At 43.3% G+C, this 113,986-nt stretch overlaps 6 protein-coding genes and 2 long non-coding RNA genes across 13 annotated transcripts; 1 reads left to right on the forward strand and 7 right to left on the reverse strand.

Annotated features, from left to right (window-relative positions):
• Positions 1 to 11,548: 11,548 nt before the first annotated feature.
• LOC142891426 (uncharacterized) lies at positions 11,549 to 21,523 on the reverse strand. Its single transcript, XR_012927269.1, has 2 exons — positions 21,415 to 21,523; positions 11,549 to 12,003 (listed from the first exon to the last, which is right to left on the reverse strand). It is a non-coding gene; the product is annotated as an uncharacterized LOC142891426 (long non-coding RNA).
• Positions 11,619 to 44,886, forward strand: LOC142891425 (radixin). Its single transcript, XM_076030937.1, has 15 exons — positions 11,619 to 11,754; positions 21,437 to 21,534; positions 33,364 to 33,447; positions 37,278 to 37,373; positions 37,612 to 37,734; positions 37,836 to 37,987; positions 38,681 to 38,764; positions 39,319 to 39,465; positions 40,274 to 40,370; positions 40,454 to 40,617; positions 40,701 to 40,831; positions 41,369 to 41,529; positions 41,615 to 41,707; positions 42,133 to 42,342; positions 43,855 to 44,886. Exons 2-15 carry the CDS (start codon positions 21,523 to 21,525, stop codon positions 44,017 to 44,019), a joined length of 1,719 nt encoding a protein of 572 aa, XP_075887052.1. The 5' UTR covers positions 11,619 to 11,754; positions 21,437 to 21,522; the 3' UTR covers positions 44,020 to 44,886.
• Positions 44,887 to 47,265: 2,379 nt separating this feature from the next.
• LOC142891427 (putative ribonuclease ZC3H12C) lies at positions 47,266 to 58,824 on the reverse strand. 2 transcript variants are annotated; one of them, XM_076030939.1, is made up of 6 exons: positions 58,133 to 58,824; positions 53,089 to 53,934; positions 52,756 to 52,895; positions 52,417 to 52,651; positions 52,232 to 52,338; positions 47,266 to 52,016 (listed from the first exon to the last, which is right to left on the reverse strand). In XM_076030939.1, the coding sequence occupies exons 2-6, from the start codon at positions 53,820 to 53,822 to the stop codon at positions 50,482 to 50,484; spliced, it is 2,751 nt and encodes a 916-aa protein (XP_075887054.1). In that variant the 5' UTR covers positions 53,823 to 53,934; positions 58,133 to 58,824; the 3' UTR covers positions 47,266 to 50,481. The 2 variants fall into 2 exon arrangements, with proteins under 2 accessions (XP_075887054.1, XP_075887055.1); XM_076030940.1 differs by lacking the exon at positions 58,133 to 58,824 and adding an exon at positions 57,440 to 57,618.
• A 7,651-nt stretch (positions 58,825 to 66,475) lies between these two features.
• On the reverse strand, positions 66,476 to 74,956 carry LOC142891558 (interleukin-1 receptor-like 1). Its single transcript, XM_076031199.1, has 11 exons — positions 74,860 to 74,956; positions 73,475 to 73,557; positions 72,691 to 72,943; positions 72,358 to 72,538; positions 70,194 to 70,368; positions 68,859 to 68,982; positions 68,355 to 68,749; positions 68,128 to 68,265; positions 67,693 to 67,857; positions 66,973 to 67,112; positions 66,476 to 66,820 (listed from the first exon to the last, which is right to left on the reverse strand). The coding sequence occupies exons 1-11, from the start codon at positions 74,865 to 74,867 to the stop codon at positions 66,509 to 66,511; spliced, it is 1,974 nt and encodes a 657-aa protein (XP_075887314.1). The 5' UTR covers positions 74,868 to 74,956; the 3' UTR covers positions 66,476 to 66,508.
• Positions 70,836 to 71,445, reverse strand: LOC142891430 (uncharacterized). Its single transcript, XR_012927270.1, has 2 exons — positions 71,127 to 71,445; positions 70,836 to 70,958 (listed from the first exon to the last, which is right to left on the reverse strand). It is a non-coding gene; the product is annotated as an uncharacterized LOC142891430 (long non-coding RNA).
• A 2,377-nt stretch (positions 74,957 to 77,333) lies between the features above and the next one.
• Positions 77,334 to 89,090, reverse strand: LOC142891429 (interleukin-1 receptor-like 2). Of its 2 annotated transcripts, XM_076030945.1 has the most exons (12): positions 88,959 to 89,090; positions 87,067 to 87,140; positions 84,404 to 84,602; positions 83,197 to 83,356; positions 82,894 to 83,059; positions 82,584 to 82,655; positions 81,617 to 81,740; positions 80,567 to 80,706; positions 80,026 to 80,172; positions 79,710 to 79,877; positions 78,767 to 78,973; positions 77,334 to 78,466 (listed from the first exon to the last, which is right to left on the reverse strand). In XM_076030945.1, the coding sequence occupies exons 2-12, from the start codon at positions 87,131 to 87,133 to the stop codon at positions 78,276 to 78,278; spliced, it is 1,641 nt and encodes a 546-aa protein (XP_075887060.1). In that variant the 5' UTR covers positions 87,134 to 87,140; positions 88,959 to 89,090; the 3' UTR covers positions 77,334 to 78,275. The 2 variants fall into 2 exon arrangements, with proteins under 2 accessions (XP_075887060.1, XP_075887062.1); XM_076030947.1 differs by lacking the exons at positions 79,710 to 79,877; positions 80,026 to 80,172.
• On the reverse strand, positions 88,837 to 105,916 carry LOC142891428 (interleukin-1 receptor type 1-like). Of its 4 annotated transcripts, XM_076030942.1 has the most exons (13): positions 105,630 to 105,912; positions 103,420 to 103,555; positions 97,204 to 97,281; positions 95,971 to 96,223; positions 95,672 to 95,864; positions 94,885 to 95,056; positions 94,707 to 94,769; positions 94,226 to 94,361; positions 93,786 to 93,940; positions 93,437 to 93,580; positions 92,477 to 92,644; positions 92,090 to 92,355; positions 88,837 to 90,658 (listed from the first exon to the last, which is right to left on the reverse strand). In XM_076030942.1, the coding sequence occupies exons 3-13, from the start codon at positions 97,277 to 97,279 to the stop codon at positions 90,356 to 90,358; spliced, it is 1,929 nt and encodes a 642-aa protein (XP_075887057.1). In that variant the 5' UTR covers positions 97,280 to 97,281; positions 103,420 to 103,555; positions 105,630 to 105,912; the 3' UTR covers positions 88,837 to 90,355. The 4 variants fall into 4 exon arrangements, with proteins under 4 accessions (XP_075887057.1, XP_075887058.1, XP_075887056.1 ...); XM_076030943.1 differs by lacking the exon at positions 103,420 to 103,555 and having other exon boundaries at positions 94,226 to 94,287; positions 94,717 to 94,769; positions 105,630 to 105,916; XM_076030941.1 differs by lacking the exon at positions 103,420 to 103,555 and having other exon boundaries at positions 105,630 to 105,913.
• A 1,202-nt stretch (positions 105,917 to 107,118) lies between these two features.
• Positions 107,119 to 111,293, reverse strand: LOC142891431 (interleukin-1 receptor type 2-like). The gene is made up of 9 exons (XM_076030948.1): positions 110,942 to 111,293; positions 110,588 to 110,849; positions 109,816 to 109,990; positions 109,378 to 109,555; positions 108,680 to 108,775; positions 108,522 to 108,587; positions 108,290 to 108,425; positions 107,800 to 107,945; positions 107,119 to 107,573 (listed from the first exon to the last, which is right to left on the reverse strand). The coding sequence occupies exons 1-9, from the start codon at positions 111,024 to 111,026 to the stop codon at positions 107,428 to 107,430; spliced, it is 1,290 nt and encodes a 429-aa protein (XP_075887063.1). The 5' UTR covers positions 111,027 to 111,293; the 3' UTR covers positions 107,119 to 107,427.
• Positions 111,294 to 113,986: the final 2,693 nt, after the last annotated feature.

Genomic DNA, 113,986 nt, shown 5'->3' on the forward strand with positions numbered 1-113,986 from the left:
AGATTCCCGGGTTTGCTTTTATTGCAGAACACATGTAGGTGAGCTCATTGTTACATAAAGCTGGTCAGAGCATTACCGTGGATCTGAAGGCAACACGATGGTTTGAAGAAGCACAAAATATAATTACATTTACTCAGCACTATGTAATTATCATTGAGTGTATATAAAGATTCTTGGAGTCATCGTGACATCACCCATTGGTTTGCAAATCCCTCTTCTGAGGCCAATAGACTGGGTTAAATCAAAATAGACTGACTTTAGGGTTCCTTTCTGGATGGATAGTGAGTCGTTTTAGTCTTTTCGCAACCAACTTTGGCTGTTCCTGATCATCAAACGATGGAATGCAGGTTTTTGGTACTTCCATATTGGCCTCCTTTGTAAAACCAAAAGCCCCTTCCATGTTTTTATACAGTCAGTGGTATCTCTATCCTCTCAGTAAACTCCACAAAAAAAGTCTAATAATTTACTCATTCTACCTGGTCCATTTTAAAGAAAAGGTTTGCTTAGGTGAGGCTGCTCCAATCGAGTGCATTATGATCAAAATAAACTAGAATACGGCATCCTATAGAATAAACTGGACTGGATGAATCAGTGAAATTTAAATCAACACATTAGAAGCAAATTTAAAGCATTTGGTTTTGCTTCATTTTATGTGAAATATAATCTGTTGTGTTTTTTTAACCTCCCTGACTCATTTGTAAGCAGGTTATAGTCCAGAAACAGGATAACACATTGTCAAACGGCAGATGAGCAGCAGCTTTCCCAGCAAGTTGGTACAATTTCCAGTTTCCATCATCCTAATAAATCCCTCACATGGATTAGAAATGACCAATACCCTCCAAGCCGATTAAAATAATCATTCTAAGTGGCCCCCAGAGGATTTGTCACAATTTGCTTAATATTTGACACAATACACAATAAAAGGAGGACAAATTGGTGTTGAGACACGTCTCCATCGTTAATGTGAGTTCAATCTACCACACTGACCCACTTTTTGCCTTTTTATTGGCTAACAACCCCACGGGTGTCAGGGAAAAGAGAGTTCACCAGCTGTCAGTCACTGGCAGCCTGTTTGTTGGGATGAGAGTCAGACCATCAGCATGCCTCTCTCTCTCACTCTCTCACTCTCTGTGTCTGTGTTTGTGCGCGCGCATGTGCACATGGTCCAGTTAAACAGCTTATACCATGTCAAATCATCAGATGCTCTCTGAATGAAAGTATGCACAAAAGAAAATCCAGAGACATCCTGATTATTATTTGTCCAGATAGACAATTTGCAAAGTAAGCCAAAGATTCCAGTGGAAACCTGTTGGGCTGAAACGTTCAAGGTACAGTGAAACCAAAATGAACTCCAGCACCTTTAAGACTGTTGAACTGAGACCAGCTCGACCACAACGGTGGAAAAGGACAGGGATCCAATTTGGGACGTTATGATATCTTGAGACTGACTGAATGTGACAGGACCAATCAATTGAGGAGAAAGAGGTGGGAGACACGCCAGCGCTTGATTAGGACAGAGCTAGCAAGGTTCCTCTACAACTGGGTAACTTTCCAAGAGAGATTGGCTCTCCCCTAGTGGCCAGAGTGACAGGTGTGAATCGATAAAACACGGTCAACTTGGGAAACAGCGAGAACAAATAGATGAAGATGGAGTCAAGTGCTGTCAATGAACTCTGGACTTTGCTAGAAGATATGAAGGCCTGCATCCAGAGAGTTGGCTCAATGTGAATAAGATTGTTCAGTGTACAGAGTGAAACGAACCAGATCACCGAGATCGGAGAGGGATCTCGGCGTCACAAACACCAACTGTCGTCTGCCACACTCACCCTCCGTGGTATGGCAGGAATCAAGCGCAGAGCTGCTTCCACACGCCGAGGTCATCCAGAAACCAAGCCACCCACTTCCCGGACCGGGACACTCCCCGTCTGGTCTGACAAACCCAACATTCCTCAAACAACTTCCTCTCTCTGTCCGATACAGGAACACCAGCCCGCACACAGGTTGAGAAATGGAGAAGACGGTGTTCTGAGAATTTAATTATTTTTAGAGGGCAAGTCTTGAGTGACTGACTGATTTAAAACTACGGTATGAAATATCTTCCTTTTCCCATTTCAATGCCAAAAAACACACGGCCTTACATAGTTCTTCCACCCCCTAGTATACAAACCTTAATCAATATCAGCAGGATGGTCTCTTCGAAGAGAAAGTCCTAATCTGCGGATGGACAGTGGAATGTAAATATGTCGGATGGAAAGTGGGGGATATCCAGTTGTTTTCCCAGATTTTTACTGGGGTCTCTGGGATGTTTTGAGCAACGAACGCTGGAACTGATTGTAGATATTGCGCAGTGAAGAATATGGATGAGTGTGTTTAGCCAAGACCTGCCGGGTTGTGCCTGCACATGCGGGAGCCAAATCAGCATCGGAGGGTCGTCCGGGAAGGCGAGTCTCCGCTCCGTCATCGTGACGCACTCCGACTCGAACGTGACTCTTCCCCTGCCGTCCAGGTTTCTTTCTCGCTCACGTGTTGCCGCCAGGGGCCAAGTGAGGCCCCCTCTTGACGACGGCACGCCTCCCAGTTCAACATCTGCCACCTTGGATCTGATAGCGGCACGTACTCCTGTACGAATCACCTTGTGCTGCTTCCACGTGAGATTAAGATTGGATGCTGGAGGATAAAGATTTAAGTGGGAGGAAGAGAAATCCATTAAATAAAGGAGATAAGAGTGAAAATACTCTAGATTATCAGGATAATTCTTCTCAATAAGGAAAGAGATGGAGGACGGAGGGGTAACGGTAGATTGTTGTGCATTGGCAAAGCTGGCGAGCAGGCCCAAAGATAGGAAGAAAAACAGAAGGAAGTTCAACTGTAACTCCTGCTGACCCCTGTGAAAGTCATATTCATATCCAGCATTTATCTTCATTAAAATGGGAAAAATTAAGAACTTAATATTTTTTTTTGGCAGAAGGCTTGAGGGGAAATTACGCTAGCAGCGTAATGCAGGTGGACATCCTACAGGTCAGGTAGACTGTGTGCAAAAAACTGACACAAATATCATTACACATGCTAACTAATGTGGAAACTGATCTACTGAGAGGGCGCCATGAGGATTGCATCTGTCAAACGCAAACGCTCGCTATCTGAGATCTTGGTAAATCAGGCCCGAAAAGTGAAAAGACAGGAAGCAACAATGAATCTTGCTGCTGATTGGGGATTGCCATTGATTGAGGCACATTTTTTATGAACTGGATGCATTTTCACATCAAAAACACAGATAAAAGAGAGACTTTCCCCTTTCTGTGGTGCAATTAGCATTGGATTGGTTAACTTAAAAGTGATCAACGGGACGTTTTTTTTACGTGCACTCTCCAAGTTTCCCCCTCTCTCCAAATGAATACAAGATAATTCCAGTGGATTGAGGAGACCTATCACTCGGCATGCCATTTTTAGTTTATCCTGGAGTCGCAAGGCTTTAATTGATGATGTGACTGGACTGTAACACAAGTAAAACAGAGACAGTGGAGTAACTGTTTTACTTGTGCACCTGTTCATCCTCCTATCGGAGCACGGACTGACTCGCTGCAGCCGAACACATGTAGTCTTTGGCCGAAATGTATATGGAGTTGGGGCTTCTTTTTTTTTTTTTTAGAATCAAATATGTGGATACAAGAGCCAAAAAATATCAGATATTTGGCAGAAACAAGAGGATTTTTTAAAAAATCCCTGCGTAGATGTAAAGGCAAAAAAAAAAAGAAAAAAGAATGCAAACACAGAATAGACAAAGCAAACATAAAAGGTCTGCAGGGTCTGTACACTTGCCAAGTTAAATACAGAAATGATGTTTGACTAATAAATCCTGATGTCAACCGGATGGCCAAAAAAAAAGGCAATAGTGGGGTTTCCTGGGGGGGTAGTAAAAGGCAGACAGAAAAACATATAGCACACCGCCTTTTGTTTTGAAAGCTCCGATTTTAACTTTATGTCTGGCAGGGCAGCCTACTAACAGTCTGCTGGAAAACTCCAAATGGATGCTTTGCTGAAACATTCCCCCAACACAAACCGATTCCACATTCCGCACGTCCACACTTTGGTCAACAACTTTGCCTTCGCTTTCGCTCTACTCAACCTCTCCATCCACTTCCAGCCATGCAATGCAGATGAACTGTCGAAAAATCTTTCACATCCGCCTTGCCAAGCCCCTAGATGAAACATTTTCAGTTACTCGGGGTCTTGAATACCCAGGCCAATTCACTCTGTATTTTTTTGTTTTTGACAAAGCCAAGGAGTGACTGTTTCAAAACTCAATGCAGGTAGTGAGTGAGAGCCTAGAATGCTGCAGTAATAGCAGAACTGGGTCGTAGTTAATGTTGAAAGAAGAACAAAATTGGCGCTTCAAGCTTTTTTCTGTGGAATACAATGTTTGGCTTAACTGGTCTGGCTTTGGCAAAAAATTTGGTTAGCATAGCGGCTAGCCACAGGGCAGTGACGGGGTGCTTTTTTGTTTGGTTATCTTTGTTTGAAATGCGACAGACAGAAGTTTCATCCAATTTACATTTCAATTTCCTTTGAAGGTCCAAACCCTGAACAAATGTTTGCTTTGGACTTTGATTAAAGGTAAAAACCGAAACACATCATTTGGAACGTCATTCTCTTGCAGTTTATTTACAGAAACAAAAATTTAGTTTTTTGTTCTCATTTGTCCACTCATGGAGAAACACATTGTGGGGAACCTGGAAAGATTTCTATATGTTTATCAACAGCTGTCAAATTAGTTTTGTGTCAATAAAACTGAAAGTTATTTGCGCTTCCATCCGCCAGTTTGTGCATTTACTCCTATTCCCACTGGTAAGAACTAAGATCATTTTATACATAAAAAAAAACTACAGAAACACAGAAATGAAGTAGAAAAATATTCAGTCATCGTCTCAGCTTCCTCAGTGTGACCAAGCAGACCCGTGACCAAATTTGTTAATTTCTTGAGAAAATATTTATTCAGTGGGAGAAAATTTAAACGTCTCCAAACAGGTGTTTATGTCTGCGAGTCACGTTTACCGACGCTCTGAGATCACATCCACACTTATCGCATGTGTTTATATCGCTGCTGCACTATCTCTCGAGCTGCATGCGCCCACGTTGTTGAATTTACAAAAATCTCTTTTTAGGGAATCAGCAGATGCGATGATGTCAATAAATTGGAATCAGCAGGAGGCAGGAAATGAGGCTAATAACTTAGTGATTACCTCTGCCAAACACATCAAAAGCCAATCTGTTACATTTGTCTTAGGTATTAAAGGATTAAACACGGGCGTGCGTGCGCACGTGTACACACACACGCACACATATTTCTCTTTAAGGGCGCACAGGATGACACACCGCTTTCACCAGTGTCCCTGCCTGTATATTCCCCGAAGACGATGTTATTGTCCCAACACCAAATTAGGTCAAATCTGCCAGACGGCGAGGACGCGACAAGCACGTAACCTTGATAACGTCAGCCACTGACATGTATCTGCGGGCCAAGCGCTGATATTCTGAAACCCAAACGCAGCTCTTAAACATAATATTTTGACGGTCTGGACTTTCGAAACTATCCCGTGTCCCTGAAACACACCCTTGGACCGCCACTGACCGCCTAATCCAGTGACCTGAGCTGGGGGTTGCTGAAAACATGGCCGCTTTCCCGCCTCGGTGTTTACGTGCACGCTGTTCCACCTCACACACCTTCGGAGGGTGAAAATAATCTTCCCTAAACTCTTTGACCCTCGGCACGTGCCGCCCCGGATCCGCCCCGGATCCGCCCCGGTGGGCACAGATCCAGGGCTCATCATGAAACGGCCAATCTTTTTGATAAGTCATCATAAATCGGAGTCACGTTGTAGGATTAATCCATTGCTCTGCTCTCCCTCCCTAACTAACTTTCCTGTTTACTCCGTCCCTCACGCGCTCCCCTGCTCTGTTTTTCTCCTCACTTGAGTTTCCATTTCAACATCGCCTCCTACTATCCTTCCTGTACCACCCCCCCCCGCCCCCCTAACCCCTCCTCACAGGTTTCTGGCCAGCTCACTTTGATCTTATCCTTTCCACCATATAAAGGCTTGGAAGTGAAGAGGACACGTGCGACATGTCACCGTGACTGATCAGGCCTTGAGTCTTTGTGTTAGAGTGAGTCTAACGTGACAGGAAGAAATTCTGCAGGGCCAGACACGAAGGAAAAACACCTATCTATATATGTATCTCGCTAGTGAGCTATCTATCAAACAACAAATGTTATTTGTAATGCACTTTACATTAAAAGAAATCTCAAAGTGCTACGTAAAAACAAGGGTATCTAGCTAGCTAGCTAGCTAGCTGGTCATACTCTTTCTGATACTTTAGGTACTCTTCCTTCTTCTTCCAAAAACACAAATGCCTAATTTTAGCAAAGTCAAGATAAATAATTATGATTAATGAATGAATGATTTATAAATTATAACTATTTATATTCACATTTGCCCCGGTTCCACTTGTGAGGAGGCCGACAATGTGTCAGTGATGACGCTGACAATGATGATGCAATCATGGTAATGATGGGTTTTGGAAATTTTGTTCATGCATCGCTACAATCAGCGTTAAACAATTCATTAATTTCCTCGCCCTTTTCATCCTGCTGACCGAAAGAGTGACGCGCTCTCCTCCTCGGACTTTGATTTCAGCCCCTGTTCTGCATTAAAATAGGCCCCATCCAAGTAGCGACAATAGGGGGATTTTGATAAGTTATTCATAATCGCAGTCATGCACTCAAACGTGATGTATTTCTTAAACATTATTTTCCCCCGAAGCGCATGATTCCACATTAATAATAGTTGAGTTTGGCCTCTAGTATCTCCTCTGATGGCCACCTTCCCTGTTTCTCCTCACGGCTGCTCAAAACATCACGTCACCTGCAGGCGAAGCCAGAGCACGTCCACCTCTGTTTGGAAGCGGTTGCCAGAGCTCGACACCCAAACAGAGCTCGTGTATCTGACGTTTACAGGGAGAAGTGGATATATGGAGCAGCGGATATCTGATGAGAGCGAAACTCATATCACTGGAAATATCTAGTTAGGGGAAATTCTAGAAAGTCCGTGTCGCAGAGGTCACTGGCAGGGGCAAGAGAAACACAATGAATATGAGAACTGGACGACCCAGAAGCTTTATTTTTTTACAATAACGGGGAAATGGACGACATCTGGCTCGGTGTGAAGCTTTAGAACCTTGAAAAAACATGACCAATTGTTAAAGTTTTAGGGATTTAAAATAAAAACCAAAATCTCAGACGAGTGGAGTAAGTTTCAGAGTAAGTTTCATGTCCTGAATGACAATTTTCACCACCGTCTCACAAAAAAAAAAAAAAAAAAAAAAAAAAAAAAATGTTTTTAATGTTTCTGTGAAATGTGATTTAGGCTGAGCACAACTGATGAATAAATCACCTGTTGTTGATTTTGCACCATAACTTATTGCCCACTGTCTTAGTTTTCTAATCTTTACCTTTCTCTTTCAAACGCCAAATATCAATCACAGCCCGAGGGCATTCATTCCAACAAACTATGTAAAACCACCTCCTTGTGCAAACACGGAGCAAAGGGACTGTGTAGTCGGTCATAAGTAAAGCCATAATGCGAAGTGAGTGACTCGTCTGTTAGACACGACAAATGTCTATTTGCTCTGAACATTGATTAATCATAAAGAGAGAATACGGCGCGTAAACAGAGGATTAAACTCTCCAGCTTTGTTTGTTCAATATTTCAGATAACGAGCGGCGCTCAAAGCATGACGCAAGCGTGGGGATCTGCTACCCCCGTGTGGATGCACACAAAAAAAACAACAAATCATATTCAAATACAATAAATTCGTGTTTCTTCTACTATTTAGATGTATCTTCTGTAAAGTTTTTTTTTTTTTTTAATGTAGAAAGGTGCTTTCAGGAAAATATTTTGTTGATCATCAGGCCATCACATGACGTACTGAATCAATTTCTGGTCCTGGAAGACAAAATTCTCTTTCAAAAAACAAAACAAAACACAGGACTTTTTTTTTTTATATAAATGAATTAATTGCGGTTATTATGAAATAGTCGAAATAATCAATATGTATTTGATTCTGAATCCGATCCTACGCTTGAAATGTCTATACTTCACCTGCAGATGTCAGCATTGAACAACACACACACAATTTGCAAAGGACCCTGTGAATACACAACCAGCCAATGGTGACATTTTTTGGACGGGGTTTTCAAAACACGTTCCTCTAAAATAGCAACTTAAAAAACTCAAGTAAAACACTCCCAGTGCACCTTCTAATACATGTATCTGACAAAATTGTGTGTTCATACCTTAATGGGTTGAGTAATCAGGTGATTTATTTTTTATTTATTTATTTATTTTTTAATCTTTTAACATAAAAACGTGTGACTTCGGCTGTTGCATCGTTTCACAATGACCGTTAAGGACCTCAACAGACCTGGATTCAGATGAAAACACACTGAGGAGTGAGAGTGAGGGGACTCGGCTCTGAAGCCATGACATAAAAAAGAACGAAGAGCCGACAACAAATACGTGAAGCAAAAATGACAATGACTGAAACCAATGAAATGACTCAGAATAAGATGTGTCCCCCCCCCACCCACCCACCTCTCAGTCACAAGTGTGCTTTGACTGAAATGGAAACCCGGCAGGTGTTGCCAGGCAGGCAGCATACGTACACACATGACCTTTCCTTCAGGATTTCAGACAACTGTCTGAAAACATCAAGGTTTGTGTTTGAGCAGGAGAGGTGAAATGTCATTGAAAGGAAAAACAGTGAAGTTGTCCTAATTAACCTTTTCTATAACAAGGTTTATAAAACATTGTTTTTTATAAAACGCTTGGATTTGTCTCTGACTGTCTGTCATGCGTTACAACCGTCTTCATGTCTGTGCAGCTCAAATTCTGCACCGCTTTCAATCTACTTACGAGATCTGACTTTGATGTCACGGGTGTTAAAATAGGCCAGAGATGTGAACGCAGTGAATCAGCCTCCGGGGATCTCTGCCTGTATAACCTGGCCTCCATTTTCACGTAACGCCTCTCTCTTCTCCTCCGTGTGTTGAAACGCATGCTTTCATGGAGATCTACTGCGTATTAGGGCCTCTGTTGAAAGCCTCCTGTTAAAATGCTAGATTTTTAGCTTCCTTGTCTCCGAAGAGGCCGACAAGGTGTGAGGGCGAGAGCAAACCCCCTTACATCACGAGGTGTCCTCACCCCTGTGGAGACATTACACACCGAGGGCTGGTCTTCACATGTAAAAGCGCACCCTTTTTGGAAAAGCGGAACAAACAAAAGCCAGACTTTTTTCATTTTTGGATGAATAACAGGCAACTCTAGAGACAAAAATCACTTCCGGAGACAGATCTCTAATTCAGCAGAATTCTGAGGAAGTAGAAGTGAAAACAGCGTCAACTGAGCCTCTTGTTCACGTCCCTAAAAGAGCTTTTATTTCACAAATTGGATTTGACAATATCGGACATACGTGAAGTGGCATAAGACTGTGTGCAAGATAGTTAAAGCAGCCTATAACAGCCTTAAAAAGGCCCTTTTGATGATGATGTCAATTCTAAAAACGGGAAGCATAATTCACCACTGGCAAGACATGGATATCTGGAACCACAGATAAAAATTTTAAAAAAATAACACTTGTCTAATACAAGTATAATAAACATCAGTCATAAGTCAAGAGAGCATCGACACGAGACTTAAAACTTTAAATCAAACTTACAAGGTTTTAGAATCTCTCATGGGAATCTCATGAATGCCTCAATCATTAACTACGCATAACAATCCACTTTTGACGGATTGTTACGTCTGGCTGCCCCGGACGGCATCGTCGCCACTTCACGGCAGCCTCGTCGCTGATTACAGGAGAGTTACCCTAACGTGCTCTAATCATTAGTTCTTGTCACGGGCAAAGCTGCACATGCCAGTGACTCAGAGCGCCCATCGGGGATGACACATCTCTCCCCCTCACGACCACACCATTCCTGGTTTCACAAAGCCGCTCTTTTCACAAAGTTCTCATTTTACTGGCATTTGATGAATGGAGAGGCCTGAGGGTTTTTTTTGGGGGGGGGGGGGGGGGGGAGAGATAGGCGAGTGCGATCAGGTTGGGGAGGAGAGAAGAACTTCACAGAAGCCCGCGGGTATTGCAAAATGTCGCTGAATCGGTGATGCAGCCCTCGCAGGAGGGAAACATTGCATGGGTTGCAACTTGTATGCAGCGGAGGTGCATGTTTTAAAGTGGTTTCGTAACATCGAGGCTTTTCCCTGCCGCGTCTGGCACGCCAAAGTCTATTGTCCAAAATAAAGGTTTACGAGAGAACCTTTTTTTTTTTGTAAAACATTAGTGGACCCTCCTGAAACTATTAACTTGATGGTGTCCACAAAGGTGTTGAAAAACGGTCGCACATTATCAGACCTATTTCACAGGCAGATAATTAGGGAAGGCTAATGACGTTCTCGTCAATAGCTTCCAACATTTACATTCTGAGTTCCATTCTGAGTTTTTGACCTAGTACGAAAAGTAGCAGGTACAAGCACTCATCCCGACAACATTTTCCTCCTGGAATTCAGAACGGGGATTGAGGAGTCGAACCCGAGTTGCGCCTAGTTGATGTTAATGTTTGCACTTTTTCCCTCTCTTGGGCTGGTCATTTTAAAATGTTCTGTTGTTTCAGCTTACTGCATTACTCTCCTTTCCCCCTTGGCTCATGATTGTATGTACTATAAGTTCTTTGTTTGACTTGCTGCAACAACAATTGCCATACAGGGGCACGAAAAAAATCATAATAGTGAGTTAGAATATGTTTTTATAAAAACATTTTTTTAGTCTCATTGGTTTCACGTTTATTAAGGAGTAATCAGTAGTTGCATTACACTTATGGAGTAATTCCAACACACACTGGCAAATATGTCTTGATTGATGTTCTGTATTTGCGTTTTTATGTCTGTGTGAATATTAAATGGTGTGTGTGTGTGTGTGTGTGTGTGTGTGTGTGGTGTGTGGTGGTGGTGGTGGTGGTAAAATAGGAAAATATAGACATTAACAGAAGAGGCTGGGGAAGCCCCCGCAGGTCGCACCAGGAGGGGGAACTTCACCACGAAACTATGCACTGCAAAGTGTGAGCAATGACTGGAGTGCGTACATGACGAGCGGTTAGTCATGCATGATCCGCACGCGTTTGTCGCTACTGTGTGACCCGAGTCGTTTCCCGGAAGACTCTTCACAAGTTGGGGGGTGGCGTTGGGTGACGTGACCCCCCCCCCCCCCCCCCCCATTCAACTTGCTCCTCTGCAGGGTTTCAGCGGCGGGGGGCGGGGTGAGGGAGGGAGAAGGTGTGTGTGTGTGTGTGTGTGTGTGTGTGTCGGTGAATCCGCAGGACTCGATTCACCACCACGCCTCGGCACGGTTGCACGCATTTCAGTCAGTCAGCCATATTGACTGTCCGCACCTCTCGGTTTTTCCTCCCCAAAGTCCCGCTTTTTCACCCCCCCCCCCCCTGCCCTCTCACCACCTTTTTCTTTCGGCCGGGCGCTGAGGACGGCGGCGAGCCGAGTGGAGTGGAAGCCGGCGGCGCTATTTTTACCCGCGGTGGATATATAAAGTGGCGGCGGCGGCCAGCTGGACTTGCTGCAACTGAGGAAGGGGGGGTGACACACAGACAGACGCATCCTCAGGCAGGCGCAGCCGGGCGGCAGATAAGAGGTGAGTCGGAGTGGAGATCTGCTCCCTAAGCCGTTCAGGGCAGCAGCAACAGTAGGAGGAGGAGGAGGAGGAGGATTTAGCTTCTTCTCCCAGCGCTGCTGAGCCGGATAGCGGAACTCCTCTTCTAAATAACACGGCGGTGCAGGTCGAAGGCGGCGCGCTTCTTCTTCTTCGTCTTTTTGCGCAACTGATGCCCTGAAAGAGGGGGATTGTTCGCTCTCTTCTAACGGGGTTCCTCTCCATCTTCTTCTTCGGGGTGAGTCGACCGGCGTCACTTTGCGGCCAATTGTTACGCAACAGGACGAGGCTTATTAAAGCAGGAGTCGCGGGCTAATTAGACGCCTTCTTAATTTTAGCCACGGTGACCTGGATTGTGTCCTGTGCGTCTGCAGGGCCACGTTCGAATGTTTACGTCGCCCCCATATAATAATTAATAACTGGAAAATAAACGAACCAAGCATGTGGGCACACATGCCGGGTTCGGGTTTAGACGTGTATCTGCCCGATCTATTATGAAGCACCGAACGGAAACAATGTTTGTTTTTTTGTTTGTTTTTTGCGCTCTTTGCAACTTTTGTTTTGTTTTGTTTTTTTTAAAAGCAGCTCCTCTTTTCCAATGGGACTGACGACTCGCAATTTTACAGCAGTCGAGAAGGAAAAGCCGTAGCGGCGTGTGCGTTGCTGTGACAGTGAACCGCCTTTCGATAGCAACTTTTTGACGTTTGTGGCCGCAGTTCGCAATTCAACATTCCGCTAATTCTCTCTCTCTCTCTCTCTCTCTCGCTCTCTCTCTCTCGCTGCTTTTTTTCTTCGTCTACTTGTCTCTCTCGTGCGCCCGCCTCGGCGGAAGTCTCTCTCTCTCTCTCTCTCTCTCTCTCTCGCGCTCTCTCTCTCTCTCTCACACACACACACACACACACACACACACACACACACACACACAAACACAGCCGCCGCCGCCGCCGCCGAAACTTTGAGCCAAAACCACCAGGTTGCTCCGGTCAAGTGACTAATCCGTCTTTCTCCTGTTACTATGGCGAAGTGGGACGAACGTGCGCGCAGGAAGTTGGGGCGCTAAGTACGACGCTTGAACCCGAGAAAAAAAAGCGTGTGGGGGGTGCGTGTCCTCAAAGTCTTTACGTCAACGAAGCACGTGCTTGTTTTTTTTTTTGTTTTTTTTTTTCTGGTTGCAATGTTTTGTGCGTAAACGGCGACTCCCGAATAGCTACAGTCACGTTGACGCGCCCACACGCTGCGACTCCATCTGCCACGAACAGATGCCCCGGACCGGTGGCGTCAGGGGGTCTCTGATTGGCCACTGTAAGGCAAAGAAAAAAAGGAGGGGCGCAATATCATTGGCTACCGTGGCCGTCGCTCAAATCCACCTGTTGCTCTCCCTCCCTCCCTTCCTCTCAGCCCCGCCCCCTTCGCCCGGAGGACCAAATTACAGCTCATTTGGGAGGGAGAGAGAGAGAGAGAGAGAGAGAGAGAGAGGCTGGCCCGCATCATGACAACATGAGATGCCCTCCGACAGCCGGTTTTAGATTTCTCTCCGCCGGCCTGTTTACGCAACCTGTTGAATCATCTACGGCTCCAGACGACAGGCGCGGACTCGGGTCGTCAGGGCTGCATTTCCATGCCAGCGTGTGACGCCTCGGTGTTGTTTTGTGTTGTTTTGCAGCCGAGAAAGCCCCCCAGGGAGGATGCCACCACCACCACCCAACATTAGACACGTTGAAGTTTGAATAGTTTTGAAAAGGTCGAACTGATCCAGTTTTATTTGTCGATGACGATGTCTTTGCACGCTAGCTGTGTTCGCCTCAAAAACGTCCCACGGCGTCACTGAAGTCGCCTGAAGGAACATTTCTCTTTGAGCAACGCTCCATTTGTGTTGCATTTCCCCCGTCCTCCTGCTGCTACTCACTCTTAGTCGTCATTGACATGGTTTACTAAAAGCATACATGTGGATTTTCTGTTTCATTTCATTAATTTCATGCTTACACGGTATTTTTAAACGAACGTTGACTGAATAAGGAGGTGGCTCTTGAATAATGTTTTGCTAAATTGTTTTGCTGGAAGTGTCAAATATTTGCTGGCAGAGCAGGAATCGCGCTATTCATGGCAACACGCGGCGAGTCGTCTGGATTGGGATTGGTGTTTTGTTTGGACGTCAGGAATGGCGTTCGTGAACAAACTGGAAATAATCACACAACAAAGAATATAGCGGGCGGTTGCAGCTCCGCCAGAAAGATCCATTGTGACCATTCACTTGTGTTGTGGAGGTGCGTGCATGCATTAGTAACGTGTACAGTGGGTGAAAGTTGAGCCAGGTTGTCGGACAGTTATTAGTCCCCGTGTGCTTGTAGTTTCGCTGTTCCTGCGGTTTCTGTCGACCCGTGAGAAGACGCTCGTGTCTCTCTCACTGAACCCAGTTCTGGTAGTGAATCAGTCCGGGCTAATTGCCCAGGTTCTTCAGGGAAATTAAACTTCTTTTTTTTTTTCACTGTCATTCCTAACTGGATTTTTGTCAATTTCTCCTCAAATGTTCCAAATATTTACAGTGAACTCAGTCTGGTCAAACTGAATGGTTTCGCTTGCTCTAAATGTCATGTCCTGAGCTCCCTGTTGATTCACTTTGACACAGTCTTTTGGAACGACGAGCCGACAGAAACCCCTTGTCTCGCATTCCTGTCGACAGCTGTGAAAACACGTGGCCGCTGGATCGGCTGAGACTTCGAGTCGGAAATTGTGTGCATCCATTTTGCTGAGTGGCGAATTCAGGATAAGCACACACCTGGCCAGGCCAAGTTGTTGTGTTCCAGGCCTCGGTGCAATGTGAATGTGGAACACTGAAGGTCTGACACCAACCACACTGGGGCATGTCAACGTCCTTTTACTGGAGAGATAGAACGGTATGAAAATTTTACATCACGGTTATTGTGACCAAAATGAGTACTTATACGCACACACTGAAATCATTTAACCAAGTTTTATTTTGAAACCACAAATAAAAGAACTAGCACTGTTGTGACGCAGCGTCGGCAATGAATAAGTAGCAGCCACCGTACCGAAACTCAAGATGCTGTTTTGCCGCTGTATGTGCTGTAACAGATAAACTAGACATTTCCACTATTCCCCTCTCAGTCAGTCGCCACATTATGCATTCAGCTAAAAGTTAACTTACCTTAAACTCGCTGTTTGGTTGTGGGTGGTGTTCACTGAGATGGTTTATCAAATTGGAAGTGTTTCCACCGTTCACAGAGACTTTTTTATGGCATTTTCTGCAGACAGGTTGATAATCCTCAGCATCCAACCGGCAAAATACGGCCAGACTTCTGACTTTTTTTGATGGTGAAAAAAATCTTGTCCGCTGAACTGCCTTCCGCCATGTTTACTATCATGTGTCTGAGAGACTGCTGCTGCTTTTCTGAGCAACGAGCAGTAGGTTTTCAAACTGCGGGAATCAAGCACGGTTTTAATGATAATTATAATTTGCCGTCTCCGACTTTTTACCGCAGTTTATCATTTTACCGGTAATCGTTACATCCCTATGCCCTTCACGTGAGTGCGGCTTGATACATGCATTGTTTTATGTTATCAAATGGTTCAAGCACAATGGTGAATGTGCCGGTTGCGCTACCAAGTCGTTACCAAGGAAGTAAGAGCTGCAAGCCGGCAATAAAAACTTCATAAAAAATGAAAGAGGATGGAAGTGAAGGACGTCAACGCAGGCCTTGCTAATGCCAAACAGATTAGCATGGATAGACCAAGGGACTGGATGAACTGGACGTTCACATCAGCGCAACAAAGAGAGGTGGCAGTGTCACCTTAGCTTTTTGACCCGTAGCCGTGAGTGAACGCAGCTTGACGTTGACGCTCCGGCCTCTCTACGTATTCTCGGCGTCACCACAGAAACTTTTGCGTTTGTTTTCAAGTGCCAGTGCCGTTTGCCGCTGTGTGTGTGGCGGTCGCACCCCTCAACCGGCCATTTGTGTGACGCGACCCCCTGCCCTCCTAACACTCGCCGAAGAATCAGCTGGCTCTTCTGCTGTACAAGGAGCCTCGTTGTCCGCAGCAGCTGGTACAATTTCCTGTTGTTGTTGCAACAGCTGTCGTGAGTTTTGTGACGTCTGTGCGCGTTGTGCGTTCGTGGCACTTGACAGAGGGGATGTTACGCAGCTTTCCCCACTGCACATGCAATGATAGATTTGAAATGCGTGTCATGTAATCAGTTCATACTAGGTATGCAAATTATTGATTAATTCATTAATCGTTAGTTCATTGACCTTCCCAATCAGTCAACAATTAATTCATAGGCGGCGATTTTTCCTGAGAACCTAAATTTCACAATGAAAAATGTGTGAGGAACACATTATTTAACCCTGAAATAATGTTGACAGTCCAATGTGACCAATTTCTACATTAGAGAGCAGAAAAAAAAACCCTCAGCATTTATCCTCTGACTTTATTTGACTTCTAATTGGTCACATTTGAACTTTTTTCTTTTAAGTTGTTTAAAAGTAACTTGTTCTAGGTGTACAGGTATACACCATGTCATTTAACAATAAAAACCCAGTGTAAAAAATGTTCAATTAATTGCGACAAATTTTTATTTAATTGATTCAATTCTTAATCGACAATTAATCGATAATCGATAAATTGTTAACATCCCTAGTTCAATTGACTTAAACTGTCAAATTACTCTACTGAATAATATATTTGAAAGTAGTCGTGGAGTTAAAAGTAGTATTTAGCCTGATTGGCTGTGTCCTGTATCCCCGTACTGCACCAGTTGGGGATCACATTGCTTTGCACGTAGCCCGCATGTTGACCCCTGACATCCTACTTCGACTTGAGGTGAAGAGAGCAACATTGAGGCATCTGAGAAAGGTGTGTGTATGCGTGTCAAATGCAGCACTGTGTTAAGACTACATCACACGAGTGTGAGATAAAGGAGTGCTGTTTGAACCAAGAGCAGAGTTTCTGTGTGCATGAATGGCCATCTGGAAGTTGTGTCCGCTAAGGAGAGACCCCCCGTTGCTCGACTGTCGCACATACACGCAGACGCATGCAAGCTGAAGGGGTATAAAACCAGGTTTTACAAGCAAGTGGGGTGCAACACCACAGCAGACCTGTGTTCCTTTGGAACGGTCTGGATGGTTCCGCTCAAGGCAAGCAGAAAAGGTCACCGTGTATGTGTGGTGTGTGTTCAGGGTGGGAGGAAGGAGGGAGCAGGGAGCTGATGGACTCCAGAATGCCTGCAGCACTCAGATCAGTAAATGGTAATCACTTTCACCTTACTGAGTAGAAGACTAGGCTAATGTGACAATAGGGGGGACTCTTTGAACTAGGCAATAAGCAGTTTTACACACAACAAGGTTTTCTTTTCGTAGGTAATTGCAAATAGATCAGAAAAATGTTATTAACGGTAGCTGACCCCTAGCTTGCTAGTATCCTATCCTATATAGTTTAACAGGTGACTGACCAGTCTTTGACTGAGAGGAAGGTTCTGGGAGAAAGAGGAAGGTTTTGGTCTGGAGAAAACATTCCTGTGAAGGTGCTAAAGCATGGGACCATCTGTCCCACCACATTACTGACACACCAGCCCGTCCACAGATATTGTAAGCATGTCAGACTGGTTCAACCAAGCATGTTGCATACACCCAAAATACTGAGCTCTGCAGTTTCAGCGACCTCTGCTGCATGACAGATTTGATCAAAATGTTGACTCATGTGAAAAACAACAAAGCACTGTTCTGTATGCACTTTTTAATGGTAAAAATAGCTTAAAAGTAAAAGATTGAATTTCGGTTAAATCAATAACGACAACTGCAACTAGATTTGTTGTCAAATGGTTTCTGTCAAGGGTGTCTACTTTGTCTACGGTGCTGTAGTGGTTAGTAAGACATTGCGGGTTTGACTCAAACCTGGATCCCTAAATGTGTCAGTGTGTTCTCTCTGGGTACTATACCTGCCCCCTACTATCCAAAGTCCACTGTCCAAAATTCATTTTTGTTGAAGTTTTGGTCACTCTGTATGCAAATATTACTCATTTTTGTGTAGTTACCCATTGGATGTAGACAGGCCTCAACCACACGACAACTGGAAGCCGCGTAGAGGGGCTCAAATGAGGCTTTGTACTACCCTAGTACTTAAGCTATGCATATCATTAATACTGAAGCATGGATTAGTAAAGCCATGCACACTGTTCGCGTAATTTTCCACTTTGAGGATTAGTCAAAGAGGAATGGGACGGCCTCGGTTAAATTTAGTTTGTGCTGTCTTTGCTATCTCTTGGCGGCAGGTATATGGGTCACAGCAGGCTTTGAACTCCTATGAATCCCTCCCTCTGCTGACTGACGGTATCTTAGGGCTAATGTTTAAAAGGTCCTCCTGCTTGTAGTTTTTTCCGGCAGGCTGGTGTGGACGTGCAGGGCGCTGGTTTGTTTTTGGTGTACGTGCAGTCCACAACCACAAAAAAGAAGCTTTTAGTTTGTTAGTTCAAAAGATGGATCCAAAAAAACCCACCTCAAAATATGGTCACATGTCTTCCTGATCCCCAAGTGACCGGACTCAGCATGGGAAACCTGCAACACCAAACTGCAAAACTTAGATGGTACCACAGCTTGGTAAAGAGGATCACCAACAAAATTCTCCCACTGTGGCACCCACTTTCTCAGCAACACATCGCTCTCAACAAAATAACACTGGGCAAGATTTTTCACCTCACCACCAGGGACAGCCATTGCCAGCAAAACCCTCCGGGACTCATACGCCTGCTGCTCCTTCACCAACTCGCTGTGGGAAATAGACCAGGGAACATTAGGACATCCCACATTCTGCTCAGGAGTATCAACCTTTTCCGTGGCTTTTGAATGCGCACGCGTCACAACGCATGTGGAAAACACCTCTGGAAATTCTGCCTCACTTATGTCAGGACCACTGCTAACCAGGGGGTCTGGAACCACGATAGCAGGAGGTAGACCCTCAGCCCAAACCTGACTCCGACAAATGTCATTACCCAAAATCATGGCGACCCCATCCAAGGGCAGAGGTGGATGGACACCAACTGTCACTTCCCCCTGAAACAGATCACAGGACAACATCATTTTATGCAGAGGTACATGCAGAATATTTAACCCCATACCAAGCACAGGGATGAAAGAACCAAGAAATAAAATAGTCTGTTGTTTTTGAGCCATGGGACTGACGTTGGCAGTGTTTCAGAGAAAGTTTGGTGCGCTGTGACATTGTTGGGGCCTGAAACTCTATACTGTGGAGAATCAGCCCCAGAAGGACCCTCTGATGGGAAGATTTGAGGCTGGATGACACTGGTGCATTAATTTAGAAGGCACGGCCAGCGGTGATGTGGAACATCAGAGGGAATTTCTCTGAGCCCTTAATGGGAAATAGAGAATTGGGGCGACACTTCTCTGGGTGTATTTAGAATGCTGTCTGATGTGATTATAAAACTTGCAGTTTTGCCTTTGAAATATTCACTAAGTGTTAAATGCTGAGAGATTCTGAGGTTCTGATAGAGATGGAGACATTTAGGACACTTTTGGTAAATCTCTGACCGGCAAGGAATTTAGACAAGCCCTTTAGTTTTATTATTCAAGACCACTTGATTGTAAAGTGAGGACGGCGATCATCTATTCCACTGTAGCAGGAAGTGCGATTGTGACACCAGACTTAAGTGAACGCAAGCAAATTTTGCAGAAAAAGGACAAATTAGCTTCAGCATTTAAGCTTCATTTCAGCTTCATATTGTCTCTAAGAACAACTTTATGAATTTCCCAGCTGTGTATTTTTTCCTGTCCTCTTGACATTTGAGAGTTCTATTTTTGTCTTGAGCCAAAGGGTCCAGCGATCTGTGGGACACCTTCCATCTGCTCGCACTGTTGCGCACTCCAGCTTGCAGACGTCACAAAAATCCTTGCAGGTCAATATCACTTTCAGAGTATTGACTAAGAGCAGAGACCAAAAGACTTCTCCCAATTTTTCCTTCAACACTAAGACCCGATCCCCCCCGTTTGATGTTATGTCAATGATTAATAGTCCTGTTACCTGAAAGCCCTATTGAAAAATGCTTGTTGTGTTGTCTCTGTAGCTCTTATTTAGATGTCAAGTAACAATTTCAGATCTTTATTAGCTCGGTATTTTATCACATTTTGATGCTGCTCTAGCTTCATTTGATCATGTATCCCAACAAGTATGTTGGGTATAGCTATAAACTTACTGAACATCACTGCACCCATCGCCAGGAAAAATGACCGAATGCGCTTACCTAGTAGGTTATTGTCGACCTCTGATGACACTATCATAAGTGGAAGGGGGTGTCCCAAATTCTTTGGGCAAGATATCACTCTGCTGCTTGGGACTTGGCCCCAAGGGCCATGGGGCAAAAATGAGATTGGGTTTGGGCCCACATTTCTATTTTGGGAGTTTGCTTTGGTCCCTCTCTCAGCTACTCACCCAGTTCCAACACCATTCCTGAAATTTCTGCACACCACGGGGTTGTGATGGTAGGAATCTCGTGGGTCTGCAAAACTATTTAATGAGACTGCAACAGCGTTTTAGGGTTTAGAAAACAACCCAAACAGTGTCATTGTTTTTATTCAAGAATTTCAACGTGTACAGACATTTTTCAGAAACCACCACTTGGAATTCAATTTTAGTGTTCGAAAGCAAGCTGAGCAGCCAAACATATGCTCCCTTTATCTTCTGGATGTGTCTTCATTCTTATGGGGTGTTTTGCAGTTGCATTGTTCTTTTCAGACAACCTGCTGGCTGGCTTTTGCTGCACTGCCACCCTTTTTTCTCACTCTTCCAATTTCCATATCCTTCTGGCCCAGTCCGAGCGGATTGATCTGCTGCCTTGTTTCCTACTAGATCTTCTTGTCTTTATCCTTCGGTGTCTTTTTTGTTTCATCTTCTTGCTTGTTTTTCATTTTCATTTATTTCTTCTCCTTTTTCCCTCATTTTTTTTCATTTGGTAGTTTTTCCAAATTGTTCCCTTTTATTCTTCAAAAACAGTAGAGAAAATGTTTGGTTTCAGTGTTGGATTTCTGGTCTGTTCAGAATTTTTTTTCCTTTCAGGTCAATCCTCATTACTTTTCTTTTTGCTTCCATTTTTGATCCGTTGTGCCTTCACACTGCACTTAGCTTTAACCGTGTAGTTGTGTTCACTCATCGTGGTCTTCGTTTTCCTCTTCCACGTCGTCGTCGTCGTCGCCGCCGTCGTATCTTTGGTTTACTTGACCTGCGAGCCATATTCAACAGGTTCTTTCGCTTCCTTAGAGGGTTTGGTTCCTTCTCCTTTCCTTTTTCCTTTCCCCTCGGCTTTTTTTCACCTGACCTCAGCCAAGTGACAAACAGTTGCGTTTCGCCGTTGATGTATGTTCCGAAATCTTTGATCTTTTCCGTGCTTTCATCACTCATACTTTAATGTATGCATTTCATCAGCGTTGCCTTTGATTGGACTTGTTGAGCAATATTGTGCAATAGGCGAATAAAATAGTGGCGGATGAGGGCGCTGAAGGAGCACAAGATGCAGTTCGCACATACTCGGCTGCCACTTGCCTCACAGGTGGACGAAAGGTCGTTCAGGTTCAAGGTGCGACGGAAACATTTTAATTGTGTCACTTTTGTCTTCTTGACTTGTGTTGTCGCTGCATTCCAGGCTGTGGTGCCCCGGACGGAGGCAGGAAGACGGAGGACGACTTCTTTCTGTTTTCTCAGCAACAGGAGACGGGTGAGAGAAGAAAGATGCCGAAACCGGTAAGGAAGTCGTGTACTACATTGTATTTTAGTTTTTTTGTTTTTTCATGACAAACACACTCATCCTTTTCATCAGCAATCTAATTTATTTATTGAATGAAGGTAAAGGTTGTAGCAGCATTTGTAATTACCATGGATGCAATTCCCTTTTTAAGTGACTCAATTGTTTCATGTAGTAGTTGTCAAGTTGTCATTGAGGGCACATTTTCCATAATTACCCGGGGCGACACGGTGGCGCAGTGGTTAGCGCTGTCACCTCACAGCAAGAAGGTCATGGGTTCGATTCTGGGGCTCGGGCCTGGGACCTTTCTGTGTGGAGTTTGCATGTTCTCCCTGTGTCTGCGTGGGTTCTCTCCGGGTTCTCCGTCTTCCTCCCACACTCCAAAAACATGCATGTGAGGTCAACTGAACACTCTAAATTGTCCGTAGGTGTGCATGTGAGTGTGAATGGTTGTCTGCGTCTATGTGGCCCTGCGATGAACTGCCGACTTGTCCAGGGTGTCACCCTGCCCTTCGCCCTAAGACAGCTGGGATAGGCTCCAGCAGACCCCCGTGACCCTGAATAGGAATAAGCACGTATAGAAGATGGATGAATGAATGAACTTTCTTTTACCTCTTGCTCACTTGTCGCTTTTCTACTGGTTGCCAGTGTTGGCGTGCTTGTCCAGTAAAGAGGCTGCAGCATTGACATGGCTTCCAAACTTCAGCCTTTCAACAACTGAACCAACCAACTGACCCTGGATTGGCCCCTTTGTCTGTCCATTAGCTTTTGACCTGGTTTTTGAAAGTAACTTGTACCATTTTTTTTTTTGTAGCCATTGCCTCCGTTAGCCTAAAACTTCAAATGAACTTTTGAACTCCAGAGTTGAGCTACGTCAATGTAGGTACTCCATTGGCACAGACAAGTCCAGTTGAAAAATGTTAGGTCAGACAATGAGGTCGAGTGGCTGTTGTTCAGCACAAAGAGCTTCGATGTTAAGAAAAAAAAAAAGAAGCTTGGTATTAATGGCTATAATATGGACTTATGCATGAGACTGGCCTAAGGTTAAGGAGCCATTAGTCTTGTACTTGTATAGATAACAAGATCGCTGCTGTCGGACAGGATCTGCAGAATCTCACCTGCTTGGTGACCTGAAAAACACACATTGGTCTTCAAGTGCTCTTGTACCGATACAACGGTTAGTTCTGCAAGAGATTTTTTTTTTTTTTTTTTTCCGCTTTCGAGGCCGTGCGACTGTTGAGCTCCACTCACGCTCGGCTCCGTTTTCCCCTCATTGAATAATACTCAGTGGGTTCAAGTTTCTGACTCAGAACGGTCATTGGCTGCGAGCGCAGGTTGAGTTTCAGCCACTGATAAGAAAACAGGCAGAAATGAGCCATTGTTCTTCACCCTTTGGCGCGGCCCCTCAGACAGCAACTCCCAGTCATAGCCAAAAGGTGCTGCAGGAGAAGGCAGTTTGACTAAAACACACACACACACTACACAGTCGGTCACTTTGTGGAGCTGGCCTGCCTATTGAACAGAGCACACACAAAGAGGGCTTTCTCTGGTCTATTTTTGGCCAGACGGACAGTGGGAGCTTTCATGTTGCTGTCACTCAGAGACATGCACACACACTAAAGGTGCTATGCAGCCTAAAAAATGATCTCTAGACAGTTGTGCGTCTAGTTTTTCATGCATTTGAAATATTTCCCATTCCCAATATTTTACCCATTTTTCCATCTTTACCTTCAGACTCTGGTGTCACAGCCTTGCACAGTTGCATATTCAAAATAACCTGAAAAGACCTCCTGCAAATAATACATTTAGCCTTCTCGCCAAAAGCATCATTTTGAAGCTTCCACCTAAAACTAGTCGTACCTTCAATGCGTTTTTGACGGGATTTTAACTTGACAACGACGCTGCCACCATTAGACGGGCAGTGCTGTTAACAAAGTGGAAGAGCTGTGAGGGTGGTGCGCACAGCCCCACCGCTCGTCAATCAAAGTAATGGGGAATTGGGCCAGGCCCAGTTCCTGGAAAGAGAGCAGGGACATGTGACCTGACTACATTCATTCTGGTGAGAGGATGGGAGAGACAAAGGTGACGAATGATGGAAATGAGGGAGAATGACGAAAAGGAAGATTGTGTGGTCTGAAACAGCTGCTCTCTGTCACATGTGATTAAAGGGGCAATGCAGGATTTATTTTCATCAGAGTCGGATAGATGGTAAGATTGGTATGTGAAGTTCTAGTGGTGTTCGTCCATGTGGGGTATAGCTAGTTTAAATTATGCTGGCTATAGCTAAATTCAAAAGGTCGCTTTCCGGTAACCATGTTGTGTTTCCAAGTGGGACACTGTTGGTGACGGACCTGCATCCATCCGACACGGAACTCTGCTGAAATACACGGGTGGTTTAATTGTGTTTCAACTGACTTGTTTTGAAATGTAAAAACTAAAGATAAAAGCCCCTAGATGTGGTAGCGGAGTCAGGACCATCGCCGATGGTGGTCCCCTCGGAAACGCCACATGCAACGGTTCTGGTCGTAGACGGCGACCCACTGAATTTAAGGTTATATCCAACGTTTGCACGTCCAGTCCGCTCTCTCAACACTTACATCTTCACATGCCACTTTTTCTGTTGTGGTCTCACCGACTCTTAATTGCGTTGCATACGAAACTGGAAATAGCCAAAGTCTTTTTGTTTTGGTTAAAGGTCTGTGCTCAGCTTTGGGTAAAAATCACATATTGCCACTTGTCAGGCCCCAGAAAAATCCTCACAAATAAATCAGTGCGAAGAAGGGAATTCCTGCATTCTGGGAATTCCGGAATTGTATCAATGGACGGGAGACGAGTTAAAGAGAGTCCGGCTGTGATTATTGAGGCAGACTGCGGGGGGATCTAACAACAGCAGTCGGGAGAATTTGGAGGCCGGGTGAGTGACGGCCACTTTGTTCATACACAGCCCAGGAAGATGACACCCCAGTCAGCCCGGAGGGGAACTTCCACTCCGGTTACTTCGGTCTGTACGCTGACATTCAGCCCTGCCAGTGGGTCAGTGAACACATCAGGCCTTTCACTGTTTGGCCCGCGAGTCGGGCGGTTGTTGTTGTTTTGGACACAAGAAACACTTGAACGTCACGTCGGATTAGGAGGCCGACGTGACGCCCCCCCCCCCCTGCAGGCAGCACCGGACAACCCCAACCTCCTTGTGTTCTACCCACCACTCAGCACTTCAAGTCTGCGAAACGCAACTAAAGGGCGATTGCGAAGCCAAAAAAAAAATAAAAAATGTATTATGCAGGTGAGGGGTCAGGAAGCCGCTCCACAATAGCCGGGTTTGGCCGTAGGAAGAGTGTTTTGTAGGCTGCTGAGCGGCTTCAGGCCGACCATTAAAAAGTGAGTGCGGTCTGGGTCGCGAAAACCGGCCCGAGGTGGCATTTTAATGGCGCTCCTGTGCGCCTGCACGACCCCAACGCAACGCAGGTCGTTCCTGGAGGAAGCAGAGAGGCAGCGTTATATTTCAAAATCCGTTGGTTCGATTCAATTCAGCGTTCAACTCGCTGTTACGGGCAGATATTCCACTCACTTCTACCCCTTTCTCGTTTTTAAATTACCCTGATTAGAGGGGTCAAAGTTCAGGTGGAGGTGAAGGGCAACAGAAAGGGCGCCTCAAAGGCAAAATGTGTCCAATTTAACCGCAACTAATGGCCCCGAATGCATCTCGCAGACTTTGTTATTGACGATCGATGCTTTCCCAAGGGGCCACTTGCTCTCACTTCTTATAACAAATGCGAGGTTGTCGCAGTACAGTCGAGGAACCCTGAGCAGATCCACCTCGGAGGTGCCCCATCCTTACGAGTGGGCCGTCTCGTCAATAGAAACAGAAATACTTCCACGATGGACACAGTTATTTGTTGTCAGTGCTTTTTTTGGTGCCTCGCTGGCTCCTGATTGTCTGCACTATGCGGCACCAGAAGCTCATAACCACAGTCAGTAGCAATAGATTTACTAGCACGAAGCATTGCTGCGACAAAAAAAAAAAAAAATCACCCGCAATGTGCAAAGTTCAGAAAGAAAAGGAGTCAAAGCTCAAGAATCCATCATCAAGCCGAGTCTGCAGTCCTGCACGTCCATGTTGCTGAACTCAAATCTAACACTATTTGTTTTGCAGCCGCTACAATGCATGAACAGTCTTTTAGTGCAGAGGATTCTCCTTATGTGGGTCGAGGGGGAGGAGGGGATGGGAGACGCTGGTCTACAAAGAGCAGCCAAGGAGGCAGTGCAGGAAAACAAAGCCACTCACCCCGGGGGGCTGAATTGTGTTATTGATTTTTCACATTTGCCCGCGCATGTGTTCATCCCCAGTGACCGCGTGTGTCTGCGTCCGTGTGTGTGTTGACGCGTGCGTGCACCTGATCATTTCTTGCTCCTCCGGGGTGTGAGATGCGGTGGGACGGTCGTGCATTATTGATTCATCGCCGCATTTTGCACATGTCGCCCGTCCCGGTGATGGCGTCCCAGGGGAGGGGGGTGGAAGAGGGTGCGGGGGCAGCGGGGATGAGTCGAGGTGTTGGAGGCGGGCAGGGCCGGCGTGCCTCCACTGGAGGCCTTGAATATTTCAGAGGGACCAATTTCATTTATATAATGGGAATTATCCTGCTGGCTAAATCTAAATTGGAGGGGGAGAGCGAGCGTGTGAGGTCCTGCCCCCCCCCCCCCCCCCATCCTACCAGCCCCCTCTCAGGAGTGATGAATACTAATGGGGGGGCTTTATGGAGACGTGGGATTAAGCCGGCACTACATTAACCCTGACAGCGGAGGTTTGCGCCCAGCCTGATTGAGGGCTGGCACCCCTACAGAGTTTGGATGTAATAATACATTTATTACATTTTTATTCCTTAACAGATAGCCTTTTATATGCACCTTTCCCATAACCAGAACATATAAGATTTGGGACGGAAGGACGTATGAACTCATGGGAATCAGCGCTTTTCCTTAAAGCGACACTTAATTCAGTTGCAGTAAAGAGACATGAAATAAACTGTTAGCGGGAGATAACGGCGACGGCTGGTCGGCCCCTCTGGAGACAGTTCAATACCCCTGTCTGCACAGACTCGAAGGATCCTCCCGCGCTCTTTTTTTTTTTTTGAGGGGTGAACAGCGACGCCTGTTATCGCGTTCCCATGAGTCCATAAACTCTCGGGTACCAGTTATCCTCTCGTTCCCACAAGTTATTCAGGTTATCCAGGCCTCTGTATTCCTCACTGTGTCGGCGCTTACTTGCATTTTACAAAACAATACGCAAACGAGCGGTCTTTGAACGTTTCACCCTGGTGTTTTGTTTTTTTGGGGAGGGACTGGGTGGTCACTGTAACGTCGCCCAGCTGCCGGGGCTTCCTCACCAGGGGCATAACCCGAGCCCTGACCTCGGCCTCATCCGCCGTCGTTAGCCTGAACTGGAAGGGTGACGGAGAGACGGCCCCTCGACACCTGACACTGGGGCTGCTTGAAAGGGGAGGAGCCTGCAGCCAGTCGGTGTAGCGGTCACACGGCACACCGTCTCTCTCTCTCTCCGCCGAGGGATTCCTCCCGGGCTGATTTTCATATCGTGCAAATGAAGTTGTTTTGGTACTGAACGAGGGGGTACATGTTAAAAAAAAATACATTCAAAGAGCAGAAACTTTTTTTTTTTAAATAGTGATAATTTTCTGAAAACATTTTTTTTTTAATCTTTTTAAAAAATTCTGCTGTGATTTTAATTTTAACTAGCTTCTTTTTTTTTACAAAGTTTACTGCATTTGTTTTGTTTTGTTGAGGATAATGTGGTTTCCTTACATGTCGTTACCATGCATGCAATGTCACGGCTGCCCGACATTGATTTCCTTCAACCATTGAAGCTGTAGCCATGACAGCGCCGGCACCATAGCAATGTCTTGCGTGTTTATTACGTACCGAGCAACATTTTGGAAGCGCCGTGTCGTCTGTTTTAGTGCTTCCTTTTTTATTTTTGAAAGTCTCGTCTCCCCTTTTTACTTCTGTACTTTACTTCCTGTTTCTGTTTTCCCACCTTTTTTGTTACCTCATGATGTCCTTGATTGTTCCCACTTGTGTTCCCTTGCCCACTTGTTCTTGTCCGTTTTTTTACTTTGTTTTTGTTTGGCCGTTGTTTTTTACTCGGTTTCACCGCGGTTGTTTCTTCTCGTCAGGGAGGAAAATGTACTGCTGATGAGTGTAAAGGCCCGCTGGCGGTTGCCTGGTGGGGCAGGGGGCCATCGATCAGCGAAGGTGCCGAGGGCAGCGTGACCCCGTTTGCCTCTAAAGCCGCCGCTAAACAGCTTAGCTAGCAACAGCTTTTAATTATGGCTGTCTGAGTGGTTGGTAAACATGGCCGACAGGTGGGCTCTGCGGGCAGACGCCCTCCACCTGGACGCGCGCGCGCACACACACACACACACACACACACACACACACACACACACAAACACACGCGCTCAGAGGCTGCCTATTTAGCTGTCACCACCCGTTAGGAGTAGCGCGCGCTCTTTGGGCGACGGCGGTAAACACACGGACGACTCGGTCCCGCGAGCGCCTACAGGCCAAGACACAAAAACAAAATAGCAGCTTACGCCGACAGTGTCAACGCAACGGTGTAATTACGAAGATGCGAACCAGACTCGTCAACTTAACACGTGGGCGGTGACGATGGCTCTGGCGGCCACACGTGAGTGTTTTGTTCAGGAGGCGTGCAGCAGATCAGGCTGGTAGCGGAGAAGCGAAATAAGCCCTCATTTGTGGAATCTGTAGGAGTTTTCATATGAAGTTCCCATGCTTTCCTCGTTAGTAGTTCCGAAGAGCCGTTTTGCTCCCAGAAGCATATTTAGCCCTCTGTTTGCAGCCTCCCGCGAAAACACGGGATTGTTTTTCCGCTAAAACTGATGCCGATGACGGAACCTTTCACATATTTGGAAGCGGGGGGGAAAAAACAAGGTGGTCCTCAGAGGGCGGAGCTAAGACCCGGTCCCGAGGTGTCTGGGCCACCTTGTGATGTCACAGCTGACTGGTTTGCAGGAGGAGTTTGTTTGTTGACAGCTTGCAACAGAGAGAACATCCGACAATTTGTGACCTTTAAGCCAACAGAGTTACAGGATGATGGACAGATGTCTGTAAAAAAGTTTGAATTTAAAAAAAATTTCAGAACCATGCAGTGAAAAGTTTTGGTGGTCTCTCCTCGGTGCCTCAGTCACACTTTGGAGTAGCTGCGACGAATTTTGATTCGACTCTGACTTTAGCCGGCGGGGTGAAGTGAGGGGCAACGTCTTTAAAAAAAAAAGCCTAAAAAGAAGTCGACGCTCATTTGGAGCCACATTTAAACTCTGAGACCAGAGCAATGAATGAACGACTCGGGAATTCCCCTGTTGCCCTGTGCACTGTTCCACCTTTTGTTGTTTTCCTTCCTCCTTTTCTTCCTGTTTTCTCTCGTCATTATAGATTGTACAGGGAACAGATCAGCCAGATAAAGTGACGCGAGCTGGCACTGGATCACCTACAGAGGAATAGATTCCAAGTGATTCAGGGAACGTGATTCAGAAAATATAACTTCATCACATGCTAAAATGACACCTGACATTATAAAAAGCTGCTCACTTGCAGGTTTTTTTTAATTTATTTATTACTGTGGCTGATATATTGCATTTGTGGCAATGATGTGTTTTTTTTTCTCCTGTCGACATGATGATGCCCACAGTATATTGATTAGGGATGTTAACAATTAATCGACTATCGATTAATTGTCGATTAAGAAATTAATCGATTAAACTAAATTAGTCGCAATTAATTGAATTTTTTTTACACGAGTAGTTAATATCATTACAACAGCGTAGTGGCAGGAAAGAGCAATTCACCTGTAGACACTGTGATGGTTATATTATACCTACAACAAGTTACTTTTAAACAACTTAAAAAAAAAAAAAAAAGAGTTGAAATTTGACCCATTAGAAGTCAACTGAAAGTCAGAGGATAAATGTCCAGGGTGTTTATACTGTTCTCTAATGTAAAAATGGGTCACATTGGACCCTCAACATTATTTAGGGGCTAAATAATGTGCTCCTTTAGGTTCTCGGGAAAAATCGCCGCTTATCAATTAATCGTTAATCGATCAACAAACTCAATCGACTAACGATTAATGAATTATTTCGTTGAAAGCACAGCAGGGTTGAGGGTTCAGCACTCTGACAGTTGGGGTCTGACAGTTAATTTTTATCTGTTGCTTTTTCTCCTATCAGCTGGAAACAGTCTCTCTCTCTCTCTCTCCCTCCCTACCTCTCTCTCTCTCTCTCTCTCTCTCTCTCTCTCTCTCTCTCTCACACACACACACACACAACCACTTGAATTCTTGCTGTCTATATAGTGCAGGCGAGAAATTACAGCCAATTACTACCATTAGCACAGTACCTATCCATGTTTTACATCTTAAATTCCTAATAAATGCTGCAAGTAGCATTTCAAAAGTCCCATTTCACGCTAGCTCAACACTGTTGTTGTTTTTTTAGCAGTGAACTCCATGGGGAATGATAACATTCCGTGTCCCACATCTTCTCCTTGCTCCACCTTTTAGAAAATGTGCGCTAAAACGCTTCGCTGTGGAAATGATCCCTTTGTGATGTCACACAGGGCACATAGTCCTCACCCAGGTTGGTGACAGCGCCCCCTCCCAGCCAAGTGTTGGCTCCGCCCTCTGACACCGCCTCGTTTAGGTTCCAATGAAGGCGAAGGAAATGTTGCATTAGAGGTGGAAACTGAACCTCAGACGTGTTCCAGCGCACCGTCCCCGACTTTGTCCGGATTCCCAACTAAATCCTTCCTTTAGTTGCGCTCTAAGGCTCGGAAACCTCTGCCACCAGAAACAAATTGCATAGCCTCGGACACCTGATCAGTGGCAAACTTGTCAGTGTAAAATGCAGATTTTGTGCGCGCGTGCATATAAATATGCACGTAAAGGCAACATATTGGCTGCACTCGTCTGTACAGCTGTCTGTGTCGCTTTGGTGCACTTGCACGCACGCATGTTGCACATGCAAATTGCACCATATGGTTGTTTTCCCGGCGTCTCCTGCACAAACACTCGCTCCTCCTCCTCCTCCCCCACCTTCTTTCTACACAAACAGCCATCGAAGCACAACAAGTCCAGCAGCTCCAAGTTTCCCCAGGTGGTGCTCACTGAAAGAGACTTCAGGGTTATTTTAATAATAACCGCACATGCTTACTTTTATCAGAGAAAATTTGAGCAGAAATTGACTGTGTGTGTGTGTGTGTGTGTGTGTGTGTGTGTGTGTGTGTGTGTGTGTGTCTCAGGTCAGCAGAGATGTCCATAGTCGTTATTTTCTGACTGAGGCTTTCTTCCGATTGATGCACTCTGTTGACCCTCAGGCGTTTTCCGTCTCTCTCACACACACACACACACACACACACACACACACACACACACACACACACACACACACACACACACACACACACACACACACTCACAGCAGGCAGAGCCGAGTTCTATTGTTGCCGTTTCTTTGCACTCTTTCTGCCAAGGGAGGTTATTCAGGGACAGCGCCAGTCAGCGCTGGAGCATTCAAACAACGCAGTTCATGAAAATGTCAAGTCTCACGCCAGACAATGGCAGCGAGCTTTGATGCGGCGGCACAATAAAAAGCTTCCAGATGCAAAACTTGAGATGCTTTAATTAACACTGACTTTTTTTCTTGTAGTAAACAACTTTGTTTTTTTGTCTTTATTTTCTTCTATTTTTAAGTGAAACTGTGTGATATTTATATGTGATTTTATTTTGACAATAAAATATCAAAACTAATGCTGCTGTTTGCTGCAATGTTGGCCTTAATTTAGGATCAATACAGGAAAGAGGCAGTTAGAGCAAAACTACCCCCTGTCGCCGGGATCCACACTATGAAAGCGTTTGTATTTGGATTATGATCTCAATAAGGATGTGATGATATTGATACTCAATGCTCTGACAGTGACCACAGAGTCTCTATGTAGTCATTGCAGTATGATAGTATCAGAAAGGAGGTGTAGGGAGTGTGGCTTTTTTTTCCCAGCTCGGTTACTACAATACCGCCATAGAGTTACCATAGGCGCGTGCAGATCCATCACCCCTTATGCTCCGCTGGCGTATAGAGATCTCGTCAAAGTGAGCAAGTGGAGTAGGAGGAGAGTGAATGGACCTCCAAGTTGGTTTTCCTCACCTCAAGAAACTAGAAAGGAGAAAAGTGGATGGACGGTTTCAACAAAAACTGAACATTTGCAAGTGTGTGAGTGTGTGTTTATGTGCGTGCTCGCTTGTGTGTGTTTAAAAAAGAGTTTAAGGTCCACTGTACGTATGTGTGTGTGTGTGTGTGTGTGTGTGTGTGTGTGTGTGTGTGTGTGTGTGTGGTCAGGACTGTGCTGCTGCTTGGTCATTAAAGGGAAGTAAAAGGGAAACTTCCTCTGCGCTGCTTCCTGGCAGAAGGAGTGGCAGCCTTACATGGATACTGGCTGTAACACCAAACTGTGTGTGTGGGTGGGTGTGTGTGTGTGTGTGTGTGTGTGCGCGCAAGAACAGGACGTCCCACCAACACAGGGGTCACTAGTTCACAGGATTCTCTTGTTCTCAGCTCCCGGCTTCTTTTTGCGACACTATCATTTTTAATTCATTCACACTTTCTGTCCTTCCACACAATCTCATCAGCGGTGAAATATATATATTTTTAATATACTGAATATTTGCAACACTGAGACAAATGCTTGCCCCTGCACGCGCTTGGCTTTACACAAAAGTGACAGGGAAAATATTTTTAGACGCGGTCACCGCTATTAATAAATGATGACACATGCTTCACCTTTGCAGGGCCTGCAGGGCTCAGCTGTCAATCCTCAATTCAGCCACTTAGTACAGCAGCAACATTGTTTTTTTTGGGTTTTTTTTGGTGTATGAGCAAACAATTACAAACAGTAAAATTACGGCCATAAAAGAGCTGACATACACTACTGACATGATGCACCCAAAATGCGCTCTAACCTGACCTCTAAACTTTTGAATGCACATCCAAGTGCCCAGTGTTTCCATACTCATTGCTAATATAGCGTTCTCTTAACAAGCTGATGGTCCTTGATACTCTTTTTGTATCCATTCATTTATCTTTTGTTTCAGTAACTTGTCAGGAGTGAAAGAAATTCCCATTGCATGCATATTCTATGCCGTGCATCCATGGCATTATGTTGCTGTTGTGTGAATTTGTGCTTTTTTCATTGAAATCATCAAAAGCCATGTGTTTCCAGTATGTAGAGATGTAGTTTTTATGATGATTTTTATTTGGTTCGTTAGTCGATTGACCTTATCGATCGATTAACAATTCATTGTTAATCGATCGGCGATTTCCCCAGATTTTCACAATGAAATTTCACAATGAAAAATGTGTAAGGAACACATTTTTTAACCCTTAAATAATGTCAAGGGTCCAATGTGACCCATTTTTACTTTAGAGAACAGTAAAAACATCATAAGCATCTATCCTCTGCATTTTAAGTTGACTTCTAATGAGTCACAATTCAATTTTTTGGTTTAAAAGTAACTTGTTCTAGTTATTTTATGACCATCAGTGTCTGCAGGTGAATTACTATTTTCTGCCACTACACTGTCATAAAGATGTTAAAAAATGTTCAATTAATTGCGACTAATTTAATTTAATCGATTAAATTTTTAATCAACAATTAATCGATAGTCGATTAATCGTTAACATCCCTAATATGGAGTGTGATTTCTGTCCATCCACTCAATAAGCTGCTCTAATGTCTTGCAGATCAACGTGCGCGTCACCACCATGGACGCGGAGCTGGAGTTTGCCATCCAGCCCAACACGACAGGGAAGCAGCTGTTTGACCAGGTGAGAGCAAAAATTGAACTCGGTGATCTTGCCGGAAGAATCGCGCTTTGTTGGGCACAACGAGCGAGAAACGACACCGGACGCGTGCGAACGGCGGAGCAGCTCTGGGCTGGTACTGGTTTTGGTGCAAAGCTGTGGCGCAGTGTTCTTTGTCTGAAGTGGGAGCGGCGGTGAGACAGTGCGTGAGTGTTATTGTGGCTCTTGTGTGAATGTGTGCCTGCGATGTGAAAGGGCGGCTTTCAGCTTTGTGCCGTTGTTTCGTGAGGCTGACACGGAGAGACCAGAGAGCCGAGACCGTTTAGCCGCTCGCCCGTTGTTTTCCACGTCGAAATAGAGACGGGGAGGCCCGGGGAAGTTGAAATAGTTGAGTTTGTACGGGCGACACGGTGGCGCAGTGGTTAGCGCTGCCGCCTCACAGCAAGAAGTTCGTGGGTTCAATTCTGGGGCCCGGGCCTGGGACCTTTCTGTGTGGAGTTTGCATGTTCTCCCTGTGTCTGCGTGGGTTCTGTCCGGGTTCTCCGGCTTCCTCCCACACTCCAAAAGCATGCATGTGAGGTCAATTGAACATTCTAAATTGTCCGTTGGTGTGCATGTGAGTGCGAATGGTTGGATTCAAGTTATTTGGTGTAGCTAAAGAACCAGAACAAGACGGATAGAAGAACGTAAACAAAACCAGCTGCGTTTAGTTTACTCTAAAAACGTCTTTCCAAAATTTCCTGTTGCCGTCAATTTTCCGACGCAGTTCTCCAAATGCGCAGCAAAAGGTTTTGTGGAAACTCAACTAATGTGTTGAATTTTGTGGGATCGCTGAACCCCGACCATGTTTACCTCAGCGTGCCCGCTGATGTAGCTAATGTAGCTAATGTAGCTTATAACTGGCCAGATGGCATATTTCCCTAATCTGTCGGCTTTAAATCGCATATCCATGTGGAAAAGAGCTCACAAAAACAGTTGGCAAAGGGGGAGGGGACGGTTCTTCAACGTAAACTTGATACTGATTAGACGGACACGTTCGAAAGCTGGCCAATCAGATTTCTTCAGCGTCCCTCTAAGCAGTGCTTGTGTTGCTTTATGTGTTTGAACGACAAAATCGAGCATTTGGATGATGGCGGAGGCTGCAGTGAGTCGTGTAGCTTTAAGTTTCATTCTGACTCACTGGGATTGTGATCACTTACCCAATGCAATGACGCTATCGTTGCGTGACCGTGCAGTGAAACGTTATTGGCATCAAGTGCATTGAGTCTTGATCAAAGTGTGTCGCCACCCTGTGGTAATGGGTGGTATTACATATGTATTATTTAATTATACATATATATATATATGTATATGTATATATATATATATATATATATATATATATATATATATATATATATATATATATATATATATATAATTATTAATTATATCTGTATATATATATATATTAATTATTATGTTTTTATATAATCGTATCAGTTGTTTGATTTGTGATTCACCCAGTCTGACGATGACAACCAGTATTCCCCGGTATTTCCAGTTCTGCCCGTTGTGTATTCATCACAATTCATTCAGCCACGGTGCTTCACTTTGAAGCCAGTCAGAAGTGCAGGGGAAAACTTTTGGTGGTAGTTTTTGCCCTCCTCTCAGTGAGGAAACAAACCTCTGCTTTAACTGCCCGGATTGCACCATCTCCACCCTGCAACCACTATTCTTTACTGGCCGGCAGCAGCTTCCTGTTTTTGACAGAATCCTGGCCGTACGCCTCGAGCCTCGTTCGCGCTCTTTCACGATCGCGCTCCGCTGTAGACTCGCTACAGATCGGAGCTTCTCAGGTCGGATCTGCAAGAATTCGGACACGGCCGTCGAGCTTCTTTTCCAAAAGTGCCAAAGAAACACACTTCACTTTGACAGTGAACAAAACTCATCGCTCCAGACGAACGATGGCGATCGAGTCGGGATCTATTTTTCTCATATTTGGAAGACATCAGTCAAGTCCGAGGCCGTGCGGCTTCCCCCGTCTCTCACAGTGAGTCACTCTAGTGGCAGCTTCAGCCCCTCAAAGTTGTTTTCATAATTAAACGCTGCGGATTCACATGCGAATGAAGCGAGGGCTCCATTGATAAAAATCTTTTCTTTTTATTTTTTTTTTGTAAAGGCCACGTTTAAACAACCTCAATCTAGCAGAGGCGCGCGCACACAAAGGGAAGGAGCGGTGATAAAAGGCGTTCACTTTGATAGAAGAGCTTTTTCATCAGGCTAAACTCCAAAACATCGCCTGCCTCTGAACACCAGCACTTTGAAGAACCACGCGCGTTTCATGTCGCCTCCACTCAGCCGCCACTCGGCTGTACTTTGGTGACCCTTTCATGTTGGCCGACTTCCCTCCCCCCTCCGTCTCCTCCTAAAACTTCGGAAGATGTTTTGCTACATCTCCTTGAATCTCCTCCATGTTCCTCCGCCGCTTCTGGAATCTGCACTTATTTGCAAGCATGTGAGCTCCTCTGTCTGGAGTCAATTATACAGCTGGAATTGCTGTGGATTGTACACATCCCATTAAGAGAAAGAGTCGATTCAGTCGTTCCTTTTTCTCCTGATATTTGGACCGGATGATAAAACCGCTATGTTTATTATGGAGTGGGAAGGTAGGATAAAGCAAAATGTGAAACTGGACCACAGTCAGTGTTTTTCATTCTATTCATTCTAAGAGTGAAAAAACTAGTCTTCGTGCTCCACAGTATTAGAAGAATAAGAATGCGGTAAAATAAATAGATTCCCATTTTGCCATGTAATAAATCTTCATTCTATCTCCAACAAATTCATCACAATGAACTTGTCTGCCTCCTGTAATGATGATTGATGAAAACGCTGCAGCTAGCTAATGATGGTGCAGCAAAAATGCACTTTTTAGTTTTAACAGAAGGTGGCGTGCTGTCGTGTTGTTGATACTATCGGTCCCTTGACAGGACATGTATGGGGCCGTTGTTAATTCTCAGAGGTTCCAAGTTCCACACAATTCCAAAATTTGCTTTACACCCATTTCACAACAACAATGTGTGTCTCTAGCTGCGTTTCCGTTACCACTAGAATTGAGAAAAAACCTAAATATCGCAATGAAAAACTGGTCCATCTCGTATTTACGCATCACCGGACGTGACGTACGGGGTCACGTGACCAGTTCACTTCGAGTGAAAATGGAGCGTTATGTTTGGATGGAGGAGGAAACAGAATATTTTTTTTTTTTACAAGTAATCAAAGAGAAAAATATAACAACCATTCTTAACAGCAAACAAACGTAAACAAGAAAAGCGAACGTAATTCTCGTGAAACTTGCGGGATTTCAATGGAAACACTTGCAAATCGCAATTGTACCTTTTCAAAATTTTAGAAATATTGCTTCTTTGCGAAGAACTGTAATGGACACTCAGCTACTATCGTGTTGGTGACCTCCCCTTTGTTTTGCTTGGACCAAGTGCGCTCTGGCTACAACGATTCAACATTCTGGAACTGCCGCTTCCAGTTTAGCGACAACAGATGCACAGCCTTGTTTTTGTCCCCGTACGTGCACATGGAAGGCCGCAACAAAGTGTCAGTACATGGTACATGCGGACTCAGCAGATATTAACTGTCCAACTAGAATGCACGATCACGAAATCTGCCTTGGAAATGTTGCACAGTGCACTGCGGCTATTAAGTGCAAACATTGTAGCATCACTCTGCTAAATTTAACTTCTATGTATTTCTTTTCAGGAAAAAAAATCATCCAGAATGTGCCTGATCTTATCATGATTGTTTTGTTTTGTTTTGCTGTTGCTGCTGTAAACTGACCACACACTACTGTGCGATTGCAGGTGGTGAAGACGGTGGGTCTGAGGGAGGTGTGGTTCTTCGGCCTGCAGTACACAGACAGTAAGGGCTACGTCACGTGGCTCAAACTCAACAAGAAGGTGAGGGAACTGAAAAACACCACCGTCCGGACTTCATTTCCTCGGCAACGAGGCGGTGCTGCTAATAACAGTCTTAAAGATTCTCTTTGGTGGAAGCTCGAACCCGCTTCACAGCAGGAGACAGAAATGTTTATCCTTTAACACATTTTAAGAGCTCTGATTTCTTGCTGATTTATTTATATGTCCCCCCCCAGAAAATATTGGACTCATATGTTTGTTTATGTGTGTTTCTTTCCAGGTCACCCAGCAGGACGTGAAGAAGGAGAATCCACTGCAGTTCAAGTTCAGAGCAAAGTTCTTCCCGGAGGAAGTTTCCGAGGAGCTCATCCAGGAGATCACGCAGAAGCTCTTCTTCCTGCAGGTGCAGAGTGGCGCCATGATGCAATCATGCATCGTCGTACCAGTCATCCAATGTTGGAAAACGGCATGTGTGTGTGTGTGTGTCCGCGTGCGTGCGTGCAGGTGAAGGAGGCCATTCTCAACGATGAGAACTACTGTCCCCCGGAGACGGCCGTCCTCTTGGGCTCCTACGCTGTCCAGGCCAAGTACGCCGACTTCAACAAAGACGTGCACAAGCCGGGCTACCTGGCCTCTGACCGCCTCCTGCCACAAAGGTACCAGCAAAAAAAATGCACATTCAACTACACGGTACCTGGACCGTGACTTTTTGGATAAGAAAAAGTATTCATTGTGCTCGTGTGCCATGTGAAAATGTGCTGCGGCTCCAAAAAAAAGGTTAATGCCACTGTGGAGTCACACAGGGTTTTAGACTGCGACTTGCTGCCCCCTGGTGGCTACATTTAAAATCGCAGTACTGCGCAATGTTAATGGAACGTGTTTTATTCAGCGATTACAATCGTTATTATAGGGCTATTATTAGCAGCAGCCTACTTGCTGCAAAGTCCCTCGGCTTCCGGTCATAGGCGCCGTTTGATAGGCTGCAGTGCGAGGAGCGGAATCAGCCAAGCAACTGTGGGAATCTGTGCACGTGTGAATGCATGCATGTCCGTGCATGTGTGTGCAAATGAGAGAGGGGGATTCATTTTTTTCTTTATTTTGTTTTTATCTGTAGCACTGAGATTTTATAATGAAAAGTCCTTTATAAATTAAATGTTTTATTTATTTATTTGTTTGTTTGTTTGTTTGTTTATTTTAAATAATTTGTATTGTTATTTAAGCAGGAGCGGCATTTAATAGAACTGCGGAAAAAAATCGTTAATTGATTTGTGTTGGTCACCGTTGAACTGCGTTTACATTTGTCTCTCCAGCGGTTGCACCCACGTAACTTTTTCTTTTGCGCCTCCTAGAGTTCTGGAGCAGCACAAGCTGACAAAGGAGCAGTGGGAAGACAGAATACAGACCTGGCACGAGGAACACAGAAGCATGCTCAGGTGTGTACAAGTGTGTGTGTGTGTGTGTGTGTGTGTGTTTGTGAGAGAGAAGTGCTTTACCACATGAAGGTGTCTTGATGTCGCCTTGCAATCACCTCACTTAACCAAGTGTAATCATTGTGTAATAGATGATGACAGCTGTTTCTTGTTACAAAGGCTCTACCCTGAGATCTGGGTTCAGATAAATTAAGGTGGGTGAGTCAGCTTCACCCTTTGCAACGCTCAAACGAAACCCCCCTGACATGTTGCACTGGTGACATCATCTGGAACCAAAGTCTGCATAGTAGCGACCGTGCAAAGCTGCTTTATTGGTCAGCTTGCAGATCCACTTAGAAAACCTCTTCTGCCGTTCGTCGTCACCATCATCAGTGGGGTCTGTGTGATGAAATCTGATTGTGTTCACTGTATTTATTTTTTTTTAAAGAAGAATATAAAGTTACCCACCAGGGGTTGTTCATGACTTTCAATGGATTTGTGAAATAAATCTAGCGCACACGTTGTTGACGTGACCTCAACGAGACCAAATGGAGCTCCTCCTGTGTGTGTTTGTGCAGGGAGGACGCCATGATGGAGTACCTCAAGATCGCACAGGACCTGGAGATGTACGGCGTGAACTACTTTGAAATCAAAAACAAGAAGGGCACAGAGCTGTGGCTCGGCGTCGACGCCCTGGGCCTCAACATATACGAGCACGAGGACAAGTAAGCAGTGGCGCGCAGCAGGCAGGCAGGCTAACGAGCTTCCGACTTTTAACTGAATGCTTATAATCAACGAACAACCGCCATGCACTTTATTGCCGACTTTCACGAGCGGCACTTCATCTCAACTACTCACAAAGAGGAAGAAAGCGCCGCAAGAAGTTACGATCGATGACCACAGCAGCAACAGCCTCTCGCGCACATCATCCAGCCTGTCTGAGTTGCAACTCAGTTCAGAGGAACGAATCGCAAAGTTTTCTACCGTCTAACGTTTTTGGACAAGAAGTAGTGTAGGGCTGCTCCTCTATCTGTGAAAAACGATATCTACAAATAGGTGGACTGCTGGACATTGAAGATAGTAAGAAGTGTTTAACCGGCAATTTATGATTTGCATGGTTCAGCTACTGATTTAATCCTTCCTAAAGCCTTGGCTCGTACAAGTAGTATTTTTTCTGTAGCATTCTGTAGCATTCGTTGTGAAACAATGAAGTCCTTTTATCTCTCTCCATACTTGTTTTCTTTTGCCCACAGCGCCCTCTAGTGCTTGCAAAAGGTACAGCAAATGATTCAGATTCAGACAACTTTATCGGCCCCACTAACGGCAATTCCTTTGTCGCTAAATCCGCATTCATACGCAAACAATATAGCACAACTATGGACTATAGCACAAGTCATGACAACAAGCACATTTAACTGGACGGATCATATCAGGGCACCTCTAGATGAAACTACTAGAAACCCAGAGTGAACCTTGAAAGCACTTTTTTCTATCCCTTTGAAATAAATCTCGCTTCCTTGTCTCGTCTCCCAGGTTGTCGCCAAAGATCGGCTTCCCCTGGAGCGAGATCAGAAACATCTCCTTCAACGACAAGAAGTTTGTCATCAAGCCCATCGACAAGAAGGCTCCGGTGAGTGCGGCCGCGGCGGCCCCGCACGGCCAACAGCTTTGCGCTTTTTTTCTTAAAGTCGCTGTTTGTCGTTTGCCTCCCAGGACTTCGTCTTCTACGCCCCGCGGTTGCGGATCAACAAGCGCATCCTGGCGCTGTGCATGGGCAACCACGAGCTGTACATGAGGAGGAGGAAGCCCGACACCATCGAGGTGCAGCAGATGAAGGCCCAGGCCCGCGAGGAGAAGCAGCACAAGCAGATGGAGAGGTGCGTCGCGTCGCACCGCGTCCGGGGTCCGCTGCCCGCCGCCGCCGCCACGTTCGGCCAATGACCGCCTGTGATCTGTGCAGGGCGCAGCTGGAGAACGAGAAGAAGAAGCGCGAGCTGGCGGAGAAGGAGAAGGAGCGGATAGAGCGCGAGAAGGAGGAGCTGATGGAGAGGCTGAAGATGATCGAGGAGCAGACGCAGAGGGCTCAGAAAGGTGAGGCGGTTAATGATACCTACAAGTCTAAGGAAGTCCTGAATAATCTGCTGAATAATCAGTTTGCATCCTCAGTTGAACAGATCGTGTGATCTACCCCTGACCGCTGTTTCAGAAATAATTTGCGACGGCGATATAATTTGTGCCAGAACATTTCTGTGTAAAATGACAATCCGATATCTTAGAAGTGGTAAAATCTTTTCAGTTTTCTGTCTTTGAAAAACATTAAAACATGACTCAGACCTTTATTTTAAGAGGGCAAAGATATGCAGAGCTGCAGTTGTGAGCAGAGGGAAAGGATGGATGCTGACGGTCATAAAGCAAAGGAATCCTGATAAATGTAATAAGAAATGTTCAGCCGGAGAACTGTTCTGTGAAGTTCTGTGAAACACCTGCCAGAATATCTCCCTCGCGCTGCGTCTCCGACTTGCCCGTGCCGATGTTCACAATTCCCTGATTGCAACGCGCACAAATACAGAGAAAAAAAAAGACTTTTTCTAAAACGTCCGGCGCCTCGCTCGGCGTATGTGCGCGCAGAGCTGGAGGAGCAGACGCGCAAGGCCTTGGAGCTGGAGCAGGAGAGGAAGCGGGCCAAGGAGGAGGCGGAGCGGCTGGAGAGGGACAAGCTGGCGGCGGAGGAGGCCAGGGCGGCGCTGGCGCAGCAGGCGGCCGACCAGATCAAGACCCAGGAGCAACTGGTACGTCGGGTCGCACGCGCCGTGGGGATGTGAGAGGTCGGCGCCGGAAAGGTTTGCCGTCCTGATCGTCCGTTTCTCCCCGCAGGCCGCCGAGCTGGCGGAGTTCACGGCCAAGATCAGTTTGCTGGAGGAGGCCAAGAGGAAAAAGGAGGACGAGGCGAGCGAGTGGCAACATAAAGTAAGTGGGACCACGAGTCCGCGGCATCATTAGAACACCCTTCTCACCCTCCAGCAGCATCTGGCAACCCGAGTCAGTCCATTGAAAGGTTTCATTCAACAAGCCTCCCTCATCCATCCATCTGAAAATAAGGAAAATCTTAAAGGAATCGCAGAAATTTCATGTCCATCTATATCTATTCACCTGCTTGCAAGCTAAGTCTTAACAGCACCACTAGAGGGTGCTGTTATTTTAGAATGCTTTGCCAGAGTCCGTTTTTAGCTGTGTTCTGACTAAAAGACACAAAAAGTAAAATATAAAGATTGTGAACTAAAAAAAACAAAAAAAAAAACAATAATCCCAAAGCAGTGCAACAGCAGTTATGCACAGTTGGCCGTCGGCGTGTCCGGACGCACCTGATCGTCTCGCTCTTTACTGGATTTCAGGCCATCGCGGCTCAGGAGGACCTGGACAAGACCAAGGAGGAGCTGAAGACGGCCATGACGGCGCCGCCGCCGCCCGAGCACGACGAGCAGGACGAGACGAGCGCCGAGGCGAGCGCCGAGCTGCTGAGCGAGGGCGTCCTGAGCCAGCGCAGCGAGGAGGAGCGCGTCACCGAGGCGCAGAAGAACGAGCGCGTCAAGCAGCAGCTGCAGGTGAGGAGGGGAGGGGAGGGGATGGCAGGTGTGTGTGTGTGTGTGTGTGTGTGTGTGTGTGTGTGTGTGTGTGTGTGTTTTGAGGCGCAGGTGTGGCCCTCGTCCACGGTCATACACCCACCTGTTCTGGGTCAGCCAATCAGCACACCTGGCGCTGCACCTGCACCTCGGCACCGCAGGTTTTATTTCAGTCAGGTGTGAAATCTGAATCTGGTCCCCCTGCTTTAGAGCACAAATCTCAACATCCACCCCCAACCCCCCCCTCACACCCCTGGCTGGAAGAAGCATTGCGCTCTGCTTTATAAATGGTGGGATTCACTTGGGCGGCTCACGTTGACTCCAATTACAGGGCTTGCTGTTTTAAGATCATTGTCTATTTCGTTGGTTTGACAAAAAAAAAAAAAAAGTTAAAAGCAAACGTAATCAATTAATAATGTGACAGCTGCATGAAAATCAGAAGCCCTTCAGGCAAAATTCCCAGAAAGACATAAGATGAAGCTGGATAACCAAGAAAATAAATCTGAATAAATAAAAGACATTTTAGCAAAATCACATAAGAAAATGTGCAGTTTTTATAGTCACAGTAAATAATTTAGTTAGATTAAATAAAACCTACAATTAAAAGGAATGTGCGTTATAATCATTTTCAGATTATTTTCATCCGTGACTGCAGGGGGTTCAGCTTTGTGCGTCCGATCACCCAGAATTCCCCACAACGCTGCACATTTAGCCCTCTGCCAGCTCGCTGGGTGTTCACCTCCTGCTAAAAACTGATCCTTTGTTTGGACCTTCGCACGTTTGGGAGGGGACAAAGCTGATGAGGTCTCAGTGGGCGGACCGTGCCCGGGGTCTCCTTTTGAGCAAGTACAAGGAAGTTAGAGCAGACTTGGAAATGACGGGCGCGAGATACTGAATATCGTTGGAAAACATTGAATTGATGTGAATTTACCTTGATACAACCAAAGCTTGTCTGAATTTAACCAAACCCAAAGTCTGATTTCTTAAAGGATGCCTTATATTTGGCTTGATTTATGCTTTTTATATTGGTAAAAGCTTAATATACTGCCCATAAATACATTAATAAATGTGAATAATTGCAGTACAATAAAAGTACTTTGATTTTCTACCATTAGAACGGTTCTCGTATATATATATATAAGAATATACATAGATGAAGGGTCTTGCTCCTCGTTAGCTGCCATCTTGCTCTACCATGTTTCTCAGGAAGCCTCGTGCGGACGTAGTAATTACAGTGACTGCTTGTGTATTCAATTAAACCAACGAAGAAGAAGAAGAAGGTGGACAAGGTATCCAGGTATTTGTGTGCAGGCCTCCGTAGTTCACTGGCGAGCTCAGGAGGGGGAGTGAGGGTGAAAGACGCTGCAGTCTAAAATGTAACCACTTGATGTCGCTGTGTCCTTCTTCAAAATCTCCAGCTATTACACGCTGAACCTTTAAAAGCTTGACTAGACGGGACAAAATCAAACTCATCAACTCATTTCGCCCGTCCAGGCCCTGAGCTCGGAGTTGGCCGAGGCTCGCGACGACACCAAGAAGACGCAGAACGACATGCTGCACGCCGAGAACGTCAAGGCGGGACGAGACAAGTACAAAACCCTGCGGCAGATCCGGCAGGGCAACACCAAGCAGCGCATCGACGAATTTGAGTCCATGTGAACCCGGACGGAGGGTGGACACGACGACGAGACAAGACAAGACGATTATTTGTGTGTCGTCACCATGCCAACGCCTCGCTCTCTCTACCAAGCCCGAACCTTGCCACCGCCCCCTGGAACTCATTGTTGCTTTTTTTTTGGGGGGGGGGTTCTGTCCAGGAGAAAGAGCGACTAACGGGCTCTGTAGCTTCAGCCTCGCCAAAGCCTAGCAGCGTTTGGCCAATCATCCTGCTATATGCTGGTGTTTGTTTGTTTTTTTTTAGCTCCGCCCACCCCATCCCCTCCAAAAAAAAAGAAAAAAAAAAAAAAAAAAAAAAAACAACAGCGACAACATCAGGTCTTGTAATATTTTGTAAAGAAAGGATTACCAAGCGACATTCTGTCAAGCGCGGACAAAGTCCACGGCTTTCAACAGTCCTGTCAGTTTTGCGAGGTGCATGCGAGATAACTGAAAAACAACAGAATAAATCAAAACGGGCCGCTAGACGAAAGAGAGAGCGGACAGAAATACTTGTGGCCATGCTTCTAACGTGAGAAAGTGAAATGGCCGCCGATAGCTTGTTAATGATGCCGCTGCGTTTGTCGATGAAGCTTTAATATCTGACTTGTCACCGGTTGAAAAATTATTTGTTTAAAAGAACGCCTTATTTGTCTCATTCCCTTTCTCTCTAGAGTTCTTTTCTTTTTTTTTTGTCATTCTGTGTTGTTATAAACTCGTTGTAGCCTGTTTAGTTTGGCTGTCCTTGTCGTTGATCTGTTACTGTTGCTTTCGCTAACTTATCAAATGGATGGGCATCCCTTAATTATTGCGACTTCTGTTCAAAATATCTATTTTGCCCCACAATAAAGAATGAATTTATATTTCCAACTTGTGAACTACGTGATGGTCTCAAGGGTCCTATGAGACGATTTCCAAAGCATTGAAAATTGCACTGCGTGAATTCACACTGAACATTATATATGTATATATATATGTATATATGTATGTATATATGTATATGTATATATATATATATATATATATATATATATATATATATATATATATATATATACATATACATACATATATATATATATATATATATACATATATGTGTGTGTGTGTGTGTGTGTGTGTGTGTGTGCATATATACATATATATATACATATATATATATACACACATATACATATATAGCAGACGTGGCATACGGTCAGTGAGATTTTTTTCCCCCCTTGGTCCCTGCAACGTCTCTTCTTTTTGCTTGCTGATTTCCCGTGGAGTGTGCTACATGAGCCACCTTCGGTCACGAGATAAAATGAATTGCCTAGAAGTCTTTTATAGTACATCATTTAGATTGATGATTAACACCTGCCACATTGCCAGCTTTGTCATAATAGCAAGTTGTCAATGTTGCAAGCAGACAGGAAGCGGAGACTCTGAAAGTCAACTTTTGGATGTGTTGGATTACACATAAAAGACAACACGTGTAGCCTAAGAAATCTAGGGATGTATATACAGTGCCGTGTTCTTTGCATATTTATCACACACAACGGTTTCAGTTCATCAAACCAATTTTAATATCACACAGAGACAACCCAAGGAAATATAAAATGCAGTTTTTAAATGATTTAATTTACCAAGGTGGCAAAAAATGACAAACCTATCTGGCTCTATGTGAAAAAGTAATTTCCCCCCTTTGTTAAATCACAAAGTAACTGACTAACCCCACAGGCCACACCCACACCTGATTACCACCACATTTGTTCAATCAAGAAATCACTTAAATAGAATCTGTCAGACAAAGTGAAGCAGGCTACAAGTTCTCAAGAAACAAACTCATCATGCCACGATCCAAAGAAATTCAAGAAAAAAAATTAGAAAAAATAAGTGAAAGCTATCAGTCTGGAAAAGGTTACAAAGCCATTTCCAAGGCTCTGGGGCTCCAGCCAACCAGTATCAGAGCCGTTATCCACAAATGGAGAAAACTGGGAACAGTGGCAAACATTCCCAGGAGTGGTTGCTGTGATTGATGGAACAATGAATTCTGCCAGGAGAACGTCCGGCCATCAGTTTGTGCCCTCAAACTCAAGCGCGCTTGGATCGTGCAGCAGGACAATGATCCCACTCACACCAGCAAGTCCACCTCTGAATGGCTCAAAAGAAATAAAAAAAAATTAAGGTTTTGGAGTGACCAAGTCAAAGTCCGGATTTAAATCCAATTGAGATGCTGTGGCGTGACCCTAAACGGGCGGTTCATGTTAGAAAATCCTCCAATATGGCGGAGTTGAAGCAATTCTGCAAAGAAGAGTGGGCTAAAATTCCTCCACAGTGACGTGAAAGACTCATCACCAATTATCGCGAACGCTTGATTTCAATTATTGCTGCCAAGGGTGGCACAACCCGTTATTAGCTTCAGGGGGAAATTACCTTTTCACATAGGGGCAGATAGGTTTGGATTTTTTTTTTTGTGCCATAATAAATTAAATCGTCATTTAAAAACTGCATTTTATATTTCCTTGGGTCGTCTCTGCGTGATACCAAAATTGGTTTGATGATCTGAAAGCTTTGTCTGTGAGAAATATGCAAAAAAAAAAAAAAAAAAAACAGAAATAAGGAAGGGGGCAAAAACTTTTTCACGACACTGTAATACAACTACTTGTGTAGCACCTTACATTACATGAAATGCAGCTCAAAGTGCTTTATAGAGTATAACTGGGGGGAAAAATACAAATGATTACCAAAGCAGAAATGAAAAGTAAAAACAAAAAATAAATAAATTTAAAACTTCACTATAAGGATATATACAACACACTCAAGACAGTGCGGATATGAATAACGGCACTGAAATTTCAAAACAAGAGTTACAAAATGGGTCTTGAGCTGTGCTTTATGTTATCCACAGACGCTACATATTGTTTAAAGTGAACTGTTGCCTATAGCATGGATAAGATGATGATCCTTTCGAAGCTCAGCCACCAAAGGTGGCGCACTCGAGATAGAAGTGAGAGAATTTGCAGCGACCAATGAAGTGAGTTTGGGTGAGTTCGGGGGGGGGCAAGCTTATCCCAAAAACCTCCAAGGGAAATAAGATCTTGCGTGCGGTCGCTACCTTGCTAGCTAACATAAGTAGCTGCCAGCTGGTGATCCTAGCAAGCTAAGGCAGTACATTTTGGTCAGGCATTTCCCTTGTGCTGCGAGGAGCTCTCTGCCTGTTCAAGCAGGTAGAGAAACACACAAATAAAGGAATCAGAGACAACACAGTAAAGCTTTAAAATACTTTTATTGCTTAGTTTGACGCGACAAAATAACAACTGTCAGAAGACAAAACGCAAGAGAGAAGACTTTCTCGCGTTTTGGGATTCAAAGTCTTGGGTGTCAATTTGGTGCACAGTTCTTAAGTGAGCAATCCTATTGTGTTGTTTTTGCTTTTTTTTTTCCAAACAAAAAGTTAGGTAGAAATAGCAGGGTTTTTTTTTTTAAGTTAATTTCACATTTGGTCTAATGGAGTCAAGGTTTAAAGCGATGCTCGTGAATACTGCATCAAAAATATGTTGATTCCATTTGTACCCATTAAGTTGTAATAGTTTTGTACATTGAGTTTTGCTTTGCAGTGAAACCTGTGACCTGTTTTTATTTATTTTTCTATTTTTTTTTGGCTTATTAACACCAGGACTGATCAGAGAGTTTTGAAAGCGTCGAAAGCACAAACAAAAGCTGTTCCCGTAGCGCAAACAAAGCCACATTAAAGCTTTTCGAGGTGGACATGGGTTGTAAATAGGAAAACACGTAAATTTTTTTGCATTACTTCCCTATCAGACAACAGGTGGCAAGACTGAAAATGTCTTGTTTGCTAAAAAAAAAAAAAAAAAAAAAATGGAAAGTCAATTTGCTAAACAACAGAGAGGTTTCTTCTGTAAACAACTTGTTTGTGGACAATCTATCCACAATTTAAAATCAGAACCATTCATCTCATGAAGCAACGGTGGTGTTAACCATGAACCATTCTTGTCAGAAAATCTGAAGCACAAGAAAAAAATAGATATTAAAAAAAAAAAATACATTTACGCCTTTATACAGTAAATATTTTCTTCTTTTGAAAGGAACATTAAAGCGATATATTTAGAGGTCTGTTTCGCTTGAACCCTGTGGTAAACACTTGCACATAGTGCCAGCTGGACCGGCAGGGCAAATTATGGAAAAATAACAACGTTCCTGAGACTACCAACTTTATGTTATAATACAGTACTGAAGTGGGAAAAAAGTGGAAGCTTTTTCTTTTGTGGTAACACCGTCCTGAACAATTTCGAGCTTGGGGAAAAAGCCTTCACGCATGACAAGAAGACTTTTGTTGCTCACAGGTGAGCATTTATAAGAACACAACTTATCACAATTTTATGCCTGAAATTAATCACCAGCACATACTAACAGTCCCCCATGTTGTTATATATATATTTTCTAATTTTGCTTAACTGCACCAACTGGTGTAAAAAAAAAAAAAAAAAAAAAGTCCAGCTGTTTTGAATTGTGTTTTTCTCTCGGTTTTGCACTTGAATAAAGGAAGCTGTAAGAAAAGCTCCATATATAAATAAAGGCAGAGTCCCAACTGAGACAAAGTTTGCCACAAATACTCATAATATTCAACTCAAAATATTTCTTGCTTTACATATGTTGACATAAAACAACTATCTTTTTTTTTTTTTATCAGTCTACAGGATACAATTTGTATCAACAAACAGAGTTGTCATCTGACCGAGCGGTATTGCGCTACTCAGGCAAAAGTAATAACTTCTCAAACACTTCCTCGCTTTTCAACTACGATCCCATTAATGGAGGGTTTTCAAAATGAGGAAATTGTATTTGAAAGTGCTTTACATGAGGAGGACACAACTTTAAAATAAAAAATACTCCTGAGAGACGCAAAGAAAAAAAGAAAAAAAAAACTGTAGGGGAAAAGTTGACATGAGATCATCGTGAATGCTAAACTCCAGCTGATACGGAACCTGTTTCCAAATGTTCACTATGTGGAAACCAATAAAATAATTTCAGTGAATAAAGGTTTGTAGATGTTCAGATTTATTTTAGCAAGATTGTTAAAATATCAATATTTAACGTATGAAATCTGCTCTTTAAAAGCATCCTGACAAGTGGTTTATTATTGTCCAAATTTGGCCAAAACAGATTTTTTTTTTGTCTGTGCTATATCACTGCTGTTGATTTTGATATTACTAATATAAATGTTCATTCCAGAAAAGAAAAAAATCAAAAGTTAGATTTCTCCCATTCAGCTGCAAAACAGGTCTCTTATTTTTTTTGCCTTGAACAGAAGGAAAGTTAGGTAAAGTTATACCCTGTGTAAGGGACTGAAACGCTCCCCCTTTTCCTACTTATGGTCTCATTCACCACATTCACATTCACACATATCAGAAGATAATAAATTAACACATATATTAAATTAAATTAATTTAGAAAAAAAAAACAAAAACATAAAAGTCTTGATTCTGCATTAATCTTTCTGGCAACCATGTGTTTGACAGCCTGGGTGGGACAATGTGGCTCAATGCAGTCTGCCTCAATTCAAATCCACAGAAGATAATGCATTAAACTGAGATGAAAAGTAGGTTGCAGACAAGAGCTTTATGCTAGTAGAGGAAATAAACTTCATCAAGTGTAAACAGCAAAAGCTCGGGGTTTTCTAATGGAGTTTTTGTTGTCTGCTTTTGTGAGTGCAGAGTTTCATTTCCTTGTTTGTGGTGCTAGGGTGGATCTGCAAACTCCCACCACAGCATCTGCTCTATGGGCTGAGAGTGAGTGAGAGCCGTTGAGTTAATTCGAGCAGCATAACATAGATGGACAGAGAGTGAAACTGTTGATTATATTTGTTTACATTTTCCCTCTGATGAAGGACTTAAAAAAAAGAAGTGTCTCATTCAGGTTTTAGGTGTTTTTTTGTTGTTGTTTTTTTTGCTCTATCAATAATTTCACATGATTGCCCAAAATAAAAAAAAAATAACCCAAAACTGTTGTTAAAAAATTAAAAAAGTGCCAAAATAAAATTTAAAATATGTATTTAACTTAAAAAGAAATAAATTAATTAATTTAAAATATACACCAGTGTCACCATTTATACTTCTATAAGAGCACCGGTGTCTTGCTAGAGGAGTCGTCAGACTTCCACAACAGAGCCAAGCCTTCAATGAGCTTAAGTGCTAAAATAGCAGGCATTTTTCCCCCCTATACAGATATATCATTCAGGAATCTCTCTTCATCAAAAATACAATATTTAAACTAAGATAATTTCTTGCTACAACTTACTGCAATTAAAATAGACCACTGGCAGCTCTAAAAGCTTCTTGTCTTGTGCTTTTGGTCATCAGAATGCCCATCCGGAGGTGTGACAACTTGCGGACATGCGGTGAAAACTTGCGGACATGACTACAGTTCAAAACAATTTGGAATCTTGATGAACAGCTCCATTTTTCAGGATCCGTGTTGTGATTTCTCAATCAGAATTGCTGCAGCAAGCTCTTCAGCATCCATCACGTGAGGATTTCTGGTCATCACTGTCCTCACCAGATCTGGAGAGAAGATGCGACTCAAATTGACAAATATCCCCTCCCTTAATTCATGGTATTGACCCAATGTTGGTGGCTCCTGATGCCTTGGCCTTGAGGCTATGTGGCCTCTGTGGGTGACAGATGAAGATGAGAGGGAAAGCTGTGGAAGTGGTGAAGGGCTTGATGCTGAAAGGCCACGAGGTGAAAACTGAGGTTGCCTGCCCCAAGGAGAGGGCCAAACCTTTTCATTGGCATCAGGATGGTTCTGTAAAGTTAAAAAGTCATAGTAAGGCTTGGGAGACTGCTGGTAGTGGGATTCCCAATTCATCTGGTGGTGTGGTTGTGGATTAAGGTAATGGTGGTTTCTCCTCAAACTAAGAGGTGACCCCTTGTGCATTTGAGAGTCCTGTAAGACACCATCTTGCCAAGACGATCCCATCCCACTGCTGCGTAATGGAGAACTCTGAGGGAGTGAGTAAGTGGCTGATGCTTGGGGTTGCCGGTGTGGGAAAGATTGGAAATCCCCTGAAAAACTGGTTAGATTCAGGGGCTGAGGTGTGCTGTAGGCTAAAGGGTTTTTGAAGGCTCGTGGAGATGGGTCAGGGGTACCAGATGATGGACAGTCATTGGAGCCAAAGTTGCGTGTCCTCCGCAGTGCTTGAGGAATGGGATGGTGAAGAGGAGAATGCTGACCGAGTCCAGGTGGGACAAGGGTTGCAGAAGAAGCGTACTGGCCAGAGCAGCGGTGGTGGTGAGGATAGTGGTGGTGGTGATGATGGCATTTGGGGACGTCGTCTAAAGATGGATCAGGGGAGAAGGAGTCTGAGCTGACACTGCCTTCACTACTGCAGTCTGACAGCTGTGACCCGGCTCGCAGATCTGCTGGGAAGAAGTGATCTGGACTCTGTGGTACTACCAGACTAAGGCTAGAGTAGGCCTTCACAAGTGAACAAGTGTAGCCCAGGTCTGGAGACTCACATCGATGGGGAGTGTCACCCAAAGCTGGCACAAAGGCTCCAGAAACCCTTGAGCTTCGACCACTACTTCCTCCAAAATGTTCCCATTGGTCCAGACTTCCGGTTGAAGAGGGTCCACCTGAACGGAGATGCCCAACAATGCTGCTGCTGCAGCTACTGCTACTGCTGCTGCTACTTCCTCTACGTCCTTCTGCTTTGGACTGAATACGAAGCCTGTCCTCCAGAAGGTCATTGAAAGGGTTTTGAGGACCAAAGTTTGGCTCTTTCTTTGGAGTTTCCCAAATTTGATCAGACTCAAGAAGTCCATCGGGTCGACCAGAACTTTGGCACTTCATCATCAGTGCATCTTCTAGCAGATTTTTGGAGGCTCTTGATGAAATTTTGGCACTGGCACGGAGTTCATCTGCCACAGCACGCTGTGGGTGACTTCCCCTCTCAGGATGGTAGAACTTGCACTTGTGTCCATATGTACATTTCTTTGCTGAATGAAGATAACAAATTTAAAAATTACTTTTCTTGAATTGAGCCTTCTTATATGTAGAAGCTTTGTTGATGTATATGGATTGAAAATTGTTAAACAATACAAATAAACAAATATTAAAAAAAAAATAATCTTAAATTATATTGGGAACTATTTTCAGGGTTAAGTATTGGAATTCATTTATTCATTTATTTATTTATTTATTTTGTCCTTACCATAAGGACAGGGTTGCTTTCTGTGTTCAGGAACAATTGGCCTCTTTCTTAGGAAGTTCTCCAGGCTTGGTCCATGACGTCCCAGTGGGTCATCTGGTGGCATGAACCTTAACATACAGTTAACAGTTAGAATTTGTTTGTGTTCACTTTAAGGTTTTCATTCCTATTTGACCCAGGGAGCTTACTTGTCATTTACAAAGGAGTACATCAGCAGGCGCTCATCAATAAATTTCTTCCACTCTGGCTTTTCATTGGCCAGGTCACGGTAGTTGTCGTTTGACACAATGATGCCATCTGAATCATAGGCAAGTTTGACAATGAAGCGGTCATCATAGCAAACTACCCGGCGTCCCTGAACACGGCGTGATGGAGTGAAAACCAGGATCTTGTCTTTCTCCAGTCTACGCAGGATCTCTTGGTCTGAAAATGTCCATAGATGTATAGAAATGAAGAAAGGTTCAATATGTAGTCTTCGTGGCACATTATCTTAAATATTTGACTAAAAACAAAGCAAAGGCTCTTGCCTGTTATGAGGGCATCAGGTCTTGACTGCTCCTTTCTCCAGGCTGGAACAAAAACAGTGATGTCACGATGGCCCCGCTCCAAGAACCAATCAACAGCCAACTGGATGCCTTGGCAGGAGAACGCCTCCTTATTTCCATGGCTGAAAGAGTAGACAGACTCACACTCAACAAAAACCATAATGTCTCCTAAATGGCTTTATTTGCATTCACTGTTTTGGATTAAAATGAAAAAAAAAGAGATTTTCTTGATGTTTCACCAAGTTTTGGAGCAGGTTGGTGCAGGCTTTGCTTTTTACCAAATTGTAGTGTGAATACTCCCACAAAACCCCTTACCTCATTGCTACATTGCTGCCATCCACCACGATGGGACGAAGATTTTCTATGTCCTTTAGCTGCAACTGGTACAGTGGCCGACAGGAATCCGACGAGGAACTTGAAGACAAAGAAGAGGAGGAGGAGGAGCAGGCCAGCGAGGATGATGAGGAAGAGGACTGGGAGGTAGGCAAACTCCCGTGCTGCTCTGTCTCGGCTTTGGTTCCCAGTTTGACCAGCTCTCCCAGGATGTCATTGGTGAGTGCATCTGGCCCCAGTTTCCTCATTACCAACACCACCAGCTCTTCCGAGTACCCCAGCTTGCGGGCAAAATCCACCTTGGTACGGTAGTCACTGTCTGGGTCAGTGGGTGGCGGTGTTGCCTCTTGTGAGGTATCTCCCTGGGATATAATTTGCGGCAGGTCCCCACTGACTGAGGACTCTTGGAGGAAGAGTTGGGCTCTCTTTCCCTCCTGAGGGTTTTGACTCTCAGAGCCAGACCCATGTTGAAGGCGTTCTTCCTCGCCCTCAGAAACAACACTCTCCTCGAAGAGGTTACTGCAACTACTGCTGCCCGAATGGGTGCTGTTGCTCGACGCTGAACCTGGACCCTGTAAGACTTGTACACTCCCGGCACCCGCCGCAGAGTGCAGGTTTGCTTGCCGTTCAGCGCCATCCACATGGAGGTAGTCCAGGTCCAGCGGCAGGCTGAGGGTGTGGCCCGTTCCATCCTCCACATAGTCCTTCACGCCCATGAAGCCGTCTCATACATGCAGCTCCAGGTCCTGCGTGTCCTGCTGGGCACCTGTTGGACCCCACCGTTCCTACCGATAGTGAACAGCAAAGCTGGCAGTCCCGGTTATAATGCTGAGGAGAGACAACAGGATTGACTGGTTAAATTCCTGTGGACATTTTTTTTTTCCTCACCTCAGTTCGTTCTCAATTTTCACAAAATGATTTCCGCACAAAAATGTTGATTCCAGTGCTCCAACTGTGTCTTCTTTTACTTGAGCAAGAACAAAGCAAAACACGACAGACCAGACCAGATCGACTAAAGAATTAAAAGAGAAAGCTGAAAACTGTCACCTCCCATTTGTGCTGTTACTGATTTGCATTCGAGCAGCGATGAGCTCTTTCATTTGAGAGGCACTAGAAGGGCCGAAGGCAAAATACTAGACTTGATCAAATGAAAATCTCTAAACCACTAGATAAAAATGTTTATATTTCTGTTTGGGTTTTTTGTGTGTGTGTGTGTGTGTGTGTGTGTGTGTTTCTTTGCAGTCATTATGATGGATAATTATTCCTGTATTATTTAATACAGAGCTAGATGATCAACAAAATGTAAAAAAAAAATGTTTTAATGATAATCAGACAAACTTCAAAGCAGCTTAAGCAGTTTGGGAAGGAAAACTGTGAAAAATGAAGAAAGATTACTTGGGAGATGTTTTTGATTAAAAAAAACAAAACAAAACTGTTTTTTTTTTAATGATAAAAAGAATTCTACAAACAATCTTTGTTATAACCCTATGTTTTCATGCAGATAATGATGGGTATAAATGGAAGGTTATATTAGGATGAAGTCAGAGAGCAGTATTTTGGCAGAGGTTGTAATTTAGCCTGTGTTTGAAAACACACACACACAGCACCTCACTTTGAAACCTGTTTACTCATATAGCATCAACACAGCACAGCTTGTTTATAGGTGGAAATACCCTTCAAGGGAACTTCCAAGAGATAGAGCTACTCCAAAACAATTAACAAAAACCATTTCACACCCTTTTAAAATGTCTGCTAGGAAGGCCATCTAATTTTAGATCAATTTTTTTTTTAATAAAAAAAAAAAAAAATCAGTGTGTGCATGTTTGCACGGGATAATGTGAAAGCACTGTTTTTTGTTTAGAGAAGTAAATAATGCTGCTGTTGGCTGAAGCCTTGTGAAAATCCAACAACCTCTAAAACCACGAGACGAATGACTTATTACTTATGCCGTCTTCTTGGTTGGGTTTTTTTTTTTTGTATTTTTTCAGTATTTAAACAAAGGATTGCTTGTCAGAAACATACGAGCAATACTCAACTTTTTTTTTATTTAAAAAAAACAACAAAAAAAACCAGCCACTAATTTAACTAATTACAGTTAATAGTTAGTCCTCAAGTTATTATGAAGTCAGATGGTGACAAGGTAAAACCAGTGTTTTTACAAAAGCCGTCTTTTTGAACCTAAGCATTTCTATGCATACTTCTGTATAGAATACTGTGTTTACCATACTTTACGTACTTTTTCATAATTTCCCCAAAAGCATTCACAAATTCCCCACACTCAAGTCTGCTGGTTTGCTAAATCAAAGCAATACATTACAGGTGTTCACGTGTGCTAATATTTTCCAAATCACCTCTCGTGGAGAATCTCTTAGATGTCAGGCACTCTCCCAGTACACCCCCTCCAAAAAAAAAAAAAGGAAAAAAAAGGGGGGCCTGCCATTCAAGCAACTGCATCATAGTGAATGCCACAAGAGAGCTGGAATAATTTAGTCCACCGACAATAAAAGGGGCACAAAGGGAAAGATTGAGTGTGTTTTTGTCCACTCTGCTCTGTGTGCGTGTGTGTGTGTGTGTGTGTGTGTGTGTGTGTGTGAGAGAGAGAGACAGAGAGGGGGCGGGGGAGGAAGAAAGAAGTGTGTCTGGCTTGCCGTCCTTTAACAATGCAGCTGCCACCCAATCTGTCCCACTGTGACGCGAGCATTGTTCTCGCAGCCTCGGCAGCATGCACAGACGGAGGCTGGGGCTTTCTAAACCCGTTCACCTCCACTAGCACACACACGCACACGCACACACACACACACACACACACAGGCTTTTTGTCATCTCAAAGCCTAGTAACGCAGCACTCGCACCCGTGTGCCCGGTCACAGGTTGCCAGACGGTCGGTGTGAGGAGTCAGCAGAGGTGACAGTGACACAGCAAGTGTGCATCAGCATCACAGACACAGAGACACAGGTGCTTGCCTGCCCGTGTGCCCGGTAATAACACACTGTGCGCGAGCAAATGTCATGGGCAAAAGTGAAATGTCATCAACGTCAAAGGAACAATTGTTTTTTTGTTAGTATAAAGGAAGTCCATTACTACCATAGACTGTACCGATGGCAACAGTGCACAGTTCCACAGTGCACACATGAGTGATTACAAAACAAATCACCACAATTTATTTTAAAGTTTATTACCAGGGCCATTGCTGCCACACACCAGCACACATTTATCTTTTTTTTTTTTTTTTTTGCATTCGCGAGATCATACCTGCACTTTTCTATTTTATTGTGTGTCTATTACGCATTTTTAACCTCCCAGCTTTTAATTTGATGTCGCTTTAACGTGTGTCTCTTTATTTGTGCACCTCACGTTTCGTTTTTTTAACTTGATGTTTTTAGAGTTTTGGGGTTATTTTCACTTCAAACATAATCTTATGGAGGGACAATAAAGTTTTATTGCCAGTACAACTACTACAGTCATTTAAAAAAAAATAGGCAAAATGTAAGACCGCTTCGGTTTTTTTGTATCAGCACATTAAAGCACATCCATCTATCTGTTTGTTGAATTATATATGTATATAAATATATATACATACATATGTAGAATTATGTTTAATATGCTAATACAATCATTTATCATCCTTTTTTTATTTATTCGCAACCTATTTTGTGTTTAAATTTTTTTATTTTTTTTTACTAATCTTAAAAAATGTTTTGATATATCATCATACAATCAGAAACTGAGTAATCGCCTGCACAGCAGACAATAAATAAAACTCTAACCACTAAGAGCCAGTTTTAGGACCCAGGGTGAGAGGAGTTTTTCTCACACGTTCTCTAGGGATTGCAGTACAAAATCTACATGAAAAGAATAATCCATCTACGACAACAAAAAAAAAAATGCATATATGTGTGCATGTGTTTGAATGGAGACGACTAGCTTCTGGAGCAGATGCCGCAACCCCCCCCACCACCACCTCGGTGACCCAGGCTGCCTGCGCTGCCTCTGCTCTGCGGATCGGTGCATGCGTCACAGAGGGATGAGCTCCCCCGAGGCCGGACCCTGACCAAGTCCCTCTGGGCTGCCGCATGCTTGCCATTTGCTGGCAGAGAGCCAGGCTGCTGCACCAGTAGCCGGCTGGAAAGGTGGGGGGGGATTGTGACAGCGGGGACAACAGATGCCTCTTGAAGCCACAGGGGACCTCCCTGATAGCATCCCTCCCCCAGCTTCTGTCTTGCAACTGGTGGTGTCCAGATTCATCCTCAGTCATACATATCAGCACTGTCTGTCATGTGACCTTTTGGGTTACGTGGGGTAAAAGGGGGAGGGGGGCCAGGCTGGCACTCACTTTCACCTCTGACTTTGTGCCGGCTCTCGCTCGGGTGTGTCTGGTCCCGCTTCTGCGTTAGTGACTAAACTCAGGAGGCAGACAAGGAAAATTTTTGTGCTTGATCATTCGTTCCACTCCACCACTGAAACTGAAATTACATGTGTGAAATAGCAGTGCCCAAGGGAAACCCCGAGAAAACCCCGTCCAGTTTGAAAAAGCCTATCTCAGGTTTTTTTTTGTAACTTTGTATTATCGACCATGTGTCCCAAAATCAAATGAAACGTAAATACGCCTCGGATTCCGGCCCAAAGAGTTTATTTTTTGTGATTTAATGACTTGCTGGATTACATTAGAAAAGAAAGTACTGTGTCCCTTGACATCGTCTTACTTTTTTTTAATAGCCTATTTATGGTACGAGTAAGCTGACCTATGAATGTTTCTGTATGAATGGATTCGAAAATGCGCCAGTGATATCTCTGCACTGACACTTTTAACCGTGAACGAAGTTCCTTACGGAAAAATAAAGTTTAATGAATTGAATCCAAACATGTGAATTTTTGTGCATCGTGCATTAGGAAATTAGGAAGAGTTAATGACTGAAGGTGTGACAGAAACGATAATGAAAAGCTTATGATGCATGACTGTCAGAACTTTCCAATTTCAAAAGCCAAAGTCAAAAACACAAGCATTGGAAATGATTGAGACACTTACCACAAAGTTCCGGGCAGCCGAGTGGAGAAAAAGCAAAAACTCCAAGAAGTCGTCGTCCTCAGAAGCTACCAAAAATCATCCCAGCAACCATGCATAAAGGTCAGAGAACTTCATGTGGACTTTCCCAGCAATGGTGTTGTAATAAACTAGGCATATGTTATAACATAATTTTGAATCATTTACAAAAATCTTAGAATCCGATGGAAAGTGATCAAATCCAAAAAAGCGCGTTCCCGGCTTTTAAAACTTTAAAGCTCAAAATTCTCAGTCTCCAAGTTCTCCTTTGTGGCTGCAGGTCCAGCAGTGTGACTTACAGATGGAGCGGAAGGCATCTACCCATCACCTCCCCGATGCTGACGCTGACCGACACAAATGCAGAAGTTGGACCACAAATGCGAAGAGTCATGCTTTAATGTCTCCACCACAGCACACTCTGTATACCCAACATCACCCACTTATCCACCAATGAAAAGAGACACCAAGATAAGCTAGGATATCCCCACCCACTTCAACACCCCCAGCAGAAACTCACACACGCACACACCCCACGCACACACCAGCTCATCTAGTGGCTGAATGGAGGACAAGGCATGAGTTGACAATGGGGGGGGTTGGGTGTGGAGGTTCGAGGGGGACACAAAAGAGGACTCTTAGTGGACAGCTGCACACACACACACACACACACACACACAACACACACACACACACATACACACACACACACACATTTACAGACACATTAGGGGAAAAAAAAGCAATTCACAAAAAAAAAAAAAACCAACAACCCAAGAAGGGAGCCCTGTGGAACACCTGGCCTGCTGGTGACGCCTGCTATTTTCCAACTCTTTGTTTCACTGCTTTGGGGGTTTGGCTTGACTCAGACAATGCGAAGAATCCCATTAAAAGTAGCGCGCGCTCCTAAAGTAGGTGTTAAGGTTGTTAGCAGGTGGGGAAGGGGAAGAAAGCCGCCCCCGACTCCTTGCTAACAGGAAGCAATGCCAAGAAGTTGGAGCGGAGAAAAAGGGGGAAAAGAGACGGACAGATTTTATTGTTTGCGCGGCGGCCCTCACAAAATGGCGGCAACCTTTTCAAAAGGCCTCAGATTATCGGGAGGGGTTTTTCTTCTGGACTCAGAGGAGGTCACAAACAAAGGCTGGCTGCCTGTCAGGCTGGACTTAAACAGTTCCAGCTCCCGGACCTTTATACCTTCAGAAAGGAAGAAGTTTATTATTTTCCTCAGCGGTGCCAGTGGAACAGAATGTGATTTACCTTTCAACAGAGGGGATTAGCGAGGGGAGAGTGAATACATGCCAAAGCAACCTGTCAAGAAGCGAGCGACACATTTATCCAGCGCGCGGCAGGCAATAATGCGTAGGAAAGTCAGAATGGAAGGTAGATCTTTGAAGCAAAGAGGAAATGGCGAATCGTGTTCTGACTCAACAGAACTCAACCGGGATATTTTTACTTCACTGAAATAACGATTATGTACAGAAGAAGGGACCTTTTCTTCGATTTTGGGCATAATTAAGCTCCTGAACGTTGGAGGCCTCTGGATAACACACAAATCATCTCAACACATCCCCGTATGTAAAGAGGAAACAGACAAACCCCCATGCGTCCAGTGACACACTGTCAAATGCATGCTAAGCCTCTGGCAGTAGTTCCTGTTTAGTCCACACGCACATCAGTAATTCGATCAAAGCCGTAGACATTTGTTTCTGTTAACTACCATCAACATCTCACATGTCTATTTAGACGAGTACAGCTGACCGAACCTGTCCTGGGCTAGCGTACCAACTGTGTCCACTGCATAGACCGCATGGAACAGTGATTTCCATGTCAAGAGGAGTCAAAGCAGGATTCCACTACTTTTTAATATCTGAGTGTGCTGTTTGCACAGTGCCTCTTGTGACTTACAACAGACTTAGTCTGTTAGTCTGTTTATCATAACGTGAGCACTTCAAGACATTTTGCATCTTTTTGCCATTATTCATAACTCTGACTTGCTATGAAGATTTAGGCCTCAGACAGGAGCCCGGTGTGAGAACTTTAGCCTGATCAAATATGCCTCTCATTTCCACCGCGGTGGTCGCAAAGTGAAAACAAAAGCGGCACGATGCACCCTGCTGTAAATCTACTTTGAGCTGTTAAGAACGCCACCTCATTTCAATCCCTATTTTACGAACGCACGGTGGTAAAAAAAAATGCACTTCTAAAATAGCGTTTTAATGAGTAGTAGACTAAAAAGTTTAAGTGACATGAGCGGTGTGTCATACTGCATACATTGTTTCGCTCATCTCCACTTACGCGAGATAAGACTCAGTTTTCATTTGACATTATAGCCCCTAACTCTTTGATTAACAGATATTTACCACACAATTATTATATAACATGTATGTGTGTGTGTGTGTGTGTGTGTGTGTGTGTGTGTGTGTGTGTGTGTGTGTGTGCACGCGCGCCCACACATGTGTTTGTGTGACGTTATATAATAATAGAACAAAGAATAGTTTTGTAGAACGTCAATTGTTACAATTGTGCTGTTTGGATCGATGCAGCCTGAAGACGAAGGGAGCTAATGTTTTAACACGCCGCCCGGTAACAATGGCACAATCCCAGAATCCAATTAGGTCACATTACAGTCATTTTATCATGAGATTCCATTCTGCTTTCTAAGCCCCACCCCCACCCTAACTCCACTCTGCCTGCTCCTCTCTGACTGGCAGTGACTCCTTAATTGGGGCTCAGCTGACATGTTTTCTCCTCGGGGAGCGGGAGCCATGTGGACCATCTGCTTCCTGGTCAGAGGATGAACAGGTGTCCTCCTCCCCACCACCAGCCTGCACCTTCCCGAGATTGCTCTTGGAACGCACCGCAGCGCAGCACTTAGCTGCGCAGTGCCGCTGTAGTTTAAAGCGTCCCGGGTCTGAGCCATTTGACCTGCGTGGCGTATTTACACCAAAAAAGAACCTTAACCAGGTCAACTGAGTCAAAAAATTAAGCAAGAGCGTCCGGAGTCAATGAAACAATTTCCTACAATTTTAACATAAAAAAAACAAAACATTCAGTGCTGGATTCTCTCAAGGTGACAGTTAATTCACAATTTGTGGGGGGAAAAAAGCCAACGCCTGTGAAATAACCCAGTGGGGGATTTTGTGTCATACATTTGTCATTTTATACTTCCGTTGTTCTTTCACTTCTCCCCATCAATGGTACAAAATGAAAAAAATCGCAACCACAACGCAATTTCTTTTTCGTAGTGATGGATGCCACTACCAGGCTGCCTTAAATGTTCCTTTCATGTTTGCAGTGACTTAAAAACTCCAAATCGTGAGAGAATGTATCCTCCTCACCAAACACCCGCGCTTCAAAGAACTCCAATTACACTTTAGTAATATTACAAAAAATATAGCTCACGACTAAAATGTCTCAGCTCTAAAAATCTAAAAGGGAAGGCACAGGGAGCCTTTGTTGAATATAGACTGACAAGCAGGCAGACAGACTGACAGACAGACGCATGGATGCGTTCCAACCAAGAAAACAGAGGCTCCTCCATCTTTATCTTCTCTGGCTGCTGGACACACATCCAGGAAGCAGGGATTAGTCTTTAACAAGGCCTGAGGGCTGGAGTCAGGCTGAGGAACCAAAACCAGTCCAGCTGGTGTCATCATCTCAACACACACACACACACACACACACACACACACACACACACACACGCACCATGTGGTCTTATTTGTTTGGTTTCCCTCCTCATAGGTGAGAGCATGTGCAGGCACAGTTAGCACAGAATTATGTCATTGTGTGAAGCATGCTTTTCTATCGCCTCTCCAGTGTGTGTGTGTGTGTGTGTGTGTGTGTGTGTTTGTGTGTGTGAGAGAGAGAGAGACGTTGGGGTGCGGGGGAGGGGCACAGAGGGTCACTGAGGACTTTGAAGTGACAAAAGGATGGCCTTAGGCCCAGTGCCCCGTGGGTCACTTAAGGAGGTAGAGCGGCAGTCCAAACTAACACACACACACACACGCGCGCACACACACACACCACCTGCTGTTCACGCAGGCTCGCGTTTAGTGTAATGGAGATGGAGTGATACAGCGGCGACACAAAGCAAAGACACATTGCTGAGATTTACCACATAATTAAGGGCAATAAAACAGCCAAACCAGCCACTCCGCATCTTTACAGTTGGAACTTTCAAAAGAAAGGCATGCGACAAGGAAATTTCCCTGACAACGGATTCCATCGGCCCGAGTAACAGGCATTGTCTGCAGGCCCCGTTTAAATGTGTCAAATGTCAAAAAGATTTTTAAATATTTATAGAAGAAAAAAAATGCCTTCATTTGATTTAAGTTTCAGCAAGCAGTAGTTGCTTAAATAGACGCAGATTTGAAGCAACATGACAAAATAATCAGATCTGTTGGGGTGATTGGCCCTGTTGTCAGTGACTAGACAAAAAAGTAAGGTAGAAATGTTTTTTGAACATTTACAATAAAAAGAAAGAGATTCTCCTTTGTCTCTCCGTAGACTTGACAGCCATTAGGTTATATACATATATGCATGTATACATATATATATATGTATATATATACATATATATGTATACACATACTGAACAATTTGTATACACAAATTGTGTATACAAGCCTTTCTAGGCGATTCTAGGTGATTTCTATGAGAGTTTATAATGAAATGAGAGGAAAGTGTACAAACAGAGTTAGTTGTGAACCCTTCGGAGCCCAAAGAATCCCAGACGCTGAGTTATACTATACACTGTTTAACGTCCCACATGAGCCCCAAACACACAAGGAACAGGAATCAAACCTGGGTTCTCCCACATGACAGCCAGTGGTTTAACCCACTAAGCTACCCACTTCTCTTATTAGAGGACTGCAGAGGTGTACAAGAACCTCAAGCGCACATAGATGGGAATACAATCTTGGGTAAAGGTTTCAGTTGCTCAAGCAGAAATCAAACCCAGGTCTCCCGCACCACAGTCTGCAGTCTAACCCAATGAGCTGTTCTGTCTGCTTTAACGTAAAGGGTTTAGAAGTTGACAAGCACCTCTGAAACAAAGACACACTGGGATACTGGGAAACGAGCGATCCTGCCGACCTCTGGAGAGAAAAACAACACTCTTTTTAGGAGAAGTTCACTCGGCCATCAATATCAAATCCATGCTCTCCCACATTAACATACATATTTATGTCCGAGCTTATGTGCAGCCATGTGTCTGACTGTGTGCAGGTGCATGTATGTGTGTGCGCGTGTGTGTGTGTGTGTGTGTGTGTGTGTGTGTGTGTGTGTGACACTACACTGGGGCGAGTGCCGGGTCATGGAGGGTCAGAGGGAAACAAAAGTGCAGAGCAGCTCCCAGCTGCCGGGCCAAACATCAGCCGGCCCCCTTCAGCCCCGACAACCCCCTCTCCTTTATGACGGGAGTGTGCCGTGCCGCTGCTTTTGCTGACACATGCACACTCACACACACACACACACACACACACACACACACACACACACACACACACATACATACGTAATTATAGACAGACACACGTTCAATCTGGGGGGTGGCTCAGTCTGGAGCTCACAGCAGCCCACAAAGTGTGTAAAAGGTCACATGAGGACATATGGATGGAGCTGCACGGTGCAGTTTGCCAAACAGGAAAAGGTCCTTCACTACGCCTGCTTTCCGATCCTCATTTTTCATCCCAGACATTAGTGAAGCAACCTGGCCGGATTAGAAGATATACAAAAACCAAAACGGAATGTTTGACGCCTCCAGCTAAAATTAAAAAAAGAAAAAAAAAAAAAAAGGTTTTCACTATAGCTTCCTGCTAAAAACTGATGTTGCAACTTTGCATCTACAACAATGATTCAGGGATTCCCTGCAACACCTTATCAAACACAGTGTGTGTTGTGCAAGCTTTCAACAATGACATGACATGATCCAAAGGTCGGAGTGTGTCCGCATCATAAAAACACTATTTTTCATTGATCAGGAATGAGAAAGATGTCATTTACAAAATCTTACCTGCCATCACTGTGCTTTTTTTTTTTTCTTTCTTTTTTTTTTCTTAGCTGATTTCACACCTAAAGTTCCTCAGAATCGTTTTTGGAAAAACACATTCTGAGGTTGTGATGTAATTCAAATAAGCCGAATGCCTACTTGTGTTGGATGTCGGGACATCTGCTTTCCATATAAGCGCAAACAATTGTGTGTGAAAAGAAAAAGAAATGTTTTTTGGCATACTGTTGTAACATAATGACACAATTTCGACGATTTTTTACTCCAGCAGATAAATGTGCAAGTTAGCACCAAATCATTTCTGCTTGGAGTCACCCCACCAAAAGTTACATGTCTTTGTGAACTGAGTAATAATAGAGTGGGAGCACATACTCCAGAGGTGAACATCTCAATATTATCGTTTTTGTTGTTAACTTACCTGTAGTCCGAATCGACCCTGTCCAGGCACAATCCCTCAGCTTTAAACAATGAAGCGGGCAGAACATGTTGTCACAATGAGCAGCTAACACGTGGGTAGAAACTGCTCGAGCATATGTGTGTGTGTGTGTGTGTGTGAGTTTATGGCGCACTTTGTAAAGATTGGTCTCCGCCCACCATCCAAGCTGTGCTCGTGCAGCACATTACGCAATCATTCTTTTGGTCCTGATGTTACCACATTTTCGTATGAAAAGTGCAACTTATATGCTGATGATATGTTGTGAGAACCGTAGATAAAATGTTTTTGTTAAATATATTAACAATGAATTCAGAATAAAACATTTGTCTTGCATTCACAACCCTCTGCTGTTCTACTTAACAAAATGCTTCAGGTCAAAACTGAATTTGGGTGTGTTTCTTCTTGACACTTGAATAATTCTACCAGTCAAATTTCCTTGTGTACTTTTATCATCCCTCCGAAAATCTGTGTCATCTCAGCTATCACAAACAATCATTTTTATTGTAGATTTGAAATACAAGACAATGCGGCATTTTAATTAATGACGTGATATCCGACTGTGTGAATGTAAATGGAATTCAAATTTTATTACAAAAACAGCAAACGATGAGAACCAGCCAGCAAGTACTTACTTCTTTCAATAAATTAGCATCCTTTTCAAAATTTGTTGGAAATCCCACATCAAGCACATTGAAGCTAAAATATCCCGTTGTATTGCAGTCCTCTCAAAGGTCAAATATTTCCTGAACGGTCAATCACTCAGTATACTATATAACTCATTACTGCTACCATACTTAGACTACTGTTCTGAGATATGGGGACACACATTTAGAACCACGTTGCAACCGTTGTGCATTTTACAGAAGAGAGAGCCATTAGAGTCATCCACAACACACACTTCCAAGAATCCACCAATCCGTTATTTATTCAGTCCAAAATTCTCAAATTCACTGATTTAGTTGAATATAAAACGGTGCAAGTAATGTACAGAGCAAGGAAGAACATGTTACCTCACAACATCCAGCGACTGTTCTCCGACAGAGATGGGAGTTACAGGCTCAGGGGACAACTCAATCTAAAAGTTCGTACAATACACTCAACTAAAAGAAGCTTCTGTATTCCTATAATCGGGGTTAAACTATGGAATGGTCTGAACCTGTACACCACAGAATGTAAAACTTTTTAACTATTTAAGATAAAATACAAAAATATAACATTCAGTAGGTACTATAACATAGTACACTAATTTTGTACTACTATTATCATTGTTCTGGTTATTATTAATATTGCTGTTGTTGTTATAAAAGTGTTGTTATAATTATAATTGTAATAACTATTACTTCTATTATTATTTTTTTTGTTGTTGTTGTATTATTGTCCTATTATTACAAATAATATTACAATCAGCCTACATATGAATATTCAGGAATATCTATCTGTATCTATTTTATATTTATAAATATTTATATATTATATCTATATAGACTTATAAAATTTCTCCAGTACTTGCACAGCTGAAGTCCAGCACTATATATATATATATATAAATATTTATTTATTTTTTATTTATTTATTTTTTTCCATTTATTTTTCTTATTTAATTTGTTTTCTGCTAATCGTATATACTTAATTTAGCTCACCAGCTTGTATATTTATGTAAGTTGGGGGTAGGTACATATAAGTTTTTTACTTCTTCCTACCCCTTTTCGAGCATGACCAATATTATTTTGATGTATATTTCACTGATGTTTCATTGCTTATTCTATTATTTTTGTTTATATGTTTTCTTTAAGTTTTCTTTCATATGTTTTGGGTTTTCTATCCCTTTTATTTTCTTATTACTTTTCATGTTCGAAATAAATAAACAAATCAAATCAAATCAAAATAGTTGCACTTGCAAAGACAATCTTTGCCACACTCAGAGCGGCTCTGTGTTTTTGTGCGGAGGTGCAACACATAGTCCAACGCCCTCAGAATCAACTGGAACCCTGGATGTCTGTTTACATTTAGTGGCAGGCACAGCCGGCATGAGGTACCGCACTTTCTTCCAGAAGCGTGAGTTCCGCGCCGCAGCACAACTGGATCCTGCCTGCCACCTGATGGGGGCGCTCATTTTAATCAGGTGCTGGAAACCAGCAGGGAGGTGCTTGTATTGATCTGGGCCCATCTCCCCAATCTGGATCAGAATTATACTCATCTCTCTCTGGACCAGCACGTGGTGGAGCCCAACCTAAAAGGTTTGCCAAACATATGAAAACACCAATGAGCAACTCCTTGTTAGAATGATTTTAGCTAGAGGATTTTTGGCCCGATTCTGGGCCCGATTTGCGACCCTCTGCAATCGACAAAATAACAACAAAATCTATTTTTAAAAAATCTTACCTGCCAGTCAAACTCTGTCAATGCGTCAGTTTGGGCCAAGGCGGGGCTCTTGTCGGCCACTTCCGGTTCTGGCTTTGGGGTGAGTATGACCATCAGCCGCTTGCTCTGCTTCATGCAGCCCTCCACCAGCTCCATATGGTCTGTGAGGTTGGATAATATAGACAGACATCACATGTGGAGTGTCTGGAAGACTTGGCAATCTAGTCGTGACGTTAACACACAAATGTGTGAACACCATGTCACTATTTTTAGCCAAAATATCCCCCTACTCCCCTAGACAGGAACACTCTGAAAGATCAGCAAGATTGACTTCTCCCCTTTGTTGAAATCTTATATTGACATAACTTCTCACAGCCAGTTCCTCTTGCCTCCCCGTATGTATTTTCGTGTCAATTGTGTGTTTATTAAATGTTTGCGTGTGTCCATTACGTCTGTCTGTGAAACTCCAGAATGGTTATGTTGATCCACAAATATCTCCAAGTAGTTGCGCAAAGTAGTTGCAAATGGGTGAGATATCCAATATGATGTTTATTTCCCATCAACCCATCCACCAGTTTGGTGTCACTGCTTCTCCTGTACTTTGGATTGGAGGGGTGACGGAGCGCATCCCAGGCACTAGCCAAATGTGCATGGACTGTGTTGGACTGTGGTTTCCTGTGGAAATGGCCAGATTTATTTCCTCACCCTGGCAAGATTTGAAACAACAAATCGCGTGCTGACCTTCACCAGGTGGGTCATCCCTCCCTTGGATGAAGAGCTGATAGCCACACTTGTCCTCGAGGACGGATGGCAGGCTTGACGTGATGAACTGGCAAAGAGTGTCCTCTGTGGGCTGGTCCAGGTGTTGCATCTGGTAGACCACGTAGGCGTCATATGCCCTCGTATCTGGGGAAAACCGAGAGGTTGACCACCTCAGACGTCATCGGCACCTCTTTCAACAAAAAGTTGAGTGACACACACCTCCCGACATTGCGGAAAATGTGATGCTTGTCCACTCAAATGGAAGCCTACGCAAAAACTCTATTTAGTCTAGTCCAATTTACAAACCCTGAGTCATCCACGTACATGGAAAGAATTTGCACGGACGGATTTGCATGGGTTCACATTGCAACATGGAAGACAAAACTGCCCCATTTGAGAATTTGAAAAAAGTACCTTGACTGTGACTTATCAGGGAGAGGCAGGGTCTGAACAACAGGGCGAGGTCCACAGCCAAGTGCTTCACCAGCACGAGGGCGGCAGTGAGTAGCAGCCATGCGCACGCTACTCCAATGCTAAATGGAACAATAGAGTCTGAGTACGGAGAAAGATTGAGGTGAATAAAGGTTCAAAGGAAATCTCAGTCTCAGTGATTCACAACACGACTGTTACCCAGCGCTGACCCCTTTGTTTCAGAGTCACAGTTCTGTTTTTGACGTGGTAAGGACCCTCTCCGAAGCAGGTGAACTCAGAGCGTAAGTCGTCGGCAGACACCCTGTCGATGGAGAGCACGGCCGTGGTGATGCTGTTCCCCGAGTCATCGGTGTAACTGGCAAAGAGAAACGGAATGGCGGTCGTGATTGGCTGGGTAAAAACGTTGACGCCTGGAGGGTTGATCGTACGCAGACAGAAAAATGCAGCAAATGTGTCTTTGTCCAGATGAAGCATAGGGGCTGTAGAGGGGCCCCGGCACAGTCGTGGTGAATGAAGAAACACAGTTTGGGGCTGATGTGCGAAGATTAGGCAGATCAGGTAGCACGTTTGCTTTTTCGGGCCTTTCCCAGATGCGTATAATACGCTGCATCACACATTCCATCTGATGTGCATGGATAAATGGTACATACTGTGGGCTGTACACCCCTGATTTTGATATTTTACTTGATAAATTTAAAATGGAATAGGCTCACTTTTGATGGGTTTGACTGTATCCTTGTCCCGGGCTGAGAGGACGTCCATTAATCTTCCAGTTGGCTTCACATTTTACAGGTTTTTCCCCACAGAATACTGAGCAGTTCAGCCTTACACTGTCACCTGGTGGGGAGAAAAGGAGCTCGGGCATGAAAGGAATCATGAGAGACATCCAAAGTCTGCAATGTATGATCCCATTCCTATGCAGAAACTGGAGGGGAATCGTCGTCTACTTTTGACATATGAGATCCTCAGAAACCATCAGGTAAATGGTAAATAATGTATTAACGAGCATAAATGAGAATTGAGAATGCAAACCTCGACTCAACTCTGACTCCTGCGTGAACCAGCGGTCTTACCTGGTGATTTCACCTCTTCACTACAGTTTCTTACCATTTACTTTTGTCCTAAAAAATTTGAGTGCATGAAGTTCGCACAGAGAAATATGAGAGGATGAGATTAGATGAGATGAGAATGAGAAAACGTACCATTGTATTCATGCTTTCAATTAACATGTTGATGACATTGTAGGAGAGGTTTTGGTCTCAGTTAGCAAGCCAAGGTGCTCCTAGTGTTTGTCCCATTTTTTCAGATAGTAACAGTGTGCATTTGGTTTATGGTGAAAAGATGTTGTCTGTGTTGTCTTCAACATATGGTTAAATTTTAGCTACTTTTAAAGTAGTGGACGATGAAGATGTTGGGGAAAAAAGGTGCAATGGTTTTTTAGTGTACTGCTGCATTTGAGCATTCAATTAATGCCAAAAAAAAAAGAAGTAACAAGGACAATTAAGTGTCCTTGGAATGAAAAGGAAATGAGACATATTTAAATGCAGGCCATTAAATCAATAAGGCACCTCTGTAACTCAAGATCACAAGACGACCATCTCGTGGTTTTTCACTTCTCGCACTTCGTGCCTGTGAAATTTGGAGGAGCATCAAACACAGATAACAGATGGTGGAATGGATATATTGAAGAAAGCGGCAAAGGAAACTAAAATGAGGTGCAGAGGAGCATCTCACGGATGGTACCTACCATCTACAAACACCCTTTCTGAGGATGGTGAGAGGATTTGTGGCTCTGAGGGGTTAGGTTGTTGTGCTGAAAGCAGAACAAAGACAAGAGCTTTGTTTACCATTCTCTTACACACTTTATTTATTTATTTGTCTATTTTTAAAGTAACTTGCAATTTATTTAATGTACTTTCAAAATATTCCAGAATTTAAGGATATAATACATTAAAAGCAAAGTAAAAAAAAAATTAAAAAAAATGAATGTATGTTGGACTAGACATCAGATTCTGCATCAACTTGTACATCTTTTTATTGGTTTCATAGATGAGGATGAGAAGCTATTTCACCGAGCAGTTTAAGCCTCCTGGAGGCAGATGACGTGCACTGCCGTTGATTGTACCTCCAGGTACAAATACAGGTGTAGATGCCCTCACTGTCTTTGGTGGCATGAAGAACTCGTAGGTAATCTTCACTCTGTCCTGGAAGAGGCTTGAAATCCTGCAGCAGTCGGAACACAACACAACAGAGGGAGAGTATGAATGCACTGTTATAATGATGAAAAACATTGTATATGTACATATTGTATTGTATTGTATTGTATTGTATTGCATTGCATTGCATTGCATTGCATTGTATTGTATGTATTACAGCCCTTTATACCTTTTTATAATTCTTTCAATAGCTTAAACAAAGATAAAATACTCTCCCTGGCCACTTTGTCTCTAACTCTCCAGTATTCTGTACCCGTCAAAGCAGATGACCGCAATCCAGAGTCGGGGTCTGCTTGAGGTTTCTTCCAACTGGGGAGTTTTTCAACGCCACTGTCGCTTCATGCTTGCTTTGCACAGATCAGTTGGTTTTTCTTTTGATTGTTCAATGAGCTCTCAGATACCTTTTGATGTGATTTAGTGCTTTAGAAATAAAAGTTGATTGACTGATTGATTGAAAATACATGTACTTCAAAACATCAGATATAATAGGCTCTATGCATGAGAGACGATGACGTAGTTCCGGCAAAATCTCAGGATGGTTGGTAGTTTCCGGTCAGCGCTGGTTGTAATGTGATGCTAGCAACAAAGCCACCAAAGCTGCATGCGGAGTTACTTTTGGATTTTATTAGCAAGTGAGTTCAATTCGTTTCATACCCACTGAATGTGAAGATGACGTGTAAACGTACAAAAGTGTGTGTTTCAAAAACGGGGGGATAGCACTGCCAGCCACCACTGCTGTGTGCCCCAATGTACAGCATCGGCTACCTGTAATTCTGTCCTGAGTTTCCATACGTTTCCTCAGAACACTGAATTACAGAAACGGTGGGTCACCAATATTAGAAGAGCAAATTTTATTGTTAAAAATAACTCACGCCAGTCTCACTCAGCTTTCCTGTAACTGCCCTTTATCAACTCGTAGATCTATGTCATTGCAAATGTAACATCTTTGCCAATAGTCATCAGAGCTTACTTATGGTAACATCAAGGGCTGAACTCATGCTGAACAGAACTTTGAACATGTTCTGTGACAGAACTTGTTTTCTTCATAGAGCGGTAGCAGTGAGCTCTCACAGAGATCTCATTAGTGGCTTTGTCTTTTCCAGATACTTAACAAAACAAAATACGACACATGAGAGTCATTTCTTGTTATCTGATTTGCCTGAAGCTTACTGGATCATTATTATAAGACAGCGAGGTTGTGATAGCCAGCCGGACTGCTCGCTTAGATACGACGAGACGTTAAAACTTGAAACCTTTTCTCAAGTTTGCTCTGAGATGTTGCGCTGGACGCTCGGACAATTCTCCGGACATCATTCACCGTGATCTTTGGCAACTCCAGTAAACAGCGTGTGTTTGAGCAAACAATTCTTTGAGGACGTTTTAAAAAGTTTGTTGCACGCTAACAAAGCTACAAAAGAAGAGCTGTGTAGTGCAGAGCTGCGTGTCAGCTGGGTTAAACAGGGATCAACAAAACCACCAGAAGAGTACTAGAGTTTGAAGAAACACTGTCAAGAAGCTGCTATGGTTTTTGGTTGATTGTGTGTATTAGAGGAAGTTGTTTCAAGTTATGTGGTTTCCATGATGCTAATTCTAATGCAAAAGATTTGATGGAAACACACCAATTGTCATATTAGAAAACAACAAATCCAATGGAATAAAATAGCACTGAAGGCTTTTTTTCTGCGCAAATTAGTTTAGTTTGGTCTAATACCTGTCTAATATCACGTCACACATTCGATAGGAAGTGTTGGTTTAATTGAAACCCAAAATGGCTGGTCCACATGAAGGTGGCAATCACCTTCCCAATTTTTCCTCCCCCTTAAAAAGTTTTGTGTGGGCTGATGGACATGTTAAAAAAAAGAAAGAAAAAAAGTTGTGTTCACGAGGGAGGAATAATGTCGTTGTATGGTAAACATGCAATAAAAACAAAGTATCTGATTCTGATTCTAAATTCTTTTTCTCAATGCCTATATGGCTGTGCATAGAGGAACCGCACCTTCATCCAGCTCATCGTCCCGTTCATGGTCAAACAGATGTATTTTGCAGGATCTGGACACGGTATATGTTTGTTGTTGAACGAGTCTTTGATTTCCTCGTACAGGACTGAGGTGTTGTTTGCCGCTTTGAAGACATTTATTTCCACGTTGTGTTTGGAGCAGTCTTCTGGCGTGTTCTCTCTAGAAAAAAAGAGGAACAAATGTGACCCAGATTGGAGGTTCTGGTGCCTCGAAGGGTAGAAATTTGGGGCTGAAAGTTAAACATTGGGTTTTTCTACGTTTCATCCACTTTAGAAGTGATGAAAACGTTTTGCATGGATGAATGCTCTTACATCGCCGTGTAATTTCCAGAGTCCTCAGGTCTGAGGTCCATGAAGAGGAGAGCACCTCCCCGGTAGTGAACTCTCTGGTTTTGGTCAGTGGAGATTGGCTCAGTTAAGGAGTCGTCCCTGTACCACTTCACCTCATCATTGGAGAGGTTTTGTTCCATAGCGTAGGGCACAAAATAAAACTGTTCCCCTATCACAAGTTTTATGTGCTCCTTGTCAAAGTTTTCACACTGGCGTTCATCTGGTTTGAGCGGAGCTGCGTTGACGCGGAGAAGACGAAGAGTGAGATCATAAAAATTGACAAGCGTATTTGTTGTTTGAAAGAAGAGATACCAGAATCAAAAAATGATGTTCTTTGAGGTAAATAAACGTTAAAGTAAACATATAACATATATAATGACAGATGTTTTGATATCAATCTGTTCGTTCAAATAGAAATTTAGATGGAAATTTGAAATGATAATAATAATAATAATAATAATAATAATAATAATAATAATAATAATAATAACAATAATAATAATATTAATAACAATAATAATAATAAGTAAATGTATTATGTAGTATGAAAAAATAACCATAAGTTTAACGCAGCCAAACAAACCAAATAACCACCAACAAAGTAATTCTATAATTATATATATACCCAATACCATCAATTCATTTGCAGCAACAGCATCTTTTTAGAACATTGTTTACATCCACATTTACGTACAGATCACATCATAACAGCCACCCAGACAAACCCATTAGCAGACGGCTCCTTTCATCCCAATGAGCCTCTCACCTGTGGACGCCAGCGGACTCATCACCACGACGATGACGGACAGAAGTCGGTAAGTTTCCATTCGCAGGACAAAACGGGGCACGCTGACAAAACAACAACGGAGCCACGTTATGCAACATGTGAAACTGAGAGAAGAACGATAGAATCGAGCCCTTTTCACCGATGAAAGATACAGGCGAGACAGGAAACTCTTTGCACGAGAACAAGGCTGTCAAGAGATTTGGGCATTTGATTGGTCTCTGCAACCTGGAAGCCTTTTCACTTCTCTGGTTTCCTCTTTCAGCGGCCAGTAAGATGCAGCTTCGTTTAGAAGTCTGCAATTGTATTATGCTGCCCACAGTTCACAGTTCACAGTTACACGATGCTCATTTACCTCCACAGCACTGTACTCTCGACATCTCTGCGGATTATATCCGCTCGCTACAGAGATGGTGCCATGTCAGCAAGTGCTTCTTTTTTTTTTCTTTTTTTTTTTTTTTAGATGTGTCCCTTTAAAGTCATATATTGCTTTTTGTAGTGTGATTGTTTTTTGTTTTTCAGTGAGGATGTTAACAAGGATAGGAGAGGTCATTAAAAATCCTGACAAAACAAGCCATCGCAGCAGCATGCAGCTGTAGCACGTCCATTAATCTGCAGTCGCAGCTGCCTGTCTGCTGAATGCCTTCACCGTCAGCTCTTACTGCTACGCTAGTCGCTCAGCAGAGATCTAATCAGGCTGTTTGCTGTAAATCTATCAAGGCTTGTATTCTCAGTAAAGCCCTCATCCGCTGCTTCTGCTGCATGGCTTTTGTAGAGCTTTTTTCTTTTTTCTTTTTTTGCACTGACCTTCTGTATTAATTGTTAATCATAATCAATATATGTATATATATATATATATATGTATATATATATATATATATATATATGTGTGTGTGTGTGTGTATATATATGTAGATGTATATATAAATCATCTATATTTAATTTTTTACATTTTTTACGCTGACATCTAAAACTCTTACAGCAGCCGTTTCTTTGATACTATATATATATATATATATATATATATATATATACATAGTATATATATACCTATATATATATATATACATATATAGATATGTATATATCCTCTTTCATATATATATATATATAGATATATATGTTATATTTATATACATAGATGTATATATATATATACATATATAGTATTAAAGAAATAAGTTTTGGACGCCGTCAGCATTAACAAAATCAACTAAAACTGCTCCCTATTGCATTGATCCGAGGATGTGGAATTGTTCGGCCCTTTCTGTACATAAATATATTTTTATCCATCATTAAACACAAGATAACAGGCAAAAAAATCGATGTGTGAACTAAATAAATAACAGTGCAGCGAGCTCACTCACCTCAGCATCGGGATGTTTTGGCGTCTCGATGGAGTGGACTTGGCTGAGCTGTCTCCCACCCTCTCCTCAGTTTTATAGCTGATCGGCGTGGGTGCGACTGTGACTAAATTGCATGGGTGTGAACGTGCTCATGCACATTGTCCCGCCTCCTTCCCTTTCCCATGTATTCTGATTAAACGGTTCCACCGCCACGCTCACCACAAAGAAAAACATTTATTCCCCCCTAAATGTTTGTTTTAGGGGGGAATAAAGCCGCTACGCCATGATGGGAAAAAAACAACAAAACAGAGGCAACATGAAAGCAGAGATTAAGGAGACAGTGAACGTCCATCCATTTTCAATATTGATGCAGGTGCTTGGATACCAGCCCGTGACTCAGTCTGTTTCCCAAGTTACACATGGATTACGCAGGAGGATAATCTTAAAGATAAAATTATCTTTGGCGGATTCTGTTTAATTTTGTCATCCGCAGAGCACTTTGCCAGCTCCCGGTGTACGCACGTTGACGCCACTCTCCAGCCAGAAACACTAAACTGATTCCATCTCTGCAAGTTATTTGCTAGTGTGAAGCTTTTGGGTTTTTTTGTTCGTTTTTTTTTTTTTTTTTTTTTTTGGTCTGTGAAGGAAAACGAACCCCTGCATTTCCTGAGTTAGGGATTCCCCTTATGTGGCTCACGCACCCTAAATGCCACACAAGGTTTTTGGGTTGTTTTTTTTTTCTTCTATGTATACGGGTTTAGTCACACATATTCGCCCTCATGACAAGGAAGTCAACTGTTGCTGACATCGTAGAGGACGAGAGGTCTGGACACATGGGTCCTTTGCGTCTGAGGCGATGACGAATCACTGCTGACTAGAGTCTCTTGTGCAACCCTTTCCCCTTTTGTGCACATTCGGTGAGCTGGTCGATTTCAAACAGCTTCAGTCATCGTGGACGTCAGTCATCCATATGTCAAAGTGACATGATAAATGCCACCTCCACACCCAGCGTCATCCACGCCGTGTCTGACTAATCCTGACATTGCCTGGAAAGTGGGCTCTCTCCCTGGCCTTCCAAACCATCGTCTTTCAGTTTCCAACTTTAGCATCACTCTAAAAAATATATATATATACATATTTACTGTCTCTCCTCTGTTCATGAATCAAATCAAATCAAATAACATTTAATCTGTATCGCCCAGATTCACAAACATTGACTTTGACTTCCCTCGAAGGGCGTTACATTCTGTACAGATGCAACACCTTCTAACTTAGACCATAAAAACACAGAGAAAACGGAGAAACCTCAGAGAGAGAATGGAGGGGTCCTTTGCTCAAGCATCATAGATCACAACAGCGCTTGAATTGAACTATGGATATTGCCAAAGACAGAGGAGTCTGCCACTAGGTGGAGGCGCCCAGATGCTGATGATGAGGCTCCATCGTGGATGGCATCTAACCATTACACTCCCGTGTGCACCTTTCCTCCACGCTCACCGCCCATTCCAACTAAAATCCTCTCCGCATTCCCAAACTCTTTGTTCACCCCATGTTCCTTAATTCCTCCGCTGTTTTTATCTCTACTTCCCGTAAACTCCCTTGTTCCAAGATTCCTCGGAATTAATCAGGGGTGAGAAGATAAAGCCAAGTTTTTGCTCATGGTAAGCGCTTGTAAATAGCACATCTGTCATGGTGTTGGCATTCTATTGCTAGCTAATGGAGCTTTGTGTGGGGCTCTGATTCCAGGCCAAAGTCAACATTATGAGTTCCTCGAAGACTTTGTTTTCCATGAGTTGTTCAACTGTATAGACGTGTGTTGGCTCGTTGGCAAATAAACAGCTTGGTAACAGGCCTTGTTGAAGTTGTAAGAAGCCACTTTATTTAGCGGATGCTACATGTTTTGTTTTTTTGTTGTGGTTTTTTTTAAATGAAAAACTCAAAAATGACAAGTGACTGAAAAACAAATAAAATAAAATTAAATTAATAAAATAAATTAATTAATAAATTAATTAATAAAATTAAATATCAATTTCAACTTTCAATAGATTTTTTTCCCCCCGGTGTTTGCATTTGCCTGTTGCTGCATTCTTTAAAATATATTGATTCGGGTCGTTTTTGTTGTTGTCGTTGCTCCTCTTGTTTTGCTGCCAGGCAACAGGAGCAGCCAGTAACTGTATGGGTGGTGCCTTCAGGGCATTCAGACTGGCTTCCCTGGAAATCCAGGACATTTCCATCTCGACTAAAGACGGTACAAAGAATTAATCGGTGGGGCGTTTCTCCCTGCCGTGCGTAAACATTTAAAAAAAAAAAAAATTCTTGACTATTGTTTTAAAAATCCATGAATCCAATCTTGTGCAAGTGCAACCACTTGCACAAGATTGGAACTTGTGAGTAAAGAATATATGAATGTAGTTTGTCACGTAGCATTACCATAGATCAGTATTTATCATCTTTTGTGTCTGTGACACACAGCAACAACAAACAAACAAAAAACATTTGTATTAACAACATGATTTACTGGTTTTCTTTCAAGAAATGTGAACATAGGTCATATGAGCTTGGTGTGGGAGTGACTTGGTGACGCTTTGGGCTTATTTTAGTTTTTTGGCACTTTTTGGAGTCATTGCGCTTCAAAATGGAATGCTGCCATTTGGTTTTTATTCTAAGAAGTGTGAATTTTTTTTTTTCAAGAATAACAGCAAATAATTACTTTACCTGTATGCAGTGCCACTCTGTCGTCTTGCAATTCGTAGGTTTATTTGTCTTTTAGTGTCTTTACAATGTAAAGACACTAAAACGTGTAAGACTTGCTCGAAAACTCTTAATGTTTTGTAGCAAGACATTAAGGCGAGCATTGGTTTGTAATGTGCACGAATGGTTGTGCATTTTGTCGTTGTGCGTTGTCGAGTGCATGTTTTCAACATGCTTTTTTTAAACAAATTGTTTTCGCACAGAATTTCAACACAAATCAGGCCACTGCTCCCACAAAGCAAGTGGGAAGTATTCCAGCAGACATACGAGAGACACAGATGCAACAATAGTGCAAACGTCATGGCAAATTTTCTGTCCTTCCTGCAATCACATACACAACTGATGAATCAAAAAAAAAAAATCTCGCTGATTTCTTTTTTTTTAAATAAATACATGCAAAAATAAATAAAATAAAATAGCTGCATAAACGCAGACACACAACACTTGGCATTTCAGTGTGAGACCACCTGGGTTTGGCACCCAAAAAGAGGTAATATGGATTTTCATTATGCCAGTTTCTACTGTACGTGGCAGCATAGACAACATGAAACGCACACTTGGAGAGTGAGATTGAAGCGCTGTATTCCACTGGTTCGGCTTTGAGCTGCTCTGCCTGCGTGGGTTCTTCAAAGGGGTTCTTCGGGTCCCGTTGGCCGGAGCACAAACTGATCCGCTTCCGCCACTCTTCAGGTTACAATCCCGAGTTTGCCCATAGGCACGGAGGGCATTTGATAGATCATATTCTTCCAAAAGTTTCTGTTCACGAACAGCTTGGAGAGTCTGCTGGTGGCGAGGGAAGGGTTTTCCCACTTCAGCGCTCCTTGTTTTCTCTTGATGTAGCGGAGAGATTCGGGCAGGGGACTGTAATCCACCGAGCCTAGCGCAGCAGAGGAAAAAAAAACAACGGTATGAATGTATGGTATTACTATTAAGATCAGCATCAAAACGTCTGAGCCAAGTTCAACTAATGCTTGCTTCAATCACACAAGCAGTTTCAACTCAACGCTCCAAAAATGTAAACACTGCCCCCTTGTGGCTCAAACGTTTTAGGCAGAATAATAATAATTAAAAAAATAAAATCTGTGAGCAGACTGTAGACTGATTTTCATTTTTTTTTTTGCTTCTATTTTTACAAAAAGTTAAAACCGCACAACGCACGGCGTTTTAATGTGCTCACCTATCTCCACCAGAACCACTTTGGGGTCGTTCTGCGTCAACGCATCGAAAAGGCCGATTTTCTGCTCGTATGCCAGCTGGTTCCGGTCGTCGCACAAGAACTTGTCCTCTCGGTCTTCGTCACGAGTCAATCTCTTTGCCACGGGGGACAGGATGATTATCAGCCTGCGGCACTGGCGCATCGCGGCGTCAATGGCATCGTGCATCGCTGCAACAGATGAATTGAGTCAGTGATTTTGTTTGTTTGTTTGTTTGTTTGTTTGTTTTTTTAACAAAGAGGCGTACAGGTATCAGGACAAGAAGCAAACCCTGCACACTGCTCTGAAAACCCACAGAAGAAGATCTGGAAGAGGAAACTACTGAGCAGTGACTCCCGCTAATGAGATTAGCATCGGCATCGCTGTTGCACCACGGCAACTTAATCAGAGAACGCACATTGCTTTAAGACGAACAGAAAAACAAGAAACAGCGCGGAAGACTTTTCACAGTGGACAACAAATTATTATACTTCTACTTCCCAACCACTGGAAACATTTCTGCTGAAACGTCACTGCTAGCCTAGCTAGCCACAGGGTGTCTTGCATTGATTTGTTGATTTGCCAGGTATTGCCTGGCATATGCAAATTGAGGTTCACAGAAAATATTCTGAATGTGAAATAGGTCCCAAGGAACTTTTAAAGGAGCTCTAAAGTAAAAATCACAGATATGTAATTTATTGCGGTGCAAGTAAGCCACCACAAACCGGCTGCAGCTTGACGCCTGACGCTGAACATGATGCCGCTACTTTTGTGCGAAGCAAGATATGGTTTTCTGGCTGTATTTCGTGCATTGCTGCTCCAAAAAAAAAAAAAAAAAAAGGCAAATCCTTCACATTACGGTTAAACCCGGTAAAATGATGAAGGAAAATTATTCTACAAGGTAATGATCGAGGTAATGACCCAGACCTTCTCCAGGGCAGTCGTCCCGGCCTCTGATGTAAAGGGAGTAGCCGTGTTGTTTTTCCAGTTTCTCTGGAAGGACCGACAGGGCAAAGCTCACCACATCGGAAGCACCGCTGGCGGCGGGATGATGGAGGAAACTCACGTAAGCGTCGTAAAGCTTCCCATCAGGAGCTGTTCAGGGAACGAGTCACAGAAAGGTTCTCATCAACAATCTAGGGTCATTGGATAATGTAAAATCCTCCGGCATTTCCCCCGCACGCCCTTTTCCACTCTTCGGCTGAATTCAATTCGGTGAAGTTCTCCAGTGTTGCAAGAGCACCTTTATTTTTGGAGAAACGCGTCCGCAGTCGTCTGTGAGCCAACAACACATCGATTCTGAACAAGAGGAAGGCGGCGAGCAGGGCCAGAGCCAGGAGTGACGGAGCAAGGAAAGTGGCAACGGTGGCGTGGAAAGCGCTGTGGTCGGCTGCAAAAACATCCAAGTGAAGTTTTGGGAGAATTAGAAACAAGAAAATGCAGCAGCACTGGAAGAAGACTATCAGGAGATTCGCATCTCTAAACAATCCCATGCCCTAAGTGAAGTTATTGAGTGCTTTGTCATTGTATTTATCATGACCTGCAATTCGTATAGAGGAGATTCTATGTACTTTAAATTATCACATATTAAAACAAGCAAAATTACAAAAGAAAAGAGCATAATTTGATTCACAGCGAAAACATTTGTCTTTTCAATAAAGAAGTAGTTATTTTTCTATCTGACTTTACAACACCTTTGCTGTTAGAACTGCTGCTTTAGAACAAAACAAGTTGCCGTAACGTGTTTTGCATAAGTCCGTTTCAAACAACATATCATGTAGCACCTTCCTGAAGCCACATCACTCCAGATGCCTCATCCGCTGGGCTCTGAACGGTACACCGAATGGGTACGTTCAGAAACTCTTGACGAACTTCGAGGATGGTCAGAGTCAACCGGTGGAACACTCTCTTGTTTTCTAGAACTCTGAAAGCAGGAGGGTGAGTGAATTAACCGAAACAGAATGCGCTCAAATGGCAAATTCTGAACATGGCGGGAGAAACATTAAGCTGGACAACACAATTTAAAGGTCCCATGATTTTGAGACGCAAGACAGAGTGCAAGATCATGTTGAATGTAATGACAAAGTATATTGCAAACAGTGTTTTCTGACGTCCCACTTAGGCTAAAAGTCAAAAATCACAAAAAGGCCAAACAGGTCCATGTCGTGGGAAACAATGTGACCCCTCCCCCACTTTAGAGGGTTGGTCAATTATCATTAGTAAATGAAAAGTTGCTTCTTGAGTCTTTTAAGTTTTCATCCCAGAATCCAGTCGCTGCACATTAATTACACATATACAAACAACTGCAGGGTTGGTGTCCAGGGAGGGCCCAGTGTGGACGTCAGCAAGGGCTTATTAAGGGTTCATGAGAAATTAAACAAGCAAGAGATGAAAGGGCTCGACTTCTGTCATTGAGAGGACAAGAGACATCGACTGTCGTCACAAAAACTGGGGAATTTCCAGTTTGAGCTGGTATTCAGGTATTTGGCTCTTTTCAGTTTAAACAGCCCTGCTTTCATCATTTTGTGTCTTTAGCACCACCTGGTGGACGTTTGCATTACAGTTTTTGCCCCACATCCTTTTGTTCGTCCCAATGAATAAACTTAGCTTTGTCAAATCTAATTTGTTCTTTCCAGGCGACAATAATAGACTGCATTTGTTTCACATCAAGCCCCTCGCTTAACAGCTCACACAGCTACAGCCATTCCCTACAGAGATTTAAGGAGGTGGAAAAAAACCTTGGCCTTTTTCAAGTTTTGCTAAAACATCTTATTAAACTGCTCATTTATTTCTTTGTTGTGTTGCAAATATTTAATTTGGTCGAGGCCACTCACCGTTCTTCAAAGACACTGACTCCTTCGAGTTCCTCATGGAACGTGGAGTCAATGGTCCAGTGTGTTAAAACGTCGTCATCGCTAAAGCCAGCGTAGGCCAGACACTCGAGCTTGACTGGTCGTCCTGCTCAGTGCAAAGATGAAAAGGGAAAACCAACAGTCACTCCACATTCCCTGACAGGTTGCTTTTTGTCTTTTTGTCTGTCTCAGTAAAGTGGTTTTACATTAGTAACACCAACACAAGAGCATCCTTACTGTTGCTCAGTTGTGTGCATACGAAAGACACTGTGTGCCTGATAGTTACAAACATAAAACCTGTGCATTAGTGAGGTGCTGGGTGAAAAGTCAGGCACCAGTTGTGACATCCTAATGATGTGAACGATAACAGCAGTGGAGGAATTTGCTAAAGTAAGCATGAACAGCTGTTTGAGGAAATTGTCAAGTTGGAACCGTATGGAAATGTAGAATATCTACTGGAATCCATAAAATATACATAATAATAAAGATGGATGCAATATTACAAAGATAAGCTTTGCAGATGACACAGTTGGACCGGCAGAGTGAGCAGGAAACATTCACAGGAAACGTCCATTTGTTAGCAATGGAGATGTGTCGGAAGTTGCTGGAGTGAGCAGGAAGTTGCTGGAGGATATAAGGATCGGGCAGGTGATATTAGTGGAGAGTAACTGACTGAGCTGGCAAGTTTAGCTGAGAGGACCTGGTCGAGGGAGTGGAGCTATCTTAAAACAGCAAACGGCAGTGTGATCTACAAGGTCTGGCGACATCCTCTGAGAGACGAACCGAATCTAAAAATCAGTGGAGTTTGATGCCAGGGATTGTTGCATTAGAAGAAGGGCACGGCTCTGCCCAATTCCTTCAATGATTCAAAACAACGCAGGATCAGAGGCCAACCAGCATACAGATGTGCAGTACATCCAGAGAGGGTTGTGTGAAAGGTGACACTTACCCACTTCGACATCTACCACTTTGTGCTGAGGGTACACCACCTCGAGTTCTGCATAAACTGTCTCCGAAATCCCTTTAGAAACAGAGTCAGAGTCAGTCTGGGCAGTGGAAAGCCTTAGCAACAGAATGTGTCATTCAAATGATTCCAAATCACCAAAGAGAAGAAGGTTCTGAGTTTACCAGGGAATTAGCAGCAAAAAAAACACTTCTGTAAAATATGTCAACCCCAAAGTACATTTTAAATCAAATAAAAAATGAAGAAATTAGTTTTTTGTTTTTTTTTTAATTATTAAATCTCGCGAATGTCGTACCTTCCTTAACGTTCACCTGGATGCTACGTGCTGCAGTGTAATTCTTGCCGTCTATGCTAACATCAACGAGGCAGGTATATTTCCCAGCGTCCTCCTGTAAGGTTACGGGAAGTCTCAGGAAGCCTCTGTCGTTCACCCGAACGCTCTCCCTCAGCGGTCCGCAGTCCTACACACAGAAGCACAGTGTTGCCCGTGACTGCCGGCGGAGCCTCATCTTCCTCGACGCAATCGGCGAAATCCCTAAACTGTGACCGTTTTCCACCAGCTGGCAACTTTCAAACTGCCACCTGGAGCGGCGCTTACCTTCGTCCAGCGTATGTTTCTGGCACTGTCCAGTTCAAGGACCTCGTCTTGTTTGCAAGGGAAGCCTGCGCTGATCTCCTGATATATGAATATGGTCTCAGGTGAATCAGGACAGTTCCCCGCCGACACCAACACATGAAACGTCAACTTGGTCTTGTCCCTAGAGGGGTGGACAGCAAGACGACCTCAGCTCTTAAGATGCACTCAAACTGGATTTAAAAAAAAAAAAAAAAAAAACTTTTGATGAAGATTAAAACGCATGAAATACAGCAGTGAGAAAAAGTTTTTGGACTCCTGAAAATTGTTACTCTTTTTTGGTTGTGTTTCAAAAAGTTTGGCTGCATCAGAGGCACACAAACAATGGAAATTGTTTCCTTGTTTATTATTTTTTAGGACAAAATAAGAAAACTCCATTCTTGAACTTCTTGTACACCGGATGTGTTGCAAGGGACCAAGTCATCTTGCTGGAACATCCACTTCCGAGCTTGATGGAACGGTGCGTGTGCAGCATGTGGGTAAATATTGGTGACTGGACTAAAATAAACTACTTGGAGACTTGACGCTGATTCTTCATACAGTAGATTACAAATGCACAGCGTCGGGAAGATTACTTTGCGAACGTAACTAAAAATGACACGTCACGTTAAAATGTAATGGTAGTGAAGCTATTCCAATTCCTTTATCAAAGTAATGTAACTAATTACATTTGATGACAATTTGATTACTTTTCTACATTTTGAATCAATGCTCCCAACTGTCCTGAGACCTGACAGCGTTAAGCTTCCAGCAGTGCTCATAACAGAGAGAGACATTTCAACTGACAGGTGAGCAGTTGACTGCAATTCCAAAGTTTCATTCAAAGTATCAGAATAGTATCAAATTTTCGTCTTCGGAGGGAAACGAAAAAGGACGGCGCTCGTGCCAAGTCAGTGCAATAGAAAAGCATGCAAAGCAACAAAAACAAAATGATGAAGCATGAAAAATTGGTCAGGTGGAACTAAAATTGAATTGCAATCATGAATAATGCCACAAGTAACTGTACCTTAATTTCATTTTTTCCCCCAGTCATGTAACTGATTACGATTATCTTTATCTTATAATTAAATTACATAGCAAGGTTACACGTAACTCGCTACTCCCCAAAACTGCAAATGCATGAGGTGTCCCAAAACTTTCTTCCACCACTGAACATACAGCTCGCCTGTACCTCGTCTCGCAGGCGTAGGATCCGTTGTGAGACGTGTGCACAGGCAGAAACCACAGCATCCCGTCCCTGACTTCCACCCCTGGGGGAAAGTTGCTCCTCCCATCCGAGCTCCAGGTCACGTTGGGGTCAACAGGAGCGAAGTGGCACCTCAGAACCAGGAGGTGGCCGACGTTGGCGTAATAGGTTTCCCCGCTGCTATCTGGGTGGGAAGTTCATATGGTCATCACTTGAGACCTTTACAACTCTTAAGTTTAAAGTAAAGGAGTAATCTGAAGCGCCCCTCCCAAAGCCACGTGGAAGGAAATTACCCCAATCTGCCAACTCAGTCATTTAGTTGCATCGTCCACCAGGGGTTTTAAGGACACTTAAAATTCAAGTCGTTTCTTGACACATAACTTCCTGTTCCTTTAACATTTTTAACCTCGGTGAAAGCTGTCAATATTGCAGTGCACCAGCCGTCACAGCTGTTTTAAAAGGCGAAACATCCGCATGGGTAAAAATAGATCATTCTTAGGCCCTGTGAACCCCCCCCAATTTAATATGCTGGTAACTGTGGAAAAACTCTATCATAGTTTTTGCACCAACCTACTGAAGCTGTATGTGGTTAAATGTGGTTGTTAATGATGGTTAAAGGATGTGAATCAGATCTGCAAGATATAATCACAAATGCGGTCTGTGTGCTCATTGTGGATTCTGCCGTGCTGCTTCTGTGTGTTTTTGGTGAGCTAAATGCTCCTACTTTTAGTTGCACTGACTTTTAGAAGTAAGTTACTTGAAAAATGCATCAGACTCGAGCCGCTCGGTTAGAACCTGTCAGTTTATGACAGGCCTAAGCCTTAACAACTTTGTTGTGTGTATTGCAGGCCCATTGAACAACAAAGATGCCTATTAATTGAAGTAGGTTTGAAGCTACTGACATCACTTTTGCCACTTTGTGAACTTTGCCAACAGTCCATCTTCCTGACCTTAGTAAACTGGGGAAAGAACTTTGCAAGGACAGGAAGGACTTTTCAAGGACTTTTCAAGGAAGTGCGCATCTTGCTAATTTTTTGTTTTTGTTTTTTTTAAATAAGTAATATATGTTTATGAATTTATTCCCACTTAGAATGAATTAATGACACATTATTTTTTATCTAATGATGTACTCATTTACTTTTTCACTTTTGACACTGGACAGATTGCAGTAAAAATGCTTCAATTTGATACAAACAGCTTTTGTCAGCACAAATAACTGAATGCAATGCAAGGCGAGGTGTCGGAGTTGTGGGTTCAACTCTTAATAGAGTTATTGTTTTTTTAAAGTCCAACAAGGTGGAACCCATGAAAAACTAACAAAATAAAATCTTATTTAGCTACACATTGCCTTGCAAGCCCATTGAAAACTGATAAGTTCTCAAATTTGCGGGACATTTCAACATTTGTTTTGTTACTTGAGGCATAATTTTTTTTTTTTTTTTTATTATTTCTTGAATAGCAAACCTATGCTGGAGTTAATGCCATAGCATGAACAGAATTCTCAATTCACAGAAATAACAAGAATTTGGTTCCAATATCTAATCAATTCATGCAACGTTTACATTTATCAAATGTAATAACGCGCAAAACGAACGCAGTTTCTGTGAGGGTGGCAAATTACGAGATATGATGTCTTCGCCCCGGTATTAACAGTTTGTTTGCGTAGCCGAAACGCTATTTCGCCATCCAGTGGACACATTTAGAAGAGCAGTTTCTTCTTGAACTGAAAAATTGCAACTCGTTTTTATACTTTGCAAAATCTTCTCGTGGGCAGGAAAACCTTATAGGGGATGGAAGGGTCAAAGAACAAACATGTTTGTATGCCAGTATGTTTTCATCACATACGATTTAATAAGGTGGCTGGTCCTTTCTGATTTGTTATTTCTACCTAACAGAAAAAAAAAACCCTGCTGAGGGTGAAATGTCAGAACGACGCATTGGTCACGATGGATGCTATTTCAGATTTAACCTCAATGACATCACGCTCGTTTGAGGGAGGAAAAAAAAAGACTAAAGTCAAGTTAGGGCTAAATTTGAAGAAACTGGAAACTTTCAGTAACAGCGAATTATATTACTTTCTTTAAAACATTAAAATAAAGATTTTTTTTAATACAAAAATGGAGACGTTCAGAGTTTGTTGAATGGCATGTACGTGTGCACATGTTCGCTTATCCGTCAACAGAATAATAAAACAATAACATCGATTTTTTTTTTCTTCTTTCTTTCTTTCTTTTACTTTTCTGTCTTGTCTTCTAAGATTTGAACTGACCAGGGGGCAGCGGTGGGTGTTTCCTCCCTGGAGCCCTGGAGCTGTTCAGCGACCATTACGCCACCGTGGGAGTTTCTAGATGTCATCGTCACACAACTCCAAAATATCCCAACTGCAAGCGTTGGGGCGTCACGGTGCTTTACCTTTCACCTTCATTTAATTTAATTTAAGTAAACATGTAACTTTGTTTTCCTACATCAATCTGAATATTTTCACTTCAAACCCCGGCGTAACACTGCCATGACTAAAATGTTCTTTTAAAAAAAAGTGACTTTCGTTCTCCATCGGCATCATAATAACAACAACATGAATTCCGAATGTCGCTTTACAGGAAGTCTCTGTTGCTGAGCTGACAGTAAATGCTTTGATCAAAACTCACCGTGGGCCACAGCCGGAGCCACTAACAGCAGGGAGACTTGCAAGAGAAGCCGGGCCGCGCTCCGCATCGTCACCCTACGTTGGAGAAGACGTCGACATGTCTTATCGGTTTCCGGTTGTCTCCTCCGACACGGAACTCAACTTTAATATGTTTTCTTACAACGTTTCCCCACCGCTCATAAAGGGAAGTGACGGGTGCCACAAGGAAGTCAGGGCCAGAAAACTCCCAGTAAAGTTTGAGGAAGTTCCAGTTATGGGTGCTCTAAGTTAGAAGTTCATATCTGCAATTCAGCTTAGTCATTAATATATAAATAAATAACCTTATATATAATACATAACCTTAATATACATGTCCTTTTCTGAATTTCAGTCTGGGACATGGGTACGGTGTACTTTCTTTGAGGGTTGGTTTCAAGGAAGGTCAATCGGAAGCCATAAAATCATGATAATCATCTATCAATGGAAACACGTGCGCAGGCACAGTGACAAGGCGCAGCCCTAACGGTCTTTCCTGTGACTGTGGTAATCGAATAGCACAATGTCAAAAAGAGACAGAATCGCTTTCCCTTGATTTCAGATGAATGTATTGGGAAAATTCCTGGTTGTCACTAGGAGCCAAAAAAAATCATCGGGCTGGCCCCAGATAACCGAAATGACTGGTATAGTGATTATTCTAGTTGTTACTACAGTTTTTTTGTTTTTTTTGGGGGGGGGGGCGGGGCAGGATTTATTAAATATTTTCAGGGTGACCTCATACAGCCAACCTGTCACCAATCCTATTAATTAGACGACGGGAAATCGTCACATTTATTGATAAACCTATTTCAGAAAATGTAGCACTTTGAAATGAAGGTCGTTCAATTTATATTTCACAGCAGAATATCAATCTTTGGACAACCTTCATGTATGACATACGCTATCAGAAATGTCTGAAACTGAGTGAGTTGTCTCCTGGGGCTGTATACTAACACCCTGCAAGTGAAATCTTCCAGTGACAACCAGTAATTTTCCCCAAAACGTTAATCTGAAATCTCACGCAGTAAACAAAAAAAAAATCTCACTTTTCGGAAGAGCTTTATTTTAAAACGTTAAATCAGAACTTTCTGAAATTGTGTGGGGGGCCTCTCGGGTTGGTGTACTGTAGTACCAGTCTGAAGTGGAATCATGGCGTGACAATTCAGTATTTCCCCCCCAAAAAAATATATGATTCTGAAATCAAGGATACTAAACAAACAAAAAAAAAATCTCAACTTTTGGGTGAGCCTTATTTTGAAATGCTACAACAGAACATTCTGAAATTAAGTGTGTGTATGTGTGGAAGGGAGGATATAAATCTGGAATCAAGTACAGTATAATCAAGTGGCCATTTTTGGACTTGTTATATGTTGTAAGGCTTATTGTTAAGTTAACTAAATAAGTAAGTAAAAAAATTGTTGTCAGCTTTTATTTAACGTTTGCTAAATTATTTTTTTTAACATCAACAATTACAATGCTTGTTCCAGGAATAGATTCAGATTCAGTCAATGAAAGATGTAAGAGAAATGCCCTTCTCCCTCCCCCACTGCCATTGTGTGAAGCAATTACTGTCTTGCCAAGTGTACACAGAGCCCGCATACGTCTATTGGTTTGACTGCCTTTGTCAAACTGCTGGTGGGCTCGACCACAATTTCCCGTGAGGCGACAGTGAGAGCCACAGTGGCAAACACATAAATCCTCTCCCTAAACAAATAAAAGCACATACCTTTCACAAATGAAGGATAAAAGTACAACATTATCGTTCAGATAAAATCACAATCCATTGTTTTAATGAGTAGAAAACAGCAGAAACTGTAAATTCTGGAGAGCAGTTCCAAAAGAATCAACCCTGGAGAAGAGGTGAATCGGTAACCTTACCGGGCTGAACAGGCTGTGTGTGTTGAGCTGAGGGTTTTTTTATATTTCCACACACAAGGCAAAAGCAAAAGTACGACACCCCTCGCTGCAGGTACTAAAGTGAATCACAACCGCAGATAACAGAAACCAAAATAGGTCACAACAGCCGTGGGCGTGGCCTCTGTGTATTTTTATGCGGAGATGGGTGGGGGTCACATCCCCCTCGCCTTAAGGAAAAAAAAAAAACATGACAAATGCACTAGCTTGCCGGAAATTGCATCAACATCTTTCAAAATGGTCTTGGGTACGAAATGCAGAAAACTCGAGGTTCGAAATGGATAAATAAACAAAACTTAACAGTGTTTTAAACTCAACTTTTTACCATCATGGGTAAAAAAAAAAAAAAAAACCCCAAAAAACATGAAACTTGATAACAAAAAAAGGGAACAAAAATGAATCTGACTTTTTGACCTGGACGAAGATCCAAACAACCATGATGAAACAAGCGAATCAGAGGAAGAAACACATAGACAACAGAGCAAAGACTTCCAACCAGCGCAGACGAAGAAGGGAGACAAAGGGACGACGACTGCACAAGAGGGCCGGGGAACACAGTGAGACGCAGGCGGAAATCATGAGGTAACAAAAAAGGTGGGGGGAACAGGAACAAGAAGTAAAGTATAGAAAATAAAAAGCAGACAAGACTTCCAAAATAAAACAGGAAGCACTAAAACGGACCATGACAGCTTACCAAACCTCCTTTAATATGTTTTTCGGCAGATTGAAATGCTTCAAATTCCTATGCTACAATCTTTTGAAATGATAACCAATTGAATTTTCGTTTAAATTTCTCACATAAATCTACAAATCCCTTACTGACTGACTAGACACCAAATCAATAGCATGCTATGCTCTGAGTCCCTGAGCTGTGTACCTGTTCGGTAGACAACACAACCAAACCATACCACTGATAATGCAAAAATGACCAAACCTCAGATTTTGAAAGCACGTATTAAGACAGTTTTTGGAGCATTTAAAAACGCCCCAAAGAACAAAAAGGACAAAACAAGTTGGAATTTCAGCATTATTTTGAATTTTTCTAGTACAGACATCTTACTAGAATGAATGTGCCTGATAAACAATACATTGTTATATTCATTATCAACATGTGTAACATTTTCCCTACTCCCCCTTTGCCATCAAACAAAACTGCTGTATATTTTCATAAAAGATTCAGTATGACACATTGTAATTTACACATGAAAATTGGTAATGCTACATATAATCACTGTGAACATTTACATTTTTTGCGACCTTTTCTTTGTCCATGATTTTGTTTGCTGTCCGCCAAGGCCAGAACCCCCCCCAAGATCCGTCACGTTCACAGTATGTGTGTCGCACCCGCCTATGCAAGAGCCTCATTTAAGGTCCAACAGGGCAGTTTTCTCGGGGTACACCGCCCTCTTGCCCCTCACAGGCATGTGATACCTCATCTCCTTCCAAAACCTGGAAGACGGTGAAAGGTCTGGCGACGGTCTATGGGTAGCTTTTTCACATTTCTCCTCGTCTTGAGCTCCTCTGAAAAACGGCCGGCACATCGGCCCTCGCCTCTGGCTTTTCCACCAGCATACAGCCCCCTGCTTTTTCCTCAAGTGACGCACCGACTCAGGGAACGTGGCCAGCTGAGCCGGGCTGATTTCTTCCAGTTCAACCAGAACCACCTGCAAAGGAGGGATCAGAATTGAATAGAGGTGCTTCTCTGGGAAAAAATAACATAGTTTGAATCGTTTAAGCAAGCTAATGGTTGTTTTTGTTTGTTTTAATGTGACAATAACAGTTAAGTAGCTTGGATAATGTTTGTTTCTCCGCTTTGATGTTCCTTGCCATCTTATTAGCTTCAAAATACTTGATTAGCTGCTAAACGTTCTGCTAACTCCTGCTACAAGCTAGTGTGGAGCCTCACTTGTGACGTTTCATAAAAAAACAATGGCCTTCAGAAAGTTATTGCGTGGCCATGAGACAATATAGCGCGGCCACACATTCACTATATCGTGACAACACACAATTTTGTATTGCAGCAGCAGACACAAGTTGTTTGGCGTCCAGGACATTCGACCTCATCACTCCCCCGGTTAGCAAGGTTAGCATTGACAAATTGAAGAGTGAAGGGGAAATGGGAGCATGGCATTGGTCCGACCTCCCATTTTAGTCCGACAAATTGCCCATTGGTCCGACCTCCAGTTTCCATGGAGAACACACATAGCGAACCCTCCTGATAGGCTAACGGAGATTACGTGGAGCGATGAAGAAAACACACGGAGCCTGGATTACTGCATTAGCCGACCAAAACTTAACAGACCAACTCTTGAATGTAAAAGTGGACCATGATGTGTCACAGTCTGTGTGATAAAACACGTTTTGACTGCTCACTTTGTGTCCGCATTTGGGTCTTGCCAGTCCCTGTATAATCCCAATAGTGGCCTTTACTTGTTAATAGTAAACTGCATACCTCTAATACTGACAGTGGCAAACAAACTCCTATTTTAACAGATTTTTATGCTGTCTTTGATTTTATATGTTTTCGAGTAAATGTAACATCTACCTATTTTAGATTTTTCTTATTTGTTTTATATTATGATTATTATGATTATGATTATCTACAACCAGATGATCGTTCCGCCCGACGTGAAGCACGCCATGGACGTGGCCAAGAGCCAGAGCAACGTGAGTGTCGCCACTGTGTGACGTTGTGTTGTAATTTCTGTATTTTTTTCGTCTTTGGACAGTTTGCATGTTGACGCTTTCATGTTCTGTTTGCTTTTCGGTTCACAGGTTTCCTACAAGAAGGACGCTAAAGCCAGCCTGCACTACACCATATATTATGAAATGTTCATGTAATATATTCGTTAAGTATGATCTTACTTATTTCTTTTCAAGCACATTGAGTTTACGCTTGCAGTATGAAATGTGCTATATAAATAAATTTGACTTGACCCGACTCGAACAGAGGGGATGTGTGAAAATCAGTCTTCCATTTACTGTCTAGCTTGTGTGGAATCACTGACATTGATTTATATATTTTTTCTTTTATTAAAAAAAAACAAAAAAAAAACAGGTCAAATAAAATCAAATGATTTTCAGACATGAGCTACCTTGAGGGTTCCCTCCAGCAGGGCTCTGTGCGTCGCGAACACCACCTCCAGCCTCTGCCTCGGGTCTTGAGAGATCCCCTCGGTCTTGTTGAAATACACGCCGTCCGTGCCGCCCGGGTCTCCGCACTGGCTTTCCATGACAATGTTGTTGTTGTTGTTGCTGTACGTGCTGCTCGGCCGCTTCTTGCCGCAGAACGTCGTGGCATCGTAGACGAGGAGGAAGCGGCGGCTCACTTCGATGTTCTCCTCCACCGAGTCCACGATAGCTGCAGGGAGATACGTAGAGGGCGGGAGTGATGCTGAGGAGGCTACGGTTGGACAGACGCACGCAAAAATCGACAGAAGCTGAAGCTATTGGCCCGGTGACCCAGTGTGCGGTCGTCTTACCCTGGCCAGGCTGGCAGTCCCGGCCTGCGATGAAGAGCTTGTACCCGCAGGCCTTTTCCAGCACTTGAGGTAATGTCTGAATGGCAAACGTCTCCACATCATTGCTGTATCCGTCGTCACATTTTGAGGGGTATGCTACATAGGCATCGTACAGCTTCCCATCCAAATCTAGCATAGAAAAGGAAAGACAATGTTTAACCTTTTTTTTTTTTTAATTTTTGTGAGAGAAAGAAAAGTGGAAAGGATGTGATCGACATGTTTCCTTTGTTCAAACCGAAAATAAGTGTCTTCTTAACATTAACAACGCTATCTCGCAACCCGATCTTCATTTCATAGACAATTATTTTTTTCTTGAAGGAAAAACCTGAGGTTTTGATACCTGATTGACAATACACCAAAAACACCATAAAATATATACAATTTAAAAATTCATAAAGACAGATACTCAGAGCAAAAACCCAGTTTAATGGCTCCAAGCTGGTCGATTACTGTACAATATACTGTAGGCTTTGCAGTGTCAGATAGAGCCTTTGGCCAAAAAATACTTGTGATAAAACACGTGATAAAGTTTCCAGTCTGGTCCAGGGATTTACTTACTGGTTACATTAGTTTTCAGTTCATTTACATCTTTCTCATAGTGATATAGTGCAGCGTTCAGACTCATACCTGACCTTCAAATAAAGTTCCTGGGCTTAATTGACATTTGAGCAGAGCTACTGCTGGAAACCCTGTGGTTAGCTTGCGTTCCACTGTTTATTGTCAACGGTAACACGTGGTCGGGTTTGTGAGAAGGGCGCTCGGTATTCTGCGAAATCTTCAGTTTTTGTTTATGCGTGCCCCACTTTTGCTCTCAGGCTGCTTTTCGCACATTTGAGCCATTGTGGGCACGGTGTCAACAGTAGCTGCACGTACACAGGAAACAAGAGCGCAACGCCGAAGGCAGCCGCTGTCGACACTCACCTGTGTTTGCGTAGAGGACTGGGAAGGCTCTCCTGAGCCAAAGCACGATGTCCATCTCAAACAGCCTGTAGGTGACCACGCTGAGGATGAAGAGAAATGTCGCGCCGCCAAGCAGGAGCCCGATAGGAAGGATGACATTCGGATCTGCAGACACAAAGAGACACAAAAAAAAAAAAACATCGGCGCAATTGTAAATCATCACAATCATATACGTTTCTGCATTGTCTGTTTGTGTCTTTGGTGGCAGGTTTTTTTTTCCATTTATATACACACGTATTTATACGTTAAGATTCTAGGAATCCGTTAAGACAAGGAGCACTGACTTTTAACATGCAGGAGGGGGTTTTACCTTCAGGCAGTAGAGTGAAATATGCCCTGCGATTTCCCCTGGAACTATATGCCACACAGGTGTAGTTTATATAGAGATCCTCCTCCTTCACCTCACTCATCACCAGAGACTTCTCCAACCACTCGCCCTCGATCGGCTCAACCTGGGACCAATTCCTGGTGAGCAGAAACCAAAGCAAGGCATCAGACAGTCAGTGACGGCGCACGCACTGCTATTCACAGCCTAGGACGCACAGCTAAAAATAACTTTTAAGGCATCCAAAACAGACAGGAAAGCGTCTTTGATCTGAGAGTCTAAGAGAGGTTTTAAGTCATTTCAAATTTTCCATGTGCGCACAGCATTTTCCTCTGACCAAATGTATATATTTTTAATAACATATGTTGTCCATGTGCGACAACAACATAAATGAAAATGTTCGAAGAAAGGTAAGCAGTTCTGACCGTGTTTCTGTAGCATGGAGGCGGTCATATGACTTGGTATTCCAAAGAAGATTCTCGTTGACCTGCCAAATGAGAATAACGTCGGGCTTCCCTTTGCATGGCACAAACACTTGGCACGGCTTGGTGAAATTGGACCCTAAAAAATACAAAACAAAATAGAATAGAATAGAATAGAATATCAAGATACTTAGTCGCTGATTAAAAACATTCAGTGACAATTAACCATTACAGACATTACTACGCTAGGGGGCAGTGTTGACCATTGTTTGCACAACAAGAACAAGAAGTCTCTTATTGATTGATTGATTGATTGATATAAGAAATCAGTTTTTTGTTTTTTCCCTTTGATATGCCCACAGACTTCAGAATTGTGAGCTATAAATACATCCGGGCTGATTATAATTTCAGTAAAGACGGGCCACTATACAGACATAAATGAGTGAAATGAGAAAAGGATGACGACGTTTCAAAGCACACTCACCGATCTCTACCTTGACTGCTTCACCGATTGGTTCGCGTATTTGCGGGGCGAGGGAGTATTGCACTGGACGGAGGGAGGAGAGAAACACGGCAGGTTGGTTTGTCTGCCGCGCAAATGAACACGCGCAGTCTACTGAGAAGTCTCGCAAGTTAAAACTGTCCTCCGTCCTTGGTCTTACTTGACACCCAGGCAGCGATGGTCTCCGACATGGATCCAGTGACGCCACCAAGCGTGAACGTCACAGAGCAGGTATAAGCCCTTTTGTTGTTGCTGTCCACCCTGGATACCGTCAGTTGGTTGTTACGCTTGTATGTATACTGGCCAACCCCGTCCTCAATGAGGTCACAACCCTTGGACAAGGACAAGGGAAACCAAATGAAATAAGGCTTTTAATTCCAGAAATGCACTGATAAAAAAATGAAAACTATATAAAAAAAAAAGCACAGCTATGTGTCAATGTGTTATAAGCCAAGCTGAAATATGAACACTTTTAATTATTCTAATTATGTCTCCTTTATTCCTGCCTACATAAATAATATTCAGTTTACTGATGCAATCATGCTTCATCCCTTTGCAACTAACAGACTTTTTCATTTTTGTCCTATTTTCTTTCACGACCAATTACACAGTGCGACATTTATTTTTTGACTTTTTAAGTTTGCAACAAACCTTTGCCGTACAATGTGGATTAAAAAGATTGCGCTACGCTAAGTAGACTGATTGTATGATAATAAAAAGAAAGAATCAACGCGAGGTCCACAATACATGTGAATCCTACAATAAGGCGCTTATTTGATAGTTAGATGTAGATCCCAGCAGTGCTACAAGATGCTTTTCCTGCATTTCTCTTCAGATTTCACGACTGGATATCTCAGGTTGCAAGACCATGACAACATTACAATGTTCTTTTAATTAATTCCACAGATTGCAAGATTTTTTTGGGGGGTCAAATTCTTTCTACTCACATTGTACCACTTGAGGGAATAGGAAATGTTGTAGCTCTTCAGTTTGTCCATACAGTCCCTCAGCGGGCAGGTTAGACTGCCGGAGACTCCATTTGTGAGCATCTGGTTAGTTGTCCGTGGCCTACTGCAATCTCCGTGGACTGGTTGCTCCACTACAAGCGTGATGGCCTGTTTGTAGCACCGAGTAGAAGTTCTGATAAAAAAAATATATAAAATAAAATAAAAATGAAAAATAAAACGTTAATTTCTTTAAGGGTGAGAAAATCGGACATCAATATTTTGCTTCCCCTGACCCGTACCTGAGTACGCTCACGTATTCTCCATGGTCGTCCATCGTCACATTGAGAAACCAGAGAGTTTCCCCACGCACCAGGATTCGACCGGGCTTCGAGCTCACTTCCCGGCCTGTCTTCATGTCGTACCAGGTGACGTTGTACGGGTCCGCCGGGTAGTTGAAGACCTTCGAAGTCACCAGGGTGCTATGCAACATGGCCATCTCCCCGGGCACAGAGAAGACCTTGTCAAAGTCCAGCACGTGGTTGGTGCAGTTTCCTGCAGATTGACACATCAGTGGAAGAATCCGTCAGTCATCCTCAAAAATCAGTTTCTATACTGTGGATTTCTGTGAGATCCATTCATGCATAGCGGCCGCTTAAGTGGGCAGATATCAAAACGTGGCTCCTGTCCACGACACGAACGGGTTTTTAAAGCAGAGTTGCAAGCAGCGGGCCAGTTTAACGGCAGCCTCATCTTGTAAATAATCATGAAGAGGAAATCCTACCAAACAGCTCAGGGATATCATGCCAATGTTTCTACAGTGGGAGACACTTGAAGGTAAATCATTTTCATCAAGTAACATCAAATATAGTAATATAGCAATATAGTAAAAAAAAAAAAAGTTACCTTCTTAATGCCAAAAGAGAAATAAAAGAACTTTTTCTACATTATGACATATTGTGTCGAAGGCTCACTCTACTCTATGAGGCACTATTTGGATTGACATAGGATCTATGCATTGCGATTGCCCAAGACCTCAGTGGGATTATTATCCAGTTAAATGAAGGTCAAACAAATGAAAAATAAATCTTGACTGAGTGCAGAAAAGATTCGGTTTGCACTGTTGTTGTTTTTGATGGGGGCAACTGTTGGCCAATGACATCACGTGACGCATGAGTGGTGAATGTTATTGTGTGATAATTGTCCGGCTACACCTATAATCATAGAATCATGTATTTTAATTAAATATTTGAATGAAATACATGCACCCTGTTGAAGGCCTTGCCTTAATTTGTCAGTCTTTCCACTCTCACTTGTTCTTCCAGCGTTCGACAGGAAGCTGAAGGATTTAGAGCTGCTAGGTAGACATAAATCCTCACTTCCAGTAATTTTCCATGCAACTCATCCGTAGGTTCCAACTAAACGGACTCACAGCCGTCTATTTTTAGCTTGCTGAACTCATGAGCGGTCTGCTTTTTTTTTCTTTTTTTTGTTTCTTAATTCACAATGAGCCCAACGAGTGTCACTCTGCTCACCTTCTCTGAGTCCTGCAAAAATTCCAGGGAGCTGAAGGACAAACAGTAGGCATGCTTGGAGAGAAGACAGGTCCATGACTGGAAAACACACATAAGAAACAGCAGTTAGGGAAAAAATGATGACAATGCGGCCGGACGCAGAACCTCCGAGTGTACTGGAACTAGTTGCACGGTGGTAATGCGAGATCCCAGCAGAAGTGCTAATATCAGTCAGCTCAAAATTTTGTCGCCTGCCTCACACTTGTAGGTCTTGTTGTGTCCTGTGCTTTCTCTTCTCTCTCACACTCATTGGTTTATATATTACGGTGTGCCTGGAAGGGGAGTGTCAAACCACTGTGCAGCTGGGAACTGGAAGGAGGCCCATCATTCCAAAGACGCTTCAGCTCCGTCTTAACCAAAAACGATGATCAAACAACGGGAAACACACTTTTCGTTTTCTCCTACTTGTGTAGGTGTGTTGCTGAACTCTATGCATTCACTCCAGGTAACTTAACACACACAGGGTCAATGCCAAACAGCTTCAAGCATTAAAAAAGAGAACATCAGTATGAATTGCTGGTTAAAGGCGCCAAGCCAAAAAGAAACGAATGAGGGATGAGGAAAGAATTCCAACCTGTCGCCTGTCAGAGTCAGCTCACCGCCAAACCTGCGTCTCCGTCAAAGTCAAAGAAGCCAATGCCAGTGCCATCAGGAGGTGTAACACGACGGTGCGGTCTGCGGCTGTTGGCGTGTGCAAAGTGCGTGACTAAAGTCAGGAGCCCACGCAGATGGACCATATCGAGGTGTTGACTTCACTGACTGACTCAGTTTACCAAACTGAACTCATTCGCAACCGGGAGCGCACACTTTTTTTTTTTCAGGATCATAAGTTTCCAAAGGAAAATCCTGCCTGTTTTAGAAATGGGAAGTGGGTGACCCTAAATAGACCCTACTGGAAAACACAAATATTTACAGCGGCAGAATTTTCCACTGATAAAACTGGACTTAATGGCTGGGCTCAGCTCAGATATCGGCAAGATATGATCAGTGTTGGCTTCCTGTGCAAATACATCATCAAACAAACTGAAGGGTATCTTTTAATTGGGGGGAGAGGGGGATCCCATGAGTTGAATCCAATGTAAATGTCACTTTTATTCATTCATTTTCTATAACATGAACCTTTATTGTTCCACAACCTGCACAGCCAGTACCAGGAGAGGCGACAGCACTCACCACCACATTTGAAAGGCAAGGTATAAATGTATTTGTTGGATATGGAAAAGGTCCTGGTTATATCGGGGCGAACGCACCCAACAAGCGACAATCCTGTGCTGGCGGCTCTGCGAACGCAACAGCAAAAGCGGCACGGACGTGTTGGAACTTGTCAGAGCACGGTCACATCAGTCGACCTGAGGCATAGTGGCTAATTCTAATCCAGTCCTGACCGCGGCCCACACTGAACCAACTGAAGAATAAAACTGGTGGATTAGAGCAAGTAGCCCACAGTGGCTAACAGTACGTACATTCTAGTGCTTTGACACGAAGAAGACTGTTTTAATATGTAGGTGTTTCAACACAAAAAAATGGATGGAAGGAAATAAAGGGACAATAGCATGAAAAATGAACAAGAAATAATCAACGTGACAAAAAAGGTGTTAACGGTGTGATATTACATAAACACCCCCAGACACGTACAAGGCCTCGTTCTGGCACGCAGCAGGAAGACACATTACTGCTTTTGAGGTTATGCTCAGCACACGCTAGGTCATTAATCTGTCGTTTCAGATGTGGTTGAGTCCCTTTGCTCTGAATTATGCAAAAAATTATTAGTTAGAAGCCCGTTTCGGTTTGAGTTCCGTATTAGATGTCTACCCGGTTTTGGTGTTAACATTTATTTTAACGTTAGGGGTTAGGGTTAGGGTTAGAACACAGATGCTTGTCAACCAGTGGTTGTATTAGCCAAACTTCTGACAGCTCACGGCTCATGGTTCTCCTTCTCCCCATTGACCCACCCCAATTCTACCTAACGGTTACCTTCGCGACATGCATCATCCCATTGAAACACGTCACGCACGTGATGCGCAGAAGAATGAAAGGAAAATGCCGACCACAACACGAAACCAAAATTTCTCGAGACCAGGAAATTCCAAGAAGGGACTTTATTCTACATACCATAATTTTGAGTTTTAACTGTAAGCAATAGAAGTAAGAAATAAAGGTGGCTGCATGGTTTGATGACAAATGCAGATTCTGAACACAACAATGCAGCTGAATTGCTGCGGCCTGAATTCTCACGGCCTGTAACAAACCCAACTGGCTTGTAAAGCATTCCACCACACCAGGTCAGATAAAGTCTGTAGTCCATGACGAATAAGGCGACGGGAAATAAGCCGAACCTAGCAGGATGTGGGTTCCTTTGATTTATTGAAAACATAAACTTTCATAACACACCGACACATCTCAGCAGCCACATGTTGTTGTCTGACTTTCTACTGTGAGAGGGGTTTATGCGGGATGGTGCAACTGTGGGGCAAGCCCAGGCAGAGAGAGCTGAGTGAGCTCCACCGTGTCGTCCCAGGTACAAACACTTGCGTAGGAGGACGCACTCTAGATTGAGGCCGAGGAAGTGAGTCAGAGGAAAGAAATGTCTTGTATGGTCTCCCTCTCCGGATCCAAGTCTTGCTGTTTGATGGGGTGTTGCGTCGAGCAGTGATTTTTTTATCAGTGTTTTACTTTGACTATGAGGTGTTGAATGATATGATAAATATCGGGGTCTCTGCCTACACACCATGTCATCTTGATACACCTCCCACTCAACCAGTGAAGATCAAAAAACACTTGAGAAAGCTTTGGAGGCAAACTTCAAAAGGCGATTGCCTTCAGGCAGAGCCAACAAGATTTTTTGGAAGGGAGTGTTTTCTACTCAGAGAGACCATTTGGGCCGCTTTTAGTGAACTCACTCCTGTTGAAAGAGCTTCTTGTACTTGTGCTAATTTCTATTGTCATCACCCCTCTGGTCTTTTTCTGTGGTTTATCAAAACAGCTTAGAGCTGCAGCTTTGAGCAGTCATTTCCCACTCTCAAGTCTCCCACTTTTGGTCTAAATTGCTGACTGTTTATGACTAATAAACACACAGGCTATTTGAGATAAGATTAGATTTGCTCTACTAATCCAAGCTGCCAGGAATGTTAAAGCGAAGCGAAGACAGCAGAAAAATGGAAACTTTGCTGCTGTATTTTAAAGGAAGCCGGTGTGGACAATTCAGCTGCCTGACAGCGCGTTTCGTCATTCGGGTTACTGCTCGCGGCGTCAAATAAACCAACAAAGAGGAAGGAGGACGAGGTATCCAGGTTTGGGTGCACAGACCACTGTAGTTCACTGGCAAGCTCAGGAGGGAGGAGGGAGAGTGAAAGACGCTCCAATCTAAAATGTAAACACTTAATGTTGCCGTTTCTTCTTCAAAATCTCCAAATATTACACACCTAACATTTAAATATTTTTGGCTTACAAAGAAGGAAAAATCTTTCATTTTCCTTCATAATGGTAATTTCACCAAAAATAAACCAGGGCTGGACTCTCTAGCCACGCTCCCTTGTCTCTTTCAGCTGCCAGTGTAATGGTTACATTACTTGCAATGAAATGTTGTTTTATTTCAGTATGAATTTATAAAACCCCTTCTGAAGAAGCCTTGTCTCACGTGCCAAAGCTCAATAACCAGAGCTAGCTAGTTCTTCCTGTTGTGCTAAAAGAGACCGTTTCAGTGACCTCCATTGGAATTGAAGTTGCTTGCAGGTTGTTAGTGTGAGGATAGTAAGTGTCAGTAAGTAAACATAAACAGAATGGAGGAGGGCTTCTGGGAAACATGTCAGAGTGGGTGGTGCTAATCCATGTCATTAATACATTGAGCTACCTTAGCAGCGGCACGTATTCAGCGTTAAACTTGATGCATTTTTACTCGGAAGCTGAAGAAGGTCGATTGCCAAGTCTTGTTCTCAGTGCTAGTTGGGAAATGGCGCCTGCTAACTGAACAAATGTGTGTAAAGGCTCGATTTCTCAACAAAGTGACAGAGGGGAACAAACATCCATTTGGGTCTGTTTGCGGTGCACTCAGCCAGCAGCCAAGAGGCTCTTGCCAACAAATCAGCTCAGTCAGGCAGACTTTGTCCAGCTGTGTGTTCCACTGCGTCCACAAAGACCACAGAGTGACCACGGGCCCAAGGTTGTGACAACATGAACGACTCGGCAAACAACCCGTATAGTAAATTACAATGAAACGGCGCAATAATTAAAAGTAAATTAATAGTCAAATATTGTGGTGTTGTGCTGTCGCTTTCTGTTCCGTTTAAACTCGGTGATGGCAAGCGGAAGGCAACAATGGCCGTGATCTCATCTGAAATATGTGAGTCATGTAATAAATGTGATGATTACAGTCCTGAGTCAAAGAAAACATGATTCAGCGGCAAAATGAACTTTCACCTGCTGCTCTGGCAAACATTTAAGAGAGCGCACAAGAATTCCAAGAATCTGATAACATGAACAGTCGCAGAACTCTGGAATGATTCTCATTGGATGCCAAACATGACTGTTTTCGGTTTTGTGTGTTTCTAGTTTGTCAATGAACTCTGGAGAAGTCCATCCTTTACGTCTTTTGCTGAGTGTAACTTTTAAAGCGCATCACACGTCTGGAAATTGGCCCCTGTTGATGTCACAAAGGGGTGCCGGTCACTTTTCCAGTTGGTTTATGCCCTTGTTCTTGTCCTCTCCAAAAGATGTGAGGCCGCTTCACAGGAGTCCAAAGGGGGAAAAAAAGAAGATCTAAGTATTTCATGTGGGACCTCTAAATGTCAGCTTTACGCTGAGTGCTTAGCGAAGCAAAAAACTGAATCGGAAGAGGATGTGAGGAAGAGAATTGAAACTTGGAACCCCGAAGCATTTCCTTCATCCGACTTTCAGAAACTTTCAGTCTTTCAGACACACCTCGTACCTCTGCAGGCCGGGCAAACTGCAGATAATATTTATCCTGGAGAGCTCATTTGGTTCATGTTTGGCATGCAGTTAACAACTTTTGACTTCCAAAGATGTTTTCCTTCCAGGGCCTGTGCTGCGGTGACCCTCGACCCTGTGGGGAGGGTCAGGTCAATGTTGACCAAGAGAAACGACGCCCGCGAGAGACAGATTCTCACGGTCTCTCTTCTGAACCATCTCTGACCGAGTCGCTCAAATTGAAGGCATGTGAGAGACAGGAACACAACACTTGGATGTATATTAGTACATGTTTACGATGCCGGACTGATGAGAATGAATACATGTGGGAATGTTCCCATAAAATGACAAACGTCACCGCTTTCACAAAGTTGGGGCAAATCGGGAGGCTGCGCAGTTTGTTGGTACCGCTGCAAACTGTGAATAAGCACCGATGAAGTCTGAGTGGAAGCCAGGGGTGCCGAGGGAGAGATGAGAGTTGTTTTTTTCCCGTTTCTGTTTCAACTACATGACTCACGTGGCGATTCTGAAGGGGGAAAAGAAGGCAGAGAGCATCGCGTGCAGATGAGCGGGTCGGTTGTATCTCAGTTTGGTTTCTGCGGCGAGACGACTCCCGTCCCTCCGCTCACCTTCCTATTTGACTCTTTGCTCTGTCGCTGCGGCTTAGTTTCTATTTTGGCTTGACTTGTGCACGTCAATCAAACACATTCGCTCTATCAATTTTAATGTTACATTAAAATCCTTGCAGTGAGACACATCGTTCAAAACTATCATGTAATCACTGGCTAATTTTACCACTCAACTCTATATTTGGTGGTACTGAATAGTGTCCTTGTAGCCTTGCAGCATTCGCAACAATAAAGTTGAGAGAAATGTCACCTGGACACAGTGGACAATAAAGTTACATGAAGCTCACATGATGCACAGCCAAGTCAGACCTGAGCTCACCAATTAAGCTTAAGCGAGTCACGTTTCTAGTCAGTCTGCATGCTCCTTAAATACTAATTATAAATACTTAAATAATTAAGACCAAGAAAAACTGTGCGTCAATGATATGCATGAACAAATTGCACTGAAAGTATATGCACACAAGAACAGTCCAAATTGCACCCATGATTAGTAAAAACAGGTTAGGTCCTCTCACCTTCAAGTTTTCTTTAAAAAATTAAATTAAATTAAAAAATTAAAAAAATCAAGTTGAGTTTATATCAACTCGAATCAACTTCTAGACAGAAACCGACTGACTGGACTCACCGAAGACAGAGCAACGCAGCCGCCAGACTCAGGAAGGATGAGGGCTCCCTCTCGCCACAGCAGAGCTCAGAGAAACAACCTCATCTGTGACCCGAGCGTGCGGTGCAGCGCGCTGACTCAACAGCCGTCCCACCTCCTGTGGACAAACACCAACGCTTCAGACAATGAGCAGGAAGAGTGTTTTTCCCGACCAGACACCGCTGCTCACCTTTCCGGGCATTGCAAACGCAGCAAAGGTCCATCGCCAGAATCAAACTCCCGAGAGGAAAAAAAAAATCCTAAAAATAACATCACCAAAAAAACTGAACAAAACAAAAAACCTCGAGTTGAAAACAACATTAGACTGAGCGGATGAAAATAAATCTACCTGAATGCTGGTCAGAAACACCGTGTTTCTGAGTATGCAAAGATATTGATTACAAACTGCATTGGATTGACAAGAAAATCGTTTGCAACGCATGCATTTTGTTGTTCATCAGGAATTGACAGTCAATGTCATTGTTAACGGCATGGTTAAGATTGATCTATCCAATTCAAAAGATGAATTTCCTAACATGTTTTCATCCATCCAATTTCAATAAACACTTCCTGCCTGAACAGGAGGGGGTTCTGCTGGAGCCTCTCCCAGGGCGAAGGCATGTGACACACAGTTCATCGCAGGGCCACACAGAGACAAACAAACACAACACAACTCTTTGCACTCACATGCACACCTGCGGACAATTCAAAGTTTCCAATTCACCTCACATGCATGTTTTTGGCCTGCGGGAGGCAGCCCGAGAACAAGGAGGGAACCCACGCAGACGCAGGAAGAACATGCAAACTCGACACTGAAAGGCCCCAGGAACCAGATTCGACCTTCAGCTGCGCCACCGTGTCATCCGATATGTTTTCAGATTATTGAAATATATACATATTTACATCTGTACAAATATATATGATGATATATATGCAAAGCATTGCGAGATGCCTCTAGATGTGATTCGTAATTTAGCGCTCTGTAAGTAAAAGTTGAACATGTGTGCGTGTGTCTGTGTTTTATGTGTACAAACAATTAGTTGATTCAAAAGGAACGAATACAAAATGTCTCTTAAAATCAGAAAACATCTGTTTTCTTCTCTTCAACACGTGCCTGACAAGAGTTAAGTGGCACATTTCCTGCTAATGTGACCTAAAAGCAAGCTGGGTGGGATTTGCGGTTGCACACGGTAGCAACAACACAGAGAAACAAGCACAAAAAAAAACCAAGCACAGACAGCAACGTGCTCGTCCTTAAACAAACATTTCACCATTAGCTTTTTTTGGGGTTTTTTTTGCAGTTTACCATGGCAATGCATATGAAGCGGACACACACATCACCGTAGCACCTTAACCACCAATATTCACTCACCGAAAATAAAATAAAAAAACGAAGACACAACAGAGAAAACGTGCTACTATCACGGAACCGCTCAGATTCACCAGACAGACACGCAGGTTTCAGCATGACGGATTTCCCAGAATGCATGGTGACATCACCAGAGACTCCAAAGTGCATTATTGCAAGTGTTTCCCGGGGTCATTGGCCGAGTTCAGTGTAAATATCCCAGTGATTTTGAAAAAGCAAAAGTTCTGTGTTGTGAACTGAAGGGGCCTTTTGGATGAGAGGCGAAATGTCTTAAAGGGACCAAAAAAAACAAAACAGTCCAGTTACCTTTAACTTGATCTTCAAGCCTATACGATGACCAGTGCAACTGAGACCCTTCACAGACATTCAGCAAGGTTATTAATGTGGCCCACATCCAGTTTAAAATCAATGACGGTTATTAGAAATGATTTAAACCAAATTTGAAAATGTGCTTTTTTCAACAAAAAAAAAGGGAGAGAATGAGAAGAGCTAGGGTTTGACTTTGTGAAATTTCTTTGTAATTTGCTCCCCATCATGTGTTCCTTTAATGTCAGGAATCAGTTGTGTTTAAAAGGGGAAGAAAAAGTAGAGGAGGAGGAAGAAGAAGAAGAAGGAAAACGTGCTGAAGCAGCACTTGACTGTGAACCCGAACATTTGTCCCACCAACGAACGTGACAAGAATACAGTTGCATTTAATAAGGGCGGGCGGCACTGAGCGCGGCTCCAAAGACGCCGCAGCAGTGGTGTCAAGGACTGAGATCCTCCAGAATTTCACCACGATCCCATCTCAGCCCTGGGGAGTAGCGACAAAGTGACGACTCACCAGCTTGATAGTTGCACGGCAAACAGCCTCGCGAAGGACACATTAAAATCCCGTGAATCCATCCAGCTTTGATTTGTACAGATAAAAAAAAAAAGTCAACAAATAAAAATAAAAAATAAAAATAAAAATAAAAAAAAACAGCCCCAAGGTGCGGCTGCGACTTCCTCTTTCGTGGAGTAGGGGCCGCGTGTCGAAACTTCCTCCACAAGGATCTTTTGAAAGCCGGCTGGTGTCCTAATCTGTTGAGCAATAAATGGGAGGAGATCCTGCTATTTGCACACACACACACACACACACACACACACACACACACACACACACTACATCTTTATCTCACACAAAATTCAAATGAGGGTACGTTGAAGTTAACGTCGTAATGAACGTTAAAAAATATTCTCCTCCAGTGTTTCCCGCCCTCCTCCACTGTCACAGGGATCATTTCCCAGCACCGCTGGCTCAGCGCAGCTATCTGGCACACGCTGCTTACACAACCCCGCGTGTCCCATTTATTAAAACTGTCATGTTGAGACCTCTAGTGGTCGGTCAGAAGAAGCTATTGGACCGTGAGTTTGGTGTATCATTTCAAAGGGTGCGGTATTTTATGTGTTTTTGTCGATGATTTTTTTTTTCACGTGTAGCAGTGCCACCTGGTATGAAAACTGCTCTTGAACCAGTAAGCCTGCAGGATTTTTTTCGTTATATCCATTTTCAGACTTATTTTCCATTTTCAATTTTTTTCTCCTCTGCCTTAAATAATTGGTTATTAAGGGAGGGGGGGGGGATCCTTTATAGTTTGCTCAAAAATATTAACCCTCTGTTTACAGCCTTCTGCTACGACACTGGGTTTCAGCCTCCAGCAAAACCACATTGTTGGATGCTTGAAATGAGAAAAAAACAAACATCCAAGGTCATTGGAGAGGGTGGGGCCAACAAGGGCTCGGTAATTTAAGTAATCACGGCCCTCTGTGACATCACAAAGTGCTGATTTCCGAAATTGTGTGTTTCAGTCGCCGCATCCATTTAAATGCTCCAGATAAATAGACATGCAGATGTAGCCTGATTGTGAATGTAAACTTTCATATGGTTTAAAATGGTTAGCGTTACTATTTACGACGGTGATGGACACTCATAACATTTAAAAGTAGTCATAATAATTTTCAATCTAAACATACGGTCAAATACACAAGCATGTGGGAAATTGTATCTACATCCGTGTGTGTGTGTGTGTGTGTGAGTGAGTGAGTGAGTGTATTTTTTTGCTTATAGTGTGTTTTAAATCTTTATTTTCCCTTTTTTTTTAATTCCCCGGTGAGTTTTTTTTTCTGTGCAATACTAAAATGTATGTGTTGTAGCAGAAGGCTGTAAACAGAGGGCTAATCATATGTCATATAATCAACAGAGAGGTGTTTTCTGTGATCCAGGTGAAACTAAAGGCGGAGGTGCAATTTCCAAAATATGAATAAAAATTGGGTTCATTCTTTGGGCATCATTGAAAGGATTTGCATTGTGGTTTTATTTTATTATTTATTGACTTTAACATAAAGTGCAACATGAAGTAAAAACACAAAATAAGACCAATAGATTGAAACAGTTGTATTAGCAGCAATCAATAAAGCATTTCATTTCTAACTTAAGAGAAAGTGGCAAAAAAAAAAAAAATCCTATTAAGTCATCCGAAGGCACAAAACCGTGGATCCATTTCAAGGGAGTGTTGAACAACAGTCGTACCACCAACGACGATCATCAGCTGCGTCGGTTCTGTGGAGCGTACCAGAGTCCGTCTCAGGCGGTCGCTTCATTAGAGTGTGCTGCCCTGTCGGGCCAGGATGTAATCCAATTTTCTCTTCCCTTTGGGCTTGAAGAGGACGTAGAGGAAGATAGAAACAACCGCCAGGAAGCAGGACGCAGCCACCACAGCCACAACCAGCCATGTGAAGGCGGAGTCTGTGGAAGGAGAGAAAGTCGGAGGTAACGCACGGCTCGAACATCGCAGAGGATTCCATTGTAAAATGCTGCTTGGACTTCGCGGTGCTTGGAAATTAGGAAATGGAATGTTTTCAGTGAATTGACACTGCAGATCAATTCCAATTTTTCCGGAGAATATTTTTGGGAGAAGTTGAAAGTAATAATTAAAAAATAATCCTCCGATAGCAAAAAAACACAAAATCACCTTCTAGTTGGAACTGCACGACAGCTTCCCGTCTCCCTCCACCGTTCTGAGCGACGCACGTCACTTCCGTCTTGACATCGTCGTCGGTCATGCTGAGAAGAATTAGCCTCACCTCAATCTGGCAGCTCTCAGACTGCCGGCTCACACTGGAAGAGGCAGGTGAAAGAATTACGAATTATGAATCGGTACTACCGTTTGCTTTTGCCTTCTAATTACTTATAGTCACAAAGCTAATGGAACAGCATGACAATGAGCATAACATTATGAATAATAAACGTGCAAGTATGATTTGGTCTGTAATTTGCTACATTTCCACTTGATGTTCCTACAACTCGCAAATGGGGCCTTTAAAAATGTAATCTAGAGTCTTGCAGTAATGTTCCTTAACCACCAGGGGGATCGAATATTCATAAAATTAGTTTTATCACATGACGAAAAAGGTAAAATATTTCAAAGGTAATGATAAAAACCAATGTTAGCCAAAGGTTACCTTGGCGCTCCCTGCAGAGCTCGCTCATTGAGGTACGATGACTCCACTGATTGGCCATTGACTAGCCATGTGACCACAGTGGAGTCCACCACGTCGCATCCAGTGACAGCTTTGCAAAACAGCTCGACCGCTGAACCTGAGAGAAGAGAGTGGTTACTTGGCCATTAGTCCTCCCTTTATCTCAAAGTGGTTTCCTGTTTGTGTGCATCGTGGTTTTGTTAGTTTCTCTCACCGTGTGCACTGTCAAATGTGGTTCCATTCAGTGGTGAGACTATTACAGGTGGTTGGATGTTCGGAGCTGAAACACACAAACACGTGGTGACTGTCATGGTCCATTTCCGTTCTTATCTTAAGCCAAACAACAACTCAGTGATAAGTATAAAGGCTTACTGAGTGCGGTCTGGTAGCTGTCGGTCGTCCATGTGTGGGAGGTCACGTAGTCATAGTCATCCTCCGTGGGAGTGGGAAGAGCCTCGTGGTTTGAATCTGCATTCACACAAACAGACGAGTGTTAACCCATTTGAAGAACCAGGTCTCACAGTGACATAAGACACAGTTTACTGCTAATTAAAGGACTGCGAAAATGACCTTTGTAAATGTGAAAAGTATGTTTCATTTAGGAAAAGTCGAGATCCACTGGGACATCAGAATAGAATGAGTAAAATGAGGGTGATTTTTCCATAATGAAATTTAGCATTTTCCTAAGTAGCCATCTTTCTATAGCATGGCTTATTAGCCTTGCAACATGACAATATGGCCAATGGCATGAGACAGATTAGAATGAACGTTTGCATGAAACTTTTTACTGCAAGCAGTCTGACTCTGAAACCAAACTTGGTCAAAATGCAAACGAAATTTTCAAAATAAATGTTTGGATATTGTCTGTCAAATACCATCGGGCGAAAGTTACCCCGTCTATTTTATCATCTGCGCCACAGTATATTGTGCTTCTGGTAGTTAAGCGCACTTGGTGTGTTGCTCCTTTACCACCAGCAGAGGGCAGGGCTGGTACATGATTTTGATTGATGGTAAAATAGTGAGGTTTAAACACAACAACAACAAAACAACAAAAACACGTAAGAGTTCACCTTTGACTCGGAGAAGGATGGCTCTGCTGACGTTGTAGCGCCGGTTGTTGATCAGCACTCTGAGCTGGCAGGTGTAGACTCCCTGATGGAATCTGTTCACAACAGGGATCTGAAGCCTGCCGTTGTCCTCCCTGAAGGAGCTCCTGTGGCCTCGCCGAAGGCCAGTGGGCCCAGAGCTCTGTCAGTGAGGAAGCAGGTGGGAACATTGAGACTTCAAAAACTGAGCTTCTTGTAAGTGTTGCAAAAGGGAAAATTTGTCTTGAAAAATAAACGTGCACACTAAAATCAAGTCTCTTTTCAACTGTTGTTGCTGGTTAATTACATGAGATTAACGTTCTCGGCCTACCAATGGAGAATTTCAGCATTTTTTTGCTGTGCAGCTCAATCGAAATACACCACAACAAGTCAGTTTGACAGCTGATGTTTCTTTTCTCTCACCTTGACCCAGCTGATCAGTCTGTCCGTCTTGTTGAAGTCATCCAAAGAGGGACACATGATGGTTTTGCTGTGTCCCACTGAGGCGAAGAAGGGATAGGACAGTTTGTCCATGTCCACAGACTCGGCCTCGTACACCTGCAGCCTGATGCTCCCGGTCACGCAGTACGTCTCGTTCCTGGAGACAAAAAGAGATGTTGTTAAGGCCACAGCCTATGCCTTCGCCCTATGATGGCTGGGAGAGGCTCCAGCAGACCCCCGTGACCCTGAGCTCAGGAAGAAGCAGGTATTGAAAATGGATGGATGGTTCTTCAGAAGTCTACATGGCTATTGTGAATAACCGAACCGACAAGAACCTAAGAGCCAATTCATTTAGTGAATGATTCTTCAAGCTCCTAACATGGTTCTTTGGGATCTTAAAAGGTTCTTATTTGTTATTTTATTTTTTAAACTGTGCAAAAATAAACAAAAACAAAACGTTCAAAAGACTACAAAATGTATTTTGGTGTATCAATTAATGTTGCTTGTAAAGCAGACAGTAGTTTAAAAAAAATATTTAAAAACAACAACATACACTTCTCCTTACAAGTCTTTGGTTGCAGCCAGTTGTTGGCTCTGCTAGTTAGATAGTACGGTTGTTCCACTGCTATTGGATATAGATTTGTTTCATTATGATTTATATGTTGAGATCAGCAATCTGTGAGTAAATGTAATCTCTAACATAAACACCTTCAGAAAATCAGGAAACAAAAGCAAAGGAAGTTCCAAAACCCACCTGTAGGTGCGGCTGTATTCCCCCGAGTCGGACGCCTTGGTTGGAAGGAGCCACAGCTGCTTGTCCACCTGGAGGACCCTCCCCTTGTGCTGATTGGCCACGGCCTCCGTCCCGCCGTCCTTGCTCATGATGAAGTCCTGGCTCGGCGGCGCTATCTTGCGCAGCTGCAGCGCTCTCTCCAACATTGGGAAGGAGAGGATGACCGCGTCGCCCTCCACTCTGAATACCTCCACCTCCGAGGACCCGAGGAAGCACCCGTCCGCTGGAGAGACGGAGCCGCCCTTCAGCATTTTCGTAGACGTACGGCTAATGTGGAGACGGTGGTACCAAAAAAAAAAGAAGAAAACCACTCACCTCTGGTGGGAAAAGAAGGCAGCAGAGGTATTCCGTGAATGCAACTGATGAAGGCCGCATTCAAAACCAGCAGCAGGTGGACCATGATGGCAGTCTGTGGAGATCCAGCGATGTCAAGTGAGCAGGATGCCGACAGAAATAGAGCTACTTTAAAAAAAAAAAAAAAAAGATCCTCCAATGTAAAGACAATCCGATCTGATGCAGTTGCTTTTTTTTGTTGATGTTATTAATGGTCGATAACTGATATGTTTTTACAAAGCTAGGCACCCGCATGACATCCTAAAGTTGTGAGGGAGTCCCGCTCCTTTTGTACACTGGACGTCTTCTTGTGACATCATGAGAGTCGTCATCGAAAACACCGGCACTCCCGCTCCTCCTACGCTCGGCGACCAGCGTGAGTCACATGAGGAGACTGACACCAAAGGTCAGCAAAAAAAAAAGAAGAATTTTTTTTTTTACAGTAATACCAGCATGAAGAAATTCTTCCGTGGCAAAATGTGTTGGCATGAATGAGAATTCAAGTCAACTCAAAACTCCGCTTTTTCCGATTTCACACTGATGTCACAGCTTTCCAAAGAAGCACGTGGCATCAAATGGACCATCAAAGGACCGGGATTTACGTTACCAGGGCTTGCAGTACAATTTCATACCACTGGATGTTGCTAACTCTTACACGCTTGACCTTTAACATTTTAAAAGAAAACAATTCAGGTTCGGCTTTTCACTTTGAACGATTAACATTTGTGCAACTACAACGGTGTCTTTTCTTGAAACAAACTTTGTATATTAACAGTGGCACAAAAATAAAATAGTTATTGTTTTTGTTGATAGTTTTTGGCCAATTAAATCAGCTGATTCAAAATAACAAGACGGAGAGCTGTGCTTGGATGTGAATATTTTTAACTGCAGAGTGAGATCATTGTTTCATTGGAAACTAGCCCATTTTCACTTCTGCTTGTGTTTCCTCGTGTTTGTCGGCTCACCAGACTGGTGGAGCTCTTGCACATGCACGCACAAGTTGTACATTCTTTCCCCTCCTGAAAAATTACAATAGTCATCGCGGGGTAATCCCTGCAATCTGTGGGAGCGTCGCTGAGGGAAATTAATACGTATGCACGAAAGTCATACTGAAACCAAATTTCAGCTGAAACATTTGTGGAAGGTGGAGGCTTAATTTAGACAAATGGACAACCAGACTCAGCTACGGCCATGATTTAAATAATCTAGGACTATCCTTAGATCGTTCAAAATATTTGGAAAAAAAAATTGAATGCATTTTATTCAAATTAATATTTTCTTTTAATATATTTAAATTATTTTTCACATTAGTTGATGAATTCTGAAGATTTAGCTGATTTTTCATTTACTGTATCAAAAAAAAAATCAATTCCATTTACTCTACATTCGAAGCATGCATACAGAGCTATAGATTGTGAACATTAATGGCTGATTAAAAATAAATAAGATTCAAGCAGCAGAGCAAAAATATTGAAATGAGCAACTTGACGACGTGTCATGTAATAATGATGCATAAAAAGCCAGTCGAAGTTTGAATGCATTGTACCTTAAAAATGTCATTCCCATACTCACTATTATTCCAATCATTAGTGCTCGTGAAAATAATAACAGTCCGTTTAACAATGCCTTTTTGAGCAAAATGATAAAGGCAACGTTAGTAGTAAGAGAATGAATTTTTAATAATAAAAAAAAGCAAACAAAAATGCTTTATACTTTACACAAAGAGATGAGACGATGTAACAATTGCCCACAGACATAAACAATTAGTTAGCCGTAATGATGGCGTGCGGTATACTCACAGGCGGCGGGTGAGCGTGCTGGTTGCAGCGTCACGGTGACGGACAGACGGCTGGACAGACAGACAGACAGATAGTCAGTCAGTCAGTCAGTCAGTCAGACAGACAGGCGGGGCGGTGGACTCCAGCAGCGTGTGGTCAGTTTCCTGCTCATCTTCGAACCTGTGCTCTCTTTTCAAGCCTCCCCCTCCCCCCTCCCCGAGATGGAAATTTCTCAGGTTTCCCAATGTAACGCAGCGTGCTGTACAGCTCACCGCGGACAGCGCGCCGACTCCCACGCGCGCTCAGGGGCGTGCGCCGCGCACACATTCGCATTCTTCCTCTGCCGTGTCGGAACGGAAGGGCCTCCGCTGTTGCTCTCCGGGGTCAATTCTGAAAAAGAGACGCGAGGTGTTTACAACTGTTTCGCTGCCTCTTGCGTCATGCGGGGGCAGTGCGTGTGCAAACAGTGATGGGAGCGCGCGCTCGCACGGCTAAGCTAATGATGTAGAGCCGGGGTGGGTGGGCAAACTATTTTCGACTGGTGGGCCACGGTGGGTTTTTAAAATTTGACAGAGGGGCCGGAGCAGGAGCAGGAGCAGATGTGTGGAGTGTTTTGGTGACACACCTCAGGAGGAAAAATACATCACGGGATATGTGTAAAACATGTGCTTTAATGTCAATTGAAAATGAACAAAAGCAATGTTACAGCACCACTGTATTTAGCTCTTTATTGAAATGACTCTTCAAACACTGAAAAAATGGAATTTAAATACAGTTATTTTTATGACAGTGCGTTCATTAAAGGATATTATTCTGACTTAATTGGTTCATTGTTCTTTTATTTTTAAATGTCTTATTAGCCCATGGAAAAGGGTTTTTTATATTTGAATTTGACTTTGCATGTGGGCAATATGAAGTTATTTATCGTACAGTGTTAAGCTTTGCTTGTTCATGTTCATTAGGGCAATAATTTTTTTCCCTGCTAGTTTTGGCCCGTTGGGCAAATGATTCACTGCAGTATTGCTCATGAATTACACACAGCAGGAGCCCAATGGCACCGGAGTTAATTTGCAAGGTATTTGATGCATTGAAACCGATTCCCGGCGGGCAATGTTTGTTTCTTTTCATTCATCGGCTAAATTTAAACCTGTGTGTACCGGTTTCTTTTTTTCCCTAAAGTTTGAGCCACCAAGAAGACAAAGGAGGTTCCATTTCATCGTGGAACCCAGTGTTGGGCAAGCAGAGCAAC

Source organism: Nelusetta ayraudi, unplaced genomic scaffold (genome assembly GCF_046127955.1).
Source record: "Nelusetta ayraudi isolate G7.1 ecotype Tasmania unplaced genomic scaffold, CSIRO-AGI_Nayr_v1 ptg000031l, whole genome shotgun sequence".
In the NCBI taxonomy this organism is placed as follows: Eukaryota; Metazoa; Chordata; class Actinopteri; order Tetraodontiformes; family Monacanthidae; genus Nelusetta; species Nelusetta ayraudi.

What these genes read in the sequence shown, in the direction of transcription:
- LOC142891431 (XM_076030948.1), bottom strand. Translation starts at nt 111,026, where the DNA reads ATGGTCCACCTGCTGCTGGTTTTGAATGCGGCCTTCATCAGTTGCATT. An exon ending in GACTGATCAGCTGGGTCAAG is followed by an intron (nt 109,556 to 109,815) that starts GTGAGAGAAAAG and finishes CCTCACTGACAG; the next exon opens with AGCTCTGGGCCCACTGGCCT. An exon ending in CACATTTGACAGTGCACACG is followed by an intron (nt 108,426 to 108,521) that starts GTGAGAGAAACT and finishes CTCTTCTCTCAG; the next exon opens with GTTCAGCGGTCGAGCTGTTT.
- LOC142891429 (XM_076030945.1), bottom strand. Translation starts at nt 87,133, where the DNA reads ATGCGGAGCGCGGCCCGGCTTCTCTTGCAAGTCTCCCTGCTGTTAGTG. An exon ending in TCCTACGCCTGCGAGACGAG is followed by an intron (nt 83,357 to 84,403) that starts GTACAGGCGAGC and finishes CCACCCCTCTAG; the next exon opens with GGACAAGACCAAGTTGACGT. An exon ending in AGTGATGTGGCTTCAGGAAG is followed by an intron (nt 80,173 to 80,566) that starts GTGCTACATGAT and finishes ATGTTTTTGCAG; the next exon opens with CCGACCACAGCGCTTTCCAC.
- LOC142891427 (XM_076030939.1), bottom strand. Translation starts at nt 53,822, where the DNA reads ATGGGCGTGAAGGACTATGTGGAGGATGGAACGGGCCACACCCTCAGC. An exon ending in GGCAGCAATGTAGCAATGAG is followed by an intron (nt 52,896 to 53,088) that starts GTAAGGGGTTTT and finishes CTACTCTTTCAG; the next exon opens with CCATGGAAATAAGGAGGCGT. An exon ending in AAAGCAACCCTGTCCTTATG is followed by an intron (nt 52,017 to 52,231) that starts GTAAGGACAAAA and finishes ATCTTCATTCAG; the next exon opens with CAAAGAAATGTACATATGGA.
- LOC142891558 (XM_076031199.1), bottom strand. An exon ending in GGACGATGAGCTGGATGAAG is followed by an intron (nt 70,369 to 72,357) that starts GTGCGGTTCCTC and finishes CGACTGCTGCAG; the next exon opens with GATTTCAAGCCTCTTCCAGG. An exon ending in CCTGATAAGTCACAGTCAAG is followed by an intron (nt 67,858 to 68,127) that starts GTACTTTTTTCA and finishes GGTTTTCCCCAG; the next exon opens with ATACGAGGGCATATGACGCC.
- LOC142891425 (XM_076030937.1), top strand. An exon ending in CCATCGACAAGAAGGCTCCG is followed by an intron (nt 40,371 to 40,453) that starts GTGAGTGCGGCC and finishes TTTGCCTCCCAG; the next exon opens with GACTTCGTCTTCTACGCCCC. An exon ending in TCAAGACCCAGGAGCAACTG is followed by an intron (nt 41,530 to 41,614) that starts GTACGTCGGGTC and finishes TTCTCCCCGCAG; the next exon opens with GCCGCCGAGCTGGCGGAGTT.
- LOC142891428 (XM_076030941.1), bottom strand. Translation starts at nt 105,672, where the DNA reads ATGTGTCCTTCGCGAGGCTGTTTGCCGTGCAACTATCAAGCTG. An exon ending in CATCGCTGCCTGGGTGTCAA is followed by an intron (nt 94,770 to 94,884) that starts GTAAGACCAAGG and finishes CCCTCCGTCCAG; the next exon opens with TGCAATACTCCCTCGCCCCG. An exon ending in CTCCATGCTACAGAAACACG is followed by an intron (nt 93,941 to 94,225) that starts GTCAGAACTGCT and finishes TCTGCTCACCAG; the next exon opens with GAATTGGTCCCAGGTTGAGC.